Source organism: Dromiciops gliroides, chromosome 5, assembly GCF_019393635.1.
Source record: "Dromiciops gliroides isolate mDroGli1 chromosome 5, mDroGli1.pri, whole genome shotgun sequence".
Classification (NCBI taxonomy): Eukaryota; Metazoa; Chordata; class Mammalia; order Microbiotheria; family Microbiotheriidae; genus Dromiciops; species Dromiciops gliroides.
The window spans coordinates 21,762,579-21,906,757 of NC_057865.1; the positions used below are offsets into that span (position 1 = coordinate 21,762,579).

Consider the following 144,179-nt stretch of genomic DNA (forward strand, 5'->3'; position numbering starts at 1 on the left):
CCACAAGACAATCTTACAACTACGTGAAGACAATTTATCATGGGTTTTGGGGGGGGGGTTGTTGGTTGGTTTTTTTTGGTTTGGTTTTTGTTTTTTGTGGGGCAGTGAGGGTTAAGTGCCTTGCCCAGGGTTACACAGCAAGTAAGTGTCAAGTGTGCAAGGTCAGTTTTGAACTCAGGTTCTCCTGAATCCAGGGCCGGTGCTTTATCCACTGTGCCACCTAGCTGCCCTTTCATGTATTTCTCCTTCCCCTCCCCCATGCATTTTTTCTCTAGGCTGAATATCTGGAGTTCTTCCAATCAGTTCTTCTGAGACAGGAATCTGAGAGTTTTCACAGTCCTGGTTGCCCCCCTCTACTTATCAGTGCCATTCCTAAAATGTGCTGTAAACTAGACAGTATTCAGATATAGTCTGGAGACCTTCCAAGTTAGCATCAAACAATTAATTACTGTTCTTGGAGTCCATCTGTTCAACCAGTTCTGGATCTACTTAATTGTACTATGATCTAGTCTGCATCTGACTTTTCCCACCAGAATAGCATGACCAACTAACTTTATCAAATACCTAATGGTATTTGATGTCTGCAGCATTCTACTAATCTTTCTTATAACTCTGTAGTCACACACACACACACACACACACACACAGAGAAAAAAAGGGAAATGGGCTTAGTTTCACATGAAATATTGCAGCATCTCTCATTTATGCCCTTCTCTCTTGGTACTGCCTCCACTCAAGGATGGGCCTGCTGATGGGTCTGTCTGCCTCAAATTTCTCCCCACTCCAGCCCACCTCTATTTAGCCACTAAAGTGATCTTCCTAAAGCATAGGTCTGACAAGGTCACCCATCACCCCCACACAAAACTCTCTTATCCTACATATCTAATCATTGACCAAGTCCTGACAATTCTACCTCTACCACAGCTCTTAAATCTGTCTCCTTCCTACTCACACTTCTACAGTCCAAGTTCAGGACCTCATTACCTCTTGGCTAGATTATTGCAGCAGCCTCCTAATTGTTTTCCCTGCCACCAATCTCTTGTTTCTCCGGTCCGCACAGAAGCCAAAGTGATTTTCCTAAAGCACAAATATGACCATATATTCCTTGACTCAAGCTCCAGTGTCTCCCCCTTCTGTATAGGATCAAATACTACAATCTCCTTATTTGGCAATTAAAGCCCATCACAACCTTGGACCAACTTACTTTTTTGAGGTTTATTCCCCATGATTTCCCTTCAGTCCTCAGTAGTCCAGCCAAATAGACTCTTTTCACTGACCTTTCACACAGTATCTCCCACCCCCCAACCCTGGGGTATACACCCATATCACCTTCCTTCAAAGCTCATGTCAGGCTTGGAGAAGATTACTTGTCTCTGGGCAAGAGGAAAACCGGCAAAGGTCATGATGAATCAGGATATAGGTTTTATTATTCCTATACCTCCTAAGTGCTTTTGAATAGGGCTGTGGAATAATTAGATCCTCAGCTGTCATAAAGGAGACAGAATAATTATCATTGGCCCTCTTGTAAAGGTATGGAACCTAAGGGACAAATATAAAATTATGTCCCTGAGGCCTTAAGAGTTAAGCAAAGGAGGGGGGGCACAGCTAGGTGGCACAGTGGATAAAGCACTGGCCCTGGAGTCAGGAGGACCCGAGTTCAAAGTGGGCCTCAGACACTTAACACTTATTAGCTGTGTGACCCTGGCCAAGTCACTTAACCTCCATTGCCTCTCAAAAAAAAAATTACAACAACAAAAAAGTTAAGCAAAGACAGAGACTTTGATGGTATTTGGTCCTTTATTGAGGATCCCTCTTTTCCCAAGTTAAATTCATACTTGGAGAAAGGGAAGGGAAGCATTTATTAAATGCCTACTATTTGGCAGGAACTGTACTAAGCATTTTACAGATAAGATCTTATTTGATCTTCATAATAACCCTATGAAGTAGATGCCGTTATTATCCCCATTTTATAGCTGAAGAAACTGAGGCAAAAGTTAAATAACTGGTACTGTGTGACCTTGGGCAAATCAGAGGCCTGATTTAAAATCATGTGTTATTGCTTCCAGGTGGCCAGAATCTTTACTCTTATTTTGTATATCGGTAATGGGAAATGAAACTAGAGAAGTAGGTTGGGGGCAAATGATGGAGGCTTGCATTTAACTACCCAGCTAAGAACTTTGGTCTTCCTCAGCCCCAAGAGCTCTTCAAGAGTTTTGAGCAAGGCAGTGATATAATCAGTTGATCTGGGAGTCAGTATACCAGATGATTTGAAGAAGGGAGACTAAAGGCAATTGAGATTAAAAGGATAGTGCGGTGGCCCATGGTAGGAGGTAATGAGGGCCTGTGAAATGGAAAGGGAAAGGAAATGGACAAGGATAGGCAAAGGCCTCAAATTTCAATAACAAGGGTAATGGATGTGACTAGAAATAAGGGACTCTATGTGACAATGTTGTAACTGGCATCCTCAATTCCTTGCTTTCACTCACTCACACATACAGTCAATGTTGTGGGCCTGGGTGACCAGAAGGTGCTAGAACCCTCAACAGAAATACAGAAACAATGCTCAAGGACCCACAACAGTAATGAGGAAGCATTCTTCACTGGGCATTATTGTTAGAAACATGAACCAAGACCTAGGCCCTGCTGTCTAGGAGCTTATAGTCTAGTAGAAGGGGAAGACAAGTCCAGGAGAATTCAAATGAGAATTATTGCCTACAAGAAATTTAAATCGTGCTGTTTGAGGTGTGGAGGTATAACTGGAAGTAACCACTGAACTGGGGGCTCAGAGGAAAGCAGGCTGAGGAGTTGGCAGTATGGAAGATAGTGTGCAGAGGTACAGAGAGAGGAAAGAGGTGAGGCAGAAGAGGTAGCTGAAAATGAAGTTACCGATTTGATGCCACCTACAAAAGTGGCAGCAGTTGGGGCTGATTATGCAGAAGACTTGGCTCTCAAGCAGAGCATTGGGGGAAAGAAAAGCATAGGAAAGTACTTTTTAGGCTAGATGAGTTTGAGTATATTTGTAGAAAGGCAATGAACAGAAAGGGAGAGTAGACTTGTCTTGGGCTTTGTCTCTTCTAGATATATTAAAAACCTCTCCCCTAGGGGCAGCTAGGTGGTACAGTAGATAATGCACTGGCCCTGAATTCGGGAGGACCTGAGTTCAAATCCAGCCTCAGACACTTGACACGTACTAGCTGTGTGACCTTGGGGAAGTCACTTAACCCTCTTAGCCCTGCAAAAAAAAAAAAAAAACCCTCTCTTTCCCCCCATGGAAAACTTTGAGGAGAACTTGGACCAGAGTGACACAGCATCAGCAGGCACTGGCTAAGTTGTAGTCTCGTCATCTTAATCTTGAGAGAAACCCTGAGCAAGCACTGAGTCTAATAGTTGGCTGTCTGTTCTCAGATACTGTGGTTATAACTTAAAACAACAGTGACTTTTCCCCCGTCTTGACGTGGTCAAGAGAGGGCCTGTTTGTCAGAGCTAATAGGTATAGATCCAGATTACATCTACTATTATTTCTTAAGAAGATACAATTAATGTTTCTTCCTAGCCTATCAGTTATCTATGGAAAACCACATTCTATCTGTTTTCCACCTTTTGATGATTGTAGCAGTGTATACTGTGACTACATAAAAAGCATGCTCTTTGGGGGCAGCTAGGTGGTGCAGTGGATAGAGCACCAGCCCTGGAGTCAGGAGGACCTGAGTTCAAATTCGGCCTCAGACACTTAACACTTATTAGCTGTGTGACCCTGGGCAAGTCACTTGACCCCAATTGCCTCACTTAAAAAAAAAAAGGCAGCTAGGTGGTGCAGTGGATAGAGCACCAGCCCTGGAGTCAGGAGGACCTGAGTTCAAATCTGGCCTCAGACACTTAACACTTACTAACTGTGTGACCCTGCACAAGTCACTTAACCCCAATTGCCTCACAAAAAAAAAAGAGTTAGGTTACCACAGGAATTAGCTCAATTTTACCGGTGAAGAAACTGAGGTAAATTATTCTTGGGGTGTGAAGTATTCCCTATCAAGGTAGCTCTTTAAATTGTCTGGCTGAATAACTTTCAATGATGGCTTGTCACTTAGAAGAATGACTGCTCAGCTTAACTAAGATTGGTAGTCTTCTAAGATTATTCTCTAGCTTTTTACAACCTCTCCTGTGAATACTCTCTACTCTTGGGTTTCATAACCCTGATCTCAGTCTGTCTGGCAGCTTCTTGATCACAGAATATGATTCACTTCCTGTCCCTCCACATGTAATTTGTACCCAAGTCTTCATCTCTTCTCTGTTCTCTCCCTTGATGATCTCATTGGCTTTGAGAGATTTCTATATTTCTATGCAGATGATTATCAGATCTCTATAATCTAGCCAAAATATCTTCTGTATCCCCAGTTCGGAATACCAACTGCCTGTTGGATGTTGCCATTTGAACGCCCTATTGGTGTTCCAGACTTAACAAACTCGCATTTCTTTTGACAGTACCACCATCCTCTTGTCACCCAGCTTCATAACCTTCAAATCCCCTTCAGTGTGGAGTGTAGTATGAGAGAATGTATTGTGGTCACAGTGTCTGTGATATCTTGGAGTTCATCCTGTCTTTGTTGAATTTCATGGGTGCTAAAAGTGCTAGAGTTGTCCATTAGTAATTTCCACCTCCTTTTTTTGAGCATACACTTCCTCAAGCTCCTTTATATGGTAAGTAAACCTTAGAAACATACTGGTGTCTTTAATTCTTTAGAAGTGGGATGGTGGAATTCCAAGAGCCACAATAAGGTACTATCGCCAAAAGAAGGGGTCACAGATCTCCTTGTTTTATTCTTTGCTTGATGTTAGTAGGAATCAGAGGGCTGGTGAAAAAAGTTCTGTCTTTAGTTATTTTTTATCAAGGAATCTCTCTTGAATCCCCAGGCCCTTCATATTGCCCATTATGCCCAGCCAAGCCCCAGCCTTGCATCACTCTGACCATTCATCATGGCCTTCATGTCCACATAGGTGCTGCTGAATGAAGTCCACTACAGATTTATGTTCCATAACCTCAACTAGACCCTCATTGCTTCCAGGCAATCCCACTATTCCTCCCACTGTCCACAGAGGCTTTACCAAGCTTTTTCATCCCTTAAACCTTCTTTGGTTTGTGCCCTTCGCCCCAGCCCCCAGCTGAGAACCTTGCCTAATATTTTACTGGAAAAAAATTTGAGGCCGTTTGCCATGAGTTCTCTCTACCTCTCTTCCTCATATCCTGTCACTCTGGTGCTTTTTTGCTACTTTTTCTTCCTTCACCCCTATATCATATGATGATGTGGCCAGCTCTTTGCATTTTCTCTGGGTATCCCCCGTGCCTGAAATGCTTCCTTCTCTATGCCAGCTACTAACCTCCCTGGGCTTTTTATATTTCAACTAAAGTTCCACCTTCTACAAAAACCCTTCCTCAGCCTCAATTCTCCACTGCCTTTCCTCTGTTAATTATTTCCTATTTACCATATGTGTGTGTGTGTGTGTGTGTGTGTGTGTATACATATAGCTTTTTTGCTTTATATACATTTATTTGCATATAATCTTCCCCATTAGATTATAAACTCCTTGAAGGCAGGGATTGTCTTTTGCCCTTTTTTTGGTATCCCTAGGTCTTAGCACAGCCTGGCACATAGTAGGCACTTAATAAATATTGATTGAATAATTCTCATGCTGTCTTAACATATGCATAAACTTTCCACCTCAAATTTAAACAAAACTAAGCTACTTTAACTAATGTGACCCCAGTTGTTTTTTACTTCTAGGCAAGTTATTTGTGAATGTTTTTAAAAATCCCAACTTTGGAATAATCTATGAAGCAGTATTATGAGATATTAAGTTAACACTGGAGTTGAGTAAAGAACATACTTGACCTTTATGAATAGAGCTTTGGCATATGCAGTTGATGTGTTGTTTCCTTCAGAGCACTTTAGGGCGTGTTTTTCCAAGTGTTCTACTATTACTCCTGTTATTCTTTCCTAGGAAAATCAATTCATTTAATAGCTCAAAAGAGGAGAAAATAACTAACCCTAGAACTCTAAAATCTATTTTAAGATATGTATATTTATAGTGCCATCCCCTTGGCTTTTTCCCCTAGACCTGATTCTGAGGTGAGTATAAAGATTTATTTTTCCTTCCCATAACTTCCCCTTTAGCAGGCTGACAACTGTCAAGAGAGTCCTGAATTTATGAAAAGGAGTGGTCAATAAGAACTATTTCAAAAGCGATAAGCTGTCTCTCTTTGTTGTATAGGTGGCCAGGTCAACCGTTATGAAATTTTATATATGCTGTCAGAAGCAGTTGATGTGGTGTTTTTGAAGAACTGATTTTTTTTCTCTTAAAAAAAAAAATCGGGGGCAGCTAGGTGGCACAGTGGATGGAGCACCGGCCCTGGATTCAGGAGGACCTGAGTTCAAATCCGGCCTCAGACACTTAGCTGTGTGACCCTGGGCAAGTCACTTAACCCCCATTGCCCCACCAAAAAAAAGAAAAGGGAAAAAAAATCTCTTATGTAACATTAATCATCTGCCCCTGGGTCTTACAGGTCTGGGGTTTTTACATTCTCTTTCTCTCCCTAAGGGGTCCTTCTGCTCTGAAACCAGACCAGGTTCAACCCCTGGGAATTTTGGCTTCTAAGGAGAAGCCAGTCTAGATGCCATTTTTGGCAACTTAAAACACCTATCATGCCCTGGTGTGGAAATTTATTTTGATTTGGGGACCCTACCTTTGCGCTGAGATTAGAAAGCCTTAGACCCTCAGGGTCTCTTCTGTGTGGGAGGTGCTGGTTCCCCTCCCCCTCTGCTTCAGCTGAGCCAAAAAGCCCCATGGGCTGTACAAGATGCCAAATCAGACAGCTGGGGGGAAAAGGCCCCCAGCTCCCTCCGCCCTGAGCGGAGGTATCTGAGAGATCCTAGGCTTGTCCAGATTGGGCTCTGGGGTAGCCTGTGCTGAGGCACGTGAGGCTCGAGCGCAAACCCCGCCCCCCACCAGCCACAGCCCTGGCTGACAGATTAGTTTGGTCTGTGGGGGCACAGGAAGCCCCGAGATTTGAGTGGAGAAAAGAAAGATATATGTATAGACCTTGGGGTTAGACTCAGGTGGGGGGACAAGGAGATGGGGGACGGAGAAGAGGACTGGAGGCTGGCTGACAAGATTAGAAGGGTGGCAGACTAGAGACGGGGCTACAAGGACACAGGAGAAGGCTAAAGGACTAGGAGCAGAGAAAAGAGAGGCCAAAGAGCAGACTGACGGAGCAGACAGACAGAAGTTTGGTGAGAGAGAAACACAGGGGTTCAGCGGTGGCAGTAAGGAGAGGAAAGTTAGAAGCAGGGGGATTTACAAAGTGAAAGGGGCTCGGGGTTACAATAAAGGACCTGAGTGCCCTAAGGCAAGAGGCCCAAGGCCCTTATTGTATTAAAAAAGTTCCAGGCCCAGCAGGTGGGAAAGAGAAGCACAGCTATGCAGTCAGGTTGTACATTTTATTTCCCTGTCTTCTTAATTTTAAATAGTGCCTCATAAATAAACTCTGCTTTGATTATTTAGTTAAGAGGCTTCTTAATATTTAGCTTATCAATTTGGGAGTGGAGCGGTGTGGTGGAACTTTATAAACAGCCCATGCTAAGTTAATAGCAGTCAGATAGCCAGTCAGTCAACAGTCCCCAGATTGGTCCTGATTTGGGGGGCTAATCTGACTGGAGGACTAGTCATTTGAAATATTTCTACATTTGAATGGCGACCACGGCAGGACTTGGGGCCCAATTATAATTTCTCTAAGCTTATTTTTCATATAATCATAATTTTTCATAAGTCCAAAATTATAAATTTTTCCAGATTAGCTATAGTTATTAATAATTATTTTTTACACTGGTTATGGTTTACTTATTGCTTAGGTTTTAGGCATATATCGAAGACTTCTGCAGAAGGGCAGGGGAGGGATTAGGAAAAAGGTATACAAAATGTTTCATGTGTAGGACAAAGTATTTTACGTCTACACACAAAGGAGATGGTAAATATAAAAAATTCACAGTACACATTCACAGAATGACTTAGCCAGGTTCAGTAATTTAACTTATAATTACTGTTGCAGTCTGCAGGAGGATATTGCAGACCAAGCATAACCTGGCCAGTCCCTAGGTAATTTAGCATAGAGATGAATGAAATGAGAAGGAAAAAAAAAAGAATGAAATGAGACACTTGTTCTTCCAACAGTTAAAAGAAAGAGACTTTCTTAGCTATTATAGAGGAAGTCTAGTCCGCAGAGATATTCATTGAGGACAAAGCCTTGATTCAACTGGGTGCAGGTCCTGATTCTGTGTTGCCCAGGATGGTCTACTGCATCAGGAAGGAGCTAGAGCTCCTTGTGATTTTTTTTTTTGTACTCAGGTAACCAGAAACATCAGTAGACCACCCCAGCCTTTAGTTCCCTGAGTCACTTGAGTCTCACAATGACTTCAGTAGTGTGTGTGTGTGTGTGTGTGTGTGTAGCAATTGGGGTTAAGTGACTTGCCCAGGGTCACACAGCTAGTAAGTAAGTGTCGTGTCTGAGGCTGGATTTGAACTCAGGTACTCCTGATACCAGGGCCAGTGCTCTATCCACTGTGCCACCTAGCTGCCCCAAGTGTGTTTTTAAAGGAAAAAAAAAACGTAGCCCAGCCCATTGTGGGAGACTGATAGAAATTCCTAGTACCACACACTTGGGGAAAAAAAAAACTTTTCAAAGGCCTTCCACCGTTGAAATGGCTTTAGGGCTGTTACTGAACAACCCTGCCCTTGGAGATTTGAAAAGCCTTGGCCAGGTAATTCCAAAGGAAGAAAATTAAACCAGAAACAGCAAAACCAAAACACAGCAAGCAACATAATAACCCCTGAGAACGATTGAATAAGGGAGAAAAAAGACCAGAAATCCCAGGCTACACCTTCCCTTTTTGGAAAGATCAAGTCTCACATTAAACAATGTGGTGGGGGATGCCACATCTTTGTGGATCACAGTAGATTCTCAGATGTAAAGAGGTGACCAGGAGGGGCTTCTGGGACATCATGGTTGGTTACAAGAATCAGCCTCTAAATGAGGGGTTCTTAACCTTTTGTCTATCGTGGGCCACTTTGATTATCCAATAAAGCCTGTGGATCCCTTTTCAGAATAATGTTTTAAGTGCATAAAATAAACAGGATTATAAAGGAAACCAATTATATTAAAATACAGGGTGTTGGGGTTTGTTTGGTTTTTTTAATTTAAAGTTCATGGATACCAGGTTAAGAACCCCTGTTCTCATCCCTCCCTGGGATAGCTGTCCAGTGACCACTAAGTATTGATAGTGTGGAGGGGCCGTATTGGTTGCAGGTTAGTTTTTTTAAAACTACTGCACTAGGCTTGCCTTTGTCACTGTCCATGCTTGCTCTGCTGCTACTCTGGCCAACTTCTACATTGGCTGGAAGAGAGCAAGCATTTATTAAGCACCTACTAGGAACTGGGCCTTGTGCTACGTGCTTTGTGAATATCTCCTTTGATCTTCACCACAGCTATTATCAACACTTTACAATTGAAGAACCTGAGGCAAAGTTGATGTGATTTGCCCTAGGTCACAGAGCTATTAAGTGTGCTGCTAGATTTGCACTCTGGCTCTCTGACTCCTTGCTCAGCCTTAGCTGGATAAACAGTTTCACCTTTGCCTGCTACCAGAAAGTAAGCCATCTCCCAACAGCCTTCCAGGGATCCGTAGGATGCTGTACTGGCAGCATATAGAGGGACTTTCTGGGTTACATTAAGCAGCTGGATACACTGGGCCAGCCTCTCTCACTGCCCATGGCTCTGGGAGCTGTGTCCCAGGGGACTGTGGTGTCACCTTTTGTGACTGGGACCAAGCACTGCCTTTCTTTGCCAGACCTGGCAGTCCCCCTCAGTGCTGGAATCTGAGTGCTCTTAACCCTGCCTTGTCTCCTCCCCACCCCCAAGGAAGGAAACAAGTATCTGTCTATTATGTGCCAGACACTGTGTTCACTGTTTTACAATCTACCTCCTTTCATCCTTACAGTATCTCTGAGAGTTAGGTACTATTATCCCCATTTTACAGTTGAGACAACTGAGGCAGACATTGCCACTACCCCCAGATCCCTGGGATCCACCCCCTTTTACCCCAGCCTCTCTGGGCGACACACACCAGAGTATCACTGCCCCAGTCGAGCCACTATATCTAATGAAGTTGGAGTGTGCTCCGGAAAAAATGGCAGAATGGCCAGAGCTTGATGTTAGTAGTCATCATTGCCAGTGCAAAAAAAAAAAAAATTGATCCTCCTGATTGCTCTTATGAGGGACCCATATTTTGAACTCTTGGGGCTGTTGCTAAGGCTAGAAGTGCTCAGAGAAAGAGACCAAGCAAAAGCAGACCCTCAGCCACAAACCCCTCTAGGCTAGTACCTGGCCTCTATCTGCCAATTGTAAGCAGATGCTTTTTCTGCAAGAAGTGGGGAAGGCAGCTGGGGCATTAGCTTCAGAGAGACCTTTGCCTGTCCTTCCCTGGAAGTGAGAATGGGAGAAAACCATTAGAGAGCAAGAAAAGAAGTTATCTCTCTTTTTAAACAGAAATCCCACCTGCTTCCCATAGGGTCTTTTTGCCCATATCCACAATTCCTAAAAACTTTAGGGTCCAGAGTGCATATACTACATTAGCAGTTCAGGTGCCTCACTAGTGCTTTGACTTCAAATAAAGTCCATGTATTACAGCTCCCAGTGGCCTCCCAAATGCCACATAAGTCCCAAGTATTTCCTTCAACAGTTTTTTCAGAAACCACCTGGTGTCACATAAATCCCATGGTATTTATAATCTTACTCAGAATTTGTCCAAATAAAAAATTCATTCCTCTTAAAATAACATGGTACAGTGATATCATAGTTACATTGCTGACAGTCCCATAATGTTTGGAGAAGTGTCAGCTTTTCTCTCTTTCTGCTGGGAGAAAATACTTTGCATCCCCAAAGTAATCCCTTCTTCCTGTGATGTTTAAAAAGGTTCAGGAAAGAGAATTTCTGAGTAGTTTAAGCATTTTATTAATGCCAGCATTTTAACAAAAGGACGATCATTTGGTCTTCTCTCTAAAGATGATCAGGGAGGCGGGCACATTGGAAGAGGGGTGTTCCCAAAAGTGGCAGTAAACTCTGATGGGTTAGCAATTAATAAGAGAATGAATATTACAATGGGAGCTGGACCAGAACTTTGACTATATTACTTATTCTTAAGTTACCCCAAGCCTTGGGTAATCTATTCAAATAATTTATCCCCACCCAAACCTGAATAGAGTACTATAGTTTCCCACCTGGGTGGGATCTGGATATAAGAAAAAGTTCCACATTCAGAGACTGAGGTCTTGAAAATAGGGTAAAAGAAAAGGGGGAAATCTAAAGAATCGCCCCCAAATCATTGGTTATTAATAATCGTTTCTCACTTGCTGTTTCAAAGAGCAGTTGAGTTATGAAAAAATCAGCAAAACCAATCAGTATATCAAAAGAATCTGAAAATGTATACAGTGTTCCTCATCTCTGCAGACAAGTAGGAGGATGTGTCTTCTCAGATCACTTCTTTGAGGCCATACTCGTTTAATTTTTGTTACACTTTAATGTTTTGTGTTTGTCGTTCTTTCCATTTATGTTGTCACAGTTGTAAAAGTTGTTTTCTTGGCTCTACTTACTTCATTCTGTATCAGTTCATGTCTTTCCATGCTTCTCAGTATTCAGCATTCACTGTTTTAGCACAGTAACACTCCATAGTTCATTTTGGCATCTGCTTTGTTTGCATCTCTTCCAAGGAGTAGGCTGGGGTGTCTTCCTATAAACTTTCTTTGAGGCCCATACTTGTTCTTATGTAAACTGCAGCATTCACCTGTGGTTGTTTTGTGGTTCTTTCCATTTACATTATTGGAGTCATGTATGGTTTTTTCAGCTATTTGCTTTACTCTGTATCAGTTTATAAATGTCTTAGCATGCTTCTCTGTATTCATATTTGTCATTTGTTATAGCTTGGTCATATTCCATTCACCTTCTACAATGGATCTAGCCCTTCCTCAATCAGTGAGCCTCTTCTTTACTTCTAGTCCTTCGCTACCACAAAATGAACTGCAATAAATATTGTATATATGGGGACTTTCTATCTAATCTATAAATAGATTTTGTGATTTACTATTTTTTGCATTAATTTGCTATTATTACATCTCTTTGGGGTATCCGCTTAGTAGTGGAATCTAGGTGTGGACTACCTTCCCACAACCCCTCTAACATTGAGGAAAAGATTGCAAAGAAGGAGGTTATGGTAACCATTCTTCCTACCATAGAGGCTAATATTTAAATCTCATTACAGCATAAGACAGTTTGTAGATATGCTGTTTAGGCTTTTTACAATTATTTTTCTTTTGTATTATCCAAATAATTTTGGCTGTTATGTCTGTAGTTCAGACTGCCAGACTTAGGCCAATCCTTTGTTCAGTGGCTGCCCTTTCCAGTGCAAAAGGCTTCTCTGCCACCAGCTAGCTTCACTCATTGGACTCAGAAATTCTGGACCACTTGAACTCGGTCTCCACATGCCTCAATCCATTCATCCCAGGATCAATGATCATTCACTGAAGATCAGGAAAGAAATAACGCACACCGCACACGCACACACGCGTGCGCGCGCACGCGCACACACACACACACACACACACACGGAAGGGCTTCCAAGGACCTAAACACAAACATTCTTAATTGAGTCTCCCTCCACTACTGCCACTTGGATGAAATTGCCCTGATGCTGGACTGGGGTGGAGAGAGGGTCAGTCCTTCCATACCTCTCACTGGAAATCGAGTCATATGATCTGAGAGTGGAAGGAAGAGAGCTAACTGGAGAGATCTCTGTTGGGCTCGATGGGTAGGGGAAGGGAGAGAAGAGAGACATTCAGAAGTGAATGTGACCATAAGGTATCATATGAGTGTCTATTGTATTCATGGGAAAACATAGAGATTCATAGGACTAGGGCTTTTACTTTTGAGAATTCAGATGACTCATACATAAGATCATATATTGAAAGCTGAAAGAATGACTGGAAAGATGACTTCGTTTTCTCATCTGTAAAATGGGCGATTGAACTAGTCGACTTCTGAAACTAAGATGGGCGCTTGTGACTTATCCAAGTTCATGTACATAGTAGAAAGTAAGCAGCAGCATTTGGATTTGAACCTAGGTCCTCTGACTCAGATGCCGTCATTTTTTTTATGACAGAGAGTGGATACTGTGTACATAAAGTGAATTTGTATATTCATATACTTCGTGCATTTTTGATGAAAACTAGTCCTGATTAAATGTCAAATAGTAGTATAAATAAATGTAAGTTCAAAGGATGTTGAGATATTTCTGTAGACTCGAACAATTAGGCAAGGCTTTATAGAGGGATTAGATTTGAGCTAGTCATACAGCGCTATTGTAGCCAGTGATAGGTATCAGGTGATGGTGGTGGTGGTGGTGGTTGCTGTCTGATTATAAATTTTTGATTTTCAAATTGTATTTGTTTTATAATAGAGAATTTCCTGCACAGAACCATGGATCGTTGACATCAGAAATCTGTTCCAAGTGCTTCACTAATAACTGGTAATATTTAAATTTTTTACAATTATAATGTAATACTAAAAAGGAATTTTTAAATAAATTTTCAGGCTTGGTCAAAAAATTCATTCATTTAACTTGGGCGAATTCATTTTAAAACCTATTAGTAGTTGTGATCTGAAAAATGCATTTTCAGAGTTTAATTTTCAAAGAAACATTTCTTAGGTGTTTATTGAATTGTTTTTGTGACTTTTTTTTTAAGTCTTAAAATACCTTGCCAGTTTTATTTTTAAAATCTGACATTTGCTTTGAAAGATACACCTTAGTTGATTATACTTCTTTGACTCCAAGCTAGAAATATTGGAGGATAACTACTTGACTTTACTGGGGTCATAGGATCCATTGTTATTCACATACCATTAAATTGAGTTGAGAGTTAGGAGACTTTATGCTATCATGTAAATACTCTCTCAGTGCTACTAGACTGAAATCCATCTATACCTGTCCATCCTGGCAACTTTTGACCTTGCTATCCCATAATTTTCATAGGGATTTACCTAATGTCCTTAGGAAGAGCCTTCTTCCCGTTCCCTTGACATTACAGAGAAGATCAGTGGAACACATTGGTCGGTCATCTCTCATTTTGTGATTGACCTTTTTTTGAAATTAACTTCGTTTTCTACTGATATCCTTTATATCACTCATCTTGCCCAATTTTTCTTTATGTGTTGCAAGCTGTTCCCACCTATCATGGGTCTCTCCATTGCCCTTTGGGTAGCTCTCAAATTTAATTCTTTGGCTATGTTGTATTCTATGACTTAGTCACATAGCATCCTCGAAATAATTTTGATATTTTTTAAACGCACCTTTGTTTTATGGAGAAATTTACACAACTCTTCAAAGGCAATCCAACACTCTCTATTTTATGCTCATTATAAACCTATCCCATTGTCCACTTGCTGTGTTTTTTGAAATACACGTACTGATAGAAGAGCACTAGGGGGTTGTCGATGATGCTTCCTGTAGTAGTGTTTGCAGTAGGCTTTCTTCATTATCTTACTATTTCTTGTATAGCTAGTTAGGTCAAACTCTTGAGCAATTACAGATCTTACCTAAAAGGCTCTGTGGTGTTCTGGGCTTTGGAAGCAGTCAGTACAGTGGTATCCTCCAAAAGGACTTATCCAGAGGCCTCCTTATCTCAAGGGAATCCCTCTTTTGACTCGGACTCTCTGCTGGACTTCCTCTCAGTGGTGAATACTTCTGGCAAAGATGTCTCCCTGGTTTATTCTTCTCTTCTTGTCACCAGTTAGATTATTTGTTTTTAAGTTTAATTTATGTCTTGCAAGGCCTCTTGTGATTTTGACATGGGCTTGGGAGATACTTTGTGAGCCTTTAAGGCTACATTTTGCTTTGCTTTATCAAGTGCTTTTTTTTTTTTTTTTTTCGATGTAGGGAGTTTCCTGTGATGAGGAAACTCCTACCATGCGATTAACTCCCTTTAACTGGCCAAGAATGTTGCCCTGGCCACTAGGCAGTTAAGTGGCTTATGACTTAGTTATGTTTCAAGGTAGTATATAAACTGTATCCTCTTGACAATCTTTTTTTTTTAATAATCAAAAACCCAGTAGCCCATTAAATCCCATATTTGTTTTCTCCCTCACCCATTCCTTTACTTACCCACTTTTAAATTTTATTGTAATTAACATGCGCTTATTTTCTCTACCTTCCACCTACTGCTCTTTTTGTAAAAAACAAAATGAAACGGAAAAACAAAACCCTCATAAAGAAACACACATAGTCAAGCCAACACATTTTTATGGCCACTGTCAGAATTGGCTGTCTTCTGAATCTTGAGTCCAGTCACCTCTCTGTCAGGAGGTAAGTGACAGTCTTCAGTCTTGGTGGGCTGGAATCATGGTTGGTTGGTCATTGCACTGATCAGAGTCCTTCGAAGCTCTTTGTATCGTTTCTGTTGTGACTGCATAAATGGTTCTCTTGGTTCTGCTCACTTCACTTTGCATTGGTTCATACAAGTATTTTCTATGAAGCCATTCCTTTCATCATTTCTTTTAGCTCAGTAGTATTCCATTAGATTCCATACATTCAGTATTTGCCAACTAATGGGCACCTCATTAGTTTCCAGTTCTTTGCCACCTCAAAAAGAACCTGCTGTAAATATTTTTGGATACTAGGTCTTTTCCCTCTTTCTAGCTGTTTGCTTGGCTTTCTTCCTTTGAAAAGTGCCTGTCCATTTCCTTTATCCATGGACAAGTGATTTAACTCCTCAGTTCTGTGTAACTCTCTAAACTTGTAATTTACAAAAACGTTGCTGATCTGCATTGATGGAGTGGGTTGCCATACCAGGAGTTCCTTACAATGATGAAATCATAGGTCCTCACCAAGAAGAAACACTCTACATATTTTCTTCATTTTCTTTTCTGTCCAACTACTTGACAAGGAGATAAAGTGTTTGCTGGCTGAAATGGTTTCTAGTCCTTTTTCTTCTCCTTGTTATGGTGGTTGATTTATATGTGTTAAACCTTTTTTAGAAGATAGCAATAGCCTTTCTATAATTCTTTTATCTATTTCCTTTTCCTTTTTCAGTTGGTAGGATGTTTAAATAGGTCAGATTGGATTTTCCTCAGATGCATGTTTACATCTCATTTTTCTTCTAATTTGGGATTGATATTTTTTACTATTTACCTCATCAGTATATGTTAAAATGTAATCAGTGTAATTTTAATAGTTTTATACTGATTTCTGTCTTATTTTTCTGATTCTTTTCTCAAAGAAAATATCCATACTGTCTAAGCATGAGAGTTTTTTGTATTGTCTACAATCCTTTTATCTCTTACTTTAAAACAGTTTATATCACACTATCGATTAATTATGGAGACTTCTACCTGGGCTATTTGTGTAGAGGAAAATTTGTATGTTTAATTTAGAAATTATAATTCATATTTAAATTGTTAATCCATTAAATCTTAATCACTGAGTTCTTGGTTCATTTGAATAACTTTCTTTGTACCTTTAAGTAGCTGGGTCTCTACACCATTGAAGCTTTTACAGTTGGATATTTCATCTTTCCAGCAGCTGAAATTAAGCATGATTCTACAATTCTGAGTGAGACCTCTGAGGAGGAAAAGCCAGCAGATGAGCATAGAAAGGGGCTGGACGTGGATGAGAAGGTATTTGGGGAAAGTTTGCCTTTTTCCGCTTTCTCCTTAGGCATAATGCTACGTCAGAACCTGTCAACAGGGATAATATCCATGTCTAGGATCCCCATTTGACTGAGATATAAAGCTTCTCTCTTACACATGCAGTGTAAAGCCCTGCTCACAGACTAGGGAGGACTTTGTTGTCCTTAAAAATACCTCCTTGTGGGGGTAGCTAGGTGGCGCAGTGGCTAAAGCACCGGCCCTGGATTCAGGAGTACCTGAGTTCAAGTCCGACATCAGACATTTGACACTTGGCTGTGTGACCCTGGGCAAGTCACAGCTTCTATTTGTCCCCATTTCTTCAAATGTACAATAGGTATAATACTAGTACCTGTCCCCGGGGTGCTTGTGAGGATCAAAGGAAAGAATACCAAATTGCTTAGCACAGCACCCAGTGTAGACTCGGCAATAAATAAATCCTTATTTTCCTTTAAGACTCTATTTTTCTGGTTTCTTGATTGTGTTACAGCATCCCATGTTTCATAAAAGAGGTTAGAGATTTTTAATTTTAACGTTTAAAAATCAGTTTAAGAGAGCATGTGCCAAAACTGTTATGAACCTAATGAACAATTTTTTGAGAACATTTTATGATCTCACTTCAATTTACTTTCTAAAGTAATATATAGATACGTACACACATACAGATATACATATATATTCAACTTAGTCATTGGGCTTTGACTTTGGGTAGAAATCAAAGTAGAGGATAGAGTTGTAGTTACATTAGCTGATCTGATGTATAGTAATTTAGTATACTTGCTAATGGACATTTTTGTAGCTAAACTTTAGCCTTCAAAAACTGCTTTTTAATAGTAGCTCACATTTATAGAGTTTTTAAAGTTTACAAAGTGCTTTACAAGCTTCTAAAGATAGCTTCCATTATCTCCATTTTTCATATTGGGGAAACTGAGGCCTAAAGAGGTTGAGTAACATAGCTAGTAAACATCTGAGTTGGCATTAGGAAGATCCTAGTTCAAATCTCAAGTTCCACACTCTTGGACACTGTACCATGCTGCTTTACTATGAAGTGTTTCTGAACCTGTAGCTAGGCAGCATTCTTCAGGTTTCCCAACCCATTAGCTCTATGACTTAACACTTACCAAAGACCAGGTAGCCTTTCAGAATCCTCTTCTTCATCCTCACTACTTTGCTTCTTAGAGACTGTGTCCTCGAAGTGTTCGTATCAGTATGCTACCTCTATACTATAAAATCTCTATTTGACAGAGGAATATGGAACTGAAGAACTTGCCATATTTAAGCTCAACATAGCTAGAGTAGTGTTTCTGCCAGTATTTCTCTTACTGCCTAGAGTGGTTTTCATTAGGAAGAAAGTAAAAAAGACTTGCTAGAATTTTCCTGTCTCTCTCTTTTGTCTTGTGAATAGATGACAAAAATACAGATGCCAACACCTAAGAGCTATAGTCTTATCTGTTAGGCACATCATGTTAAACAGAGCCTCAAGTGCCTAGGTTTTAATCAATAAATCAAGATTTATAAATTGTTGACAGCTATTTGAAGCAAAATGGTCATACAAACAACTAATTATGGGGGGTTTAGGTAAACTTGTTTTCCATGTTGTCTAAAAGTATTTAAATATTTCTAGTCAATTATCAGTTTCATAAGTTTTAACAAATGAGAAGTAAAATTGATCTGACTTGGCATTTTGTGTTAAATATTAGAAATCAAACAACCTGACTTATCAGAACTTTTAAATGTTGGCTTGTGTGATCTAGGTTCATAGCAAAGCTGAGAAATGCATTGCTTCATCTGTGATTACTATTTTACTTCAGCTAGCAGTGTAAAATAATGTAAAGATGAAGTGATTCTGTAATTTTTTAGAGCTATGTAGAAACTCATTCTTTAACTTTGACCAAATGTAGTTGATGATTAATTGCTTTAAATTAGCTTACTGTTAAATATAGGTTTTGCAAATGTCACTGATAATAACACTGATTTTCATCTAAATGTGTTTAACTGTGATCTCTTCACAGTGTAAATTTTCAGGTAGTGTGGTAATAAAAGAAGAAAAAGAAAACATTTATGAAGTTGAGAAAAGGTTTGTCAGAATATTTTTAAAGCACCATAATTTTATGTGGTATTTTAAATGGTATTAATACAATTTGTAATTTAAACAGTAGGCCAGATACGGGACATAATTGGCTTAACATGTCAGAAAATGAGTATAGTTTTACACTGTGGTGATTGTTGCTACTTACCAAAAGAGAATTAAAAGGTTTCTTGAGTAGCATATATGTATCTGAGCCAGAAAACCTGCCTGGAAGGGGGGAGATGGGGGGGGGGGGCCTGGAAGAGATGTTGGCTAATACAATGGAAAGTGTATGGTCTTCTGAATGGTATAGAAACAAATATAAGGATAGACAAGAGTGGATGACTTTCTCTTCTAGGCTGGTGTGTTCTCCAATATATTGTGATGAGTATGTTTAGAAATAATAAAATGTAAAGCTGATAGAAATTTTACATCTTCCAGTTCAGTTCCTTTATTTTTATTAATGAGGAAACCAAAGCCCCGAAAAGCAAACTAGCCAAGAAATTAGTTATTGAAAAAAGCTAGGTAAGGGTTCAGTTGGTACATAATACTTAAAACTTCATAAATTGCAGCCTATGATTATAGAATTTTGAAATAAGAAGGCAGGGGGCAGCTAGGTGGCATAGTGGAGAAAGCACCAGCCCCGGATTCATTAGTACCTGAGTTCAAATCCGGCCTCAGACACTTGACACTTACTGGCTGTGTGAAATGACTTGTCTGAGGTCACATTGTTAAGTAACTCAATTCTTTTGCCTGCAAAAAAAAACACTAAAAAAGAAACCGAAGGTGGTGTTTTTATACCCAAGTAGAACACTTCCTATTTACCAGTAGGAAATTTCATCTCACTAGGTAGAACTCCTTGTTTTATTCTGTCAGCATTTTGGGGGTCATGAAGCTGCCCTTCAGTGGGGTATGCTATTCTTCCCTGGGTCTGCAATGGTACGACTCCACATTTGTCTGGCTCGTTAGCAAAAGCAGCCCCAGACTGCCCTGAGCTTTAAGAGTTTAACAGCACAATAGAAAGAGGGTCAGGACTAGAACCCCCCACCCCCCACCAATACCAGGCAGGTCCGATAACCTCCCTTTTTGTTTCCCCAGATAGGAAAATCATGGGGCTGGAGCTTTTTAGGAACCTTAGGAATAATCTATTTCAGTGAATCTGTATACATTCTTTTTTATCTGTTTGGGTTTTTTTTTTGTCAGCTGTCAGATGACAGAATCAGGACAGGCTAGAACAGTGGAGCAAATCTAAGATGAAGTGTCACAGACTTTTTGTTTTACTGTACTCTGAACTAGGGAAACTTTTTTTTTTTTTTGCTTTTTGATTCACAAATAATCTCCAGATAATTGGGATTTGGCAACTGTACTCTCTCCCAGTGTCACAGTATACAGTTGTTTCAAATTTTACAAGAAGAGGAGATTGGGAATGGTATGTGCAGTATCCCTAAAGAATTCAGGCTATCTTAAAGCCACCTGAAAACACCAATCAAAGCTCATTGCTTGGTTAAGTCATTCACTGGGTGACTGTTAGAATTTCAGTGAGGTTTCTCACACCATTTCCCTGTCTCACACACATAATAAATTCAACTCATTTTTAAATCCCCCCCCCCAGTTACTCATCCCTTTTAAAAAGTCATTAATCTTAGTTGATCTTAACCATAAATTTTATAGTACAATGTTCAATTGGTAAGAGTGAAACAGTTTGCTTATTAGGTAATTACTTCAATATTTTAAGGCTCTATAATTTTTCATCTTGTATGGATACTCCCTCAACTCAGCCCCTCCCTAACTCATTAAGTGGTCTTCAGAAACACTAGCCTCTCTGAATTTAGCTGGGCTAGTCTTGCAACAACCCATTTTATGATCCTGCCCCTACAACCAGGCCTCTGCCATTCACTAGGGCTACCCAGAGCTTATCCTTCCCTGATACATCCTTTGAGAATCCAGGGTTACCTTTGGACCATGCTGGGGCATGAGGGTAGGACTTTAGGAAAGGTAATTAATCATAGAAAATGTTATTTTTAAATTCTGGTGACACTTTGCAAAATGTAACATTCTATAAGTAATACTTGATACTTCATTGATTTAACAAGTTTTGGTTGCAATTTGTTTTCTTTCACTATAGCAAGGATTCTAAATATGCAGAGATTCTTGCTGGTGAGCGTCAGTTAACATCTCTATGTTCAACAACCCCATGTCTGGCAGTTCCTTCTTTGAATTTGAAGGCTCATCAGGATGGCATGATCCTGAAACCCTGGATGAATGGTATTTTTTTCTGAACAAAAAATCCTGTTGTCTTTGTGGCATGATGCAAGGAAGTCTGCTTAGAAAGTTATTTCATGGGACAGCTAGGTAGATAAAGCACCAGCCCTGGATTCAGGAGGACCTAAGTTCAAATCTGGCCTCAGGCACTTGACACTTACTAGCTGTGTGACCCTGGGCAAGTCACTTAACCCTCATTGCCCCCCCCTCACCCCCCCAAAAAAAGTCACTTCATTAAGACTTACTTTAAAATAAAAAAACTTCCATACAATGACTTGATCCTATTGACACAGTAAAATTTTGATTCTGTGGAGCAGGGTAGACTTGCAGTAGGGCAAGCTAATTGAATTTACAATGCTTGTCTTTATAGATTATTTGAAGATAAAGTTGCGTGATATAGTAGAAAAGGTGCTAGATTGGGAGTCGAAAGCTTCCCTATTACAGCCTCCTATCCCTGATCACAAACCAAATGACCATGGACAAAATCACTGAAGTTCTCTAAGCCTCTGTTTCTCATCTGTGTTTTGGAGCCAATGGCACCCACGGGAACTGCCGTGTACAAGCTTACTCTAAGGATTAAATGAGCTCACTTATGTAAACTGTGTCACAAACCTTAAAAGGATTCCAGAACTGTGAGGTGGTTGTTATCTGGCTTCCTAAAATTCATCATGTTTCAAACAAAATCATGAAGCTGCACTGATTTGACTCAGGAAGTACCGAAAAGCTGTCCTGCTCTTCTCTTTCAGCCAGATTGTTCTGTACCTCTCTTTGGATTTCAGAGATAGCACTTCCTAAAGCAGGCCTGCCATCTTACTTGCTACCTTTGGGGGAGAAAAGAGATAATTATTGTGTTAAGCAGAAAGACCTTTCCAATAGTCGTAGCTTTGATGCCATTGTTTTTTCTGCTTAATTCCTTGATGTTACCACAGTTTTCAGCTACATGTAATGATTTGCAGTGGCCCTGGGTCAAAACAAACCACAGGTCTCTTTGGACAAAGGGCTTCCTCCTGTGCCCTTGGCTCTCCACTTCCCTTTACACAAGTTTAAAAGCTGTTATCGTAGTGCTGTATTAACAAATTCATCATGGATGCCTTTAAAAAGGCTTTATTTTGCAAAAGCAATAATACTTTGACTTTCAGGAAAATGTGTCCTCCTATGGTGGGATAGATTTAAGTATCCCTAGCTCCTATACAGAAATTGATATTCCCTCAAGTTCCAAGAAAATCTTCAACATATTTAAGGGAAGTTTTGTGAATATGAAAGAAAGATGATAGTAACTGATTTATCTTTTTTTTTCCAGATTTTAGATTTTCAGGGAAATATCCTCTCCTAATGTTGCAGAATCCTGAAAATTGTGAGATATTTAAAAGGGAAAAAACTGCAGGGGTGAGTACCTCAGCTTTTTGTATGAACGTCCCCTATAAGACTTTTCTCTGTCCCTGTTAGTGGTATGTCCTTGCTTGTCAAGTAGAGCAGAGGCCCAAGCAGGAATTTAGTGGGAGAGTAAAGAATTGTAGCATAGAAACCTTTCCTGAGAAGATAATCCAAGGGGAAATAAGACAAGGTCCTGAAGGATGTTACAAAGTCGGGGAGAGGGTCCTGTCAGTAAGCACTGGTGACTATAGGAGGCACAGCTCTGATGAGAGGGTTGTGGGGGAGGGAAGGAGGGAGGGAGAGACAGAAGAGAGAAACAGAGAAAGTATCCTCAGTTGGAGGGAAAATTCAGTATTTTGAAGAAGGAACTTCTCATAACCAACTTGAAGGTAAATTTCCTTCATTTTCATTCATTTTCTAATGATTCTATATCAAATTAAATGTTCATTTCCTCCCAGTTTTGTGTTTTCTCAGTTAAGCAAATGTCTAAATACATGTTAAATAATACGTAGTAACCTTATTAGAAATTGTATTAGGGAAAGTAGAAAAAAATTGGTAGAAAAGCAAAATTTACTTTTGCAAATATAAAATAGAAGTTGCTTTTCTTATTAAATCAGCCCTGGCTACTTTTGCTCGTTTTTGTTTATGTAATATTCCCACCTATTCTTAATGTCTCTTTCCTTCCCTCCCATCTCCCATACAGATAGCTCCTGTTTTTTAACTAGATGAAAGCATTTACCCTGCTTTTTTTCTCTTTATTTAAAAAAATCCTTAGATGTTCCAGAAGCCACTAGGGTTGATGATGTTACCCCATGGATATTGCAAATTTCATTTTAATACATTACGTGGCTGTGAGCGATCACTGTGTAAATTTACCCATGTTCCTGAACAAGCAGATGAAAAGGTACAGTCTCTAAGGGTTTGAAATATTAAGGAGAGATTATTTGTAGTAAACATCTAAGAATTTTATTTTTACCCATATTTCATTAAAAATGAAATAGGTCCTTGCCTATTCTAATTCCTTTAATTCCTTTTCCTTCTCTTATTGCTAGAGCTAACATTTCCAGTACAATATTAAATAAAACTTTCACTCTTTGCTAAAGCTGTGAATTGTTTCAAATAGTTTTTTAGTTGATTCTTTAGGATTCTCTAAATATACCATCATATCATCTGCAAAGTTGCAGGATATAAGATAAACCCACATAAATCATGAGCATTTCTATATATGACCAACAAAGCTCAGCAGCAAGAGATAGGAAGAGAAATTCCATTTAAAGTCATGGTAAACAATATAAAATACTCAGGAGTCTACCTGCCAAGACAAACTCATGAACTCTATGAACACAATTACAAAACGCTTTTTACAGAAATAAAATCAGATCTATATAAATGGAAAAATATCAATTGCTCATTGATAGGCCAAGCTAATGTAATAAAAATGACAATTATACCTAAATTAATTTACCTATTCAGTGCCATTCCAATCAGACTACCTAAAAATTATTTTATAGAGTTAGAAAAAAATAACAGAATTCATCTGGAAGAACAAAAAGTCAAGAATATCAAGGGAAATAATGGAAAAAATGCACAGGAAGGTGGGCTAGCTATACCAAATTTGAAGCTATACTATAAAGCGGCAGTCATCAAAACTATTTGGGGGGCACCTAGGTGTCGAAGTGGATAGAGCACTGGCCCTGGAGTCAGGAGGACCTGAGTTCAAATCCAGCCTCAGAAACTTAACACTTACTAGCTGTGTGACCCTGGGCAAGTCACTTAACCCCAATTGCCTCACCAAAAAAAAAAAACAACTATTTGGTACTGGCTAAGAAATAGTGGTGGATCAATGGAATAGGTTAGGCACAGGAGACACAATAGCAAATGACTACAGTAATATACTGTTTGATAAACCCAAAGACTCCAGCTTCTGGGATGTGAACTCAGTATTTTATTATTTTTTTAATTATTTTTAGTATTTGACAAACTGCAGGGAAAACTGGAAGATAATGTGGCAGAAACTCGGCATAGACACCAACATCTTACACCTTATACAAAAATACGGTCAAAATGGGTTCAAGATTTAGACATAAAGGGTGATATCATAGATAAATTAGGAAAGGAAGGAATAGTTTACCTCAGACCTATGTAGAGGAAAACAATTTATGCCCAAACAAGAGAGAGAGAGATTATTGTGAAATGCAAGATGGAAGACTTTGATGATATTAAATTAAAAAGGTTTTGTACAAACAGAAGCAATGCAGCCAAAATTAGAAGGGAGGCAGAAAGCTGGGAGACAATTTTTAAAAATTAAATTTAATTTTTTTACTCTTTTTTTTTTCCTGGCAGGGCAATGGGGGTTAAGTGACTTGCCCAGGGTCACACAGCTAGTAAGTGTCAAGTGTCTGAGGCCGGATTTGAACTCAGGTACTCCTGAATCCAGGGCCGGTGCTTTATCCACTGTGTCACCTAGCTGCCCCAGAAACAATTTTTACAGCCAGTATTTCTGATAAAGGCCTCATTTCTAAAACATATAGGGAACTAAATAAGAATGTAAGTCATTCCCCAGTTGAGAAATGGTCAAAGGATATGAACAGGTAGTTTTCTGATGAAGAAATCAAAGCTATCTATCGCCATATGAAAAAATGCTCTAAATCACTATTGATTAGAGAAATGCAAATTAAAACAACTCTGAGGTACCACCTCACACCACACACATGCGTTGTTGGTGGAGCTGTGAATTGCTCCTACCATTCTGGAGAACAATTTGGAACTATGCCCAAAGGGCTATGGGACTGTTCATACCCTTTGACCCAGTGGTACCACTGCTAGGTCTGTATCCCAAAGAGACCATAGAAAAGGGAAAAGGACCTATATGTACAAAAATATTTATCGCAGCTCTCTTTGTGGAGGCAAAGAATTGGAAATCAAGGGAATGCCCATCCACTGGGAAATAGCTAAACAAGTTGTATATGAATGTAATGGAAAAATACTAGGTAGCATAGTAGATAAAGCACCAGCCCCGGATTCAGGAAGACCCGAGTTCAAATTCGGCCTTAGACGCTTGACACTTAATAGTTGTGTGACCCTGGGCAAGTACTTAACCCTCATTGCCCCACCAAAAACAAAAAAAAAAGGTCCTAAAATGATGTTTAAATATTTTCTACACCACTAAGAAATATTTCTCTTGAGAGTTAATCATTTTTATTAGGCCACAAATAAACAAATGGACACATGTAGTAGTTACTTTAGTCCTCGGGTGAATTCTCTAAAGTTTTTCATTTTCTGTTTTATTGATGAGCCAATTCTTGAGCTTTTTCTTACCATTAAATTAGATAAAATAATCCTTTCATTTTTTTCCTGTTTCCTAAAATGTATCCTAAGGCGTCCCCAATCAAAAAGATTTTTGTAGCTGTAATCATTCCTCCCAGCTATATACTTTATCTTTTTAAGTTTAAAAATTATTTCCAAAAAGGTTTCAACCTATAAGTGAAATAACAAATGAGAAACTCATTAACTTACCAGACTACCAGTGAAAGGAAATAAATCCAGTGTTCATAACAAGCATAGGGCTGAGGAACTGGTCTGAGGCTCTGTAACAGAATCGGCCCAGATCAAGGAGACATCTAAATTTTAATTATGATGGGCTCTGTGGACTAGCCCAAACTTAGTAGAAATGTCAGGGTGCCCTGAACAAGTAGGAAGGTTTGGAGAGGTTGGTTAGGGGTTGGTTGTGGTGGGCTGGGCTCCCCTGGCTTCCCCTCATTCATTTTACCTAGTGTTGCTGTGCAGGCCCCTTGCAGCCATATTGGAAAAGGCAGGAGCTGATTTCATGGCTTTTTCTATAGTCATGTGTAGTTTGTGATCAGTTTCAGTACTGCTGGAGAGCCAGGACAGAACCACTTCTCAGAAGGTTCTCCTGCAGTGGCAATGTGCCCGGTACCTGTAGCTTTAGAACCACATAACTGATTCTTCAGGGCAGGATTCAAATGACCATTGCTAGAGAGCTGTGGCCCACTGATGAGCATCTTTGGTCCAAAACATGACACACAGTAAGAGAAATGTTTGTTCTTATCATGTAGTTCCCTTCTAGCCAAAAGGGAAGTATTGACCCACAGTCAGTTATGATTGGAGCAACTGCCCAGTGGTGTCTTAGAGCCTTGAGAGAAATACAGGCTGGTTTTTGTTTGGCAAAACAAAAGCACTTTCTTCTGCTCTTTACTAAGGGAGTGAATTTTTGCTTCACAGCGAAAGGAAACCTCCAGGGGTTAATGAGATTGGGACAAGTACTGAAGGAAAGGGTTGGGTGGCCAAACCAGTTTAGAATCTCGGTGTACACACTACTTTCTAGAGGCAGGCAGTCTTAGTGGGGAATAGACCCAATTTTTAGGCTGGGCATTTACAGCCTCATTCTTCCTCCCTCTCAGGAATGTAATGTCAAAGGGTGTGTGCTCCACTGCTTCGAATGAACCGCCTACAACAGGACCCCAATGGACTTGACCCCCAGAAAGTCCAGGCTCCCCCACCACCTTTTTATCTCACATGGTTTATTAAAATTAATGTTCTATTTGAAATTTTTACCTAGTAGGGCATTGACCTATAAACAGCTGCCTTGGATTTGGTTTTTGTTGTTTGTTTTTCCTTCAATACCGTTCTTTGCTCTGGGTTTGGTTTTTTGTTTTTTGGGGTTTTTTTAGTGAGGCATTTGGGGTTAACTGACTTGCCCAGGGTCACACAGCTAGTAAGTATTAAGTGTCTGAGGCCGAATTTGAACTCGGGTCCTCCTGCCTCCAGGGCCGGTGCTCTATCCACTGCGCCACCTAGCTGCCCCTTCTGGGTTTGTTTGCATGAAAATCATTTTATATAGAAAAAATTGGGGTCAGTCTTTGTGTAGTATTGTGTATGCCCCATGATGTGTGAAGATTGCACATTCTCAAGGGAACAGAATTCTTCAGACTTTTTCTTTGAAGTTGCTATTAATTTTTTGTCCCCAACTCTCACAAACTACTGTATGAACCGCACAGTTAAAGAACTTTGATTCTTAGCCTGTAATATTCTAGTCTGCCTGTTTCAGTTCCAGGGACTGCTTTGAAAAATATCACAAACCTCCCACCATTGAAATGGCATTCCATCACCTTGTTTAATCAAAATGCTGACTGCTGAATGGCAAAGTGAATAAAATGCTGGACTTCAGCTCCTGAAGACCCCAGTTCAAATCTTGGTTCAGATACTTTTTTCTGTGACCCTGGGCAAGTTACTTAACTTTTCTCAGTTTCAGTTTCCTCATGTGTAAAATGGGAATAATAATTGCCCTTACTCCACATGGCTGCTTGAGAGGATCAAATGAGATAATGTATGGAAAGTACTTTGCACCACAAGAATACTGAAAGCACTGTGGAAATGCTGGCTATTGTTTTTAATATATTTTCTTCTTTGTGGTAAGGGTGGCTTTACTGTAGGAAAACATATGTCCTATGATTTAGCTTACTTTAAAGAAGAAAAAATTTTCCCAATGACTAATGAAATGCTTATGAAAGCAGCTCTTGAGTTTTCACAGTCAGACCTGTCAGCTTAGCAAAGATGATAAAAGACAGAAGTAGTGTTGGAAGAGCTATAGGAAGAGATGACTGGTACAACTGAATTGGTCTGGCTATTCTAGAAAACAACTTGGAATTATTTTTAATAGAATTTTCCAATTACATGTAAAGATAGTTCTCGACATTCTTCTTTTTTTTTTTTTTTTTGAGGCAATTGGGGTTGAGTGACTTGCCCAGGGTCACACAGCTAGTAAGTGTCAAGTGTCTGAGGCCGGATTTGAACTCAGGTCCCCCTGAATCCAGGGCCAGTGCTCTATCCACTGTACCACCTAGCTGCCCCTCGATACTCATTTTTGTAAGATTTTGAGTTCCAAATTTCTCTCTCCCTCTCTTCCTCTCCCCTGCCCACAAGCAAAATCTGATATGTTTAACATGAATGTAATGTATTATATATATATTAACATTAGTCATGTTGTAAGAGAAGAATGAGAATAAAAGGGGGAATACCACAGGAAAGAAGAAACAAAAAAAGTGAAAATAGTATGCTTCGATCTGGATTCAGACTCTGTAATTCTTTTTTTTTGGATGTGGAGAGCATTTTCCATCATGAATCTTTTGGCATTGTCTTGGTTCATTGTATTGCTGAGAAGAGCTAAGTCTATCACAGTTGATCATCACACAGTGTTGTCGGTTCTGGATATAGTATTTTCGTGGTTCTGCTCACCTTACTCAGCATGAGTCCACTTAAGTCTTTCCAAGTTTTTCTGAAATCTACCTGCTCATCATTTCTTATAACACAATAGTATTCCATTACATTCATATACCACAACTTGTTCAGCCATTCCCCAGTTGATGGACATTCCCTCAATGTCCAATTCTTTGCCACCACAAAAAGAGCAGCTAAATATTTTTGTACATGCAGGTCCTTTTCCCTTTTTTATGATCTCTTTGAGATATAAATCTAGTAGTGCTATTGCTGGGTCAAAGGGTATGTGGTTTTATACCCCTTTGGGCTATAAATTGCTTTCCAGAATGTTTGGATCAGTTTACAACTCCACCAATAGTGCACTAGTATTCCATTTTTCCCACATCTTCTCCAACATTTATCATTTTCCCTTTTTTTGTCATGTTAGCCAAGCATAGGTGTGAGGTGGGACCTTATAACAATTTGGAATTATTTAAGAAAAGTCACTTGGTTGATATGCCTCAAGGAGTTCAAAAACAGCATGATGATCCCTTATATTACGATATCAAATGTACTTTTGTGGTAGGAAAAAGCTAAAAATAAAGAGGTTTATCTGGGGCATGGCTGAATGAATCATGGTATATGAACTTGAAGGTCTAACTGTAAGCAGTTACTAATATGAGTCCTTCAGTTGGAAAGGTTCATATGAATAAAGCAAAGCCAGGAGGATAATGTACACAGTGACTGTGATTATAGAAGTAGCAGGCAGTACGAAACGATGAGCAGGAGGAGTTCAGAGAAACCTGGAGGGTCTTGCATGGGCTGATGATGAGTGAGATGAGCAAAACCAGAAGAACATTGTACACAGTATCATCGACATTGAGTGTTGATCTACTGTGATGGACTATATTCTTCTCATCAATGCCATGGTACAGAAGAGTTCCAGGGAACTCATGATAGAAGAGGATCTCCAAATCCAAGAAAAAAAAAAAAAGAAAAACTATGGAGTATAGATGCTGAATGAATCATACTATTTCTTTTGTTTTTGGTGCTGTTGTTTTTTCTAGTTTGAGGTTTTTCATCATTGCTCTGATTTTTCTCTTATAACATGACTAATGCAGAAATAGGATTAATGTTATTATGTGTGTGTACATATATATATACATATATATACATATATACATATATATATATATATAAATAACCTATATCAGATTACCTGCTGTCTAGGGGGGGAGGGGAGAGAGGGAGAAAAATCTGAAATTGGAAAGCCTGTATAAACAAAAGTTGAGAACTATCTTTACATGTAACGGGAAAAAAATAAAATACTTTATTAATGAAAAAAAAGAAGTAGCAGGCAGTGAACTTGGTTAAAATGCAGCGATGATAAAACATGCTTCCATCTTCTCTTTACCTTGGGGATTTGCTGAATGGTGAATTAGGCCTGTAGCAAGTGGCACCCCCTGTATCCAGATGGGTCACTGTGTTGGTTGGCTTTGCTTAATTGTAGGGACTGCCTCACTATTTGCACTCCCAGGGCCTGGCACGTAGTTGGTATTCTTTGATTGTATTTATTTGTATTTGTTATGGAAACAGGTTGTCTCTTCCCTATAATAGAAGATTTTGAGGAGCAAAAATTACTTGCTTTTGGGGGGGGTCTTTTTCTACCCAGGTCTACCACAGGCCCTGACACATAGGAGGCACCTAATAAATGCTTTTTTAGGGCTTATTTTGCTTGGCCCCAGAACTGACAGCAGTAAGTGGGAGTTGCAAAAAAGCAAATAAACAATTAGGAAAAAAAATCTAACGATTAGAGCTAGGCAAATGCAGGCTGCCTTCTCAGGAGGTAGTGGATTAATCCTCTTTGAAGATGTTTAAAGAAAAGTCAGATCCTCTGATCACTTGTAAATGCATCATCAGACATTTATTGAGCATCTCCTTTGTGCTAAGCACTGTGCTGGGTCCTCAGATACAAAGACGAAATAGCTCCTGTCCTCAAGGAGCTTATGTTCTACCTGGGGAGACATAAACATCTAAGAATACATGAGGTCAGTACAAGGTCATTTCAAGGAGGAAGAACTAGGAGCTGAGATCAAGAAAGGCTTCATTTAGGGGTGAAAGCTGAACTAAATTTGGAAGAAAATGAAGGACAAGAAGAGGTGGAAGTGAGTGCTTTCTAGGCGTGTGGAGGAGGGGCGAACTATGCAAACCCACCCCCCAATACAGGAAATGAACAGAGGAAGGAAAGGAAAACATTGAATTTAGCTCCATAACATCTGTCACACTAAGACTTGGTAGCTGGCTGGAAATAGGGGATAAGGATAATTGCAGGATTATGGAACTGGATGACCGGAAGAATTTCTATAGAAATAGAGATGTTAGAAAGTAGGGGGAGTTGCGGGGGTGGGGGGGAGAGAATGAGTTTTCTTGACAGACTGAGATGGTGATAGCAGTGGACAAGTTGTAGGAAGGATTCTTGTTCAAGTGTGTGTTCCACTAAAAAGCCTTTTGAGATCCCCTCCAGCTCTCATTCTGTGAGTTGGCCTTAGTCTTGTTGACATATCCCCAATTTATAAAACTGTTAAGAGACTAACACTTTTCTCATGAAAATACATTGGCTTGCTGTAAAACACCAAAAGCCTGTAAAGTATTTGCCTGTGGCCACCAGTGGTGTAATGTGGTTCTAATCTACTCAGGGTATTCAGTTAAATTTATAATGAATATCGAGAAATGCTGCCAGGCAATACAATCTATAATAATGCTGGTTGTAAATTGAAACTGAGAAAAGGCACATTGGTTTCAGGAATTAAAAGCTAAAGAGAATTGTAGTTTTCATTTCAATAGAAGATTTCACAAGCAAGCAGTCTCCCTTTGGAAAAGTCAGAAACACCATTATATGGCATTAGTTCTTAGGAAAGTTCAGTTTAACCCTAACCTTAACTCTCTTTTGGCCTTGTTACCTAAAAGCTTTTAACATAAACTCAGTTTTCACTTTCTATAAATTTAAATATTTCAGTGTTTTAGGCACATACCTAAATTACTTAATTACAATACATAAATGATGTCCTGATATTCTGAAGTCATCAGTAGAGTTGTGGTTTTTTGATTCATAACTATATACTTTTTAATGATTCCTGATGTGTCTTTAAAATTGGCTTTTTTCTTCCCTATGTCAGTATGAATTAAGACCATCTTTTTCATCCCATATAATTTAAACTTAGGCAAAATATGGGGGAGCCAAGAACATAGAAGTACCATTTATGTACATTTTATTTTATAGTCTATTCAGGAATGAGTCATAACAATTTTTCATGGTTTCTGCAGGTTTGCATGGAAATACTTAAGAAATACATAAATATCGGTGAGGTGTGTTTGCTTCAACGTGCAGGTATGAGACAAACTGCTGAAATGTAATTCAGTAATGTTTATTTCAAATGTAAAGTTCAGTTGCATGTGTTAGATAATAAATATTATGTCCCAAGCATAAAAATGACATGAATTACTAGAAAAGATTCTACTCATCCAAGGCAGTATTAAATTTGATATTTTATTTTTAAAATTTATCTGCAATCACCTAATATCATAAGTCATTATTAAGCACCTTTTTTTTCATTATTTAGAAATTTTCCATACCCACTCAAATTATGGAAAGAGATTTTGCTAAATAATTCTATTTGTTTACATATAAAATATTTATGTCCGATGCTACTAGAGTTACATGTTGATTCTTTTATATAAACATGCACAAATTACATTACGTCTCCCAATATCTTATGAAAATTCACTCTTATCTCTTTTGTCCTGGAGAATTTGGCAAATGGGGTTCTTATTTTATGACGATGGAGCACAGGTGAGACAAAATAGACTTCTCAAAGCCATGTACGATATACAGAGTGCAGAGTTCCCTGGTGTTAGGACTTGTAGTTCAAAAGTTATTCCCCCAATTTTCACATGGATTTTTATTTCTCAAATGGCAATCAGGAATTACTGGGTGAGAAATTGGAAAAAAAGGCATCTTTGTTACTTTTCAGTAGTATTCTTTTCTGAAATTTACCATTTGGTCAAATATTGTGGTCTTTGAACAGTAAGAATACAAGGGAATTTAAATGTCCCCCAAGAGATGACTATCCCCACAGTCCCCATCCCTCCACCAAAACACTGGGCACAGCCCAGAGAAGCCAGAGGCTGGAGAAACGCCAACAGCACTTGGGGAGAGTTGAAAGTACAGCGTTCATGAAGAATTTAAGTCCTATTGTGTGAGGTCGGGAGACCCCAGAACTTAACAACACCAGTATTCGGAAATCTTAAATGCCTGGCTTATTGGCAGTTAGAAACAAGAGTAGCAATTTGTGACTGGGCACTTTAAAACTCCCTGGAATTTGTGGTTCACATGCCACTGTTCTAATATTAAGAAATCATGCTTTCTCCTACATACTATATAGAATTAATGACCAATACCATTTGTATCAAGGAGTCTTAATTAATACAAAACAGTTTAATATATTCTTAAGCTGTCTGAACACCACCAAGTAATACAAATCAAGTCATTCTTTATTACTGCCTCCTGACATCACTGGCCACAAGTACATAGCCACAAAGTTGAATAGCTAATTATGTACAAAAAAACCCACCAAGTATCAAAAAGAAGACACTTCCATTGGATATACTTGTGTTATTCTCTGGTAAAGGATTTTAATGTTTTGTACAAATTTTTCACATGTAGGCATTATCATATTAGCACAAACATAAGAGGAAAGTGGATGCCAGAAGCTTGCCTTCTGCCCTCCATCAGTTGTTCTGAACGGAGGAGCAAGTAGCCATCTCTGATATTAAATAATCACACATTCTTCTTAATACATACCTAGTAAATTTGGTAATGTTTACAAGAAGTCGATAGCATGTTCTCTTTTCTGTGATATTTTTATATATGCTAATATTCTAAGGAAATTCTCCCATTAAAGATAAATGAAACTTACTTAATTTGACCACTCAAAATAACTGGATAGAAAAAAAGACACTGCGTGACCAAAGGAGCTGAACAAAGAGTTTTCAAGAACTGCCGACCGTTGGTAACCAAATCACTAATGAGAAGCACACATCAAAACAACCCTGATTCCATCTAACATCCGCAAATTGGCAAAGTTGACAAAATATATGAATAGTCTTCTTTGGCAGTGTGGGAAGATCAGCACACTCAGTGCATTTTTGTTGGAACTGTGAATGTGTGTAGCAATTGTGGAAAGTAATTTTGAATCATATGACTAAATTAACTCAAATGCCATATCCTTTGACACAGATTCCACTACTGGGCATATTCCTCAGGAAGGTAAACTGACAAGAAAACCCCTATAGACACCAAAATGTTCATAGCATCCCTTTTTGTGGTAGTAAAGAACTGGATACAAAATAGACACCCATCAATGGAGGAATGACTAAGTGAATTAGAATATGTGAATGTGAAGGAGTGTTACCGTACTGTAAGAAATAACAGATATGATGAGAAACTTGGAAAGGTCCACATGAAATGATACAGAAGGAAATCGGAGCCAAGAAAACAACATACATAGAGACTACAATAATGTAAATGGAAAGAAAACCCATAAAACAAAAGGGAATGTTGGAAAATTAAAGAATGAGCATGGCCTCAGAGAATTAGGAAAAGATGCCTTCCACCCCCCATCTTTGCAGAGGTGCAGGCTCCACAATGAGTGAGGAACATTGCATGTATTGTCAGAGTTTTCTAAATGTATTGATCAGTTTTGCTGGGTTTTTTTCCTCTTCTCTTTTTGTCTTTAAGGAAATTATTTCTTATACGGAATAGCCCTCAGGGAGGGGAGATGCCGGGAGAATTTTTGGCAATGTAAACAATAAATATCAAAATTTATCACTGTTTATTTGAGAACCAATTAATTGAGTCATTTGGTGTCCATAGCATGCTATTCAAAGTACAAGGCAGAGAGTAAAGCAATGAATGGTAGTCACTTCAGACAAGCAGAGACTTGTATTTTTCAAACCAACCAGAGAAGAATATGTGGAGACTCTTGGTGTTAATGTTCTTGTGTAAAAATAAGCTACTATAAGGAAAGGGGCAGCTAGGTGGCGCAGTGGATAGAGCACCGGCCCTGGAGTCAGGAGTACCTGAGTTCAAATCCGACCTCTAACACTTACTAGCTGTGTGACCCTAGGCAAGTCACTTAACCCCAATTGCCTCACTAAAAAAAAAAAAAGAAGAAGACTATAAGGAAGGAAAAAAGTGGACCTCCCAAAGGAAGTAACATTCTTTGTTTTATAAAGCACCGTTTCTTTGGCAGTCATTTTGAACCTCTGCTACTATGTACTCTATAAATTAAATTTTAAAGTAAGTAGCAAGGCGGTGAGGTTCAAATATTCTGATGGCTAATTATATAGATGAATGATGTTTATTTTTCTAATCCTCATATTTTATAAAGCCTAATATTTACCAAAAATTTGGATGAAGGCCTACCTTGACATAGGAGGGTGATGAACCATTCATTACCCAGGAATTGTTTCCTTTACCTGAGTCATTAAAGGAATAACATGCTAATGTAGAAATATGTTTAATGCGATTGTACATATACAACCTATATCAGACTGCTTTCTGTCTTGGGGAGGAGGGAGGGAAGGGAAGGTAGGAGGAAAAAATTTGGAACTAAAAATCCTGTGAAAACAAACGTTTTAAACTATCCTTATATATAACTGGAAAATAATAAAATACTTTTTTAAAAAAAGTATAAAGAAATAACATGATTGAAAACATCTCCTAGTTTTTTCCACATTAATTATCAAGGAAGATTTTTCTCCGTCTTTGAATCTATTTCTTTGAGCATTTGCCTTCCTTTTTTATGTTTCAAAACTCTTGACTGTATGATCTCACTGATGTAGCTATCCCTTCCACAACAGCCCATACCTTCAGTAGAGTTCTTGTCTGTGGTCTCCTATGATTCTCCAAAGAAGATCCAGCCATGTCCTTGGTGGCTGCCTCGTATGTATGTGGGTTTGAGAGGGGGTTTTTACATTCTATGTGCAAAGATAAGCTATAAAAACATCATAAAATGATCTACAATCAATGAAAATAGAAGGGTGTAGGTAGGCAAAAGTTTTCTTGGTATATACATAGAGCATTCTCAAAAGGATTTTATAGTAAGGAGACAGTAGGCTTTGAGTCAGTGGTTACTGATATCTTCTCACATTGTCTTTCTTGCAGCAGTATTTTCTGTGATATTTTCTCCTTTTCAGATGATTGATGAATGAATGAAAATACCCATTAAGCATCTACTATGTGCCAAACACTGGTAATACAAATGCTGCCCCTGCTCTCAAGTAGTTTACATTCTGTCTCTTCACTAGTGACATTGCAAGATGTTTGCATTCAGTAAGTGCCTACTGTGTACCAGGCACTGTGCTGGGTGATGGGGGTACAAAGGCAAAAAATGAAATAGTCCCTGCCCTCAAGGAGCTTACGTTTTACCAGAGGAGACAACATATACACGTATAAGTATAGACACAATAAGGCAGTTGGGGGGCAGGGTAGGGGTCTGCACCAACAGCTTGGAGGCTTAGTGAAGGCCTGACGCAGGAGGTGCCAGCCAGACAGACTTTTTTAATGAAACGAGGGCTTCTAAGGTACCGGTGGTGGGAGTACATTCCAAGCAGGAGGAATTCAGTGAACAAAAGGGAACAGTGGAGTGTGTGTGATGAGCGGCAGGGGGAGTCTGACTGAACTGTAGAATTCAGGAAGGGGAATAGCGTTTAACTAGAAATTTCATTAACATCCATTGATAAGCATAATGAGACGCAGAAGTGAGATTGGAACTAGGTTGGGAAGGGTTTTCAGTGCCAAAGCGAACCATTTTATGTGGTCCTGAAGGTGATAATAGGGAGTCACTCAGATGTGAGCAGGGGAGTGACCTAGTCAGGACTGTGCTTAAGGATCCTCATTTTGACAGCTTTGTGGAGCTGGAGTGACGAATGGAAGAGATCAGTCACAGATCCCAGGTAGGGTATTGTGGCGCTGGAGATTTGTGGAATAATTGGGTGAAATTTTGTTTAGCTGAAAGGCTTGGAGACATTTAGAGAGAATAGTTGACCAAAAAACATTTTTAAATTTTGTTTCAACCCTTATTGAAATTATTTTCCATGTGTATTAAGATGTAGTCTTCTGTCTTAGTATATACTCTTTCAATATTTAGACTTAGTGCATAATTTCACTGAAGAAAACAATGCCTTAAAAAATTCATTTGGGGGCGGCTAGGTGGCGCAGTGGATAAAGCACCAGCCCTGGAGTCAGGAGTACCTGAGTTCAAATCTGGCCTCCGACTCTTAACACTTACTAGCTGTGTGACCCTGGGCAAGTCACTTAACCCCAATTGCCTCACTTTAAAAAAAAAATTCATTTGGCCAAATGGAAAAAAAAAAAGGTGCATAATCTCACTGAAGAAAACAATGCCTTAAAAATTAAAATTGGACAGTTGGAAGATAAGGAATCCATGAGACACCAGAAATCAGTCAAGCAGAATCAAAAGAATGAAAAAATAGAAGAAAATGTGAAATACCTCATTGGAAAGACAACTGATCTGGAAAACAGATCGAGGAGAGAGAATTTGAGAATCATTGGACTGCCTGAAAGCCATGACCAGAAAAAGAATCTAGATACCATACTCCAGGAAATTATTAAGGAGAACTGCCTCGATATCATAGAATCAGAGGATAAAATCATCATTGAAAGAATCCACCGATCACCTCCTGAAAGAGACCCCAAAAGGAAAACTCCAAGGAATATTGTAGCCAAATTCCAGAATTATCAGGTGAAGGAGAAAATACTCCAAGCAGCCAGAAAGAAGCAATTTAAATATCATGGAGCCACAGTCAGGATTGCTCAGGACCTGGCAGCTTCAATATTAAAGGACCTCAAGGCCCAGAATATGATATTCTGGGAGGCAAAGGAGCTTGGATTGCAGCCAAGAATCTATTACCCAGCAAAAATGTGCATTCTCTTTCAGGAGAAAAGATGGACATTTAATGACATTGGGGACTTTCAATCTTTCCTGCTGAAAAGACCAGAACTGAATAGAAAATTCAATCTTAACATACAAGACTCAAGAGACGTTTAAAAAGGTAAACAGAGGGGGAAAAAAAAAGGTTACTCAATTAGGTTAAACTGTTTATATCCCTACATGGGAAGATAATACTCATAACTCTTAAGAATTGTAAATGTATTTGGGCAGAGAGAAGGACTTTACACAGAGGGTATAAATATAAATTGTCTTTGATGTGATGATAAAAAAATTAAGGGGTTAAAAAGGGAATCTATGGGGAGGAGAGGAAAGGGGAGGTGGAATGGGATGAATTATATCATATGAAGAGGTGAAAAAAAAATATTACAATAGAGGGAAAGAAAGGAGGGGTGAACATTGTTTCAACCCTACTCTCATTAGATTTGATTCAAAGAGGGAATAACATATACGTTCATTGGGATAAAGAAACTTAGCCCATTCTTTAGGGAAGCAAAAGGGGAAGGGGAAGGGAGGACAAAAGCAAAGGAGAAAAGGGTAAAGAAAAGAGAGGGGGTGATAAAAAGGGAGGGCAGATTGGGGGAGGCAAGGGTAAGAAGTAAAACATCGGTGAGAAGGAATAGGGTGAAAGAAGGGGGGAAAAGTACAAAGGGGGTAAATAGAATGGAGGGGAATAGACAGTCAGTAATAATAACTGTGAATGTGAATGGGATGAACTCTGCTATAAAACGGAAGCGAATTGCAGACTGGATTAAAAACCAGAATCCTACAATATGCTGTTTATAAGAAACACATTTGAAGCAGAGAGATACACACAGAGTAAAGGTAAAAGGCTGGAGCAGAATATATTATGCTTCAGCTAAAGTAAAAAAAGCAGGGGTAGCAATCCTTATCTCAGACAAAGCAGAGGCAAAAATAGATTTCATTAAAAGAGATAAGGAAATTACATCTTGCTAAAAGGTACTATAGATAATGAAGTAATATCAATATTAAATATGTATGCACCAAGTGGTATAGCATCCAAGTTCTTAAAGGAGAACAGTAATACTATACTAGTGGGGGATCTGAATCTCCCCCTCTCAGAATTAGATAAATCTAGCCAAAAAATAAATAAGAAAGAGGTGAATAGATTACTAGAAAAGTTAGACATGATAGATGTCTGAAGAAAATTGAATGGGGATAGAAAGGAATATACCTTTTTCTCAGCAGTACATAGCACATTTTCAAAAATTGACCATGTATTAGGGCACAGAAACATCATAGTCAAATGTAGAAAGGCAGAAATAGTAAATGCATCCTTCTCAGATCATGATGCAATAAAAATTACATGTAAGAAAGAGCCAGGGAAAAGTAGAATGAAAATCAATTGGAAACTAAATACTATCATTCTAAAGAATTAATGGGCCAAACAACAAATCATAGAAACAATCAATGACTATATCCAAGAGAATGACAATAATGAGACAACATACCAAAATCTATGGGATGCAGCCAAAGCAGTGCTTAGGAGAAAATTATTATTTATAGCTCTAAATGCTTACATGAATAAAAAAGAGAGGAGATTAATGAATTAATTAAAAAGCTAGAAAAAGAACAAATTAGAAATCCCCAATTAGATACTAAACTAGAGATCCTGAAAATTAAAAGAGAAATTAATAATATTGAAAGCAAAAAAACTATAGAATTAATCAATAAAACTAAGAGCTGGTTTTATGAAAAAAACAATAAAATAGATAAAATATTGGTTAATTTGATTTAAAAAAAGAAAACCAAATTACCAGTATCAAAAATGAAAAGGGTGATGTTACCACCAATGAAGTAGAAATTAAATCAGTAATTAGGAATTACTTTGCCCAACTGTATGCCAATAAATTTGACAATCTAAATGAAATGGATGAATAGTTACAAAAATACAAACTGCCCAGGTTAACTGAAGAGGAAATAAAATCCTTAAATAAACCCATATTAGAAAAAGAAATTGAACAAGCCATTAATGAACTCCCTAAGAAAAAAATCCCCAGGGCCAGATGGGTTTACGGGTGAATTTTACCAAACATTTAAAGAACAATTAATTCCAATATTATACAAATTATTTGGAAAAATAGGTGGAGTTCTACCAAATTCGTTTTATGACACAAATATGGTAGTGATACCAAAACCAGGCAAAGCAAAAACAGAGAAAGAAAATTATAGACCAATTTCCCTAATGAATATTGATGCTAAAATCTTAAATAAGATATTAGCAAGGAGATTACAGCAAGTGATCCCCAGGATAATACACTATGACCAGGTGGGATTTATACCAGGAATGCAGGGCTGGTTCAACATTAGGAAAACTATTAACATAATCAACCATATCAATAAGAAAACTAACCAAAATCATATGATTATCTCAATAGGAGCAGAGAAAGCTTTTGACAAAATACAGCACCCATTCCTAATAAAAAACACTAGAGAGTTTAGGAATAGGTGGAGCTTTCCTTAAAATAATAAATAGTATCTACCTAAAACCATCAGCAAGAATTATATGCAATGGTGATAAATTAGAAGCCTTCCCAATGAGATCAGGGGTGAAACAGGGATGTCCATTATCACCCCTATTATCTAATATTGTACTAGGAATGTTAGCTTTAGCAATCAGAGAAGTAAAAGGAATTAAAGGAATTAGAATAAGCAAGGAGGAAACAAAACTATCGCTCTTTGCAGATGATATGATGGTATACTTAAAGAATCCTAGAGAATCAACTCAAAAATTACTTGAAACAATTAACAATTTTAGCAAAGTAGCAGGATATAAAATAAATCCACATAAATCATCAGCATTTCTATACATGACCAACAAAGTCCAGCAGCAAGAGATAGAAAAAGAAATTCCATTTAAAGTAACGGTAGATAATATAAAATACTTGGGAGTCTACTTGCCAAGACAAACCCAGGAACTCTATGAACACAACTACCAAACACTCTTCACACAAATCAAATCAGATCTAAATAATTGGAAAGATATCAATTGTTCATGGATACAGAGATAATATAGTAAAAATGACAATACTACCTAAATTAATTTACTTATTCAGTGCCATACCAATCAGACTACCTAAAAATTATTTTATAGAACTAGAAAAAATAATAACAAAATTCATCTGGAAAAACAAAAAATCAAGAATATCCAGGGAAATAATGAAAAAAATTCACAGGAAGGTGGGTTAGCAGTACCAAACCTGGAGCTTTACTATAAAGCAGCAGTCATCAAAACTATTTGGTACTGGCTAAGAAAGAGAGTGGAGGATCAATGGAATAGGCTAGGCACAGGAAATGCAGTAGTAAATGACACTAGTAATATAGTGTTTGATAAACCCAAAGACTCCAGCTTCTGGGATAGGAACTCAGTATTTGACAAAAGCTGCTGGGAAAACTGGAAGATAGTAAGACAGAAATTAGGCATAGACCAACATCTTACACCTTATACTAAAATAAGGTCAAAATGGATACATGATTTAGACGTAAGAGGTGATACTATAGGTAAATTAGGAGAGAAAGGAATATTATACCTATCAGATCTTTGGAAAGGAAAACAGTTTATGACCAAACAAGAGATAGAGAATATTATAAAATGCAAAATGGATGATTTTGATTACATTAAATTAAAAAATTTTTGTACAAACAGAAGCAATGTATCCAAAATTAGAAGGGAGGCAGAAAGCTGGGAAATAATTTTTATGGCCAGTACTTCTGATAAAGGCCTCATTTCTAAAATATATAGGGAACTAAATCAAATTTATAAGAATCCAAGTCATTCCCCAATTGAGAAATGGTCAAAGGATATGAAGGGGCAGTTTTCTGATGAAGAAACCAAAGCTATCTATTCCCATATGAAAAAATGCTCTAAATCTCTAATGATTAGAGAGATGCAGATTAAAACAACTCTGAGGTACCACCTGACACCTATCAGATTGGCTAAAATGACAAAAAAGGAAAATAATAAATGTTGGTGAAGCTGTGGAAAAATTGGAACACTAATGCATTGTTGGTGGAGCTGTGAACTGATCCAACCATTCTGGAGAGCAATTTGGAATTATGCCCAAAGGGCGATAAAGCTGTGCATACCCTTTGCCCCAGCAATACCACTTTTGGGTCTTTTTCCCAAAGAGATCATGGAAAGGGGAAAGGGACCCACATGTACAAAAATATTTATAGCTGCTCTTTATGTGGTGGCGAGGAATTGGAAGTTGAGGGGGTGCCCATCAATTGGGGAATGGCTGGACAAGTTGTGGTATATGAATACAATGGAATACTATTGTGCTGTAAGAAATGATGAACAGGAGGAGTTCAGTGAAACCTGGAGGGTCTTGCGTGGGCTGATGATGAGTGAGATGAGCAGAACCAAATGAACATTGTACACAGTATCATCAACATTGAGTGTTGATCTACTGTGATGGACTAGATTCTTCTCACCAATGCAATGGTACAGAAGAGTTCCAGGGAACTCATGATAGAAGAGGATCTCCAAATCCAGGGGAAAAAAAAAAAAAGAACTGTTGAATGAACCATACTATTTCTTTTGTTTTTGGTGCTGATGTTTTTCTATTTTGAGGTTTTTCATCATTGCTCTGATTTTTCTCTTACAACATAACTAATGCAGAAATATGTTTAATGTTATTATGTATGTGTATGTGTATATATATAAATAACCTATATCAGATTGCCTGCTGTCTAGGGGAGGGGGGAGGGAGGAAGAGGGATCTGAAATTAGAAAGCTTGTATGGACAGGAGTTGGGAACTATCTTTACATGTAACAGGGAAAAAAATAAAATACTTTATTAATTTAAAAAAAAAGAGTTACCTGCAGCCTTTAGAGATTAAATGGCATGACATGTGTGTCAGAAGCAGGACCTGGACTCAGGTCATCTTTGACTGCCCTGCCGGCACACTGTCCTCTAGTCTTACTGCTTCTCTTCAGGCCCTGACTAAAGCTTTGGAGTCTCTCCTTCCCAGTGCAAACCAAATGAGATCTAAGCAGGAGCAGCCCATCTGTCATTTGTCCATGCTTCTCCCAGCTCTGGCCTTCCTCTCTTCTCTAAGATTGCTTTTAAAAAGTGGGGGCAGCTAGGTGGTGCAGTGAAAAAGGCATCGGCCCTGGATTCAGGAGGACCTTAGTTCAAATCTGGCCTCAGACACTTAGACTTACTAGCTGTGTGACCCTGGGCAAGTCAGTTAACCCTCATTGCCCCCCACACAAAAAAGTTTGGGGTTGTGCTATATTTGTTAATACTTCCAGGCCTTTATGCTTTTCGTAATCGTTCATTTTTTATGACCCAGATTGTAGAGGGTTGTGCCTGAGAATCAAGAATCCCTGAATTTTTATTCTTTCTGTAATACTTGCTAGCTCTGCCATTTAACTACTCTGAGCCTTGGTTTCCTTGTCTGGAAATTATACTTATAATATGTACCAACAGTGGTGGGAAGATTCAAATTAAATGATATATTAAAACGCTTTGCCCTGTAAATACTGTAATGTATTCTGTCATTATTATTATTATTACTTGGTAATCAAAATTATTTGGGATTTGTCTCCCTCCATTCTTGGAGGGAGCATCTCTAGAGTAATACAAAGAATATAGACTTATTATATATTTGTGGGCCAAGTCAGTTTGGGGGGGGGGCCTCAGTTTCCTTATTATACAAGGTCTCTTATTATACTAAGGTCTTTCCCAACTATAGAACCTCCAATCCTTTTTTTTTAATTAAGCTTGTGGAATTGTGTTTAATTTCCAAATGACAATATTTTAAAATCATCATCTAAAATCTTATATTTTCAGTAACCCTGTTTATGGAGTACTACCGAAAGTTTCCTCCTGGGGTACATTTTGAATCACAAGTGCTAAATGACCTTCTGATTTCTTTACTCAAACACTGTTTATTGAAAGAAGTGTTTCAGGTAGTGAACATCAGCATAATGGTCAAAATGTTGGTAAGTAACCTAGAAATACTTTTGAAAGTTTTTTTCACTAAGTGAATGTTGTTTCATTATGCATTTGTTTGTATAATTTAGTGGCTTGATGTTTATGTTTATTAAATACCTCCTAGAGAACAAGTGCATTTTCAGCCTGAATTAATTTGAGAAAGCAAAAGTATCCTGAAAGAGAAGAAATTGTGAAAATGAGTGTGCATCTTTTTTTTGTTTTATCCAGCCTGCTCTAAAAGTATTAATAAAAGTATTTGAGCATGTGGCATCTATGAACTTAAGGAATGCTGTACCAACTCTAATTGATATATTTTGCAAGGTAGGATTGTCCTCTTATACTTTTTTCTTTTTTTTTTGATTTAAAACATTGATTAAGCAACTACTGATACTGGTGATAAAAAGAAAAACATGAAGTAGTCCCTGTCTTTATCAAGCTTACCTCCTCCTGGGAAGATACAACATGTATATGGATAAGTAAATCCAAGACAGGTTGGGGTGAGAAAGGAGGAAAAGGTGCATTTATTAAGCACCTACTGTGGGCTAAGCACTTTCCAAATACTATCTCATTTGATCCTCATAAGAGCCTTTGAGGTAGGTACCGTTATTATCCCCATTTTGTAGTTGAGGCATCTGAGGCAAACATGTTACATGCCTTGCTCAGAATTATGGAACTAGTAAGTGTGTGAGGACAGATTTAAACCAGTGCTCTATCCACTGCCGCCACCTAGCTGCCTAATTCTAGGCCAGTGAACGGGACTGAGCAGAGTCCTAACAACTAGGAGGATCAGGGAAGGACTTTCTATAGGGCGTGAAACCTGAGGCATTCTGAGAGAAGCCGGTGAGAAAGAGGGTTCCAGGCCCCCGCATGCCCTGTTCCAAGCAGCAGGAACAAGAGGCTAGAATGTCACGGTCAGATTGGCTGGAATATAGGGCACCTATAAGCAAGCAATAGGGAATGAGTCTGGAAAGGTAGTTGAGGACCAGGTCGTGGAGGACTTTCATTGGTAGGTTGAAGAGTTTGTATTCTGCCCTGGAAGCAGTAGGCCAGCCGCTGAAAACTTGAATAGGAGAGTGACATAGTCAGGGCTACATTTTAGGTTTGTTCATTGGACATTTGTGTAGAGAAGGGCTGGATGGCTGAGTCAGCTGGCAGGAAAACCAATATGGAGTGTTCCGTCAAGGAAACATTTTGTTTCTTGAGGAACAACAGGGGCGACTGTAACGATTGGAATGACGCCACCTGCTGGATATTTACTGTAGAAGAGTTCTGCCCATGAAGCGAAGGTCTTTGAGGGCAAGACCAGGAGTCTTTTCTTTGGCGGGAGGAAGTGACGCGGACTAGTGGGAGGAGGAAGGAAGAGACTGGCGCTGACTCTGGGGCTCTTTCCTTTGGACTCTGGTGGAGAGTGGAGCTAGAAATGTGCTCTCCCTTTAATAGATAGGAATCTAGGCCTTTCTCTCTCTCTTTACCAAATTCTTATTCTCCTTAAATGCTTAAAAGTCTAACTCTTGCTAAAGCTTATAATTTATTGGCGACCACTCATTAGATATTTTAGACAGTTTAGCTAGAATTTTAACCCTTAACAGAAGGCATCTTCAGTAGACCAGGTAAAAGGCAAAGGATATTGGTGCTACAAAGGAAAGACTGTGGGGAGAGAAGGGACAAGATACAGAACATTCTCTGGGATAAAATTGAAAGGATGTGACAGTGATCTGAGCAGAAGAGCTGCTGGGAACAGCAGGAAAAAACATAAGAATTTTCAGAGCTGTGGCTCTGAATACCTGGACAGTGTGTCCATCAACAAAAATATGGTGGGATCAGAGGGAAAATAGAAGATAGAGAGGGCTTAGGGTCCAGAGAAATGCAGTCTATGGGCAATTGGTATTCAGGCTTAGAGTTGAAGGAATGATAAAGACTAGAAATAAGAGTTGTGTTTGGGTGGTGGTGTTTATAGACATAGTGTGTACATGTATGTAGATGGATAGATAGCTTATAGGGAGTTGAGATTCAAGGTGTGTAAGAAAATTGTAAGAGAGCATCTAGTTGCCTTTGTTGAATTTAGGTCACCCCAACTAGATGAACTATTTCCTCTTTTGAAGGGAAACCCACAGCTGGCTTTTGCTTGGACCCAGGGCCCATCAATGATTTTTGAAAGATTGTGAGGAAGAAAAGATGATGGAAAATAGGAGAATTGCCACAGAAGTAGAGAAGGAAATAATGCTGATTTTTAAAAAAAGGAAAAGAACTGAGTGGAAATCAAAGTCAGTGAGCTTGACTTTAATTCCTGGGAAAATCCTAGACGTGATCATTAAGGAAAAGGTTAGAGCTAGAAAAAGAAGTGGTGATTACAAAAAGGTAGCACATCTTATTTTTTTTTTGTAGGCAATTGGGGTTAAGTTACTTGCCCAGGGTCACACAGCTAGTAAGTGTCAAGTGTCTGAGGCCAGATTTGAACTCAGGTCCTCCTGAATCCAGGGCTGGTGCTTTAACCACTGCACCATCTAGCTGCCCCCAGCACATCTTAATAAAGAAGAGATCCTGCTAGGTTAATGTTATTTCTTTTTTTAAGGGGGTTATTAAACATCAGCAGATCAAACTCTAGACTGCAGCAAAGTATTTGATACAGTATCTCAAAGATTATTAGAAGAATGGGGATGATAGGAGGCAATCTCCTGGAGCAGATAGGACAAAATAGATGCTAGAATCCATGTAAAAGGGCTTGCCTTATCTTCTATGAGGGTGTGGCCCTTGTCCTTACCAGGGCTGTAGGAAGAGAGAGTGGGAGAAGACATCTGAGTGATGTGAGATGAGGGAGGGAGAAGGGAAAACTTTTGGGGTACGTTGGGGAACGTCCTCAGTTTTTTCAGTGAGTGTCCCGAAGGGTTAGTAGATACCAGCTATAAGGATCTTGATTATGTGATCAAGATAAAAAGAATGAACGCCAAAGAAGGAGAGTTGAAAGGGGTGGAGGGAAGAGTCCGCAGATGGCAGTGGGGAACAAGGAGCATTCTGGGGTAGTGGCAGAAGCGAAAATGCTTCATGTGGGGACCAGTGAGGCTGTATGTCTGGCGGGAGCCAGGTCTTGGTGAATACCAGAAGATAAGAGGAGGCCAGAAAGGGGTGGGGTGGAGATTAAGATGAGCATAAGGGGGTTTTGCCTAAAGAGTAGGCATTCCAGAGAGCACAGTGAGTAGCTCTAGAGTGAAACATGGAGAAGGAAGGGAGGACCCGGAATGGAAGTCTGCATTAAAAGAAGCATTGCATCCGGAGTTGTGCTCTACTTCCCTGCAATGTGACAGAACATTATGTTCAGATCTATTCAGCACAGTTTAAGAAGGACGTTGGTTAGGCTGAAAGCATCCATACCACATGAGGATCAGTTGAAGGAATCAGATGTTTAACATAGAGAAGAAAAGACCCAGATGAGACAGGACTGTACTGTGGAAGAGGCATGAGACTCATTCTGTTTGGCTCCAGAGGCCATAGAACCAAGAGTTAGACCTGACATTCTAACCAGAAGTTAGAAAGACACCAGATTATGTTGGATTTCAGGAAAAACCTAACAACTGGAACCTCCCAAAAAGGCATATTCTGCCTATGGCTGTCATCAGCTTCCCATCACTGGGAGTCTTCAGATAAGCTGAATGGCCACATGGTGGGTATTTTGTACAGAAAATTCTTGATCAAGAATGAGTTGGACTACTTGACCACTGAAGTCCTTTCCAGCTCTGAGTCTGTGAACCTAAAAGCTGATGAGTTCACCAAGAAGGGAATAGAGAAAGAAGATAAAGGAACTCAGGACCTGACTTTGAGAGGCCATGAGATGGAAAATTAGACAGCCCCCCAAAAAAGATTAAAATGGAGTATTGGCACATCTAGGAAGAGACCATGGATGTTACAGAAGCCAAGAGGAAAAAGTATGGAGGTGGAGAGGTTGGCCAATGGTGTCAGATGCTACAGAAATATCAAGTAAGATGAGGCCAGAGAGAAGGCTTCCATCCAGCAATCTGAGAGGATTGGCAGTCTTGGAGAAATTTCAATCAGGTGTTGGGTTTGGAGGCAAGATACACAGGGTTTTAAAAATGAATGGGGGGGGCAGCTAGGTGGTGCAGTGGATAAAGCATTGGCCCTGGATTCAGGAGTACCTGAGTTCAAATCTGGCCCCAGATACTTGACACTTAACTAGCTGTGTGACCCTGGGTAAGTCATTTAACCCTCATTGCCCTGCAAAAAAGAAAAAAAAAATGAATGGGAGGTGACACCATGAAGACAACTCTGTGTGTGGCCAGGAGTTTGTAATAGGGAGAAGAGAATGAGGTGGTTTGAATGGATATTAGAAGAGTTAAATCAAGGTTTTTGTTTGTTTTTTAAAAAATGGGAGAGGCCTGAGCATATCAGGAAGGAGCAGGGAAGAAGCCTCTGGAAAATGCAATATTGAAGATTAGAAAGAGGCAGCAAAGGATAGAGAGAGCCTTAGATTCAGGAAGACATGGGTTCAAATCCTACCTTATATTTATGTGTCCTTGGGCAAGTCATTATCCTTCCTGAGCTTCAGTTTCCTCACCTGTAGAAGTGAAGATACTAACTCTAGGATCTATTTCATAAATCTGCTTTTTGTCTTTTATTTTTGACTTGTACCTGTGGTTTTTAATCCCTGTGTAGAGCTCCATAATAGAGAAATTCCTTCCTGTAATGCAAAACAGCAACTTGTCTAAAACCCATCATCTTAAAGTGTTGCCTGGGGCACTGAGAGATGGGACAACTTATACGAAATTTGGGCAGTTAATGTGCAGTAGAGACAGAAGGTGAACTTTAAGGCTGGCCCTCCGCTGAGCCCTGCACTAGGCTGCCTTTCCAGAGGTGTACTAGGAGGCTCAGATGAGCTACTATGTGCAAAGTGCTTTGCAAAAAAACTTTAGTGTTCCATATGAATTCACCATATATATATGGGCTGAATTTCTAGAAGCCCGAGAGTGGGTGGGATTGAGAGCACTAGTGGGAGGTGCGGAGGTTGGCTTTGGTAGAAGAGGGGCCACTTCTGCAAAACCTGGAGCAATGGAGGAGAGGCTTTACTCCCCAATATAAAATGTTTATCTTTTTGTAATAGAATGCATCCACTTAATATACTGTGTATACTAGGGTGTGTGGATAGATAGACAGATACCCTTATACCATGTAGGGTGTATACGTAGTCCCATAGAATACTTGTCATTATCACATTGTTTTCAAAATGGCCTTGCCCTCTTAGGACATTTTCTAAGCAGATTTTTAAAACCAGCAACCACTTCCCCTGCCTGCAAATAGCACTTCTCTGATTAAATACCATAACTTTTTGGCTAATTCTTTTCTGATCCCTGTAGGTTCCTTCCTCATTCTTTTTTTTTTTCTTTTTTCATTTTTTTGTGGAAGATTTTTAAATTTTCCTTTACTGAATCTTATTATTTGGGACTTAAAGCAATCTTCCTGCAACATTTGGTTGAAGCCTATTTTCTGTTAATATTTACCTCACCTAGCTAAAACCTGATTCTTGGAATGTTAACATTAAGGGAAGGGGAGGCTAAGTGGCGCGGTGGATAGAGCACTGGCCCTGGAGTCAGGAGTACCTGAGTTCAAATCCGGCCTCAGACACTTAACACTTACTAGCTGTGTGACCCTGGGCAAGTCACTTAACCCCAATTGCCTCACTGGAAAAAAAAAATCAACCAAAAAAAAAAAACATTAAGGGAAGACTTTTTGATGTCTCTCAGATAAGAAGTTGAAAGGGGAGTTTAGAGTTTCCCAAAATCTTCTTTCTTTTTGGCAATTTTTTAAATCCCCTTAGATTGTAATAATTAACAGCTGAAGGAAGGGAATGGCTGAACACTTTGTTTTGTCTAAATATTTGTAGTAGAAAATATTGTAAATTTTTTTTTCTTTTCTTACTTTACAGCTTGTAGAAGCTGGAATGATTCTTGACTCTGAACATTTTAACTATCTTATTAAGCTCTTATACCAAGTACAGGCTTCCAAACAAGAAATCAATGCTGTTCTAGAAATGAAATCCAGGTGAGAAAGTTGTTCATAATAAAATACCAAAAATGTCTTTATTTCAGGCTTTATTTCTGAAGTTCAGACACCCACAAAATATGTTAGTTGGTCACAAGTCATTTATTCTCTCATCCAAGTTGACCTCATACTTGGGGCCTGGGCCATGGCAAATATGTAAGTTAAGAAATATCATTCACATACTGCCTCCAGTTTGTCTGCCTACCGTAAAGACATTCCGGACTTCAGTGTGCATGTCCTGGGTTCATTGTCCTCGCTAGTGGCCAGCTCAGGCAGTTCTCTGATCCTCAAGGCTCTTCCTCCACCACCTTCCTTCATCCTCAGTAGGATTTTACACATGCTCACCCTCCCATTTTTCTTCTGTTTCCTATCACGTCACAGCTTAGAACTTTTAGTCTATTTGGTTACACTTTTAAATCCACATGAATCCGGAAAGACATCACCTCCAGAAACTCCATAAATCTTCATCCTTCTCTAATTACAGTGCTGTTAAAAATGATAGAAAAAAATGATTACATATGTCAAATTGAGTAAAACCTCAGGCATTACAACTCTGTGCTAAATTAAGGTACACCTCTCTTCTGAATATAATAAATCCTCATGAATTCAGGTGTGAAGTAAGAATGAGCAATAATTTAGTTACTCATTTAAATGTTCAACTTCTACTGAACTCGATGATGATAGAGTAATGGAGTGATGGAGAAGGAGGAGTTGAAATTTTACTGTTTTCAAATTACATTTTCCCATTACTTGAACTTGATTTCCACCCATCATTTCAAATATACAAGATTGATGATATACCCTTGGAAAATTGGTTGCAAAACACATTTCTGCAAACTTAATCATATTTTCCCACTTATTTCTATCATATAACTAAAGAAAGAAAGAAAAATAAAACCTGTTAGAAACAACATTTGTATTTCTAAGGGAGAATTCTTTCTGAGTTTTCAACAACTGACTCAAAAAACAAACTTTTACGAGACAGCCAGGTGGTGCAGTGGATAGAGCACCAGCCCTGGAGTCAGGAGTACCTGAGTTCAAATCTGGCCTCAGACACTTAACACTTACTAGCTGTGTGACCCTGGGCAAGTCACTTGGCCCCAATTGCCTCACTTAAAAAAAAAAAAATGAACTTTTAGAACATAGCCCAGTTATGTCAGGGGATGTTCTTAGTGATGCAAATATTGTCACCACCAGGCCATTCACACAGTCGACCTCATTTGAGCCAGTGTCACATTTTATGCCTAGAAGAGTGACTGCCCCATACACCCTTAGACCCAAAGCAGTGTTGCCAGCCAGATGTAAAAAGAGTTTTTCCCTGGAATACACAAATCGAGATCCCATTGAGGTGGTACCAAATCCTAGAGACAGATAGTGATGGACAGAAGAGAGCCTCATACTTATCCAGAGCTTCCTTTTTAAAATATTTGCAGTTAACAAACATTTTTTCTCTCTCCCTCCTGCCTTTCCCCCGTTGAGAAAAGAAAAACAGGAAAACGAAACCCATGTAACATTCCCAGTCAAGCAAAACAAATTCCCCCATTGGCCACGTCCAAAAATCCACATCTTGTTCTGCATCTTGAACCCCTTTGTCAGACAGATTTCCCAAAACTTTGTCATTTGCTATTGTCCTTAACAGCTGCCCCCCACAATAACTGAAAACCTTGCTAATTGTTAAGGGAGAATTCAGTTGTACATCAGAAAACCTTGAGTGATTAACAACCTCTTATTTTTTCCTCTGCAACATTTTTCTGGACCATTCTATATTAATGAGTGCTATTGTGTATTTTATGATGAATTTTATTTTGAAATTTCCTAATAACTGTGAAAAATATTTCTCAAAACAATTGGGTCTGGAAATTGCTGATTTAATAATTGGTTGTTTTTTAAAGGTTGGAAATTTGTAGTATCCTGAAATTTGTCTATTTAAGGTGAAACGTGAACTTTTAAAAAATATTCAGCCTCTGACCAGGGTATTTAGTAACTTTTGTTACCTTTTTCCATCGTTCAAGGTTACGGGTGAGGCAGTTTAAAAAGAATTGGCTCTCTGATGTAAATTCAGCGATAACTGAAATAGAGGTAAGTGACTTATAGATTTAGGGTTTTTGTTTGTTTTTAGACATTACTTATTTTCTACTTATACAATGAAAATCCTAAGAAAATATTTTTAAATTATATCTGTAACTTAAAATTTTTGGAGATCAGAGGGGAAAATAGTCAAATATTTAGCAAACCAAGACTGAAGAACTGATTTAAAGCATATACTTTTAACACTTACTTCTGTATTATATAGGGTTTTTTTAAACTTGATAAAATAAACTTTGTTTTAACTTGAAAATTTATTCTGTTAAGGCGAATAGCTGGTGGATAGTATTAAGCTGCAGGATTTATATTTTTTTCATTCTGATGACGCCATTGATTTAGTAGTAGTGCACAGAGAGCTGAGTTGGTGTTACTTACATGGTAGTTTTGATCACGGTCCTATACCTAATGTTATTAATTGATTCTAGGAAAATGGAACAGTAAATGAAACGTTACATAGCATAGTTGTTCCATGGAAAAATATTATAAACATTTTAAGTGGATGATCAACTGAACAATATTAAAGTAGGGGTTTTGAGGTTTTCTTGGCAAAGATACTGCAATGGTTTGCCATTGCCTCAGCTTCCTCATTTGTAAAATGAGCTGGAAAAGGAAAACGGGGTTACGTGAATAAATACAGTAGGTGTTTTTAGATAAGAGTATGTCATATGGGGCAGCTAGGTGGCACAGTGCAGAAAGCACCAGCCCTGGAGTCAGGAGAACCTGAGTTCAAATCCAGCCTCAGACACTTAACACTTACTAGCTGTGTGACCCTGGGCAAGTCACTTAACCCCCATTGCCCCACAAAAAAAAAAAAAAAGAGTATATCATTAATTGTAAGCTTCTCTTAAAGCCCCAACTGTATTTACTTCATCCTTAAAAGTCATTTTTATGTCTTCAGGTGACATTTTTTTCCTGTAGTAATGTAAACTCTAGTTATATAATAGAAATTAGTTGAAAAATATAATTGTTTGCAGAAATGTGTTTTGCAACCAACTTTTCAAAGGTGTATCATCAGTACAATCATATATTTGAAAAAAGGGGCAGAAACCACTTTCTTAAATTCATAAAGTCCAAATTATGGGAAAATATAATTATTTGAAACTAGTAACATTTCAACAGTTTACATACTTAACTATTCTGAAAACCTAGTTCTGTGAAACCCATCCTGTTTTGCCATCAGGGTCGGGGACAGCATCACTGAGTTCAGTAAAAGTTGAACATTCAAATGGATAATTAAATTACTGTGAATTCTTACTTTACTCCTGAATTCATGAGGATTAATTATATTCAGAAAAGAGAGATGCACCTTAACGTAGCATAGAGTTTGTAATGCGTATTAAAAGTTTTCTTCAATTTGATATATGTAATCATTTTTTCCCTACCATCTTTAACAGCATTGTAAAGAAAAAGGTGACTGGACCAGTTTGGCAAATTTGTACATTAATGTAAAATTAGGTTGTGAAAAATTTGCAGATCTTCAGAGATTTTCAGCTTACGTTGCTGAAGCCTTAACAAAAGATTACAAAGAAGAAAGACAAGGAATTCCCTTTTGTGAATTTGCTGATGCAGGTAAAAGTTACTATTGTGGTCTCTTGAGAACTAGGTGATCCAGAGGTTGGCTTTAAGCTTGCGCATGACCAGAGCAGAGCGGGCAGTGCTCTTTTTATTGCATAAAATAAAAAGGAAGAAGATTTGACCAATCTACTCTTGCCTGCATATTTTGCTGATTTAAATGACATGTATTAATTACAAATGATCTTATCAACTAAATTACATGCAAATTACATGAATAATTACATTCAAATCTAGTTCTAACCTCCATTGTCTCATAAGCTTTATTTTTTTCTTATCATTTGAAGTAGTAAGTGGTGCTGGTGAATTGGAAAGAGCACCCCAAGTTCTTACGTTCTTGTCACTGGAAGCAAATCTCATAGTTCCTTCCCAATTTAATTCCCCAATAACTGGAGTAAAATTTGAAGTCTCAGCCTCTTAAAGTTATTCGAGAACATGTATTAATTACTACAAAGCATTAAAATTTTAGTTTCAAAATATTATTTTAATTTACCATTTTAAAAGAATTGCTGCAGGTTAAAGTTGCTATTGTACATTCTGTTACATTATAACTGTTTGCTTTTCAGTCATCAAAGATCCCCAAAACAGTGAGATTGATAAAACTTTACTGGGAAGAATTGGGATCAGTGCAATCTACTTTTATCACAAACTACTACAGTGGTCTAAGGTATTTCTTTGAGGGGAGGGAGAGACTTACTTTGTTATGGAAATAAAATGTGTCTGTTTTAAATATTTAGATAATTAATGGTTAATATGCCCAAACTTTATACTTTCTATGGGAGACAAAAATGGTGTCCAGGCAAATGGCTGATGACTTGGAGAGGGCCAGAGATATAGAGAGGCCTGAAGAAACAGTGCCCTCACTTTTAGCTCTTTGAAACACCCTTCTGCTCAGCACAAGAATCTTAACCCCAAATATGGGGACATATAAGTTTTATAAAGCCATTTTTAATATCTTAGCTTTTTTGTTAGGTAATGCCAGAGATAATTGGGCTTTGGCCAAGTGACTAGAGGATAGTTGTATGTCCCCTTAAAACCTACCCAATGGGCAGGTAGGTGGCACAGTGGATAAAGCACCTGCCTTGGATTCAGGAGGACCTGAGTTCAAATCCAGCCTCAGACACTTGACACTTAGAAGCTGTGTGACCCTGGGCAACTCACTTAACCCCAATTGCCTCACACACACAAAAATAAATAAATAAAATAAAATAAAATAAAATAAAACCTACCCAACATGTATCTTGGTGTTAGAGATTGACCTCTGGGATCAAAATATAAGGTCTTCTTTCAGTGTTGTGCTTAACCTAGTAACTGCTTATTATAACACCAGTCTCCATAAATCTATAAGACATAAATCCAAGCCTGCCCTTTGGGATAAAAAGCCCTCAACATTCATTTCATTGAAGTGAGAGCCATGGAATACAGAGCAGGGAGGAGAAACAGGGCCTAAGGAGAAGGTAAGAAAGATGGTGGCCTTCCCTAGGTCAGGTGCTCCAATGTCTCTTATTGGTGAGGGCGGTGGTATAAGGTTATTTTGTATTGTAAATTGCCATGCACTGTGGTAAACCTGAGTTCAAATCCTACCTCAGATACTGATTAGTTATGGGATTCTTGTCTATAAAATGGAAAGAAGAGGAAGGGGAAGGAGATTAGTACCTTCCTCACAAGGTTATTATAAGGACTGAAAGAGACAAGACATGGAAGGCACTTTACAGACCTCACAGCACATAGAAATGCCACCTGTTATTGTTATTAAGCACATACATAGTCACAGTTCTCTCATAGGAAATAAAACCAATATTTAACAAATTTAGCATATTCCTGAGGTTATTCTAGGATTGCTTGAGTCCCCACCACTTACCTTTTAGAGCTAAAATGCTGAGTACTTCAAATCCAGGCACATTTTAATGTTTTAAAAACCTCTATTAGAATATTTTAATAGAACTTTACATAAGTTCCATGTTTATTTATCATGATTCTTGATTGTTGCTTAAGGTGTATCCCTGTTTCCTGGCTTTCTTCAAGTCCTAGATAAAACCCCACCTTCTACAGAAGGTAGATTTTTTCCAATCCCCCTTAATTCCAGTCCCCTCCCTGTTGATTATTCCAATTAATTCTGTATTTAGTTTGATGTCTTCCCCATTAGATTGTGAGCCCCTCGAGGGCAGAGGCTGTCTTACATTTCTTTGTACCCTCAGTATACACTTAATAACTACTGGTGATTGGTATTGTAGTTACCCAGTTGAGTACAATTCTTGAGGTCAGTCCTCCTTGGTGATCCAAGAGGTCAATGTGTTTAACAAGACTATCTGGCTTTCCATAGATAAGTTGTTCTACTCTGTCATTTTTAGGTATTTCTGTATAGTTGAAAGTGTTCTCTGTCCTTCATATTGACCCCCAAGCATCTCTGAGATCCCCTTATAAGACCTGGCAATATATTACATGACTCTTAAGAATTTATATACCTCCATGCTAGAAGGAAAGACATTTTTTTAAATGGCTCAGTCTGGCAATATCCTTAATCTTCTAGTGGGAAAAATACCAGGATGCAGACTTTGTTATCTAGAATAAAAGAAAAGGGGCAATCAAGATAGACAGATAATTGAAAAGTCTAATTTGGGCCTTACTTCTCTTCTGAGAGACCTGTATCTGAGGTGATAAGAAAAGGCAAATTTCGGTCAAACTCAGTTCTTTTGGCTTGTTATTTGAGTAACTGAATCTACCTGTTGATTGAACAACTAGTAACTATTGAAATCCCTTAAAGGTAGTCCATAGTTAAAGACAGTAAGGTCCTAGATAATTCACAAATTGAATAATTGTAATGAATAATAATTAACTGTTGCTCTAAATGTCTTGCATAATATAATCATTAGCTTGTTTTCACTCCAGGGAAGGAAGGTACTTGATAAACTTCATGAACTACAAATCCATTTCACAAGTTTAAAAGGACTTACCGGTTCTGAGAAGTTGGCATCACGGTGCCAGATTGTTAATGTGGCAGCAGAAATTTTTCTAAAAAGTGGGAGTATGGATGGTGCCATTTGGGTATTGAGGGGTAAGTCATATTTATATGCTTCAAGTTTAAAAGAATTGAGGTTGTGTGTTGGTCTGTATTCCGATTCACATTGCCCTTGTTCTGATGAGTGGTAATGTTGAACTGCTTATTGTTCCCTGGGGACAGTGGAGATCCACACTTGGTGGCAGGGCAGATGACAAGATGCTAGAGCAACCTCGGCCCCAGGGACTGGTAGAAGGCAGGATGGGAGAGTCTGGAGCAGCCAGGTTTAGAAGGCTCAAGCAAAGACTGACCCACAGTTGGAAGGGTTCAGTTTGAACCAGTTAGTTTTATCTAAGTGTGGGAAAAGAGATTTTCCTTTGAATCAGACAAACAAACCCTGCCTAATCTAAAGTGGCTGGATTTCAGTGTGATTCTCCCCTGAAGTTAGATCTTGTTGAAAGTGTCCTCTACTTGTAGAGCAATATAGTTTGGCCAAGGGGGCCTCCAGGGGGCCTTCCTTCAACGCTGTGAACCTTTTACATAGGAGTGGTTCCCATTCTAGGGTTAAAATCGAGCAGGGCTCTGTGGCCTGCGATGGCTGTCTAAGAAATCCAAGTCAGATGATATGGACTAGGCAGGTGTTGAACGTCTGGGTCTCTGGCAGATGGACCCCAGAGAGTATTTTAGAGATATCAGTGAGAAGTACCAAGGCAGAGAGAGCACCAGCTGAGGATTAATACTTCACTGTGAGTGAGGTAGAAGAAGTCACCAAGGAAGACATCAGACAGCCGGAGGTGGAAATACATGGCCGATTGTTGTTTGTGAAGCTGATTCAGATGTAGAAGCTGGGATGAAGACAGACTCTCACTGCACTGGAGAAAGCCAGGAACAGAACTTGAACCACATTTTTGCTCCATGTGGCATCTGCTTTGCTGGAAAGCCTCTTTCACAGCAGGCCACCCTTGCGTGCCGGCCAAAGGACCATCCATTTAGATAGAAGAATCTTCAAAGGGAGAAGGAGGCCGTTTGTTGAGGGATTCATAGCTATTTCTCAGATTAGCACAGAATCCAAATAGGAAAGCTGTAAAGAATCTCAGTGGGCATCCAGTCCACCCATACAGGAAGACGTTCCCCCCCATAACAGACCTGAGCGATTGTTCAGCCTCTCCTTCACTAACAGACCCCGAGGCTTCTGTTTGAGAAGTTTTTTCCAACCTTCCACTCCCATTTGTTAACCCATAGGGTTCTTCTGATTCCATATTTCAAGAATAGATACTTTCATTCTAAATGGCCATAGGCCCTTGTCACCTCCTGCTGGCTGTGTGACCATCTTCCTGATTAGCTTCTCTGAAAGGAGAGCTGGAGAAACACTGGAGGCAGTCAGTCACTAACGGCTTATTAAGCACCTCCAGTGTGCCAGACGCTGTGCCAAGTGAGCACTGGAGATACCAAGAAAGATAACAGATGGTCTCTGTCCTTGAGCTCACAGCCTAATGGTGGACATGATATGGCCAAGTCATCAACAGACAGGATAAATTGGGAGCCATCGGCAAAGGGAAGGCATTAGAATGAAGGAGGATTGGGAAAGGCTTCTCATAGAGAGGGACTTGAAGGAAGACAGTAGATGGAGATGAGAGAAAAGAACATTCCTGACATGGGGGAAAACCAGAGAGAATGCCCTGAGTTGGAAGATGGGAGTGTCTTGTTCAAGGAATGGCAAGTAAGCCAATGTCACTGGATTGCAAAGAACTGGGTGAGGGGTGAGGGTGTAAGAGAACTGGAAGGGTAGAGACAGGAGAGCTTATGAAGGGCTTTAGATTCCAGAAAAATTTGTATTTGACCATAGAGGTGATAAAGAGTTACTGAAGTTTATTTGGAGGATAGGGAGGTGACATGGTCAGCCAGACTTGCACTTACGGAAGATCTCTTTACCAGTTGAGTGGAAAATGGACTAGTGTGAGAAGGCAGGCAGACCCCCAGCAGTCTATTGCAGTGGTCCAGGCTTGGGATATGACAGCCCGTTGGGTAGGAGTATCAGAGGAGAAAAGGTTACTAAGACATGTGTCTTAAAGGGAAAAATCAATAGGTCTTGGCAACAGATTGGACAAAGGGTAGTGCCCTTGAGAGTAGTAGGGAAGTTTAGAAGGGGGCAGGGTTTGGGAGAAAAGGAAATTCCATTTTATGCCTGTTGAGTTTAAGATGTCTGCAGGACATCCATTCAAGTTGTCCCAGAGGCAGTTGGAGGTCAGGAAGGAAGTTAAGACTGGATAAGTAGAGTCCAGAACCATTAGCATAGAGATGGTCCAATGATCCATCAGAGCTGATGAGATTACCAAGTAAAACGATATAGGAGGAAAAGAGATGAGGACCTAGAGTAGTCCTCTGAGAAGACCAGGGTGAAGATCCAGCCAAGAAGACTGATGAGTGGTGAGATAGATAGGAAGAGAACCAGGAGAGAGTCATCACCTGAAAACCTAGACAGAAGACAATTTCAAGAAGGTAGTCAACTGTCAAAAGGTGCAGATAGGTCAAGAAGGATGAGGAATAAGAAAACACCATTGGATTCGGCCAATAACAGATTGTTAGTAACTTTGGATAAAGCAGTTTGGGTTAAATGAGGAGGCCAGAAGCCAGAATGCAGAGTTAAGAAGAGAGTGAGAGGAGACAACGTGAAGACACGTATTGTTCATGGCCTTCTCAAGGAATTTAACCCCCAAAAGCAGGAGAGATACGGGGCAATAGTTAGTGGAGATAGCTTCATCAAGTGAGAGTTTTTTAAAGGTGGGGGAAATATAAGCATGTGTGTAGGTAAGTGAGAGAGTATGGAAGATAGAGGAGGCAGGATAAAATGGGACCACTTGTGTGTGCTGAGGGGTTTGCCTTGGCAAAGAGAAGGCTACCTCTTCATGTCAGATGGGTGAAAGAGGAAACAGTAGCAGAAGGCATCTTGGTGATACGAGGAGGTCAGGAGGAGGGGAGAAGAGGGAGCTCTCAGCGAATGACCTTCTGTTCTGCTTTGTTTTTCAATAAAATATGGTGCCAGGTGCTTTGCTCAGCGGGTCAGGGAAGTAGTCAAGGGGAAGGTTTGAGGAGGGATGAAAAGGTTTCAGAGAGCCACCATGGTAAGGTATTCAAGGTTGCCTCTCTGCCTTGGGAGCCTAGCCAAGGTCATTTAGCATAACAAGCGTACAAGATGATGGGTTGGTTTCCTCTACCATCATTCAGTAGCACATGCCTAGGAGGAAAGGCAGCAGATGGTGAAAGAGATCTGAGGTTGAGGGGAGGCAAGGGGCTGAAGAGGACAGTATGGAGTTGAACTGAATTACCAAGGGATCAAGATGGGGGAAGGAGGCTGGTGGGGGTAGCACAAGGGTGAGAGTCTGGATGAGAACTGAGGAGTCAAGGGGTGAACAGAAAACAGGGCTTGGAATTAGAAGACAGAGGAAGTGGTGTAACAAGAGATTGATGAAATAAGGAAACTTCAGGGTCCCAATCATGGAAGTGGTGTATGTGTGGGTAGTGAAAAGATCAAAGTCATGACCATCTTTATACATGGCCGAGATGGGAAATAAGAAAGCTGAGGACCTGTGAGGTTCAATACACATGTTGAAATCCCCTAAAATAAGGGTAGGAGTCGAGAAGAAGAGAGTCAGGTCCTGAACTCATTGAGGAAAGTAGAGTGTCCTAAAGGTCAGAAGACAAGAGCTGCCAGGATTTTGATTGGCTGGTAGATATGGATCGAATGAACCTTCAAGGACAAGAGGCTCCTGAATGATGGTAGAAGAGGGAGAGCCTGCAAGTAGAGACAGGAGCCAGGGCTAAAAGGGTGACGAAGGAGGCTGTGTCATCAGGACAGAGCCAGAAGGTGCGAGAAGTGGTAGAGGGAAGATTTAGAAGGAAGGGAAGTATTCCAGAGGCTACAGGGGAGCTCTGGGGGCAGCTTTGGACTGGAACGTGGGAGGGGCGGTGAAGGGAAGAAGAGCAAAAGATTGGGCATGGGGGCCTCACTTGTACATTTCAGGAAGGCCACCCAGGCTTCAGAATCCCTAGGATGGGGAGGCTTTGACAGTGTATTAATCCTACCCACCAGTCACCTCCTCCCTCAAGAACCAGTATAACTCCCAACTGCTTCTCCTGCTAAACCCAGATGTTTAACTTAGAAATGAAAGCTCATTCCCAAGTACCACCACACTCCCTTTGAGAACAGAGACTCAGGATTCCACAGCCCATCAGCCGAGATACATAGCTGTGTCCGAGATCAGTGACTTCGTCACCAGCTGGCAAACTGTTAGCCCTAAATCGGTCTAGCAAGTGGCCTAAGACTCACAGAGGTGAAAGGACTCGTCTCTCTTCCCAATTTTCCTACTTATGGTTTAGGGCACCAGCTCTTTCTGTCCCTCCCACTCAGCAGTCCACTATCCCTTACAAGAGCTCACAAATATCAGAGGCTGGTTTTGAACCCAGCTCTTTCTAATGTCAAGACCATTATTTATTTTACCACATCACTCTATTACTTCCAGTACACATATTGCTAATTAAAATGTCTTTGTCATTCCTTGCCATCTAGAACAGGGCTTCTTAAACTTTCTCCACTCACGACCCCTTTTCACCCAAGAAATTTTTATAAATATATAAAAGAGGGGTACATAACCTCTTACTGTGGCCAGTCTTTGCCCCACATTGTTATTCGAGTTGTAGCCCACAGTTTAAGAAGCTTTGATCTAGAATAGCATAGATGTGTTGGCATGTAATTGTTACCTAGTTCAATACAGAAATGCATGTTTTCTCTCCTGTCAGTCTGTGATTTCCTGAGGAAACATACACCTCCATTTGTGCCCCCCCCCATTCACTAATTGTTGGAAAAAATATCCAAATGAATGAACTCAACGGTTCTGTTTTAACATTTGTGTTATTCAGGTCCTAATAAACATTTTGGTTTTTCGCCATAGAAATTCGATACTAAGAATTTATGTTGTCTGATATCAATTAAAAACTGTAGACTACTTTTAATGAAAAAAATCAATATGTTTAGAATAGTGGCTGCTACATATAGCACTACCATATAAATTGTTTCTTAATGATTTAAGCCTCTTTTGATTAAGCACCAATTAAAATTTTGCTATTTTCTCCAAGAACAAATTTATAAAATGTTTGCAAACATCGTTAGATTATGGATAATTGAATTTTAATAGCCTTAATTTGCATGGATGAAATAATCATAATTAAATACATTTTTCTTCATTTAAGAGTCAGAATGGATAATAAATACGCCACTGTGGCCTTGCGATAGAATGGATGTCCTCAACAGACATAACCTGCTCTGTACAATTGCACATGAGATCTTGGCAAAGAGCCTTTACCGACAGACATTTGAAGTTCTCCAGAACTTACCCGGTTTCCAAAGTTCTCAGGGTATGTTTGGAAAAATCTGTGTCCATTACCTCTATCTCCCCTTTCAATCTGTTCTTATAGGAGACTAACTCTGAAACTCTGGTCTGGTTACGACATCTGTCTCACAAGTATCCCCTCACTTTATCCAATAGCTTATTGATGTTACTTTTTTATAAATTAAATCATGCCTTTTACTTACATTGGAATTTCAGATATGTTTTTCTTTATTTTAAGTTGGCCTTCATTCATCAGTGGCTTCTAATGCCAGCTTCATTTTCACTGATTTCTCTTCCCTAGCCTCTCTATCAAAGTAGTAAATCTATAAATAGAATGTTTGAAGAGCCTAGGATTTGATATTTAAAGAAACATTGAGTAATAAGCTTTCAGCATCACTAATTATCCCCAATGTCTTTTGTGTGAATTTTTAAATATAGCCTTAAAGTTGGGCACACCTCTGACAATCTAAGGGTGATAATGCTGAGGTCGGTTTATGTCATTAGTTATACGATGTTTTCAGTATTACTAAAGCTTTCATTTTTGAAGTTTAATCAGTTGTAACAACTTATTACAGATTCCCCCACAAAGTGGGCTAGAACTTACAAAAATGGAGGAAACCAGAGCAGAACAAGAATTGAGATGCTTTTTTTTCACCTGTCTTCAGATCCTTCCCTCCTTTGCAGAGGAGCATGTGTCCTTAAATCCTTTCCTTCTGTCTCCTCCAGAAACCCACTGATCAGTCCCACTTCCTTTCTTCTCTTCAGTTGCTCCCACTTGACTGGTTTCTTCCCATCTATCTGCTCGCAGAAATTCTCAAGCCTCACCTGTCCTTGAAGATATCCTTCTCTTGACCCTGCCTTCTCCTTAAGCTTCCTTCATCTTTCCCATCTCTTCCCTTAGCTGCCTCCTTAGCCAGCCAGCCAGCCACTCCTCCTCCTCCTCCTGCACATTGTGGCTTCTGAGCCCAGTACTGCACTGACACAATAGTTTTCAAAGGTTTCTTTTGACCTTCTCTTTTCTAAATCCAGTGAAGTTGGTGCAGGTCTAGGGCATCACCATAAAAAAGCCAAAGACTCGTGGGGCAGCTAGGTGGCACAGTAGATAAAACACTGGCCCTGGATTCAGGAGTACCTGAGTTCAAATCTGGCCTCAGACACTTACTAGCTGTGTGACCCTGGGCAAGTCACTTAACCCCTATTACCTGCAAAAAAAAAAAAGCCAAAGACTCTTAGCTATCATGCAAGCATCCAAGCTCACAAAACATAGCTTAATTTAAGCAAGCCCAATAGCCCTTACCACAGAAGACTGACAAATAGACCTCCTTGTTGGGTGAGCCCTTTGTAGTCCTCCAGACTCACAGGTCTTCCTTGGAGGCTTTTACTTGAGAAAAGAAGGTCTCAAGGTTGCTAGAGACCCCACTTTCTCAGTCCTGTAGAGTGTTTATAGTACCAGAAAATGGAAGGCACAGATCCAGTAGTTAAGCACTGGCAACAAAGGACCTGCCATGTATCACCTATGTGACCTTCAGCAAGTCCTTTAGCCTCTCTGGGCCTCAGTTTCCTCCTCTATAAAATGGGGAGATTAGACTTGCTGTTCCCCAGAAGTCCCTTCTAGCTCTAATTCTTCAATCCTATGTATGCCCTTAGTGCCCTCTCTCAGGCTGATATGGTTCCCTGAAGTTCCTCCATGGAGAAGCTTCCTTCTGGAGAACCAAGTCTGTGTTTCTTATGACCAGCATCTCTCTGACCTCCCAATTCTCACCTTCTTCCTGATGAATCTACAGCTTTCTCCTAAGTCTGGCCCCAAAGGTGTAGAGCTCAGTATGCGATTAGATTTGTCAGTCATCTTCAGACAGTTTGAACCTTATGAAAGAAGTAACTTTATTAAGGAAAATTGTACACCTTGTTGAGGATTGGGGGACAAGGGGGAAGAGGCATAAGGATACAACATCAGTGCCCAAAAGCAAGAGCTCATCAGTGGGATAATAAGGCCTCACTTCAGAGTTTAGGCATCATCACTGAATAGGTACATAGAAAATATTTATGGTGCTCAGATGGTACAATTAACAGGTCAAAGTGATGTCACTGTGGCTGAAAGTAACAGTAGCATGCTCGAGGGTGGGTAGGGATGTGGGTAGGGTTTGAGGGCTGATTATGGTAATCCAAGAGGGGAAAGTTTGAAAACTACTCAATCAGATCACTTTAGTAAATTTAATATCCTTTCTTCATTTCAGAAACTGTGGAGGTCTCGCAGTATAGCCTTCTTTTTAACAAGCTTCTAGATGCTTGTATAGAGAGCAATAGTCTGGGTGTGTCCTCTTCGGTAGCGGAATTCATGTTTTCAAAGAACATCCCTATTGATTTTTCTTTTCTCAGAAGATTAATTACTGCTTTAGGGAGAAGTTGTTTATGGCCAAAAGCCAGAGCCCATTACAAAAGTAAGTTACAATTGAAATCCATATGAATCTTAAAATCTCAGATGTGTTATTTATATGTTTGATGAATTTTTAAACTATTATATTTTAAGGTACATTTACCAATTTTGAAATTAAATTTTATTTTATTAAAATAACAAAAGATATCATATAATTTAAATGCAGTTTTGAACTATATATGCCATACCAACCTAGAAAAGATGTGTGAATTTACAATAGAGAATTAAGTATATTTTCATAGTGATCATTTATTCATATATATATATATACATATATAATACAGTAATTTAATCTTTAACTCTAATATTTTAAACATTTAATAGAATACAACTTACTTAGTTCTTAGAGGTCATACTGTGTCATAGAGGTGATTCTTATTCAGAGATATACATTTTGTACTGGGTGGCCTCTGAGAGGCCCCTCCTGACTGAGATTCTGTGAATCTGGGGTAGATAAAATAATTGTACTCAAGTACAGTGTCCTTTAGGTACTTAATAAGGTGAAAAACTTTATGATTCATTTCTGTTTCCCCCACCACTGTACATGTTTTAAGATAGTTTGAAATGCTGGTACCTCTCATTTTTGTGAAGCCAGGTCCCTTTAAAGCAAATTTCATGGGACTCTCCCATCTAGGATTCTCATATTTGTAGTAACTTTTGCTTGAAATAAGTCAGTTCTTGGCAGATGCTCAACGGTCTTTATGGAGAAATGTTTGCTGCTTCATTTTACATTTTAAAATGTATAAATTGGCTCATGTTTTAAATGTACCAGGAAAAATTATTTGAGGCTTTCATAAAATACTTTTATGGAAAATTACATTATTATGTAATGCAAATAAGTGATCCCAATGTAGATTTTAGAAGTTTGGAAGTTTTTATTCACATATATATGTATGTATATGTGTGTATACATATGCATATTACATGTGTATACACATATACACACACACACATATATATATATATATATATATATATATATATATATATATATATATAAAGTTTTTGTACTATTTGACCTATAATGAATATGTTATTTAACTTTTAGGTGCTCTGTCACTGGGTTGTTATCCACCATTGGAGGGGAATTTGTACCGAAAACTTCTGCTGATTCCTTCCTACCTGTCTGAGATTGAAATGCTTTTAGCTATTGAAATTTTTCTAGTATCTAATGCTAGTAGTATTCAGAGTCCTGGTGCTTCTTCACAGACACTGCAGATAGTACTGAAAAGGTTTGTGGATCTTACTTTATATTCCATTGACAACTGACAACTTGATTGGGCAGGGGACAGAGGCACATAGTAATGGTAACAGGAAGCCATTGGTAAAAGAGAAAGACCCCAGAAAACCCTGAGTACCTTACTTACTACCTTTGTGACCTTGGGCAAGCAATGTGTAAAACAAGGAGCTTGAACTCCGTGATTTCTAAGGTCCCATCAAGCCAAGAACCTATAAAACATTTGGAGGTGATGTGGAAAGTATTGAAAGCAGGTACAGACGCCTTTGAGGGCACCGACTTTAGATTCTTCTTTGAATTGGATTATCAACTTCCTTTTTTTCAGGGTTGGATATAAGAGAGAATTCATAGAGAATGTAGCGTGTCAAACGGTTAACTAGGTTAACTAGGAAACATGGGCAAAAAATTAGGGTAGGGAAATCTGAGTTGAAGAGATTAGTTGAGTGAAAAGGGGTAGGGAAGTATTGGGATGTTCAAAGAACTTCATAGTTCAGTTTGGCGAAAACAAAGGGTCGGTGAAGGAGAATAGTAAGAAAAAAGGATGGAAAGGTAGATTGGGGCCAATCACTAGAGAGCCTTAGATCTTATATTGAGGAGTTTGGGCTATATTTTATAGGCAAAGAGGACATTCTGAAAGTTTATAATCCCAGATGTGCTTTACAAAGATTGATATTGGAGCAGACCAGGACAGGAAACCCAGTTAAGATACTGTTAAAATAACCCATACCAAAAGTCAGGAAAGTATGGACTTGGGTGGTGGAAATAGGAATGTAGGCCTGAGAGAACAGCTTCAAGAACCAACAGGATTTAGTGATATTGAAGTTTTATTTTGATTTATTGGTATTATAAACCAGATGCCCAGATTAAGCTAATCAATTACCAGATTGTATCCTCAAGAATATTTTTAGACCATCTTCACGAATGTGGAAGCTTTTAAGAGAGGGAGCTTATGGGGGGCGGCTAGGTGGCACAGTGGATAAAGCACCGGCCCTGGATTCAGGAGTACCTGAGTTCAAATCCGGCCTCAGACATTTACCAGCTGTGTGACCCTGGGCAAGTCACTTAACCCCCATTGCCCTGCAAAAACAAACAACAACAACAACAAAAAAAAAAACAGAGAGGGAGCTTACAAAAATATTGAAAAGTCACACCTATGGAGTGTGTGTTTGAAGACGTTTATAGGCATTTCCCATTTTCACAGATATTTCATATCATCTTATATCAAGTACAGATTATCTCTGTTTCATAAATATTTAGGCAGAGGCATATAAGCTGATTAAATGGTATCAAAAGTAGGAAATACAACTCAAATATTCTGACTCCTGGGCTAGTATTTCAATCCCTTTGCCAAAACCGGCATAACCATTTATGCAAGGCAGGTGACAACTCACACTGACTAAGAAAAACAATACTACTTGTAGTTTATTCTACCTGTTTTTCTTCCCTTGCTGTTCAGTCATGTCCAATTCTTCTTGACCCTGTGGAGCATAGTACACTAATACTGTCCATGGGGTTTTCTTGGTGAGGATACTGGAGTGATTTGCCATTTCCTTCTCCAGTGGATTAAGGCAAACAGAAGTTAAAGTGACTTGCCCAGGGTCACATAGTAAATGTCTGAGGCTGGATTTGAACTCAGGTGTTCTGACTCCAGGCCCAACACTCTATCCACTGAGCCATCATGTGTTCCCTGAAGGTCCTCAAACTTTCATACTTAACTGCTACAGAAAGTCTACTAATGTCTTCTCACATTATGCATATTTTGAAATAATAATCATTAGTTATTTTCCATTTGGTAAACACTTAGCAAATACCAACTATGTACAGAGCTATAAATAGGGCTTTTTCCAAAATGCCAAATTTGGAGGGCCCTTTAGTAACATAGAAAGAATAGAATTTAGTGCCTAGTTGGCAAGAATAATTAATCCAAATTCAATACTACCTGATAATTTTGGGGCAGCTAGATGGCGCAGTGGTTAAAGCATCGGCCCTGGATTCAGGAGGACTTGAGTTCAAATCCGGCCTCAGACACTTGACACTTACTAGCTGTGTGACCCTGGACAAGTCTAAGTGACTTGTAACCCCAATTGCCTGCAAAAAAAAAATACTACCTGATAATTTTGCATATATTCCTCTCCTCCTCCATGTCTCTGTCTCCTTCCCTACCTCTATTCTGCTTTGTCTTAACTGGGGGCACATTTTTTTGCAGCTTGACCTTAATGCACAAATACTCAGTTATAGCTATGAGACCATGGGCATACAAAGATAAGAATATATCAATCCATGGAAGAAGACCAAATAAATGATTCACTAATGAGTAACATTTTTAGTCAAAGTTTTCAAACTATGAACTAGCTTCCCCAGAAATCTGCCTTCAGATTAAAACATCAGGGGGCAGCTAGATGATGCAGTGGATAAAGCACCGGCCCTGGATTCAGAGGACCTGAGTTCAAATCCGGCCTTAGACACTTGATACTTACTAGCGGTGTGACCCTGGGCAAGTCACTTAAGCCTCATTGCCTTGCAAAAAATTAAATAAATTTTTAAAAAATAAAATTCTAAGATCAAAATATCATTGTTGTAGCTGTCATCCTCTAATATGTTATAATGAGAAATTCCCCAAAGATTTTTACTTATGCCGTTTGAATAAACCAAAAGGGACTGTGCCCTTAAATGTGTTCATATTTCAGTTTTCTTTACCTGGTTTGACTAAAGGTTCATCTCTCTTCAGCTGACAAGTTTCTCTAGAGTTGGTGATTTTAGTACTTAATATCTCATATATTAAGGCAGCCCTAGTGGGGAAGGGGAACACAGTACCAAGAAGTCATCAAATACTCCATAAGGAAAGACAACGATTCTTTTTTCCTCCCATATTATATGTTATAACTTTAGGAAACTAAATTTCCCGTGAATATGTCAAAATTATAGAAGATTCCTGAAAGAGAGAACCTTCGACAAGCCTCTCATTATCATCCAACAAGGTTAAAAATAAGAACATAGGGGGGCGGCCAGGTGGCGCAGTGGATAGAGCACTGGCTCTGCTCTCAGGAGGACCTGAGTTCAAATCCAGCCTCAGACCCTTGACACTTAGTAGCTGTGTGACCCTGGGCAAGTCACTTAACCCCCATTGCCCTGCCCCCCCAAAAAAAAGAAAGAAAGAAAGAAAAATAAGAACATACATATTCTCCCAAAGTGTTTGCTACTGTCATGAAGTATATCTAGCACCAAACTCTGTAGATGGCAAGGTCCTCCAGATACTGCTGTTTGTGGATAATAAGTTGATTGCCTTATGCCTTGGAATGTTGCAGGATGTTTTTGTGAGATCCATAAGCCCTCAAAGGGGCAGCTAGATGGTGCAGTGGATAGAGCACTGGCCCCGAATTTAGGAGGACCTAAGTTCAAATCTCATATCAGACACTTACTAGCTGCATGACCCTGGGCAAGTCACTTAACACAGATTTCCTCAGACACCCAGGGCCATCTCCAGTCGTCCTGATAGATACCTTGCCACTGGTCCCAGACGGCTCTGGAGGAGAGAGTGAGGCTGGTGACCTTGCACAGGCCTCCCTTCAATCCAGTTCAGTGCAGATCACGTCATCACTCCATTGCCGCGATCCTCTTCGGGAATGAAGGACAAACAACAAACCTCAGAAGTTAATTAGCCACAGAGTAAAAACCAAGCGGATGAAGATGGCTTCATCCGACTGTGCTGCTCTTCCAGCAGAGCTGCTCCAGCAGGTCGTACATCTTGGGCAGATATTGGTCACTGAGCCGGATCCAAAACTGAGCAGGAGGAGGAAACCGGGCTGGATTACTTTTGGAAAATTGTACAGGGCTTTTTAACAATCCCAGCTTTTCCCTGAAATAAGCCCATCTTCTTCTTCTTTTTTTTTTTTTTTTTTTGGTGAGGCAGTTGGGGTTAAGTGACTTGCCCAGGGTCACACAGCTAGTAAGTGTCAAGTGTCTGAGGCCGGATTTGAACTCAGGCCCTCCTGACTGCAGGGCCGGTGCTCTATCCACTGCGACACCTAGCTGCCCCTAAGCCCATCTTCTTAACAGTATTATATAGATGAAGCTTTATGGCTTTAAGGATCTTGCTCAATTTAGTAACAGAGCTAGGACCAGAATCATGTTTAACTCCTTGTCCTGTATTCTTTCCTATCATTGTACCATGTTGCCTCCCATTTTTTCTGTCAGTTATTTCAAATCTGATGGTCAAAATAATCTTAGGGGGTTTCTCAAAAAATTGCCTGATTCTCTCCCTGTCATGACCTGTGATTCATGATTTGGGGGTTCAGTCTGATTTCTCTTAAACAAGATTGGCTTCTCTCAAGAGAAAAACTTTTTTGTTGCCTCTACTTGGGATTCACTGTTGTCCTAGGGGAGGCAGGGCTCAAATCTGCCAAGGCAGCCCTACTGGGGCAAAGGAAGACTAGCCAAGAGGTCAGCAGTTGTCAAGAGAAGAAAGTAATAAATATCTCCATCTGATAGTCATAACTTTGTGGAAGGAAGGGAACCTACTACCAAGTATGACTAGTATTCAAATAAGTGATAGTTATATATACTTCATTGGTTTGGTGTCAGTGACTTTTTAATTGAAATGTTCATTTAAAACTAAAAATGGTGAAAGACTAGGTTGGAAAAAGAAGAGGCAAGAAGCAGAGGGACAAGTTAGAAGGTTATATAGTAACAGTCACTTATAATCTCAGAGTGAGAAGGGAATTGAGAGGCCGTCCTCTCCAGTATCTGCCTAGACAGAATATCCAGCGAGGATTCACCCAGACTCTGCTGGAAGACCTGTCCAGGGGGAGCCTGCTACTTCCTCAGGTAATTCATTCCACTTTGCAGTAGCTCTAAATGTAGGGAAATGTTTCCATCCCTCCGACCCAAAGTTGTCTCTTTACAATGTCTTCTCATTGTCATTAGTTCTACCTTCTGGGACCAAGGAGCAGTCCTTCAAGTACTTGACATGCAATCATGTTCCCCTCCAAGCTTCTCACATCCGTGGTTCTATTCATTGATACTCATAGTACTAGAGCTTCCAAGATCTTCCTGCTGCCTTTCTCTGGATGCTTTCCAGCTGGTGTGGCCAGAGCCAAATACCGTGGGATTTCCACCTACTTTATGAAGCACTTAGCACGTGCCAGGCACTATGTCCCCCTCAGATCACAGGTGTTTGGGCCTCCACATCACATTGTTGTTGAACTTGAAATCCACTAAAGCCCTCAGACCTTTTTAAGACAAACGTATGTAGGATTGATTTTTTTTTAATCCAAGTGTAAGATTTACCTTTTTCCCTATTAAATTTCATTATATTCAGTCCAGCATTTTAGCCTGTCAGAATCTTTTGAAACCTAACTTTCATTCAGTGTATTAGCTAGCTCTTTCCGTCCCCCAACTTTTTGTCATCTGCTGATTTGAAAAGACATTAATGAAAATGTTAAACAGCTCTGGACTGATCACCATTCTTGGGGACTTCACTGGAGGTTTTATTTCATATCATGACACAAATATCCATTGACACGTGAATGACTCTTTGTTGAAAGATAAGGGCCAGAACTAGAGCAGTTTGTTAGTGTGAGTGGAGAAAGTAGAAGAGATCTAAGAGGCACGATGAGGTACATCGACAAGCACCTATGAAAGTATTCTGTCCATAAATCCTTGCAGTGCAGCAAGCATTAATAGGCTTTTAGCAAATTTGAACCTCCAGTCTGTCAAATAGGGAAGATAGCCGCCTCCCTGTAGTAGAGTAGCTATAATGCTGTGTTTGACAAAGGCTGGCTCTTCTATTCCCTAGTTTTCTGTGGCCTCAGCCTTCATTTTATAAATGAAGAAACAACTACCATGAGGTGGTCTCTGGACTCTGCATCCAGGGCTTTTTCCACTGCATCCTTCATGGCAAGAAAGTTATATAATCTCGATGCTTTGATTGTGGCATCACAGGAAGAAAGCAAACTTTATGTTGCTTCTCAATTTTGTGCTTGATAAAATGGTACTTTTACAGGTGTGAAGAAGACAAAGTGCGGAGCAAAGACGACTACCGAACAGCGGTGGAGAGACTTATCATGGCTGCTCGCATATCGGACCCCAAGCTTTTCATTAAACACATGACAGTGAATATTACTATGGAACAGGTGTATAGTTTGGAACATTGTTCTGCCCTGAAATGGTTGAAAGAGAATATGAAATGGGCTGGGAAGGTTTGGCTTTTTCAGTAACTATTAGGTTATAAAGACTTTTTTTTAAGTTCCAGTAATCATTGTTGAAAATGAATGGTAATAAAGACAGTTCTCACTGTGCCCAGACTCTTTGATTTATGTGCATGGTACATTTGGTTACAGTACCTTGCACAGTTTTGAATAGCACCAAGGACTTCCTGGGCCTGGAAACTCCCCATCCTATGAAAGAACAGATAGACATTGTTCTTGACCTATGAAATTAAATTGGTTCACTTGTGAACCAATCTCTAACAGGAATTCCCACCTTCTGCTTTTCATTGGGCTTATAATAAAACTAAGTAATTCCCCATTTACATGGATTCCAAATAATTTGAATACTCAGAAAGAATTTTTCAGCACAGCTTTTCACAGAGGTAGTTAAGCTTATATCTGCCCTTTTTTAATTTTCAAAAAAGGCTTTCAAGGTATGTAGTTGGGCTGAATGGTTTCTCATCTCTGCCTTCTGCATTCTCCAGTAATATGCATAGATTGATATAATCTTAGAGCTGGTAGGAGCAGAAAGGGTCATTTCGTTCAACTTCATGCTCATGGTTGAAATCTCATCACAATATAAAAGCTTTCCAGTGCAGTAGGCAGAGTATGGGACTTGGGGTCCTTGAGGCTTGGGTTCAGATAGCCCCTTGGATGCCAGCCATGGGACCCTAGTGCAGTTCCCTTCATGCCTCTGAGCTTACTGAATGATCCCAGAAACTCCTAGTTCTAAACCTGTGACCCTAGGATCCCTGAGGTCATCTCAATTCTGCTTTAATGCCTTCGGTGATGGTTCACATTGTTAGGAAAGCTTTCTAGTTTTAAGCCAAAGTCTTCCATCCCAGTCTCCCTAACAGTCCTGTTTTCTCCCTTCCTGGATCACACAGTGTTGTCCCTATTGCCCGGTATTTTTCCAACAAAATACCATAAGTTCCTTCAGCTCCTCCTCATACCTTGATTCCAGATTCCCTCAGCATCCATTTCCCTTTGGTGATACTTGGGGGCTTTGATGGTCTAGGACAGAAATGTAACGTCTTGGATAGGGTCTTACCACTGCACAATGCTATAGTACTCCTGTTAGCCCTCTTGTTCTGGACATAGCATAAGCAGGCAGCTTCCTGTCCCAATCATTCAGCTCCTATATTGAATGATATCACATAGCTAAGCAGTATACTGAAGCATACTCATGCTCTAGTTATCCAACTGGTTATGACTGACTGTGTAAGGCTTCACTCCAGTATGAATCTTCCCATGTCTTATATGGTTTGAGCTGCAAATGAAGGCTCTCCCATATTCATTTAGTCATTCTCCTGTTAGCTGTTACCACTTTACCTGACTCATTTTCCCTACCTTGTTTTAAATTGGAGGGGCAAAAAGTGTACCTTCTGCATCTTTCTACCATCATTGCTGAGAAAGATTCCTCTTGGTGTCCCCCTTTGGATTTTTTTCCTTTGACCTCAGTCTCATTCTGCCCTAAGAAAATAGGAAACTACATCAATGGCTCAAACAGTAATCCTCTGGACCAATCAAATCTTTTAAAGAAAAACCAGTTGAGGGGCAGCTAGGTGGCGCAGTGGATAGAGCACTGGCCCTGGAGTCAGGTGTACCTGAGTTCAAAACTGGCCTCAGACACTTAACACTTAACTAGCTGTGTGACCCTGGGCAAGTCACTTAATCCCAATTGCCTCACTAAAAAAAAAAAAAAAAAAAAAAAAAAACCAGTTGATACTACATGGTAGAATCCATGGAAGATACTGCTCCCCACAACTACTAGACCATGACTGTGCCAGGTTTATTTCCTTAACTCTTTATTTCCTCTTTCTGTCCAGGTGGTTTGTAGTATTGTTCAGTGACAATATTATTTTTCTTTTATAGTTCAATGACATTTTTATTTCCCCCTTCATTAACCTTCAACTAAATGTCATCACCCATACTTCTCCCACTGTGAGTTTTCTCACAAGATTATACCTTATTGCAGTCTTCTGCCTCCCTCATGATTTTTCTTTAAAGCCCTTCTGACTGAATTTGCAAAAAAAACTGGAGTCAACCAGAAGCAAATGTCTGGGAGTGGAACAAGGGGAGTATGGTGCCTGAGAGACCAAGATGGAGAAGTGGTAGTCAGCAATGTCAAGTGATCCAGAGACATCCAGAAACATGAGGGCTTGGGGCAGCTAGGTTGTGCAGTGGATAAAGCACCAGCCCTGAATTCAGGAGGACCTGAGTTCAAATCCGGGCTCAGACACTTGGCACTTAATAGCTGTGTGACCCTGGGCAAGTCACTTAACCCTCATGGACCCAAAAAAAAAAAAAAAAAAGAAATAGGAGGGCTGAAAAAGATCATTGGATCTGACAATAAGGGAGTGGACCAAAAATGAACGCTGACCTTTCACAGGACACTGTCATCAGTGATAGTTAGAGAAACCAGAAGAGAAGAGTGAGTGGCAAGGAAGTGGAGACAGGCTTATAAAGGGGACAAAGTCTTGACCAGGATGGCAGGAATACTGGGAGAGGTCAGCAGTTTGTATCCATATTAACCCACCCCACCACAGTGAACCTCTTGCCATCTTGAAACTCATGTAGACCAATATAATTTGCATAAGAGGGAATTGACTGGGGCAGCTAAGTGGTGCAGTAGATAAGGCACCGGCCTTGGATTCAGGAGTACCTGAGTTCAAATCCGGCCTTAAGACACTTAACACTTACTAGCTGTGTGACCCTGGGCACGTCACTTAACCCCAATTGCCTCACTAAAAAAAAAAAAAAAAAAGATGGAATTGACTGATTGGGATGGAAGGGGAAAGTCAGGAGGCAAAAGGAATTGGATGTGTTTATACCAAGCTTCAGCAAGAGAGAGTAAGATGTAGATAGTGTGAGAAGTTAAGAGCAGCAGTTACAGCTGCCTTAGAGAGGCCCTTTGAACGCCAGCTTGATGGAGCTTAAGGCAGGTGAAAAGTAGGACAAAGAGGCTTCTACCCAAAGGCTTGTTTCTCAGCAGCAGCAGCAGCAGCAGAGCAGTTACACATCAGGCACCTAGAATGTTTTAGCCAACAGCAGTGAAGAAATGGCTTCTGAGGAGAGCAACAGTTTTGGGGGGGCTTGGGTTTAAATTGATGTAGGAGGCAAAAAGGGGGTTAACAGAAAAACCTAAGACCCAAGCTCTAATTTACATGAGTTCCAAGAGGGATTCAGACCCCAGTTAATGGATAACTTAAAATTTGGGAAACAAGTCAGGGTCTAGGTTGTCTTACCCTCATTAATCACCACCCATAACAAAAACATAAAGAGGCAGGTCAGAGAGACCTTAACTATAACAATAATATACTGACAAGGTATAGAAATTCACACTGGAAATAAATGATAAATGAAAATATTTTGAAACTGGACATGGGAATCAAAAAATGACATGCACAGAAAAGGCCAAATTTATCCCCAGATTTACCTAATGACATGTAAACCTCAAAAACACACCTCCACGGAAAAAGGTCCCCACCTGGGGGTTGGTTTAAGCCCCCAGGAACTCCAAATTAGGATAAACCCTCCCCTGTACCTCCCTGAGGTAGAGATTATTATAATGAGACTGATAATCAATTTATCCATATTATAAATGTAACTATCCTTCCTTTTCCGATTCGAGAGATACCTTTCCACTTTTCTGGTTCTCTCCCTGTGTTCACTCACTACTGCAATAAAACTTGGGAAACTGAGTCACTGAGTCTTGTAATTCTTTTGGGACAACTCAGTGATCAATTTTACCCCTAATCCCATCCCCGCATCACAAATGATGGCTTGGATTAAGAAAAATTGCTGCATGGAGAGAGATTCAGACACAGCACAAAACTTCTTTCATCAAGGTGCAATGGGATTTTCAGCAGCATCAGGATGTTTCATTTCCCCGTTGGAAATGGGATAGTTGTGAGAGATTATTTTCATTGCTTAGTAGAGCGTAATAATGATCTTGCTGCTTGTTTTCCCCGTGTATTTTGCTACTATGTTTCAGCTATGTCAGGGGTCCTTAACTTTTGGTTATCATGGGAACTTTGGCAGGTCTGGTGAAATCTAGAGACTTCTTTTCAGAGTAATGCTTTTAAATGCATAAAATCTATGGGATTACAAAGGAAACCAATTATATTGAAATAAATGGGGGCGGGCAGCTAGGTGGCGCAGTGGATAAAGCACTGGCCCTGGATTCAGGAGGACCTGAGTTCAAATCCAGCCTCAGACACTTGACACTTTTACTAGCTGTGTGACCCTGGGCAAGTCATTTAACCCCCATTGCCCTGCAAAAAAAGAAATAAATGAAGTTAACAATTTTTTAAGTTCAGAGACCTGGGGAGAGGCTGGAACCCTTGATTAATCTGCACTGGTTGAAGGTTTGAGCCACATGTGTTTTCACATAAGGGCATTCAATATGATTAATATGGGGGAACCATAGTTGAATGGAAAACTTGTAGCCATATATAACATTTGTTACAAACCTGGTCTTTAAAGGGAGGAGATGGAAATTGAAAAGAAATTGAGTAAATATAGGCAAAGAAAGCAAAATTATCTATTTTTGCCTTTGACATGATGACATACTTAGAAAATAAACTAAAAATTGAAATAATAACTTCAGAAATAAATCCACTTAAGTCATTCACATTTCTATATATAACCAACAAAATCCAGCAGGAAGAACTAGAAGTTTCATTCAAAATATTATAAAGTTATAAAATATCTAGGAGTGTACTATGTGGTGTTTAAAATTATATGGGGCAGCTAGGTGCTCAGTGGATAGAGCACCGGCCCTGGATGTCAGGAGGCACCTGAGTTCAAATCCAGCCTCAGACACTTGACACTTACTAGCTGTGTGACCCTGGGCAAATCACTTAACCCCAATTGCCCTCAAAAAAAAAATTATATGGGGTGCCTATGTCCCAAGTTTTAGGGGAACTTAGCTAGGGTTTCTAATCTATTGCTACTTATAAATTAGAGGCTATAGTAACCTATAGTACCTGCTGATGTCAGAGTAATGGAGCCCTCCGAGGGGAAAAAGCCTACAAGTAGGTGTGTGTGTGGGGGGGGGGGGTTTTGTTGTTTGTTTTTTTAGTAGGTGTGGTTTTTTAGTGAGGTAACCTATTGTCTGTATTCACATCCAAAATCCAATTACATTTCCTTTGAAATTCTCCTGACTCTGGACTGGCCTTAAGAAAGGTCTGGCTAGGTTCTCTGGGTCCCCTAGAACCCCATTATTTTCTCATACCCAACAAGGTTCACTGAGGGACTATATGACTCTATAAAACACTCTTTTCAGAAACAAAGACATGCAAATAATTGGAGAAACATTAATTGTTACACATGGGCAGGTCGAGTGAATTTTTTTCTTTTTTTTCCAATTATATGTTTTGTTTTTGGGTTTGGGGTTTTTTTTTTTAAGTAAACCAACCATTTTATTTTCCTCTGATTAGTTCAGGAATTTTCATAGGCAGATAGATCTTTACATTGCTTTTGGAGGGGGCCTGGGGGCAGCACCATCAGTCTGAAGCGGGGCGAGGGTGTCCGATCCTTTCTTGCCTCACGAGACCGATTCCTCATTTCCTTGCTGTGGATCGCGCAGCTCACACAGTAACGCAGTTTCACATACAGTTTGGGGAGCACATAAGAGTCGAAAACACTGGGCCTCGAGATGTCCCTGCCGGGCCGCTGCTTCCACGATGTGCGGATGACGACTTCTTGATGGCCTTGTCTTTGGACACGCAGCGGGAGCAGTTGGTGCAGCGGTTGGACTGCACGTGGCGGCGGCCCTTCTTGGCCGCCCGTTGTTCTCCTCCTCTTGGTCATCTTGTCAGTCAGAAGCTGAAAAAAGCTTTCCAGTTATATGTAGAGATTGTTTTCAACACTCATTCTTGTAAGATTGAGTTCCAAATTTTTCTCCCTCCTTCCCTTTCCTTCCTCCTCCCTAAAATGGCAAGCAATGGGGCAGCTAGGTGGCAGGGTGGATAAAGCACCAGCCCTGAATTCATGAGGACCTGAGTTCAAATCCAGACTCAGATACTTGACACTAGCTGTGTGACCGTGGGCAAGTCACTTAACCCTTATTCATTGCCCCACAAAAAAAAATGGCAAGCAATCAGATAAAGGTTTTATATGTATTTATATATCTACATATATATACACACACACAGGGAATGCCACAAGAAAGAAAAAATAACAGCAGATAAAGTGAAAATAGTATACTTTGATCTGCATTCAAACTCCATAGTTCTTTTTCTGAATGTGGAGGGCATTTCCTATCATAAATCTTTTGGGATTATCTTGGGTCATTGCACTGCTGAGAAGAGCTAAGTCTATCACAGCTGATCACACAATGTTGCTGTTAGTGAGTACAATGTTCTCCTGGTTCTGTTCACTTCACTCAGCATCAGTCCACTTAAGTCTTTCCAGGTTTTTCAGAAATCCATTTGCTCATCATTTCTTATAGCACAATAGTACTCGATCACGTTCATATACCACAACTTGTTCAGCCACGGTGAATATTTTTTTTAAGATACCGTAATTAGTTTATGTATTCAATGCTACAGCAAGCTTTCAAAAGAATATTTTTAGTCCTAGAAAAAGAAGCAATGAAATAAATACATACGGAGGACCGAAAAGAATCTCGTAGGATAATAAATGGGAGAAGGGGTGTCTCATCAATTACAAAGTCATCTCAAACTACTACAAAGGAGTAATCCTTACAATGATGGGGCACTGCTTAAACAAGAGAGCCTGTCAGTGGAAGAGACTGGCTAACCACTCGGAGAAAACAATAGCCACGCGTTTGACAAATTCAAAGACCCCAGTTACGGGGAAAGGGCTCCGTGTTTAAACTGGAAACTGGACGGGGGGTTGGCAAAAATTAAGCTTCGACCAGCCCCGCGCCCCAGACGGACACGCGACCCGGATATAAAGGGGTCGGTCACCAAGTGAGAGGAAGGAAGAAGTTGCCTTTCACATTTACGGGTGGGGGCGGTGGGGGGTGGGGGAGAGTTTTCCTACTAAGTAACGGGATCGCACCCAGAGGGGAGCGGTGGCCTGGCAGCTACGGGGATGGTGGGGAATGGATCATGGACCTAGATCCGGAAGGGATAGGATCTAACTCCTCATTTATACGGAGGAGGCTGAGGGAGGGGCACAGTGCAGTGACTGGTCCAGAGTGGACTGCTAAGGAGGCTGAATCAAGTTCTAAATCTCGCTCCGCACGCGCTTAGTGCGGGGGAGCCGCCACTGCGCAGGCGCCGGAACAGCCGGCCTTCCGAGCGCCCGCAGTGCCGAGAACCAGCCAACCAATCGAAGGAAGCGAACCTAGGCCAGCCCGAGCGCGCACGCGCAGACGCTACACTCCTCCCCTCCGCCCCCTCATTCTGCCACCTGCCGCTAGAGCCCCCCCCGCCCCCGCCCCCGCGCGGGATCGTGCGGCGCGTCCCCCGTGTCCCCGTCCTCCCCACAGTTCATTCTCCCTTAAACCAGACGGCGGGAGTGGGCGAAGCTCTCCCGAGACAGGCTGGTAAGGGGGCCGGGCAGGGGTGGGCCGAGGGCTGCGGGAAGCACCAAGGACCCCTCCAGGGAAAGGGGTGGAGGAGAAGCCCACTGAGTATTTGCCAGAACTAGTGGGTTTGAGAAACACAGGCTGAGGAGGGACACCAGGAGCAGCTTTTAACGGGTCTCAGGCAGCGCGCGCCGTGAAGCAAGGCCCGGCGCGGCGCAGCCAATGGATTCACGGCTCCCGCAGTCGCCTTCTCCCTGGGCCCTGACGCCAACCCAGCCAATGAGCGCTCGGAGGGGATAATTCCCACGCCCATTGCCTTGTCCTCCTCGACCCTGACCGATCTGGGGCGGGGCCTCCTACAGCTCAGCCAATGGAAGTGCAAGGGGGCTGTCTCTCGGCACCTTCCCCCCACCCCCCGGCCGCCTCGTCCTCAGACCCTGGATGGGCGGGGCGGGGCCTGGCACACCTCAGCCAATAGGCGCGCACGGTGGCCGCTCCCCCTCTCCTTCTGCTCTGCTCCCGAGCCTTGGCACTTTTTCATCCTCTCCAGACCCAGAAACTACTGCAGGATGGGGCGGGACCAGGGGGTGGGGGCGTGGTGCGGATCTGCCAATGGCGCGCGGACCGGCGGCTCCTCCCTACGGTCTTTTGCCTCCTCCCGGGACCCTATTACTGAACTGGGGGTGAAGGCCAAATGGACTGGCCGGAACCGTGGCCCCGCGTGGGCGGCCTGCCGCGCGTGAATTGGGGCCCCCGCCGTGCCCCCTCTGGGGAGGGAAGGTGCAGCCGTGGGAGCCGCTCTGGCTGCGGGTCCGGGCGTCCGGCCCAGGTGAGCCCCGGCTACGGGAGGGCTACGGAGGGGGGGGGGGGGCTCATTCCCCTGACCTTGATCTTCATCCCCCTGCCCCCGCCCTTTGGTGATTGAGGAGTCCCGGTGCTCGCTCCTGGGCCCGCGGCCCGGGCAGGCCCTAGGGACCGCGGCGGCCAGCCTCTGCCTCTGGACAGCCGAGGAAACTGAGGCCCCGACGTCCCCCGGGTGTTTCGTGAGCCGCGTGAGAGCTCAGGGTCACCCCTGGCCCGTGGGGGCGGGAGGCCGTGGAGATGGGGGTGGGGCGCCTTCTCCGTGGGTTGCATCTCGGTGTTTTATGCATACGTCCCGAAACAAACGAGAAATGCCCGACCCCGGCCCAGGGAACATCCACGCGCACCTCTTTTATCCACGCGTGGGGTTGAGCACCTCGTGCTCCCGAGCTTCTCGAAGCCACGGGCCCTTTCTCCCACTCACCGCTATGTGCTGCCCGCCCCGGTCAGAATACAAGCTGCCCCAATCCCTTCTGCATTTGTAACCTCGTTAGTCATGAGACATCGGGGGATGTTGGCTCTGTGTCAGGCCTAGCTAGGGCCGGGCCCTGGGCATCCCGAGATGGGCCTGGCCTCCAGGAGCTCACAGTCTAATGGCGTGAGACCGAAGGGAAAAAGAAAATGCCGGGAAGGTACCCAGAAAGGGCAGGTTGGAGGCGTGCAGCCAGGTGGGAAATGAAGAGGTGGCTGCCCTGGGAGGAGCTCGCGCGCGCACGCGCACGCGCACGCGCGCACACACACACACACACACACACACACACACACACACACACACACACACACACACACACACACACACACACACACACACACACACACACACACACACACACACACACACCTCCCTGTGGGCCCCCTGCAGCCTGGAGGGAGGATCCCAGTGCGAAGTGAAGGTAGCACGGTGCCTGGCACCTAGGTGCCCAGTAACGCTTTTTCATTCATCTCTGCCTTCCAACAAGCACTTAGTTTTTATTTCCCCAGAGGGTCCCAGGTGCTGGAGATACCAATAAAAAGGAAAAGAAATCCTGCCTTCAAAGGGCTTCAATTCTGGTGGGGAAGACTACAGGCACTTGGGAAGTACCCAGAGCAGAGGCAGGACCCCTCTCAGCAGAAGGTGGTGGGTGTGGGGGGCTGGGGTGGCACCTGGAAGGCCTGGGGGGACTCAGTGGGCAGCATGGCACAGTTTGGGGCCTGAGAGCAAGAAGAACCAACTTTAAATCCTTCCTTCTGACCTGGGGAGTCACTTCCACCTTTGAGGCCCAAGTAACTCCCCAGGATTTGTCTATAAAGTCATAGACTGAGATCACAAACATCACAGTCCCTCCATGTTTTCCTGTCATTTATTAGGAAATTACATTTTCTGAAAATCTGAATGCCAGCTTGTTTCTTATTTTTCCTTTTTCCCATCCCTTCCTCAAAAAGAAAAGAGGTTTGACTGGCTTTTCCGTCTTTTTGTCCCATTCAATTGACTGACTCAGCACCTGCTATGTGCTGGATCTGGATCTAGGGTTTGAAAAATTATGAAGCAGTTTAGATGCCTCCCAATCTCATGAGCACACTACTAGTGTCAGCTGGATCACAACTGGTCTGTAACCTATGGAGAGCAACACAGAAGAGGGCAGAGCCAGGAATGAGAAAGAAAGTGTACTTTCTATATATTTTTTTTCGGTGAGGCAATTGGGGTTAAGTGACTTGCCCAGAGTCACATGGCTAGTAAGTGTCAAGTGTCTGAGGTCAGATTTGAATTCAGATCCTCCTGACTCCAGGGCCGGTGCTCTATCCACTGTGCCACCTAGCTGCCCGGTAAGTGTACTTTCTAAGTGAAGGAAAACCTGCAAACAAGGAGGAGCTATAGACACATGTGCCTGAGCCCCAGCCCTAGTGGGGGGCCTGAGGCAGTGTGGGAAGATCTCAATACTTAGACTCGTGGCTGCCCAGTGAGTTGTAGCCCTGACAATGAGGGAGCAGCAAGCACAGTTTGATTCACTGCAGGATGTTCTGACTTTGTTGTGTTTGTCTTTGATCAGAGAACACCTGGTGAATGGGTGTGAGTCAAGAGGAGAAATGATTTCCCCAAGGCCGGAAGGATAGGTCAGGCCAGCTTGAATGTATTTTATTCTTGAGGCAATAGGAAGCCATCCAGTCGAGGAGGGGCATCAGATGGTCAGAGCCAACATTACTTTGACAGCCTGGTGTGGAATGGGTAGGAGTAGTGAGAAACTTGAGGCAGGAAGACCAGTTAGGAGGCTATCACAGTAATTGGGACGAGAGATAAGAGCCTGGATCTAAGTGGAGAAAAGGTTGTGAGGGAAGATGCAAGAGATACTGCAACCTGGGGTGAGGGAGGGGCTGGAACAACGCAGGCGTTACAAATCTGAGCTATTGGAAAGGTGGCACCACCCTTCACCCAATACAGGAAGGTGGGGAGAGGAGGTAGCCAGGAGTTTAGGAGGAAAGATGAAGAATTCCATTTGAGACATGTCAAGTTTAAGGTCTCTGGGACATCCAGTTTGCAATGCCCAATAGGCAGAACTAAAGAAAGCTCAGAGGAGAGTTGGGGCAGGAGTCAGCTGCACAGATGATGGTCACGGAGAGCAAGAATGGAGAGAACCTAGGACAGAAGCTGCAGGAACTCAAGCCTGCCGTGTGGTGGGAAGTGGAGGTGATGAACCAGAAGGGAGGAGGGAGTATCCGGGACAGCACAAACAACGTCAGGTGCCACAGAGGTTGAGGAGGCCTGAGAAAAGACCGTCAGATTTGGGGTCACTAGAGAGAGCAGCTGCACTGGAGCGAGCCTTGGTCTGAAGCCAGATGAGAAAGAACTGAGTGAATACAAGGAGAGAAAGTGGAGGCCACTTTTCTAAGAAGTTTGACTGAAAAGGCAGGGGACGGCTGTAGGATAAATAACTTGAGGACATAGAGGGCTTAGCAAAGGTTTTTGTAAGGATGGAGGAGACTTGGGCATGTGTAAAGTCAGGAGGGAAGGAACCAGTTCATAAGGAGAGATTCTAAAAGTTAACTACACGGGTCTAAGTTAGGAGAGGTGAGGCTAGAAAGCAGTTTGAAAAAAATCTGGAGGTCTTAGTGGACTGTAAGATTAATATGAGTCAAGAGTATTCCACTAAAAATTGGAACACTAATGCACTGTTGGTGGAGCTGTGAACTGATCCAGCCATTCTGGAAAGCAGTTTGGAATTATGCCTAAAGGGCGATAAAGCTGTACATACCCTTTGACCCCGCAATACCACTTCTGCCCAAAGAAATCATGGAAAGGGGAAAGGGACCCACATGTACAAAAATATTTATAGCTGCTCTTTATGTGGTGGCAAGGAATTGGAAGTTGAGGGGATGCCCATCAATTGGGGAACGGCTGGACAAGTTGTGGTATATGAATACAATGGAATACTATTGTGCTGTAAGAAATGATGAGCAGGAGGAGTTCAGAGAAACCTGGAGGGTCTTGCGTGGGCTGATGATGAGTGAGATGAGCAGAACCAGAAGAACATTGTACACAGTATCATCAACACTGAGTGTTGATCTACTGTGATGAACTATATTCTTCTCACCAATGCCATGGTACAGAAGAGTTCCAGGGAACTCATGATAGAAGAGGATCTCCAAATCCAGGGGAAAAAAAAGAACTGTGGAGTAGATGCTGAATGAACCATACTATTTCTTTTGTTTTTGGTGCTGTTGTTTTTCTATTTTGAGGTTTTTCATCATTGCTCTGATTTTTCTCTTATAACATGACTAATGCAGAAATATGTTTAATGTTATTATGTGTGTGTGTATATATGTATATATATACATATATATACATATATATATAAACCTATATCAGATTACCTGCTGTCTAGGGGAGGAGGGAGAAAAATCTGAAATTGGAAAGCTTGTACAAACAAAAGTTGAGAACTATCTTTACATGTAACAGGGAAAAAAATAAAATACTTTATTAATTTTTTTTCAAGTTTAAATGTCCTTTTATTTATTTAAGAAGTATAAAGTGTACCACTTAGATGGAGTTGTGATCTCATCAGTTTGATTATTCTCTCCAGGGATGCAGCTCAGAGCCAATTTTGGTGATCTTTGTACAGGCCTTGCTATAAATAAATAGCCAATGGGAGGCTCACCCACTGTGCTCGGTGATAAGTTTGTCCTGGATGGGTCCATTCCTCCCTCAGACCACAAGACCAGCTCACTGTCTCTTATGGTCTCACATCTCTGTCATGACCTCCATTAGGCCACTTCTCTTGCACAATCCTTGAAAGTAACATATTTAATGTGTTTCTGCCTACTCGTGCCAGCCATGCACTTTTCTGGTGCCCTTTGGATGACTGTCAATTTTAAATCTTCAGGAACTGTTGTATTGCATGATTCGTAGCCAAACAGCATCGGAAGAAAAATGTTGCTGCTGGGAAATGGGCCTTTGTGGTAATCTGTAAAAGTGTTAGACCATCCCTGAAAGTGTACAAGATGCTAGCCTGCATTAAAAGAGAAAGAGTGCAGGACTAGGGAGGCAAATGTGCTTCCATTCCTCTTATTAAGGACTTGCCTCAGTATTTCACTTGTTGTATTCGAAAACATTTTCATGGTTTGGTTCATCCACTTATGGCCAAAATGTTCACACACTGACCTTTTGCCCTCTTTCCTTTTCAAATGAATGATGGCCTCCCATAGAAGGATGCCCAGGGAGAGCAGAGCCAAGAGTTTGGAGAATGAAGGAAAGGTTCCTTCTCATCTGTGTACTAGACTGTAAGCTCCCTGAGGCCCTGGACTTAGTATGTTTTTTGGATCTTCTACCAGGAATGTATCTCTTGATTGAGCAAGTCTGCTCTACCTAGTTGTCAGAAGTGGTATTTGGAAGTTATTGGGGCCATCAGAGGTTTGTTGTGGTTGCAGAATCTTAATAAACAATTAGCATTAGACTAGTCAGGAAATGTAAGAGGATAATACAAGCCATTTGTTTACAAAAGAAATTAATTGGGCAACACCTTGGCCTCATTCAACTGCACACCATTGATTACCTGAAATAAATTTGGTGCCAGTGGAAGTTCTGTCAGTTCTGTACTGTTGGTTTCTTGGGAGAGATGAATTAATCATCTATCCTCAGGGCCTAGCATAGTGCTTAAGGCTTTTTAATTGATTCATTGATTGGTTAATAGAATAAGAAGTGATCTCACAGAGCCTTAAAGTTTGCAAAGAGCTCTGCCTGCTCTTGCCCTGTGAGATCAGTCTGCCAGGTATGTGTCTCCATATTACAAAGAAGACAGCCAAGATTCAGAAAAAGCAAGTGATTCCAAAATCAGAAGCCAGGCCGTCCTATGGCCACCTATGGCCCATGCAGACTGCCCCCAGCTCAGCAGTGACAGGCCTAGAGAGTAACTGGGGGCACAGAGATGTTAAGTGACATCTGCAAGGTCACACTGCCTGTGTTATTAGAAACAAGACTTAAACACAGATCTTCTTAAGCCCAGGACTGCCTTTCTCTCTCCTCTTCCACACTGTAAACATAACAGAAAATATGTGTAGGAGCTGCTTACTTCCTTGGCAGAACAGTTCTTACCATAACCTTTGAAAATACCTCTCCTCCATTTTCATAGCCAAACTTCTTGAGAAGGCCACCTGTAATCAATGCATCCACTTCCCTTCCTCTAAACCCTCTCTAGTCTGGCTTCCAGTTTCTCATTCAACCAAAGCTGCCTTCCCTGGAATGACCAGTGACTCCCCATCGCCAAATCTCAGGACTTTTCCTCAGGCTTGGCCTTTCTTGAGCGCTCAGCAGCCGCTGTCAGTCATAGGCTTCCTCTTGTTGCTCTCTAAGGTTTGATGACGTTGCCCTCATCTGCTTCTCCTCCTAACTCTCTGACCACTCCTTGGTCTCCTTTGCGGAATCTTCATAAAGGTCATGTCCGGCTAACATAGGTGTCCCACTATTTCACTTGGCGATCTCATTTGTTCCCCTGGATTTAATTACCATCCCTATGCAGAGATTCTCAAATCTGCCTCTTCTCACCCAGCTTCTCTCCTGTCCTCCATTCTCACATTTCCAGCTGCCTGTTAGATGTCCCACAGGCATCTTCAATTCAACATGTCCAAAACGGAACTCAGAGTCAGAATCAGTAAGCATTTATTAAGTACCTACTATATGTGAGGCACTGTGCTAAGCACTTGAAATACCAAAAAAACAAACAAAAAGGCATAAGATGGTCCCTGCCCTCAGAAAGTTCACAATCTAATGGGGGGGGGGAGGGGGCAGCTAGGTGGTACAGTGGATAAAGCACCAGCCCTGGATTCAGGAGGACCTGAGTTCAGATCCAGCCTCAGACACTTGACACTTGCTGGCTATGTGACCCTGGGCAAGTCACTTAACCCTCATTGCCCTGCAAAAAAAAAAAAAACACAAAACAATCTAATGGAGGAGACAACACATAAAAAGAAGCTAGAAAGAGTTTGGTGGATGATGAACCCAGGTAGCTGGGCTGGGAAATGATGTGAGGAAGTGAGAGTCCTCTTTGGGAATGATGGTCTGGGCTCCTGAAAAACAGCTGGGAAATCATTCTCTTTCCTCCCCAGGCCCTCTCTTCTTGCTGACTTCTTCATTATTGTCAAGCACACGACCATGCTCCCAGGATCCCTGACTCACAACCTCAGTGCCTCATTCTCTCTTCCCGTATCCAGTCATTGCCGAGTCCTATAAATCCTGGCTTTGTACCATCTTTTTTATGCCCCCTTCTCTCCTCTGGCACATGCCTCATCATCTCAGTCCTGGACTACTGCAGAGCCTGCTGCTCCATCTGCCGGCCTCAAGGCTTTCCTCACTGCCGCCCATCAACCCCCAGGTGTCAATCGATCTTCCTCAAGCCCAGGTCTGTACCTTGTCCACCCCCTATTCTGTAAACACCAGTGACTCCCTATCACTCTAGCACCAAACATAACTCCCTTTCACACACTCTGCAGCCCAGTGATGTTGGCCACCTGGCCTGCCATCTCCCAGCCCGAGGGGTTTTCCTTGGCCTTCTTCCCCATGCCTCCTGGCCTCCCTGGCTTTCATCAAGGCTCAGCTCAAGTCCTGCCTTCTGCCAGACGCTTTTCCCAGTCTTCCCACAGCTTAGTGTCTTCCTTTGGAAATTATCTCCAGTTTGGCCTCTGTGTATCTTGTTTGTCTCTCCCTTTAGACTGGGAGCTCCTTGAGGCAGGGGGCTGGCCTTTTGTATCCCTAGGCCTTTGCACAGTGACCAGAACATAGTGATAATAAATAATAAATGCCTGGGGCAGCTAGGTGGCTCAGTGGATAAAGCACCGGCCCTGGATTCAGGAGAACCTGAGTTCAAATCTGACCTCAGAGACTTGACACTTACTAACTGTGTGACCCTGGGCAAGTCACTTAACCACTTAACCCTGATTGCCCTTCAAAAATAATAAGAATAAAATAAATAAATAAATGCCTGTTGACTTGGTTTTTTAAAGAATTCACCTAAAGATGCCTTTAAAAAACTATCCATTTTCCTGGCACCCTTAAGTGTTGTTGTTCTCCTACGTTTTCAAAGAGGACCAATGACATCAGGGTGGTGTCTTGACTTGTGCATGAATTGGATTTAAGTGAGGCAGTGACACAAAGTTGTCAGCCTCACTCTCTCTTCCTGAGTCATCAGTTGTGAAGACCCTTTAATACAGTTTCATGAACATGAACATAAGTGTCCCATAAAGCAAGTTCCAAATGTAGCATCAATCTTGAATGGTAAGATAATGATGAATTCAAATCTCAATGAACAAACAGGCCCCTGGAATGTATTACATGAATTTTTAAAATCACAATATCTTTTTATTAAATCACTTGTGGAATGTTTCAGGGTGCTTGAGTGTTTAAAAGGTTAACCTATTGATGAATCAAATTTCTGAGGTAATTTTGGAGTTTTTTATTTAGAGTACTTTAATATTGTCATCTTCTGATACCATAGTATCACATTCTAATGCAATATTATTTCTTTTTCCCCAATCTTAATAGTATTTTATTTTTTCCAGTTACATGTACAGATAGTTTTCAACATTTGTTTTTATAAAATTTTGAGTTCCAAACATTTCTCCCTCCCTCTCTTCCCTCCCCAAGACAGAAAGCAATCTGATATAGGTGATATATATATAATCACATTAAACATATTTCTGCATTAATCATGTTGTGAAAGAATCAGAAAAAAAGGGAAAAAGCTCAAAAAAGAAAAAAAACAAAACAAAAAAAGCGTAGAAACCGTATGGTTCAATCTGCATGCAGATTCCACAGTTCTTTTTTTTCCGGATGTAGAAAGCATTTTCCATCATGAGTCCTTTGGAATGTCTTGGGTCATTGCACTGCTGAGAAGAGCTAAGTCTATCACAGTTGTTCATCACACACTGTTGCTGTTACTGTGTACAATGTTCTCCTGGTCCTCACTTCACTCAGTATCAGTTAAGGGCAATATATTTCAAGACAATGTTCCACTTTCTTTGTAAAATTTGTGCAATGTCAGTTTTTAATATTCTCCCCTTTGTATTACGTTTAATTCTTTTAGTGATTAATGGATTCCTGAAGTTGACTTGCAGCAACATATAGAATGTTTTCCATATGATACCTATAAGGAGGTAAGATTAGCTGTCAGATTTGTCTTAATATTAAAACATGTTCCTTATTTTAGCTAACTGACCGTTCTTTTTCAAATTTCTTTTTTTTTGGGGGGGGGGGGCAGGGCAATGAGGGTTAATGACTTGCCCAAGGTCACACAGCTAGTAAGTGTCAAGTGTCTGAGGCTGGATTTGAACTCAGGTCTTCAATCCAAGGCTGGTGATTTGTCCACTGCGCCACCTAGCTGCCCCCTCTTTTTCAAATTTCCGAAGCAGTTTTTGAAAGCAAGGATGGAAGACAAAAAGAGAAGTGGCATCTAAGACTAGACAAGTCTTTGGCAGGCCCCTTATAGGACTAGGAAGAGAAAATATACTGTGGAATGACCTGTGCTAAGGACTCACTATTCAGAAAAACAGGCTCTCCCTCCATCATATTTTGACAGATAACTTTGAAGTGGAAGCCAGTGTTACCCATTGCCCTCCATTGGAGAAGCAAGATTTTTTTAATGAAATGAATCAGTCAACAAGCATTGATTAAGTACCTACTGTGTACTAAGTGCTGCTTTGACAGGAAGTACAAAGATAAAAATGAAGCAGTCCCTGCCCTCGAGGAAATTCCTCCTGTTCCTGCTTGGCAACAAGGTCGCCCCTCTGTGCTTGAAGCAGTTTCTGGGCTCTTTTGGACATCTTGTAGCAACTCCTTTCTATCAGTTTTGTTTATCTAAGAAATGGTGATAATCAAAGTCAGTGTCTGTACCTTTATTTATTTCTTATTTTTTCCTGTCATCTGCCTACTCTAATAACTCAAATTGGAGAGTTGTAGTGGCTTCTCATTTTCATGCCTTCTCATTTTATACGACTTTTGACCCTCAAGTATGATGGTGAAATGGCCATACATGGAGCTGATTCAGAAGTGACCCCCATTTGTGTGCCTGGTACAGTACGGCCTTTTGCAGTGATGTCGTTCAGTACTGGCCATGCCCAATGCCTACAACTTTCTTTTTGAAGAAAGAGATGAGGGGCAGCTGGGTGGCACAGTGGACAAAGCACCAGCCTTGGATTCAGGAGGACCTGAGTTCAAATCCAGACTCAGACACTTGACACTTACTAGCTGTGTGACCCTGGGCAAGTCACTTAACCCTCACTGCCCCACCAAAAAAAAGGTGGGGGGGGGGGGTAAGAAAGGAAAAAAAATTTAAAAGAAAGGAATGGTTGACAGGCTTTAGGCTTCTGGGTAGTCTACCAGGCTTTGGTCTCTCTCATTTCTTTATCCCAAACCATATTTTCTAATTTATTCTATGCTGCCCTTAAGGTTGTGCCAACCTTCATATTAAAGTCTCTGGGCCTCAGGGTGAACATCAGCTGAGTTTGGAGCATCTTGTCATAGAGTTCAGGAGAACAAGAACATTCTTTACTTGGGTTGCTATTGGAGGTTATGTTCCCTAGAAATAGTGTTTCTGTTTTAATTATATGTATTTGAATCATTTTGTACCTTTACTTGTATTCTGCTTTCTGCTTTGATGGATAACAAAACCTTTGTTATATACCTACAAGGTTATGTCTAGAGAAAATATTCCCCCCCTGGCTTCTTCACTCGAGAACTCTCTCAGGAGCTGAGGCCGTGAATGCTCTGAGACCTTTCTATTTTGCCGTGCACCCAGATTTCTTTGGACAGCATCCCAAAGAGAGGGTGAGCATTTGTCCTTGTACTTAAGTCCCTTTGGTGTTTGTTGGGTGTAACAAGGCCTAGTAAAATGTGCCGTGGAAGGGTGGTTGGTTTCGGTTTGTCTGTTGGGTTGGGATAACTTTTCTGTACCTAACTGAAAGAGTAGGATAGTGAAACCTTAAAATGTAACAAGCTGATTCCCAAGTTTTAGTCGTAATTACATTTTGTGGGTCGAGTTTTAGAAGAGAAATGGAAAATTTTGGAAATCTATCAAATTGATGTTCCTAAGGGTGGGTGTCCCAAAAGTCTCAGTGCAGCTAGAAGCTTTCATCAGCCTAAAATGGTGCTAAGACTTTGGGGACACTGTAGAATCCATTCTTGATTGTGCCTGTGAATGCCCTCATTTCTGCATATTGTCAGTGCACATTTTGTAATATCTCAAGATGTTTTCCACTCCGTCATAGAACCTACATACCAGCTGAAAGGTAGGATGGCATAGTGCAGAGAGCTCCGAATTGGGAGTTAGAGAGATCTGGGTTCAAATCCCACCCTAGACCCTCGGCAGGCCTTCTACCTCCTCAAAGCTTTCATTTCCTTATATGTGGAAATGACTTACGGTGGGATGAGGACCAGAGGAGAGAAGGTCTAGAAATACTTAAAAACATTCTTCTGGGTCTCCTTTGTTCCTTTTAACTGGTGTCTCCTGAGGGCCTTGTCCTCATCACTGACAGCCTCTTAGCCATGTCAGACTCCACTTCCTGGAAGGATCTCCAACCCAACATGGCCCAATAGAACCCATTCTCTTTTCCCAGACCCACTTGCTGATTTCTGCTGAGGCATCTCTCGTTCTCAGCCTTGGTGTCATCCTTGACTCCCCTATCTCCCACATAGTCACTAGATCCCATCCTTTCCATTGTCAGGATATTTCGGAGCTCTCTCCCTCTTTCTCCACTCACAGATACAGAGCCGTCACCTAGCCTTGATGACTCTCCTGGGGACCATGGCAGTGACCCCTTTGTCTCCTTTCCTCTAGTCCTTCCCCACTCAAAGCCATCCTCCACAGGGCCGCCAGAGATTATCCTGGGCTTCACACACACACACAAACACCACCCCACCCCCACCACCCCCACCACCCCCCCCCCCCCCCCCCCCCCCCGTCCCTACAGTCAAACAGAATGTTCTCTGTCCAACATACAAAGCCCTCGGCCGGCCGCCTTGCCCCTTCCTGCCTCTGTCGGATGCCCCACATGTGACTCCCTTCCATTCCCACTGTGGTCTCCCAGGCCTTTGCCTGTTCCTCACACAAGACGATCCACCTCCTCCTCTGTAGTTTGGTATTGGGGTCCCCCCAGTACCTGGAGGGCCCACCTCCTCAGCTCTGCCTTTCAGATCTCTGAACTCTGTCCTGATCCCCACAGCCAAACTTTGCCGGGTTCATTCTGTGTATTCTGCAAATCACGAGATGCGTACGTGCTGTCTCCCCCATGTGAATGGATGGAGCTCTGTGGAGACACCTCTGTCTCTGGCCCCCAGCATCCCACATGGTGCCTGGCGCACAGTAGGTACATAGTGAGTGCTTACTGATTGACTGAAGGTCACTGGGAGAGACTGAGAGTGAAAGAGCAAACTGGTTCTTTTCAAACTCCCCTGAACATCTGAGCCATCACTCAATAAAGAGGAGAAATACAGTTCTCAGTTAAAAAAGAAACTGGTGCCCATGCTTGATGGAATGTGGCTTTGAGCATCATTATTTTGAAACAGTGAGCATGGTTGAGTGACAGATTTATCACCCATAGCTCATGTGTTTCTCAGATGTGACAGTATTATGGTCTGTATTTGTTCTCTTGGAAACACTTGACTATTTTATAATTAAAACATGCAAACAGCAAGAAGCTAGGAGCCCTCAGCGAGTGGCTCCCCTACCTGTCTCAGGCCCTATCACGTGCTCGATTTTTCAAATGATGAACGTCTCCTCCAAGGAGGTTTGCACCTTCCTCAGGCTCTCCCAGTTTCCTTTTTGAATCTGTATTCACTCTTGGGCTGAGCCCAGGGAGGGGCAGGTCCAGCAGACTCCCCAACAGCTGTCTTCTTCCTCCTTCCCCCAAGGCCAGGAGAGGAACACAACCAGCCAGATCCAGACCGACTCCCTTATTTGTCTTTAGGAGAACGCACCCTCTCAGATGGGCTGCCAGTCCCTTTAGAGCTAAGGATCTTAAGTTTGCCCTTGGTCTATATCATTGAAGTGCACATCATTAGACTAGAAGTGCTTGCCTGGAGATGACTTGATTCTTTATGTATGCTGTTTGGGCTTGGTTTGCTGACTGGATATTTTTCTACATAAATTGATTGTTCAGGAATTAAGTTTTAGAGTCGTTATTCAACAGGCTTCCTGTGTGCAGAGTCCTGGACTGGGTGCTGTCTTTTTTCCCCTCTATTTCACTGAATCCTGGAGGCCAGAAAGGTTCTGTTTTTACATATGATGAAATTAAACTTCTGAGTAATTAGTGATCATGTTGAATTTAAGTAGGTCCATAGCCAGTATCTTAGACCTGTGAAGAAAAGGTGACATGCTCCAGCACCATGGACAGCAGGCACAAGAGAACCAGGCGCACACATTGTATTTCTGAGTCTGTTCCCTGACACTGGCCGTGCTGCCAGCCCCAAGAGTCAGAGCGTTACACTGAAATGCAAAGAGATGCATGAAGAGAGCAGAAGTCAGTGGTTTTAGTAAACTCCTACAGTCGTTTTCAGGTTTTAGTCCCCTATTACCTAGATCCTAAATGTTTTTAAATTATTTTAACCCTCCAATAACACATAGCTCAGTACAATTTTCATACTGTTTGCTCTCGTATATGTGACTACTTCTTTTCTCCCTCAGGAAATCAATGAAAATTCTCTTAAGAAATTAAGTGCCTACTTGGAAAACCTGCAGAAACCAGGCTTCAAGTCTTTGAAACCAACTCAGCTTACTTTTTATGTGAGAGAAACGGAGCAGACATCCTCGGATGGCCAGGAACCGCTGAGTGCACTAGGTGCCCTGTCCATTTCTATGATGCTTCTGACAAGTTTCACTCTCATTGTGCGGAGTAGGGAACAGTCTTTGAAAGGAGCCTCTGTCCTAGGAAAGCAGGGTGGGGCCTTGAGCTCATCAGCCCCCAGCCTCTGAATCCCACGAGCGGGATCGCTGCTAACTTCAGAGGTGGCTTTGAGCAAGCCTACGTCAGTAACGTGGAAGGTTAGACCACGCACACCACGTGTGCAAAGGGTTTTGAGACAAATGAAAGACGGTCTTATGTTTCCTGGAAAACAGGATGCCCAGTTGGTATTTAAAGATGAGTCAGGGACTGTGAACAGGGGAATTTAATCCTGTTGTGCTCCTCCTGGAGCCAGGTAGGAAAAGAGATGATATGGGCATCTCTCATCGCTGCTGACGTAGGAGTCTCCTGAGTAGCTGCAGGCTGATTTCTCTAGTCCCTCCACACTCTCCCCAGGGCCCATATCTATGGGTCCCTTAGGCTGTTGTCTGCCCTAACTTCCCCTCTCTCAGTCCTCCTCAAAATCTTCAAGATAAAAACCATAAAAGTCCTAGAAAGGGAAGCTCATTTCCTTGACTGCACAAGACTTAACTCATCTCCTGAACAGTTCAAGGAATCTTACAAACCTCCCACTATAAATCAGTAGGGGTTACTAAGACCCAGAGAAAACAAAAGTTGGATTTAAATTATGGGAGACCAGTGGTGACACCAAATGTAACCTTCAGGTATTATTGCTTGAGGTAGTCCTAAAGTAGAGGGAAGAGTAAAATTTGACATGCCTTTGATTCCCAAACCACGTACTGCATTTATTTGGTGGCCGTGTTTTACCACTGAGGACAGGAGTGATGCCCATGTTCTTCCTGTAGACATATTCTAGAAAATAAGCCTCTTATTGATCATTTAGTAACTTTGGTCACTAGGCTTAGATCAAGGTCTGGCCCAAGAAAACAATGGCTAATCAGGCCTTCACATTCAGCGGTTATGATGATCAATCAGCCATGGAAAGGGCAGGCCCCAGCCCTGTGGGTATGCAAGTAGGAGGTCAGGAGGAGCACCCTCCCACCACGCAAAGAAAGCTTAGGTCTCATGGCTCTCAAAACAAGAGGCTAGCTGTGCCCAAAACAATTTCTCTGAACTTCTGTCTAAAAGAGAGACATGGGACCTTGCAGTCCTAGCCTGTTAGGAAGTTTTTTGTGCATTCTAACTCTTAGGACAATTTTTCTGGGACTGGGGCTGTGCAGACTGACTCCAAACTGGAGCCACTGAGTTGGGCTTGATAACCCTTAATTTCTTTCCTTCTTTCTTTCTTTTTTTTTTTTTTTTTTTGGTGGGGCAGTGAGAGTTAAGTGACTTGCCCAGGGTCACACAGCTAGTAAGTGACCCTTAAGGCGGTAACCCTCAATTTCTAGACTGCTGCCCTTTAGCTATAAAGGATGCATCAGCCCTCAATTTTGCACACCAATAATGAAATTTAAATGAAAGGTTGAAGCTGCTCTCCCAGAGGGCACATGGGCAGGTATAATTGTGTGTGTAGTTAGGGAGGTGGGGGTGAAGTTGTTTTGTTTTTTCACAAATGTTTTGCCATTAAAATTAATTTTAAAGTATTTAAGGAGAATTTTTTCATTACATTTTATATTTTATGAACTGAATAGAACATATATGTGAATTTTGATATAAATTTTTAATGTAAAAAGATGACTTTTTAAAAGCAAAGATGATATTAAACTGAAGCCAATAATAATTGTTATGGGGTTCTATTTTCTAGGGTTCCGAGCTGTCACCTTTACTTTGCAAAGCCGAGATCTACTGAACACCGTCTTAGATATCCTGAACTCCTGCAGTTTATCCACCGAGCATATCCAGAGTTTGAGTGCTAATGTGGCTCCCCAGGCACCGGCGGGGGCCAAAAGGGCATTTGACAGACCGATCAAATGGGACAAGACTTACTACTCCTTCACTGGATTCAAGGACCCTGAAGAAGAACTGGAAAAAGTCCGAAGAATGGAAACTTCTCTCATGTATGTAAATGCTTTTCCTTCATTAAGTCAGCACCATAGCACATATCGCAAATTAAAATCTCTTTTTTACAGAAAACTACTAACAAATAATAGTCTCAAGCTAATTCCTTCCATCAGGAACATTGGCTTTGAGATATATAATTCAAAGCCTCATGAGCCTCTGTCTCTCTTAGCTTTAAACTTCAAATTACAAGAATCATTTGGGGAACATTTCTTGAACCTTAATTATTTTTGAAAATTTACTTCACTTGGGTCTTGTGAAAATCTTGTGTTTGTAAGACCCATGACACATCTCCCAGAAGGATATTGTAACAACCCTTTTTTGTTGTTATTTGGCCAGTTAAAGTCGAATTAAAGTAGTCTTTTAAAATAGGAGTTCTGGGCAGCTAGGTGTCGCAGTGGATAGAGCACTGGCCCTGGATTCAGGAGGACCTGAGTTCAAATCCGGCCTCAGACACTTGACACTCACTAGCTGTGTGACCTTGGGCAAGTTACTTAACCCCCATTGCCCCACCAAAAAAAAAAAAATGCTTCAACAAAACAGGAGTTCTGAATTCTCACTTTGTATTAGCAACTTAACAAAGAAGTCTTTTCCAGATGAGTTTTAAATAGTGATTTAGGGAAAGATTCTGCCAACTTTTGGAAATCTGCCTCTAATGAAAGAAAAAAAATAATACCAGTTTTCTCCTTGGCAGGCTTTTGGCTTACCATTGATAATGTTGGAGTAAATTATTTTTGGAACTGATCATTGGCTAAGTCAGATACTCTATAGATTGGGATGCATCCATCTTCCTGATAGCTGGCATAAAGAGATTTCCCTGTAATATTCTTTGGCGTCCAAATACTGTAGGCGGTACTTGACAACCCACCAACATGCCAGCTGCTCTTCAGATTCTGTTTGCTGACCTGCTCCTCCCAGGTCCCAGCTGACCAAGAGTAAGACTGAGCTGAGCCAAGAAGGGGATGAGACTATTAAGGGGAGGGGAGGGAGGAACTCCCCTTATTTATTAAGCACCTACTATGTGCCAGGCACTGTCAGTAAGTACTTTAAAGCTGTCCTTTCATTTGATTCTCACAGTAGCCCTGGAAGATAGCTCTTAGAATTATCTCCATCTTATAGTTGAAGAAACTGAGGCAGGCAGAGGTTAAGTGACTTGGCCAAGGTCACAGCTAGGAAGTCCCAGAGGCTGGATTGGAATCCAGATGTTCCTCATTTCATGTTCTGTATTTCCCTTGCTTCCTGCCATTCTTCATCTTGGATGAGATTCATAGTTGTGTCAATTCACAGGCATGGCTGCCGTGAAAAACCCTGGCCCCTCCTCATGTGAACTGTCATTGTACCCACTTTCTACTACAGACAAAATGTTTTAAGCCTGTTGAGGAAAATGTGGGTCATGGTGTGAACTTAGTGATGGCTGTGGAGTTAATTGGCTGTCAGCAGAGCTTCTGGGAAGAAGGCTGGGGAAGGAGGGGCCAGCAGCCTGAAGACAAAGGGACAAGCAAGCAAAGAGCTGATCACGCAGGAAGTGCAGCCCCTCCCATAGGGCACTCTGATGGTGAGCGCCAAGGCCCTACATCAGAATGAAAAGTGAGTGAGTCTAAAAACTAGAGCAGCGTTTCTGATGGAAATTGGCTCGAGGGGAAATGCCCAAGAAGAACTTCAGAGATCTGCCATTTTGACCCAGGGTTAGGGGCCCAACCTGTAGAGCAGCAGGTAAGAGCTCAGTGACCCTAAACCCAAGGGCTAAGGATCGGCAGGCAGAGGAGGAAACGTTAGAGGCCTGGAGTCCCAGCGTGTCACCGACTGAGCCGAGAACCCGTCATTTGCCCTTCCGAAGATCATTTTTCCCCTAAAACTCCTTACCTCATAGTAGAATTTGTACTTGAAATGGCTAAGCAGGCAGACGTCTAAGGGGGCCACTATGGCATTTTGGGATTGTAATAATAGTCTTTCTAGGACTGACAATCTTCCCAAGGTTGAGATATGCAGAGGGTGGCAGCAACTGAAGTGACCGGCGTAGATTAAAAATCTTCTTTGACAGAATCTTGGTAAACTTTGTATTTGCTGAAAAATGTTCTTCTTGTAGCTAGAAATACAAGGTGCCCCAAAAGTCCCGGGGTGATTTTTAAGGGCTCAAGCAGCTCTGAGACTTTTAGGATACCCTGTAAATCTGACATGAGAAGGTATCTCATATATCTACCAGTCTGCCCTAAACTCCTCCCTTCTACAAAGGTTCCCTTCTTACTGTAAACAAGAGCTAATGCTTGCTAGTGATCATCATAGGTTCACCACATGTCATTTGGACAGGTAAAGACACACATACACACACACACACACACACACACACACACACACATCTCCTGGATATATGACTCTGGGCATGCGCAGGAATGTCAGTATTGGGCTCTGGCTAAGGGAGTTACCTCCAAGAGAGTTGTCTGTACAGACAGTGTCCAGTGTCCAGGTCCAAGCAGTGAAGAATCCCGCCATCCATTCATTTAATCAGTCATGAGCATGGCCCCTGAATGGTCAGTAGAAGTGTGGGCTCATTTGCTGATTATTAAACATTAAAAATTCCTGGGGCAGCTAGGTGGCACAGTGGATAGAGCACCGGCCCTGGAGTCAGGAGGACCTGAGTTCAAATCCGGCCTCAGACACTTAACACTTACTAGCTGTGTGACCCTGGACAAGTCACTTAACCCCAATTGCCTGACCAAAAAAAAACAAACCAATTCCCAGGCAGTTCTCTCTCAGCAGATGCTTGGATGGGAAGGATCAGACATTTCTTTGCTTACTTTGGGTGTAACTGTCAGAGGGTCACTCCCATTTGTCCAGTGTCAGGCTCAGGGGATTTCACAACCCGAGCTGGGGGGCAGGGGACACAAAAGCCAGAAGTGAAGCCGTCCCTGCCGTCAGGGGAAAGGTGTGGCAGTGTGCATGGCTCAGTGGGCTGGCAGAGTGACGGAGGGGTAACTTTGAGGCAGGGCCAGGGAAGAGAGATTCCAGAAAGGCCACATGAGGAAGGCAACCTTGAGCTTAGCTGTTCATTCTTGAAGGAGACAGAGACAAAAGTGATATGGGGAGAAAGCACATGGGGCCTGAGGATTCTTCTGTAAAGAATTACACTCTCGCGCAAGTCCTGTTTAGGAATAAAAGAACAGGTTTATTGGGGTACAAGAGAAGCTGGCCCGAAGGTTTAACACTTTCCTCCCTGACTAGTTTGGGGAGCACCCTTGTATAGGGCTAAGATGGCGGGGGTAAAATGTCCCTTATTGGGCGATGGGTTGGAAGTCGTCTGGTGGTGGGTTGGGGTAGTTTGATTATGGGTCGTGGGCAATCTGGTGATGGGCATTAACACCGTCCTGGTGGGTCGAAGCAGTCTGCTGGTGGGTGGTTTCTATGTCCTCTCCTGGTTCAGCCACGCCTATCAGGATTACCTCATCCAGGTGGTGAGGAGGACTGGAATGTAGGGTGGTGGTTCTGGAACTTGCTGCTTATCACTTTTGGGTGTGTCTGTCCTTGGTTGAGCTCAAGAAGAGGCCTCCTTGATCTCAGGGGAAAACTCCTGAGGTTTCAAGGGAAAAGTTCCTTAACCTCCCCAGACAACTTCTGGGGTAACCAGGGCCCATAATCCTCCCATAACAAAAGGAAGCGCATCCCAGGCACAGAACAGGTCCCGAGGTGGGAGATCGTTGTCTGTGTTTGAGGCAGGCCAGGCTGGCTAGACTGTAGCATGCCTGAAGGGGAGGGGGAGGCAGGAGGAGGCAGGAGCTGGTTTGGGAAGGGCTAGAAATGCCCAGTCTCCACTTCATCCTGAAGGTGCTGAGGACTGATGGAATTTGCTGGCCCAGCACCTAATGCAAGACCAGGAAGGCCTTCTGGTCCAAGGGCATATGTAATTTGAGGCTTGTTGAAATGGAAAATTTCTCATTTTCTTCTCTAAATATGTGACTGTAAAAGGTTTACTCAGGTGTCTACTCTTCATCCTTTGGTTTGGGCTGAATTATGGATGAGACTATGGTGCCAATGCTCCATTTATTTTCTCTCTGGCAGACCAGGGTGGGGACTGGTGGCAGTATCAGAAGGCTCTCTACATTTGATGGAATTCAACCTTTTTAAAGTGCCTACTATGTGCAAAGTCAAGGCATCAGAAGTTGGGAGTGCATTAAAAGCCAGATCTCTCCAGTGAGTTAGAAAAGGTGTAGACACAAATAACATTGTATATGAGGGAGAGGCTGGGGAAAGGGCACAAGGAGAAAGCGGAGGAAGAGGAGAAAGGCATAGAATAGGGTCAGAGACAACAGTGAGCTAAGCTGGAAAGAAAGCCAAGATAATGTGTTGTACCTCTCCTTGGGAAATCGATTCACTCTTTCCCAGCAAGTACTGGGCCAGGATTGGCATGTTCATTTTTTGGAGTCCCAACAACGGTAGGAACAGGAGGCGACTGTTTATTTAGTTAATGCCCAGAAAGTAAATTGCTATAACCAGGCATAAACATATACATATACCTATACATATGCATATACATATACCTATACATATACCTATACCTATACCTATACATATGCATATACCTATACATATACATATACCTATACCTATACATATACATATGCATATACATATACCTATACATATACATATACCTATACCTATACCTATACATATGCATATACCTATACCTATACATATACCTATACCTATACATATACATATGCATATACCTATACCTATACATATACATATACCTATACCTATACATATACATATGCATATACATATACCTATACCTATACCTATACATATGCATATACCTATACCTATACATATACCTATACCTATACATATACATATGCATATGCATATACCTATACCTATACCTATACATATACATATACCTATACATATACATATGCGTATACATATACATATACATATACATATACATATACAGAAGTATACATGTATATGTAGGGATGTTCTCCCCCTAAAAGCAGATGACCTGATGTCCAAAATGAGATGTCATTCTCCTTGTATCCAGGGCAGGAAGTTAAGATTTGTCTCCATTGAAAATGAGGACAAGAATTTTGTAAAAGATGAGAATTTTTGTGAATTTTGTGCTTACAAAAGTTTAGGTAAGAATTCAGACACTTTATATGCTGAATTCTAAGAACATTTACCCATTTTTAAAAATTAGTTGTTTGTCTTTTGTTTTCTTAATTTTGAGTGGGTGGTTGTTTAAGAAATGAATGGAATCTTAGCCTCTGAGTTCACCTTCTCCTTCCTCCTTCTCTCCCTTAAGCCCCGCCCCCAAATCAGGAAGATTGTTTCACAATTTCTAAGGAGCTCTTTGTGGTTTTACTTACTGGATGTGTGCTATCGTTTGCCTAAAGCTTGGTGGCTTAGTGACTTCTGAGATCCTTGGCATCAGCTTCTGGAAGCTGGGTGGGAATGACCCTTGGCTGGTTTCCAACTTTGTTTCAGGTTTTTGATTGGAAAATTGATCAAACATTGATTTAAAAGATGTCAGCCTATCCGTAAATTATTGGATAAGTTATGAGATTTGAAGTTCAGTCATCTTAAACAGTTGTGATCAGCATAGCTTAAAAAAATGTTTACATGCTAACTTCTTGAGCTTTTTTCCTTTTACCTGAGGTCTTGTGCCAGTGATTCTCAGGTAGGGATTGGGACTCCTTGAGCTGTCATGGCCCAAGGGGCTGCCTGGCATCCTGAGGGCAAGACCAGCAGCATGATGCAGATTTGGTGGGGCAGGAGCTGGACAGGTATAGTGGAGTTACTGACAGTGTCAGTGTTTGCATAAGGGCTGACAGACGACCTTGCTGCATATCTGTGGCAGCTTGAGACAGACTGGATAAGGCAGTGCTCTGGCTGACTGCAGTATCTGGCCTTCCAGCCTCACATGCTTCTAACCTATTGGGTTCATGTACTTCATGCCCAGCACAAAAAAAGTTGGAATTGAAAAGAAATAAACAATGTCCTCCTCCCTGTGCACGAGGGATGAGGTGGGGGAGCAAGACGAGAGAAATTCAGCACCTGAAGACCCCTGTGAAAGCTCACTTCTCTAACTGTCGTGTGGCATTGACATTTTTTAAGAACATTTTCATAGCAAGGGTTTTTTTCTCTCCCAGTTTCTTAAGCAGTGACAGAAGTTCTTTTTTGTTTTGTTTTGTTTTGTTTTAGTGAGGCAATTGGAGTGCTTTATCCACTGTGCCACCTAGCTGCCCCTATAGCAACTTTGCTTTTTTTTTTTTGCAGGGCAATTGGGGTTAAGTGACTTGCCTAGGGTCATAGAGCTAGTAAGTGTTAAGTGTCTGAGGTAGGATTTGAACTCAGGTACTCCTGAATCCAGGGCTGGTGCTTTATCCACTGCGCCACCTAGCTGCCCCGACAGAAGTTCTTTTAATAGAAGTGATTATTTTACCCTGAGGGATTGAGCTGCAATAATCTGCATCAATGGGCAGTACCCACATCAGGGAGGAGAATGCAAGTCCATGGGTGTATTCAAGGGGCAGACTTCTTGGACAGGAGGAAAAAATATGCAGGAAATTTGAAACATCCAAAAAATTCAAATGATAATGTAGAAGGGTAAAAGGCTGGTGGTCTTAATAGAAATGCAAAAATATTCACCAAAGTTTGATTTGATTGAAATGACATATGTCTTTAAACAATAGGAGTTTTATGACTCAGAGGTACCACTTCACACCTATGAGATTGGCTAATATGACAAAAAAGGAAAATGATAAATGTTGGTGGAGCTGTGAACTGATGTAACCATTCTGGAGGGCAATTTGGAACTGTGCCCAACTAGGCATGCCCTTTGAGCCTGAAAAACCACTGTTGTATCCCAAAGAGATAAAAAAAAAAGTGGGGGGAGGACCTATTTATACAAAAAAAATATTTATAACACCTCGTTTTGTGTGGCTAAGAACTGGAAATTGAGGGAATACCCACCAACTGGGGATCTAAATAGCTAAACAAACTGTGGTATATGATGGTGATGGAATATTATTGTGCTATAAGAAATGACAAGCAGGATGATTCCAGAAAGGCCTAGAAAGACATGTATGAACTGATGTATAGTGAAGTGAGCAGAACCAAGAGAACATTGTACGTGATAACAGCATTTTGTATGATGAATTGTGAATGACCTAACTATTCTTGTCAATACAATGATCCAAGACAATTCCAAAGGACTCATGATGAAACATGCTATCAGCCTCCAGAGAAAGAACTGATATGATCTGAATACAGACTGAAACATAGTATTTTTCACTTTCTTTCATTCTTTTGTTGTTGCAGCTAATGTGGAAACATTATAATAATTGCACATGTATGACCTATGTCAGATGGCTTACCATCTGGGGTGGAAAGAAGGGATGGATAAAATTTGGAATTCCAAACTTTTAAAAAAATGTTTAAAATTGTTTTAATGTGTAATGGGGGGGGAATATACCTTAAAAAATAGGAGTTTTAGCTTTCTCTGCTGGGGGAATAAATGGACAATTCCAATGTGTACAACTCTCTTTCTCTTTCTAGGTCCTGGTTAGATAGTAATGAAAAAAGTGCCATTAAAAAGCTGACCAGTAGTTTGCCACTGAGAGAGGAACTAGACCGTTTAAAAGATGAACTGTCTCATCAGCTCCTGCTCTCGGATATCAGGTAATGATGCAGAGGTCAAACTGAGCATGTGCTACCTCCCGGCCCTGCTTCCTTCCCTTCCGCTAAGAGGAGTACCTTTAACATGATTCTTTATTCTGTTTGTCTTCAATGTTCTTCCTATTTATTTCACCTGTAATGGCTCGACATATATATACACAGCAGCTAAGGGTTTTCATGGTGCTCTTCAAAGTGCCCTGTGGGATCATGGTCTTAGAAGTGGAGGAGGGGTCCTTAAGGTCAGTCTTACTCAGCCTCCTTTTGGAGATGCACAGTAGGGGTCCCAGGATCACCCAGGTGCCAAAGGACACAGGCAGGATTCAAATTCGTCTAGACTCTAACTATTGGGCCACACAGCCTCTACACAGAGGGTAAGTTACTGCATTCAGTATACTCTGCAGTCCTGTGCAGCAAGGACCATAAGCATTTTTGTCCTCGTTTTATGTATTGGGAGGGGGGCTTGAAGAAGTAGCAAGACTTGCTGAGGGTCATACATTTTGGTGCCTAGTAGGATTTGAATCCAAATCTCTTTCAACTCTTCCATGTTGTCTTCTATAAAAAACTTGTGCCCTGTCCCCTAAAACTAAAGTTCTAGGCTTACACAGTGGATTCGACCTTGGAGGTTACTCACATAACTCTCGTTAGCTCCTACATACATAGTTTGCCAGGAAGCATCGCTCTTTGGCTCTACAACGAAAGGAAAAAGGTCCTCTGCTCCCACGCAAGCACTCGGGCTAACAGTGCGCTGAATCCAGGGCAGGCATTAGGTCATCCCCCAGAAGCCATACATAGGCAGCTGGGATAGGCCTCTTTCCCTCTGAGTCCCTCGAGGGACTCAGAGTTGGAGTGTTGAAAAGGACCTCAGTGGTCTTCTCACCCAAAGCTTACATAAAAGAGTCGTCACTATAACGCACTAGACAAGTTACTGCCCTGGGGTTGGAGGAAAGTGCCCGGCTCCTCCTTCCAGAGAGCCCCACTGTCCTGTCCTAGCGGGATTCCCACCCTTTGCAAAGTAGAAGTATCTCGTTATCAATAAGTGTCCGCCCTGTCACTGCCCACAGGTACAGTCCACAGAACTCACGTGGCCCAAGAGAGGTGAGGTCCAGGTTTGCTGATCAGTGTCACGACTCTTATTTGCTTCTGTCGGCTTCTATGCCCACTTGGGCCAGGGGCTTGATGTGGTCCAGGATCTCCTTTACAGCTGTCCCCCTGCCACCCCATGGCAGCCATCTCTGGGCCCAGGAGGTTCCCTGGGAGGTTCTGTGAATATTCAGCTCTGTCCCACAGCCATTCAGGGAAGTGATAGGACCAATTGCCAGGATCTTTCTTTTTTGATGTTAAGCTTCAATCTATGGAGCAGCTAGGTGGCGCAGTGGAAGGAGCACCAGCCCTGGATTCAGGAGTACCCGAGGTCAAATCTGGCCTCAGACACTTAACACTTACTAGCTGTGTGACCCTGGGTAAGTCACTTAACCCCAATTGCCTCACTAAAAAAAAAAAGCTTCAAGCTAGTTTTTACACTCTCTCTTTCCACCCTCATCAAGAGACTTCTTAATTCCTCTTCGTTTTCTGCCATCAGAGTAGTATCATCTGCTTATCTGAAATTGTTGATATTTCTCCCAGCAACCTTAGTTCTGGCTTTTGAGTCATGCAGCCCAGCATTTCACATGCTATCCTCTACATATAAGTTAAATAAATAAGGTGACAATACACAGCCTTGTTGTACTCCTCTCCCAATCTTAAACCAATCAGTTGTTCCTTGTTTAGTTCTGTTGTTTCTTGGCCTGTATACAGTTTCCTCAAGAGATAAGGAAGATGATCTATACTCCCATCTCTGAGGACTTGCCACCTTTTGTTGTAATCCACCCAGTCAAAGACTTTAGTGTAGTCAATGAAGCAGAAGTAGATGTTCTGGAACTCCCTGGCTTGCTCCATAATCCAGCCAATGTTGTCAATTTGGTCTCTAGTTCTCCTGCCTCTTTGAAAACCAGCCTGATCTTCTGTTCTCAGTTCACAGGATGCTCACACCTCGCTTACAGAATCTTAAGCATAATCTTGCTGGTGTGTGAAATGAACACAACTATTCAATAACTTGAGCATTCCTCAGCATTGCCCTTCTTTAGGACTGGGACATAAACTGATCTTTTCCGACCCAGTGGCCACTGTCGAGTTTTCTAAATTTGCCACCATACTGAGTACAATGCTTCAACAGCATCGTCTTCTAGGACTTCACATCTCTCTACTGGAATTCCATCCCCTCCACTAGCCTTACTGTTACCAATGTTTGCTAAGCTCCACTGGCCTTCATTCTCCAGGATGTTTGGCTCTGGATCAGTCACCACACCGTCCTGGTGAGCAGTGATGTTAAGATCTTTCTTGTGTAGTTCTTCTGTGTATTCTCGTAACTTCTTCTTCATCTCCTCTGCTTCTGTTAAATCTCTACCATTTTTGTCCTTTATCAGGCAATTTTTGCATGAAATATTCCCTTGATATATCTCATTTTCTTGAAGAGATTTCTTGTCCTTCCCATTCTATTTCTTTCTCCTATTTCTGGGCAAGAGTCCCTTAGAAGAAATTGAGTAGCCCTCATAACCAATTAAAGGGGAGAAAAGCAGTACTGGAATAGAATCTCAAAAATGACAGTGATACCTGTTCAAATCCCAGGCAAACTGTTCAGCATCACAGTACTGCAAGTCTATGCTCCAACCACTGAAGCCAAAGAGGGCAAAGTTGATCAGTTCTATAAAGACCTACAACATCTTCTAGAAATAACACTCGAAAAAAGATGTCACACTCATCATCGGGGATTGGAATGCCAGAGTAGGAAATTTAAAGATAATTGAGTAACAGGCGAGTTTGGCCTGGGAGTAAAAACTGAAGCGGGGCAGGGACTGATAGAGTTTGTCACACCAGCTCACTAGTCGTAGCAAGCACCTTTTCAACAACCCAAAAGGTGACTCTGCACATGGGCATCACCAGATGGTCAGTATAGAAATCAGCCATGTTATTTATGTGCTTTGCAGCCACAAGTGGAAAAGCTCTACACAGTCAGTCAGAACAAGGCCTGGGGCTGACTGTGGCTCCGATCATGAGCAGCTTATTGCAAAATTCAGACCTAAATTGAAGAAAGTAGGGAAAACCATCAGACTATATGAGTCTGACCTAAATCACATCCCTTATGAACAAGAAGTGGAAGAGGCGGAGATAGATTTCAGGGGTCAGATCTGACAGACAGAGCCCGAAGTGTGGACAGAGTCTAGTCACAGTATTGTACAGGAGGCAACAACAAAAAACAAGCAAAGGGGCTGCCTGGTGAGGCTGTACGCATAGGTGGGGGAAGAAGGACAGGGAAGGGAAAAGAGAAAGGGAAAGATAAGCCCAGTTGAATGCAGAGCTCCACACAGCGAAGCCCCAAGCCCTTGGTGTGTGGCCCATGTTTTATAAATATCTTATTTGATCCTCATGACAACTGGATTCTGGGGGAATAGGAAAGAAAAGAACTAGCTGCTTTAAGTCCTTGTTCCACCCTGGAGCAGCATTTATTTTTTATTCTTTTACATGCAAAAACCATTTCAACATGCTTTTTTTAAAAAAATCAAATTCCATATTTTCTCCCACCCTCCCTCCCCTTCCCCTTCATTGAGAAAGCAAGTGATTTGATATAGGCTATACACGTGTAGTCATGCAAAATATTTCCATTTTAGTCGTGCTGCTAAAGAAAACAGAACACCCCCTCCCAATAAAAACAACAAGAAAAAGTTTTTTAAAGTATTCTTCAATCTGTATTCAGACTCCCATCAGTTCTTCCTCTGGGGGTAGATAGCATTTTTCATCATGATTCTTCAGAATTTTCTTGAGTCAGTGTATTGCTGAGAAGAGCCAAATCCTTCACAGTCGATCATTGTACAAAATTGTTGTTGCTGTGTACAGTGTTGTCCTGGTTCTTGTGTAACAAGTATTGAAAGACTGGCTCTTTCTACCTCAAAGTTGAGATTGTTGACATGATTAATTTGAAAGAAAAGCATGTTCCCGCTGCACATTCACATGGTGGGGAAAAGAGCTGGTCTTAAACCAGCTTAAGGCAGACATCGACAAGCTCTTTGGGGGAGATAGCTTCCAATAAATATCACATTCATGTAATAGCATTACATACTTTGCAGGTAACTCTGAATAACCTAGATTACCCATAAATATTCCCATTGTTCAGGAATCAGGAATTTGGATTGTTAAACTTGTAGTGAGAGATTATCTTATTTCATTACCCCCCTATACCTCTGCAAACCAAGGCTAGATTTGGGGGAGAATCCTATCATTCCATATCCCATTTATGTCAAATTTTAACAGATACTAGTGCAAAGTAATGACTTCTATTTGATAAGTTGAAGATGACAGGCACGGTGGTACATGGGACAGCTAAGGTTGGTGGGATTACCTGTGTTTGGGGCTTTTGAGGTACGAGGGAGCTAAGCCCAGTAGCAATATGGTAAATGCCTAGGAGAGCCCACAAGGCCTGAGTTGGAAATGGGGCTGGTTAAAACTCCCATATCAACCATGAGTGGAATTAGGCCTGTGAGTGGTAGCCACACTTCCACTGGGAGAAATATAGGGAGACCTTGCCCTAAAAACAAATGAACTGGGGTAGTTAGGTGGTGCAGTGGATAGAGCACCAGCCCTGGAGTCAGGAGGACCTGAATTCAAATGCGGCCTCAGACACTTAACACTTACTAGCTGTGTGACCCTGGGTAAGTCACTTAACCCCAATTGCCTCACCAAAAAAAAAAAAAAAAGTGTGCCATCTTACAGAATGGGAGCATCTTTCCAAATCTACAACTTTGGCAATCAAGGGCATCTGGGTCTTTGCCCCTCACCATGGCTCTGGCTTGACCTCTTTTCTCCCTTGGCAATCTCTATGCAGTCTCATCAGAAGCTGAGAACCACACCACAGAAAGCTTTGCCGGTTGGTTTCTTAGTAAATAGGCCTGAGGTTATCTCCAGACCTGAGAACAGGCCAGGTGAGATTAAAGCCTGCCCCCCCCCAACCCAAAACACCTGGGACCCTCTGAAGCTGAGAACAGGAGTAGAGCCGAGAAGCAGCTGCCTGCCCCCCACCCAGTGGAGAGTTTAAAATCAAGTGAAAACGAGGCCAGGCAGTCTGAGAAGAAGCCAAATCATCCCCCAGGCCACGCTGTAGCTTGAACAGTGTGTCCTGGAAGCAACACCACACTTAAAGAAGGAGTTAAAAGCCAAGAAATAGTAAGCCAGGCTGAGCAGGCAGAGAAAGTAGAAGACCATCGAAAGCTTCTTTGGGGGTAAGGTAGACCACAATACAACCTCAGAAGAAGAAGATAATAACAGGGTCAAAGCTCCAACATCCAAAGCTTCCAAGAAAAATATGAACTGGTCTCAGGCCATGGAAGCTCTCAAAAGGGACTTTGAAGAGAAAGTAGGAGAAATAGAAAGAAGATGTAGAGAAAAGGAGGAAAGAATGGAAAGGGAAATGAGAGCGATGCAGGAGAGTCATGAGAAAAAAGTCAACAGTGTGAAAAGCCAAATGGAAAAGGAGATTAAAAAACTGTCTGATGAAAATAACTGCCTAAGAATTAGGATTGAACAAATGGAAGCTAGTGACTTTATGAGAAACCAAGACACAGTAAAGCAAATCCAATTGAAGGAAAAAATAGAGGGCAGTGTGAAATATCTTCTTGGAAAAACAACTGACCTAGAAAATAAATCTAGGAGAGATAATTTGAAAATCATTGGACTAGGTGGCACAGTGGATAAAGCACCGGCCCTAGATTCAGGAGTACCTGAGTTCAAATCCAGCCTCAGACACTTGACACTTACTAGCTGTGTGACCCTGGGCAAGTCACTTAATCCTCATTGCCCAGCAAAAAAAGAAAGAAAGAAAATCACTGGACTACCTGAAAACCATGACCAAAACAAAAGCTTAGACACCATCCTCCAAGAAATTGTGAGGGAAAATTGCCCTGATATTCTAGAAGCAGAAGCTAAAATAGAAATTGAAAGAATCCACCGATCACCTCCTGAAAGAGATCCCAAAAGGAAAACCTCCAGGAATATTATAGCCAAATTCCAGCACTCCCAGGTCAAGGAGAAAATACTGCAAGCAGCTAGAAAAAAGGAATTCAAATACTGTGGAGCTCCAATAAGGATAAAGCAAGATCTAGCAGCTTCTACATTAAAGGACCGAAGGGCATGGAATATGATATTCCAGAGGGCAAAGGAACTGGGACTTCAGCCAAAAATCACGTACCCAGCAAAACTGAGTATAATTTTTCAGAGGCAAAAATGGGATTTCAATGAGAAAGAGGTCTTTCAAGCATTTGTGATGAAAAGACCTGAACTGAATAGAAAATTTGACTTTCAAATACAAGATCCTGGAGAAGCATAAAAAGGTAAACAGGAAAAAGACTTCATGAGGAATATTAAAAGATCAAATGGTTTACATTCCTACATGGGAAGATAATACTTTGAAATCACAAGAACTATCTCAATAAGAAATTCAGGAGCTGCTGGGTGATGCAGTGGATGGAACACCAGCCCTGGACTCAGGAGAACCTGAGTTCAGGTGTGACCTCAGACACTTGACAATTAATAGCTGTGTGACCCTGGACAAGTCGCTTGGCCCCGGTTGCCTCACCAAAAAAACAAAACAAAACAAAAATTCTTCACAAGAAATTCACAGAAGACAGGGCTGAACTGAATATGAAGGGATGATATCTATAAAGTATGTTTTGTTCTTTGTAGGGCAGACGGGGAGGGGTGTCTTATGTCTGGGGCTGGATTTGAGCTTGGGGGGCCTCCTGGGTCCAGGGCTGGTGCTTTGTCCACTGTGCCACCTAGCTAATCCATGATGACATCATTAAAATAGGGTTGAGGTATAGGAGGAATAAATTGGGGGAGGGAGAAGGGGAGAGATGGTCTGGGGAGAGGTATTTCACATGAAGGAAACAAGAAGAAAGCTTATGGAGGAGAGTAGAAGAGGGGGAAGGAGTTGGGGAGTGAGTGAACCTTAATATCATCAGAATTGGCTCAAAGAAGGACTAACATACATACTCAAGTAGCTATAGTAATATACTTTTGCCCTTGGCGGGGGGAGGGAGAAAAGGGGTGGGGGGAGAAGGGAAGGAGGAAAGGGCAGATTGGGGGAGAGAGCAGTAAAAAAGCAAAATACTTTTAAGGAAGATGAAGATGTTCTGCATTACTACACCAGTATGACATATGGAATAACTTGATCTCATAGAGAGGGTTGAGGAGGGAGGGAGGAAGAAAAATTTAGAACACAATTAGCTCAGGGACCCTGATCTCATCGGAGTGGGCTCATGGAGGGAATAGCTTTCATACCCAATTGGGAGGAGCAATCTAACCCTGCAGGAAAATAGGAGGGGAAGAGGACGAGGAAGGAAGGGTGAAAAAAGGGAGTGCAGAGCAAGGGAGAGGATAGTCAGAAGTAAGGCACCTCTGAGGAGGAATAGGTAAGAAAAAGATAGAGTAAATGTCATGGGAAGGGAGTGGGATAGAGGGAAATAGTTATGATGATTGATTATAATGGCAAAATGTATGGTACCTACTTTGCTGGGCTTTTGTGAAGAAGATTCTCTGTCAAGCTTAAGGTACTATAAAGAGGTTGTGATGAACAGGATGTTATCGGGAAAACCTGGAGAGACCTACATGAGCTGAAGCAGAGTGAAATGTACTGTATACAAAATAACAGCAATCGTGGGGGATGATATGCTGGGAAGCATGTGGTTGTTTTCAGCAAGGCAATGATCCAATGTAACCCTGAGGGACTTAGGAAGATTGCAGCCCATCTGCAGAGAAAGAACTGATAGTATCTGAAAACAGATGGAAACACATTTTAAAATTTTTTTTCATTTCCTCTTTGATAATTCCTTAATCTGAAGTTTTGGGTTTTTTGACTGTTTTCTCTCACAACTAGCTAATATGGGAATTTTTCCATGACTACTCATGTATAACTTATTTTGAATTGATTGAGTTCTTGTGGGTGGGGGGCGGGAATGGAGGGGGGAAGAGAAGTTGGAACACAAAGTTTTTTAAAAATTGATGTTGGGGCAGCTAGATGGCACAGTGGATAGAGCACCGGCCCTGGAGTCAGGAGTACCTGAGTTCAAATCCGGCCTCAGACACTTAACTAGCTGTGTGACCCTGGGCAAGTCACTTAACCCCAATTGCCTCACTAAAAAAAAAAAAAAAAATTGATGTTAAAATTTTGTTTTTTCATATATTTTGGAAAATAAAATTCTATTCAGAATAAAAAAAATTTTTTAAGTACATGAACATATGATTTAATTTTCCCTCTAAATTTTGAAAAACATTTCAAATATATTTTTTCAAATATTTTTAAAAGCCAAATCATTATATTAGTCTCAATATAGAATATCGTGGAATGTGGGACCATTTACCTTTAAAGTTACAAATATCTCTCTGAAATACACAGTAAAAAATCACACCTGTAAACCAGAAGCAGGTTTTATATGATCCAGATATGAGGAAAAGCTCGGCCTTTATTTGGACTGATATAACATGTAACATACAGAAAAATGACTTTCTTCATCAAAAACTCATTTCTATGAAGTAAGATTTTTAAAATGTGGTATGATAAGTTTGCCAGGGATTTTTAAGGAAATGAATGGATTTTATTAAGAAGGAAAATAATCCTTCTATAATCTTAACAGAGAAGAGGGACTGGACATTTCAGATGAGAAAACTCTACCAATGCAGGTGGGTGCCTGCTTTGCAACTTCTCCTCAGAGAGAGCTGCCTGAGCCCAAGAGGTCAGGTGACTTGCCCAAGGTCACATAGCCATTCTGTGTCCAAGCCAGGTGTTCCCAGCTCTGGAGCCGGCCCTCTCTCTGTTGCCTCTCACTACCTCTCAGTCTTGACAAAGCAGCTCCTATTTTTCATACTTTTCTCCCTTCTCTTGCTTTATAAACCTCTATTGTATATAAACTTTAAATTTTAGTTTGTTTACTCTTTTTTAAATCTGTAGGTCCTTCAGTCCCACTGCCTTCTCTCAGGAAAACAGACCCGATTCCATAGCTTGCTTTGGTTGCTTTCTCAAAGGCTCCTGATGGAGCCAGATGTCAGTTCTGGCCTTGTTCCACATGTGCCCCCCAGAGGACTGCTCTTTGCCCTTCTTTGCCCTCTCCTGCGCATGCCTGATTCCCTCGAATGTGCTGTTGACATTGTCTCTGTGCTCTGTTTATGCAGGTGGCAGAGGAGCTGGGGCATAGCTCACCGCTGTAGCCAGCTGCATAGCCTAGGCCGCTTAGCTCAGCAAAGCCCAGAAGTCCTTCAGAACGCCAAAGGTGCGTCTTCGAGAGCCTTCTGTTCTGAGCATTCTCCTCATGTCTTTTTGCTGCTGAGGCTGCGTTTCACAGTGATAGGGAAATGCACATGTGTGTCTAAAAGTTGGCCTCAGCGGGGCAGCTAGGTGGCACAGTGGATGAAGCATCGGCCCTGGATTCAGGAGGACCTGAGTTCAAATCCAGCCTCAGACACTTGACACTTACTAGCTATGTGACCCTGGGCAAGTCACTTAACCCTCATTGCCCTGGGCAAAAAAACAAACAAACAAAAGAAAAAGTTGGCCTCGGTATGACTGGATTTCCACTGGGGAATCTCAGAATGGGAGACCTTTGCCATAAAACGATAAAAGAAGAGCTAAGTAACAGACTCATCTCCATCCCAGAGTTCAGTGTAAATAAGCTTAAGTGATGTGAGAGCCTTTTAGACTTATCCATGTGTGATAAAGGGTTTTTGTTTTTGTTATCAGGTTGTACAATAGTGTTCACAGACCGGTCAGGCATGAGTGCCTTGGGCCATGTCATGCTAGGAACCATGGATGTTCATCACCACTGGACAAAAGTAAGACAACCCTGAAAGCAAGAACATGTCAGTGTTTTCAAAGCTTCCCTGTCATTTTTGTCTAAAATAATATCTTAGATGGATATTTTAGCCCCCGGCGGCTCCCTTTGCAGCACCATCTGTCAGTGTCTGGCAGCTGGATGAAAGTTTACCGTATCAGAATAGTCAGATTTGGGGGCACCAAGTAGGTGGGATATTTGGAAGAATGCCTTGGTTTGCTTTTCCCGCTTTTATTTTCTAATTTGACTGTTCTGTAAACACAGCCTAAAAGCCTGCCTTCTGTTTTTATCAGACTCTACTCCTTGAACTCTTTACCATGACATGGTTTTTCATGATTTTGCCTTCTTTTCTCCATGTAAAAGTAAAAGCAAGGTACATCTCCCATTCGTTCTTTTTTTCTTGTTACATTTAATGTTGGTTTTTTCTCTTTCTCTCGATTACTCCATTTGTTCTGATAAACATTATTTGGTGATATTTTCCATAATCACTATTTTAAGAATGGGTCGCCTGCCTCAGTAAGAGCCCAAGGGAGCTGGGACAAATGATCCCTTACCATTTACTCAAGATCTAATTAAGTCTATTTCCCCTGTAGCTAGAAGTGAGAATTTTCCATTACATGCTCTTGCTCTGCCATGATTGAATTTTTAAAATCCAGTGCAAAGGGGCAGCTAGGTGGTGCAGTAGATAAAGCATTGGCCCTGGATTCAGGAGTACCTGAGTTCAAATCCAGCCTCAGACACTTAACACTTACTAGCTGTGTGACCCTGGGCAAGTAACTGAACCTCTATTGCCCTGCAAAAAAAAAAAAAAAAAAAAAAAAAGGTTAACTCCAATGCAAAAAGATTGGTAAAAGATTGCAGAGGTTTTAGGATTCTGTAGAGCCTTAGATTTTCTCTATGCTCTCTGGATAATGGTAAGGATCTCCTTGCCTCCCACAAAACCAGTTCCAGGCTTTCCCACCATATTGTATTGGGAAAGACAGAGATAAATGCTTATTTCAGTGTATGTTCTTACCTAATTGCAGCAAATAGATGTTTTGATACACACTCGTGTCCTCCAATTGTGATTCCTGCCCTCTTGTTCTGCGCCACCCTTGTCCCTAGCCAGTCAGATCCACCCGGCAGGCTCAGGGGACATCCTTTGTTTAGATCCCAGAACATCCTAGACCATGTGCTGCCTTTCTGTCTTCATATGTAGATCCACCTTCCTTTCTGGTCTTTGTTGACATATTTTATACAGCTTCCCTAAACCAAGGTAGCCAGCTCTCCCCTTGTCTGTTCAGCTCTTAAGTGAGTTCATTTTCCACCCACAGCATGCCCTCCAAAGACAACCTCTCGAGTGCATACCCCCAGCCCCATTGCATGATGGGTTCATACAGCTTTTCTTCTTTAGACCCTGAGGCTGATCTCTTGTCAGGTTTCCTTTAACCAATCCCTTGGTGTATGCACAGACCATTCTCAGGCCTGTTTCAAAGACATGGGAAAGAAGATGTAGGGTTAGTATTTGCTGGTGTCTTCCCCATCATCTCTGCATCAGAATCTCATCTCTTCCTTCTTCAAGACTCAGCTGAAGCACAGCCTTCTTCATGAAGCCGCTGCTGTTTCCCCTCAACTGTTAGTGTCCTCCCTTCCCAAAGTATTTGTTGTGTCTGCTTAGAGTCTGCTCTCTTCCCAACAGAAGGTAAACTCTCTAAGAGCAGAGTTTGTCTTGGTGCCCAACTCATCATGGGCACGTAGAAAATGCTTGTTGGTCATCGAATGAGGATTTTGTGCTTCTTCTCCCCTTCCTTCCTGTCATTGGATCTGCTCTCTTGGAATCTGGATGATGGTGGTGGGTGGGGTGCCCTCAGAAGGGTGGTGCTTCCCAGGCATATTTGCCCAACTCTGGCCCAGCCACTGTGGTTGGCTCTGCCATCTCAAGCACCTCCCTCCTTGCTTATGGAGCACACCAAGTACAAAGGCAACAGAGGGGGCGGCTAGGTGGTGCAGTGGATAGTGCACCGACCCTGGATTCAAGAGTTCCTGAGTTCAAATCCGGCCTCAGACACTTGACACTTACTAGCTGTGTGACCCTGGGCAAGTCACTTAACCGCCATTGCCCTGGAAAAAAAACAAAAAACAAAAAGGCATTAGAGGCCAAGTGCAATGGCTCCAGGGTCCTGTCTGTCCTGCCTCACGTATGTCTGTGGTCCCTGCTCCACTTTCATTTGGGTGGCTCTCGGGGTCACTCTCCCAAAGCCTTCAGTCCCTTCATGATGTTCTGCTGGTGATGTTGCCCATGGCTACTATATCTCTCCTCTCCACCTGCCAGGAAATGAAGTGGTCAATGGTCGAAGAGTTTCCGGCCCACATATTGTAGTGACATCAGTTAAAACTCTCAGAGAAGTGGTTTACCACTGAAGCAACAATTGGACAAAGTGCAGTCAATGTGTCTTTCTAGGAGTTTAGCGCTGAAAGAGAGGACAGATGAAGGGTGATGGTTAGGGTAGGAAAGATCTGGGCATATTTATAGTTAAAAGAACAGGAACCCATGGATAGAGAGAAATGGATCAGTCAAAATTCTCCAACAAATCCCTTAATAACATTTATTTTTTTTTTAATTCTTTCAGGACGGGGTCAGGCTTTTGTGAAAGTGAAGCAAGTGATAGGGTGTTATAACCCCAGTTAAAAGTCAATTCATGTGGATAGAGCACCGGCCCTGGAGTCAGGAGTACCTGAGTTCAAATCCGGCCTCAGACACTTGACACTTACTAGCTGTGTGACCCTGGGCAAGTCACTTAACCCCAATTGCCTCACTAAAATAAAAAAAAAAAAAAAAAAAAAAAAAACTCAATTCATGGAGCATCCATTAGGTGGGTGTATTCTAAGCACTTGGGGACAGAGTAGAAAGGAAAAAACAATCCATGTCCTGAAAGAGGGCACTGCTGGGGCAGCTAGGTGGCACAGTGGATAGAGCACCGGTCCTGGATTCAGGAGGACCTGAGTTCAAATCTGGCCTCAGACACTTAACACTTACTAGCTGTGTGACCCTGGGCAAGTCACTTAACCCCAATTGCCTCACTAAAAAAAAAATAAAAAGAGGACACTTTTTAATGAGGAAGGCCCTGTGCCAGTCCTCGAGGGAGATCGGGGAGGCCACAGCTCCTAGAAGCACTGAGGACGGTCGCCTCGCCTCATGTTCCCAACATCTCTGATCAGGAGGAACAACTTTCCAACCAGGCGTTAAAATTGAGCAGGATGACTAGAAAGAAGTAGATCATCTACTGTGGAAATATAAACATTAACATACATGAATGGGGGCAGCTAGGGGGCGCAGTGGTTAAAGCACGGCCCTGGATTCAGGAGGACCTGAGTTCAAATCCGGCCTCAGACACTTGACTTACTAGCTGTGTGACCCTGGGCAAGTCACTTAACCTCCATTGCCCAGGGAAAAAAAACAAAAAACAAAAAAAAACCATACACGAATGGCCTGAATCGGATTAGACTGAAAAAGAACAAAATGAATTTTTTTCCCAAAAACTGTTTTGGAGCGAAGTGAGTAGTTATAGGGGGAGGTTAGGTAGCACCATCGTGCATAGAGCACACTCAACTTCATGAGTTCAGATCCAGCCTCAGCCACTTCCGAGCTGTGTCACCCTGGGCATGTCCCTAAACCCCACTTGCCTCACTTTCCTCATTTGTAAAATGAGCTAGAGAAGGAAATGGCCGACCACTCTGGTGTCTGCCAAGAAAACCCCAAACAGGAGCATGGGCACAACTGAAACAGCGGAACAACAACAAAGTCATTGCAGACTCTCTTTAGTGGGGAGGGGCCACATTGCTCTGCTGTTACCAGGACAGATTTTTCTCTTTACTTCATTAAAGTAGATCAGTCAAGAAGATGAGAACCTGAATCCAAATTCTTTCCAGTGACCTCTTCTCCCACTCTCAGGCATCCTAAGCTAATTTAAGCTTCTCTTCCAAACATTCCGGTAGGCCCAGAAGCTTAGCACTGTGTTTGGGGAACGTCTCTCTCTTCTCTCTGCATGTTTGCTCTGACCCACAGGTCCCATGATCACTCATTTGTGCACTTGGAGATTGACTGGCTTCCTGCATTCTGGGCCATCCTTTTAAACAGATGATCCCATGTGGTGTTTTTTACATGTTTTCATTGCATTCGATCGAAAGCTCTCAGTCGCCCTGATCAGTCGGCTCATTTCTCCCCTCTTTGGGCCACAGATCTTTGAAAGGCTGCCAAGTTACTTTGCCCTCCAGAGGAAGCTGGTGCTTCTAGAAGACCGGATCAGCTACCTGCTGGGCGGCATCCAGGTGGTCTACCTGGAGGAGCTGCAGCCAGCGCTGACCATCGAAGAGTACTATGCTCTCCTGGATGGCTTCTGTCACCGGCTTCTGAAGAGCAGGCTCCCCTTCCACCCTCGCAGCCTCCGGGGCCTGCAGATGATCCTGGACAGGTGAGCCTTTAGTCCCTCTCCTGGGCTCTTTGCGTGTGCTGAGTTTCTAACCATAGGCGCACACTCTTAGTAAGGAAGAGCGAGCCGTGTCACAAATGTGGGTGCAGCCGTATCGAGAGGTCAGGGCACCGTCCTGTGCTCCCTGGGCAGAGATAGTGGAGCAAGCGCTGGTGTCAACAGTGCAGCTGTTGTAGGCCTGCTCAGGTAGACATCATGTGGGGGGGGGCTGGCGAGCGATCAGTCTGACAGGGAGCTTTCTGAGGCCTGTTCCTCCTAGGTAGGGATAACTGTCTAAAAGGTTTTAAGGCATTTCATTTCCATGTCCCCCAGCGACAGATACGCTCCCAGCCTGCATGAGCTCGGGCACTTCAACATCCCAACGCTGTGTGACCCCGTCTCCCTCCAGTGGTTTATTTTCAACAAAGCAGCCCAAGCCCGGGAAAACATGAAAAGAAAAGACGAGTGAGTATTTGTCTCTGCCCTGAGAAGCATCACTCAGCTCTGCTTCTTGGTGTTGGCAGCTTCCCTGATCAACTCCAAGGCCTGCATGTGGGGCTTGAAACCTAGCAGGCACCTCCAAGGTGATCAGCCGTGAGAGGGACACAGGCTCCGCAGAAGGGCCAGGACCCTGGGCTCAGTCTGGCAGGTGGCCCCCTCCGCCTCTGTTCCTTCTCAAGATTAGAGGTGGCTTCAGCCCCTTGGAGGCTGAGGCAAGATGAGGAGCCCTGGGGGCCCGTAGCAGGAGGAAGACTTCTGCCTAAAGTGATTGGAGCTGCCCCAAACTGACCAGCTCACCTTCCAGACCCCGAGTTGTGAGCTTCTCTGCAGGTCATCTCTGTCTGCCTAGTGCCAAGCCTAGTGCCCTGTAGCTGAATCGATGTTGATTTGAATGGAATCAAACCCCTGGGTCGCAGCCTTAGTCAAGAGGTAAATTATTGAGATTATGGCCTATGGAGCTTCCTCGCCGCAATCTGAATAGACTCTTACGAGGCTGGACCAGGGTTTGATTCCACACCTGGTGACTGACACCTGGTGACCTTCAGCAGGTCACGCGCTCTTGGCGTTCCCTCCCAACCCAAGCAGATGAGCTTGTGGTCCTTCCCAACTTGCTCTCGTACATTCTCTGTTCCGTTTTGTTAGGTTCATCACTTCTGATGACTTTCTCATTCATATCTCAGGTTAAAGGTGATGGAAAACGAATTGGTCCATGAGTCAATTAAGAAATTTTCTCTGAAGAAGCTATACAAAGAGCCCAGTGTTTCGAGCACACAAATGATCGACTGCTGTAAGAGACTGCTCGAACAGTCCCTGCCGCATCTGCAAGGGATGCGCGTCTGCGTGTCGCATTTCTATTCTGTCATGCAAGATGGGGACCTGTGTATTCCCTGGAACTGGAAGAGCTGAGGAACTGCCTCGCGAGGCGGAAACCTGTGCACATTGATTTGAGACTTAACTTATTCCAAACCACGTTTTGATAGGACAGTATTGCTCCACCTCGGGCCAGAGGGCGACTCTCATCACTGGTTGGCAGGTAGAACTTCTGCTGGCCGTGGTGAAGAGTTTGTTGGTGTGTTTCCTGTGCTCATCCCTCACCTTCCATGGTTTCCAAAACCATGTACATAAACGTCTGACTCGGACGTATGGAATGAGAGAGGCCATTTATATTTTTAATAGTGGGCAAAAGACACTTTGAAATGAAGCAAGAATTCTACAAAAGAAAAATGATCTATTTTTATATGCACGGCTGTTGGGGTGGGGCCTCTAACAAAGGGGTGAGGGCCCAAGAAAGGAAGGCAGATAATGAGGTGTGGAGAGAAGACCCCTTCCTGCAAGCACCTGGTACTGTGCCCTGTACACAACAGGTGCTTAATCAATGCTTACTGAAGTCACATTACTCTCCTTTCATTGTTGTGAAACCTCACACCTAAGGCAGAGAGCCGGTATTATCCAAAGAGGGTGATTTCTGGGAAGCAGAAATTAATGATCCGTTTCAGTTCAGAAAAAAGAGATGAGAATGATGAGAATGTGCATATATAATATCTGATGTCCCTTTGACTTCTTTCTGAGCTGTTTGGGGCCGATCTGTTTGTCACCGTATGATCGGCTCTTTCGCTGGAGAGTTTGGCTTTCAGATTATTGCTCCCCTAACCGATGGTGTCCTGGTGGCCACTCGGAGCATTCTGTGATTCCAAATCTCTTTCCCGGCTGCACAGGAGTCCAGGGGAACAGTTTCCTTCCTGGGAAATTGTTCTCAGGAAGACTCTGGCCACAGGCCTACAAGGGGCTGGTTGCCCCAAACCTCAGAGCAGGGTCAGGGTCAAGGGGCTCTTGAATCCAAGTCCCGGTGGGCCCGGGCCAGGCCTTCCCAGCCCAGGTCTCCCCATCTCTGTGCAGATGTCAGACACTTGGCTGATGCTGTCGCAGCCACCTTTGGGTTCCTGCTGCTCTCCCATTTGGGGTTTCTCCTCAGGTCACTAATCCCACGCCCCCTCCCAAGTAGCTGGTAACATAACCAGGGACTGCTCTTCCTGCAGTCTAGGACGGCCTCTTCGTGTGTCACTCAGCTCCTCCCTTCCCAGGGCCTCTCCCTAGAATAGAGAGAGCCAGGCTCTTCTCTGTGGCTGATCACCATCCACAGATGCTCCCTAACAGGGAGGGCAGGTAACAGTCTGGCTCTGATTCCCTGGGCACTGCCGGGGCATCACTGAAGATGCCTGTTTTCAATGTGTGCTGCTAAACTGAGGACGTTGGAAGAGATTGGGTCAAATTTAAGTTCATCTGAAAACTAGGTTCAAAAAAAGTAATTGTGGATTTAAAGAAAGTGTTAATTTGTACCGTTAGTGTTTGTAGATGCAAACATTGTCCTTTGTACCTCTGCATAAATCTGTTACTAAAAAATCTTCTGTCTTTTAGAATGAATGTGCTGCCTCAGAACATTTGACCAAACCTGCAGATAACCCAAAAACTGCCATCTTATCAGTAATTTTTAAATGAAAAAAGTTAGAATTAGACTATCCCCTTTGTAAGATTGAACTAAAATGTAATTTCCAGTAGTATGTTTTGAACTGGATTTTGCCTCTAAGAACTAATGAATTGTTATACAATAAATATAATCTGTATTAACCCCATACATATCTTCCTTTCTTTTTTTTGTTATTAACAAGCCATTTTCTATTCATTGGAAAGAGAAGATGCTGCTTTTTTTTCATAAAAGTATTTTATTGGGGAAGCTAGGTGGCACAGTGAATAGAGCACCAGCCCTGGATTCAGGAGGACCTGAGTTCAAATCCAGCCTCAGACACTTGACACTTACTTGCTGTGTGACCCTGGGCAAGTCACTTAACCCCCATAGCCCTGCAAAAAACAGACTAAATGTTGTTAAACACATAACAAGGATGTGGCCTCTGTGAGTCAGATGGCCTGATGGAAAGGATGTGGGAGCTGTCATCGGAAGGACCTGGGGCGGCTGGCTGGGTGACCCTGGGCACGGCACCTGAACTTTTTAAGCCTCCATTTCCTCATCTGTAGACTAGGACAATGATGATGCCAGCACGACCTCCCTGCCAGGGCGGGTGTGAGGAGGGGTCCCTTCAAGCCTCATCCCCCTGGGAAGGATTCCGTCGGGAGCCTTCCCACATAGGAACACTAAGCAGTGATGGGCCACAAGCCAGCAAGGATGCGATGCTAGTGCGGTCAGTGAACTAGGACATGGCCAACTTGGTCCTTGTTTTTTAAAATCGTCCAAAACTCCTGGGAGGTTTATTCTCCCTCAAGTTCCCGGGAAAATGTTCCCTGATCACAAGGAGGAGAAAGAGAAACCACATCATGGCGACCAGGACAGAGCATGAGCCCAACGGGCCAAACCCCCCACACCCCCACCCCCACCTAGGCTCGGCTCCTGTCCAGCCCCCACCTTCTCTAAGCCGTTGATTGCTCCATCTGGCCCAAGAAGCCTCTCCTCCCAGCAGCCTTCACTCCTGCCTGGCCCATTGGCCAGCACAGAGGTCAGACAGGGCAGCTTAGGAGCTGATGCCCAGTCTCTCTGTGTCTCCTGCCTGTGGTGGGAGGAGAGCAGGGAGCAGGGAAGGGCCTCTCAAGCTCAAAGAATGGGGCCCATGATGGTGTTGTGGGGTCTTGTCGGGCTAATGGTTCCTCTGAACAAACAAGTGTCGATAAAATGATGAAGCCTTGCTGGGCGTGGGGTTTTCAAGTGATTGCACAGGGTGTGACTTTTATCCAGGTTACCTCGAGTGTAAAATAAATTTCATGTTTAAAAGACAGAAGCGGTCATGGGCCCCAAACTTCTAAAAAAGCTCAGGAGTTCACCTCTGAAAGAGGAGGCTGAGTGGTAGGCCGGGGATTCATTTAAAGGAGTCCTGGCACAGAGAATGCTGACCCCAGAGCCCCACCTTGGACACACCTTTGTGAGTGTCTCTGGACAAAGCTCTTTAGCCTTTCAGGGATAATCCGGCCAACTCTGCAGAGAAAATGCTGACCTGCCTGGGGAGAGAGAGCTGATGCTGACCTATGCTGAGCCACATGTCCTGCTGTCACAGCGCCACATTGTCTAGGAGAAAAGTCCTCTGGAAACACCAGGGCTCAGCCTTCTGCCCAAAATTAAGAATGGCTCTTCTTTCCCTGCCTTGCTACTAGATTCTGGGTGGCTCGAGCCCCTCGCAGGATGGAAATGTCTCTCTCTTGTTTAGCATTTTCCACATATTGAGTGGAACAACAGTCAAAGATGTCATCTCATCACAGGCACAGCTCCCATAATCCTGCTTGCAAGGCCAAAGTGAAGACCTTTCAATTTCCCACTTCCCAGAGGGTGGTTGACTTCTCTCTGCCTCTGCTCCCACACCTTGCTTGGAATTCCACAAACCCTTGAGGGAGGTATTGCAAGTGTGATTATCCCCATTTTACAGATGAAGAAACTGAGGGTCAGAGGTGAGAAGTTAAAGGATTCCCACAAGTGGTGAATTCCTGCGACATGATTTGAACCCGACTCCAGGTCTCCAGCCCTTTCTCATAAGAATCATATTTATAGGCACAGGAGGACCTGTGGACATATGTCACAGAATCCTAGCAAGCAGATGATCTGGTTCTGCCCTGTCCCGCATCGGGGACTTCAAGGCATCAAGCATCGTTGACATATGTAAGTTATTCTGTGTCAATACCATGTTCAGAACTGAAGGTACAAAGATAAAAACTAAATAATCCATGCTCTCATGTATTCTACTGCAAAAAGCAAAGGAACGGGGCAGCTAGATGGAGCAGTGGTAAAGCACCGGCCCTGTATTCAGGAGTACCTGAGTTCAAATCCGGCCTCAGACACTTGACACTTACTAGCTGTGTGACCCTGGGCAAGTCACTTAACCCTCATTGCCCTGACAAAAAAAAAAAAAAAAAAGCAAAGGAACATGAGAAAACGAAAACCAATATTTCTTGAGTCTAAGACCAGAGCTTGACTTGTTAACATGGCAATAGTTATGCTATATATAAATTAATGTATTTGGAGCACCTATCAGTTGGAGAATAGCTGAACAAATTATGGTATGTGAGTGTTAATTGAATACTGTTATTTTGTAAGACGTGATGAATGATAGGTAAAATTTACAAGTCTTTCCACAAACAAAACCAATGCAATTAAAATTAGAAGGGAATCAGGGTAAATAGGGAAGATCTCTGCAGTAAATTTCTCTGATAAAGGTCTCATTTCTCAGATATATAGGAAACTGATTCACATTTATAAGAATAAGAGCCATTACCCAATTGATAAATGATATAATTAATAAATAAGTATTTTTCAGAGAACAAAATCCAAGTTATCGATATCCATATTAAAAAATGTTCTGGGGGCAACTAGGTGGTGAAGTAGATAAAGCACTGGCCCTGGATTCAGGAGGACCTGAGTTCAAATCCGGCCTCAGACACTTGACACTTACTAGCTGTGTGACCCTGGGCAAGTCACTTAACCCTCATTGCCCCACCAAAAAAAAAATGTTCTAAGTAACTAATAAGTAGGGAAATGTACATTAAAATGTCTCTAGAATTCCACCTCATATATATTGGACTGGCAAAGTTAGCCCAAAAAAAAAAAAAAAACGGAAAATGACATTCTGTAAAGGCTGTGGGAAAGCAAGTATATTGATGCAGTCACTCTTAGTTGACCTGTGAACTGGTCCGGCCATTCTGGAAAGATATTTAAAACTATATCCCAAAAGCTATTAAACTGTGCATACATGACCAAACAAGAGACAGAGAACATTATGAAATGCAAAATGGATAATTTCAATTACAATTAATGAAAAACTTTTTGTACAAACAAAACCAATGCTACCAAAATTGGAAGGAAAACAGAAGGCTGGGAAACAATTTTTACTTAGTGTTTCTGATAAAGGCCTCATTTCTCAAATATACAGAGAACTGAATCAAATTCCTAAGAATACAAATCATTCCCCAATTGAGAAATGGTCAAAGCATACAAAGAGGCAGTTTTCAGATGAAGAAATTAAAGCTATCTCTAATCAGTCATATGAAAAAATGTTCTAAATCACTATTGATAAGAGAAATATAAATGAAAACTACTCTGAGGCACCACCTCACATCCATCACATTGGCTAATATGACCAAAAAAAAGGAAAATGATACATGTTGGAGAAGATGTGGGAAAATTGGAACAGTAATGCGTTGTTGAAGTTGTGAACTGATCCAACCCTTTTGGTACTATGCCCAAAGGGCTATAAAACTGTGTATACCCTTTCACCCAGCAATACCACTACTAGGTCTGTATCCCAAAGAGATCATAGAGGAGGGAAAAGGACCCACATATACAAAAATATTTATAGCAGCTCTTTTTGTGGTGGCAAAGGACTGGACATTGAGGAGACTCCCATCAATTGGGGAATGGCTGAACAAGTTGTGGTATATGAATGTAGTGAAATACTATTGTGCTGTAAGAAACAATGAGCAAAAGGGCAGCTAGGTGGCACAGTGGATAGAGCACTGGCCCTGGATTCAGGAGGACCTGAGTTCAAATCCAGCCTCAGACACTTGACACTTACTAGCTGTGTGAGCCTGGGCAAGTCATTTAACCCCAATTGCCTCACCAGAAAGAAAGAAAGAAAGAAAGAAAGAAAGAAAGAAAGAAAGAAAGAAAGAAAGAAAGAAAGAAAGAAAGAAAGAAAGAAAGAAAGAAAGAAAGAAAGAAAGAAAGAAAGAAAGAAAGAAAGAAAGAAAGAAAGAAAGAAAGAAAGAGAAAGAAAGAAAGAAAGAAAGGAAGGAAGGAAGGAAGGAAGAAAGGAAGAAAGGAAGAAAGAAACGATGAACAGACAGATTTCAGAAAAACCTGGAAAGACTTACATGAACTGCTGCTGAGTGAAGTGAGCAGAACCAGGAGAACATTGTACACAGTAACAGCAACAACATGCAATGATCAACTGAGATACTTAGCTCTTCTCAGCAATACAATGATCCAAGATAATTCTAAAATACTCATGATGAAAAATGCTCTCCATATCCAGAAAAAGAACTTTGGAGTCTGAATGTAGAATGAAGCACACTTTATTTGTTGGTTTTTGTTTTTTGTTTTTCCCTCTCCTAATTAGCCTACTTTGAAAAAAAAAAAAAGACAGGAAACTGAAGGAACTGTTTGTTCAGATTTATCATCCAGGCTGGGATGCACCAAAATGGTCATGTTTTATGCTAGCACATTTGAAGGGAACATTGGTGTCTTGAAGCTTTAGCCAGATCTCTTTAATTAAAAATTAATTAAATGGGGGCAGCTAGGTGGCACAGTGGATAAAGCACCAGCCCTAAATTCAGGAGTACCTGAGTTCAAATCCAGCTTCAGACACTTGATACTTACTAGCTGTGTGACCCTGGGCAAGTCACTTAACCCCCATTGCCCCGCAAAAAATAAAAATAAAAAAATAATTAAATGGCGGCAGCTAGGTGGCACAGTGGATAGAGTACCAGCCCTGGATTCAGAAGGACCTGATTTCAAATCTGGCCTCAGACACTTACTAGCTGTGTGACCCTGGGCAAGTCACTTAACCCCAATTGCCTCACCAAAAAAAAAAAAAATTTAATTGAATGGTCCTTGGGACCTGGCTCTGGCACCAGGAAACAAATATCTTGCCATTTACTGTTTTCAGCTATTCATTACAGGTTATGGGGACCCACTAGCAGTCCTCAACATAATTATGGTTCATTTAGCAGGAATGGGGACACTCCTGGCATGATTCTCTCTTGGCGTGATGCAGCACACATTGATTGTATTGTCGCCTAGAAAAATGACTGGAAAAAAGGAGGGTATCGTCAGATTCTAAATAAGCCTTTTACCCACAGGAATTTGTCTGCCTTATCCCTCTGTGTCCTCAAAGTTGAGCCTGTATAAACAAGGCTTCTATATCTCTAAATAATCCACAGCAGTCTGAAGACAGAAGAGAATAATAAATGTCTTGTAACCTGAACATTTCTACCAGATAAATCTCCCTCAGTCACTTTAATTATGTCACTCCCTTGATCAAAAAGTTCTCTGTTGCCTAAAACAGTGGTCTCCAAACTTTTTCAATCATATTTCTTTTATTAGTAGTCAAAAAAAAAAAGCATGTACCCCTAATATGTGAATATTTGCCTTTTTTAACTACTCTTCTAATAATTAAATACATTATAAAATGTATGCAAAAGAGAGAAATTTCAAAAGGATGAGATAAAGGTTCAATAGTATCTGGCCCTAGACTCAATAAGAAACTGCTGGGATTAGGGAGCAGCTAGGTGGTGTGGTGGATAGAGCACTGGCCCTGGAGTCAGGAGGACCTGAGTTCAAATCCAGCCTCAGACACTTGACACTTACTAGCTGTGTGACCCTGGGCAAGTCACTTAACCCTCACTGCCCTGCAAAAAAAAATAATAATAATTAATTTAAAAAAAAATAAGAGTATGGAGGGGCAGCTAGCTGGGTGGCACAGTGGATAAAGCGCCAGCCCTGGATTCAGGAGGACCTGAGTTCAAATCTGGTCTCAGACACTTGACACTTACTAGCTGTGTGACCCTGGGCAAGTCACTTAACCCTCATTGCCCTGCAAAAAATAAATAAATAAAAGAGTATGGAAAGAGGAACAATAATACACTATTGTTGGAGTTGTAAATTGGTCCAATCATTGTGGGAAGTGATTTGGTATTATGCTAAGAAAGTGACTAAAATGTTATGCCTTCTGATGCAGAGATCTCACTGCCCCAAGTATATGCCCCAAGGAGATCAATGACAAAAAGAAATTAAGAAATTTATGTTTTATATATGCCCAAATATTTAGAGCAGCATTTTTTATAACAGCAAAAAACTGGAAACAGTTTTGCAAAACAAGAGAGACAAAGACATACAGAGAGATAGAAGCAGAGACAGAGCAACAGAGACAAACAGGTAAAGACAGAGAACTAGACAAGTATCAATAGGGGGAGACAGAGAGAAAGAGACAAATGGAGAGACAAAGACAGAGACAGACGGGCAGAGACAGAAAGAAACACAGAGGTAGAGATACAGAAGAGAAATGGAGATAGAAATAGATGGGGAGAGAGAGACAGAGACAGAGACATACATAGAGATAGAAGCAGAGACAGAGAAACAGATCCAAGAATCTTCTCTTTGGATTGTTAATTAATTCAGAAGACAATGTTGAACCAAGCCTCTTGGTTAAAAAGGTGGTAGACAACAGGGTCAGAGTAGGGTATACATTTTCACACATGGTCAATGTGTTGATTCTTCCCTGATTGTATTTGTTATCAAAGAAGTTTTTAAGTGGTGAGGAGAAGCATTAACAGTGCTATAGGAAGTAATGGTGATGTTTAAAAAGTTAAATGTTTTAAAAATAAAAATAAGGGCAGCTAGATGGTGCAGTGGATAGAGCACCGGCCCTGGAGTCAGGAGTACCTGAGTTCAAATCCAGCCTCAGACACTTAACACTTACTAGCTGTGTGACCCTGGGCAAGTCACTTAACCCCAATTGCCTCACAAAAAAATAAAAAAATAAAAATAAAAAATAAAAATGAAGTGGTACAGTGGAAACAGCAGTGAATTTGGAGTCCAAAAACCCAGATTTGAATCCTGACCATGCCACTTCCTGACTGATGATATTGGGCAAGTGACTTCACCTCAGCTTCCCCATTGGTAAAATGAGAAACGAGAGGGCTGGACTAGAGGCCTCTGAGGTTCCTTCTGGCTCTTTTCCGCAAAGTTTTGAAAGCAAATGGGAGGACTTTGATAGTTCCTGGGTCATCGCCAAAGGTGTTTTCACTTTTGACCTCAGCACTGGCTAAACAGCATCCAGCCCAAAGCCAGAGAGGTGGCAGATGTGATGTGAGCCCAGAAGCCGCAGCTCTAATACCTTGGCTAGAAAAACACCATGGAAAATGTTCTTTCCTCAAGTTTCTCAGGCGGCTTGTTTTGAACAGATTAGGCTGAGAGCTCTGTGTTTACCTAAGAAATTCTAGGATTACAAGGCAAACACAGTGGAAATAGGCCCTGTTTCCCTCCATCAACCTCCTCTTCCAAGTTTTCCATTTTATTAAGAGGAAAGGGTTTGTGGGATCAGTGTTTTGCTAACTCTGTAACCACATACAGATCCACCATGTTTCAGAATTCTGGTCAAGTTCTTATGGGGGGCTCTCCCCTTTGTCTCCCCCTGCCCCATCTCTTTGTCGATTGTACTTGGCTCAGTTTTGCCCTAGCTCAGGAAGCCTCACTCAGCACATGAGAAACACACAATGCCCACCATTTCCCCAGGTGGTCTGAGAAAGGGTCTTAATGGCAAGATTAAGATATTTCCAAGGCATTTATTTTGCTTTCAACCAAAAGATGACAAGACTGAGAGGCCTGTAGAAAGAACACTGGATCGAGAGCAAGAGATCTCTCCTTGTTTCTGTTCAATTATTTCAGTTATGCCCAACTCTTTGGTGATCCCTTTTGGGGCTTTCTTGGCAGAGATGCTGGAGTGGTTTGTCATTTCCTTCTCTAGCTCTTTTTACAGATGAGAAAACTGAGGCAAAGAGGTGAAGTGACACAGCTAGTAAATGTCTGAGGCCAGTTTTGAACTCAGGAAAATGAGTCTTGCTGACTCCAGGTCTGGCACTGCATCCACTGTGCCACCTAGCTGCGCATTGGCTACATGACCTTGGACAAATCACTATAGCTCCCAATTAACTCATCTGTGAGACATGCACCATTCAGAACAGGGAGCAGTAAGGAAATTCTGGAGCTGAAAAATTTAAGTTTTCCTCTCTATTCTAGGGGACAGCCAGGTGTCATAATGGGTAAAATGCCAGGTCTGGAGTCAGAAAGACTCATTTATTTTCCTGAGTTCAAATCTGGCCTCAGACACTTACTAGCTGTGTGACCCTGGGCAAGCTACTTAACCCTGTTTGCCTCAGTTTCCCCATCTGTAAAATGAGCTGGAGAAAGAAGTGGTAAACCACTCCAGAATCTCTGCCAAGAAAACCCCAGATGGGGTCATGAAGAGTGAAGGAGATCCAATCAGTCAATACTTAAAAAAATTAGTTCAGACTCTTCACTGGAAAGGTCAAATGCTAAAGCTAAAGCAAAAATACTTTGGCTCATAATGAGAAGACGGGACTCATTGGAAAAGATTGAAGGGAAAAGGAAAAAGGGACAGCAGAGGATAAAATGGATAGGCAGTGTCATGGAAACAAGGAACATGAACTTTGAGGAGATAATGGAGGATAGAAAGGCCTGGTGTGCTATGGTCCATAGGGTCACAAAGAATGGGGCAACGGGACAGCTAGATGGCGCAGTAGATAGAGCACCGGCCCTGGAGTCAGGAGGACCTGAGTTCAAATCCAGCCTCAGACACTTAACACTTATAGCTGTGTGACCCTGGGCAAGTCACTTAACCCCAATTGCCTCACTTAAAAAAAAAAAAAGAATGGGGCAACACTGAACAACAACAACTATTGCAGACATCACCATCACTGCCAGCCATGGAGAGGTAACTGGAGAGTTAAGTGAATAAAATCACCACCCACCTCTAAAGACAGCTTAGCTTGGGCTTTTAGGTCAATTTTAGGTCAACCGGTGGTCAATTGGGTTTGAAGTAAATACGTACTGTCTACAGAAGCTTTATTTATTAAGCTAGGTCCTGATGTCATAAAACCTGCTGTATAATAAGTGCTTAATTAAATGCTTGTTGACTGTTTCCTTGGAAGGTAAATTCCATCAGTTTCTTGCAGCCCCCAGCCCCCACCCTTTGTCTTTCTGTCTTCAGAGATGAGATAAACCTTCTGGAGGTCAGAGGAGCCTATAGTGAAGGGTTAATGATTTTAAAAGACTAAAAGTAGGGCAGCTAGGTGGTGCAGTGGATAAAGCACCGGCCCTGGATTCGGGAGAACCTGAGTTCAAATCCACCTCAGACACTTGACACTTACTAGAGGTGTGACCCTGGGCAAGTCACTTAACCCTCACTGTCCCGCCAAAAAAAAAAAAAGAAAGAAAGAGGGGCAGCTAGGTGGCGTAGTGGATAGAGCACCAGCCCTGGATTCAGGAGGACCTGAGTTCAAATCCACCTCAGACACTTGACACTTACTAGAGGTGTGACCCTGGGCAAGTCACTTACCCCAATTGCTTTACCCCCCCCCAAAAAAAAAAAGAAAGAAAGAAAGAGTTGACTGGGATGCCTCCAGAACCTAAAGATGGGGCGGGAACCAGGAAACCTACAAATAATGGCAAATAGCCAGTATTTAGCACATCAACTGTTTGCTCAGAAATGTTTGCTTCTGGAGCTGGAAGGAGGCTTAGAAATATCTAGTCCTTCTACCCTCACTCTAGCGATGAAGAAGTGGAACTCGGGAGAAGTTACAGGGCTGCCCCAAGCTTGACAAATGGGTGAGGATCTGATCCTGGGTCCTCTGGCTTGGAATCTCTCATTCTTCCTATTGCATTGGGATGGTACCTGCTGTGGTCCTTATCAGTCTGCTCAGCCAGCACTTTCCTGGGCATTAGGTGGCCAAAGCAAGTTGGACAAGTGAACCAGGAGTGCACTTCCAGAGGAACCTCCTTCCTGCCCCCTTCCAAGTCATTGTCCCCTCCCCTTCCAGGCTTTCCTCTGCAGGAGAGGGTCTCCTCCCCCACAGTCTCCCCCCCCAAAAAACCAAACAAATGAACAGATTTAAACCAAAGAATAAGGTTTCAAAATGTTAATACAAAGATAGAGATCTAGGTAGCTCAGCATTTATCAGGGTTAAGTGAGTGATAAACCCTTCACTAAACTCCTAGAGTGCTATGTTGTCCTGAAGAGGAAGAGGAGACCCTGGGGTTCTCAAAGGCTCCCCCAGCAAGCAGTGAGGTGACTTTCTCATGATTGCTCATGATGGCAATCCCTCCAATGATGCAGATTGCAACCAATCCATACCTGCCAATCCTGTGGAACTCTAGACCAGCTTCCATGGGGGTTGGGGTGGGGAGGGGTGTCAACCTTCTTTTAGTCATGCTATAAAGGCCAGGCCTCTCTTGATGCCAAGGCAAGACTTTTCCCCACTATATTAACCACAGTCTATTGAGAAAAAGCCATCTTTTGGGGCAGCTAGGTGGCGCAGTGGATAGAGCACCGGCCCTCGATTCAGGTGGACCTGAGTTCAAATCCGGTCTCAGACCCTTGACACTTACTAGCTGTGTGACCCTGGGCAAGTCACTTAACCCCAATTGCCTCACAAAAAAAGATTTACTTATGAAAAAGCCATCTTTTTTTTTTTTAATCCTGTTGAGCAGATTCTATTGATAATATAAGGCATTTTCAAAGATTTGAACTCAGGTTCTCCTGAATCCAGGGCCAGTGCTTTATCCACTGCACCACCTAGCTGCCCTACTTTAGTCTTTTAAAACCATTAACCCTTCACTCACTATAGGCTCCTCTGACCTCCAGAAGGTTTAATGGTTTTAAAAGACTAAAGTAGGGCAGCTGGGTTTACAAAGTGAATTCCCTATAACAACTCTGGGAGGTAGATGGTGAAAAACTGTGTCTCCATTTTACAGATGAAGATACTGAGTCCCAGAGAGGCTAGATAAGTTATCTAGGGTTACACAGTGTTGGTTCTCCACCACCTCCCCAGCCTCTCACTTGAGGGGTTCAAGCGGGAGGAGCTGGACCTTTCTGACAAGAGGACCTGGATTCTAATCTCAGCTCTGTGACCTTGGGAGAGTCACTTAACCCCAATGGGCCTCAGTTTACTCATCTGCAAAATTAAGGCAGTGGCTCTGGGCAACCCCCAGTTCTAAATCTAGGAACCTTCGACTCCCCTTGACTGTCAGACTCTGGGATGCCACCAACTTCCACCCCTCATAAAGTCAGTGGCTCGTGGGTTTGCTGACCACCAGGTGGCACCATGACTCTAGGAAAATGAAAAAGGAGAAACCAGGAGCTAATAGATAATTGTTTCCACTTATTCATGGTCCACCAGGATGGATAACATCCTCTACCCATCACCAAAAAAGAAACATTGTAATTAATGTTTATCGAGGTTGAATATCTATTCCTGATATCTTCAAATGAGAGGCTACTTGCTTTAGTGGAGAGAAGGGATCTGGGTGGGACACTCATCTCATTAGCTCATCATTAGCTCTGTTTCCTCACCTGTAAAATAGAGATGATTCACTTCTCAGCTTTGATCTACGGAAAGGACTTTGTAAACCTGGACCTACTTGAAAAATGAGCGGGAATTATTTGTGGTTATTACCTGGGAATCTGCTCCCCCCCCCCCTTCTCTAGAATGAGTCCAAATAAAAAGGATTCCAGATAGGTGGGGGAGAGAGGGGATTCTCACTTCCTCCGTTCCTAGAGTGGAGTGTCTGGGAATTGGTAACAATACCTAGTATTTCTAGGGCACATTAAGGTTTACAAATATTAGGTCGTTTGATCATCATGACAAACTTGAGAGTTAGGTGCTATTATTAGCATCCTTGTTTAACAGGTGAGGGGACTGAGGCAGACAGAGGTTAAGTCATCTGCTCAGGATTTTAAAACTAGTGTCTGGGAGGATTTGATCTCAGGTCTTCCTAACTCTAAGCCCAGTACTCCACCCAGGCTTCTAGTTTACAGAGAGTAAGAGAAACTATCCAGTGAAGCATAAGGGGGAAAAATGTCCGCATCGACAGAAACCTCCTTGATTCCCCAGGAAAATGTCTTAAGAACAAAGACTTTTCTGGTTTTGTCTTGGACCGTCTGTCACTCAGCAAAGGGCCCTTGATTAATGCTTGCCGAATTTATTAGATTCGTCAGAATGGAGAAGTGTGTTCATTGGACCTCCAAGTCTGTTTTGGCACAGGCTGTTGATCTGAGGTTGGCTCAGTGCCCTGGTATAATTCATTTCAAGCAACCCTCATTAAGTGTGTGCACGGGGCATGCCAGGCTGCGAGGTCCTGAGTGCCCACACAGACAATAACACAAACACTCCCTGTCCTCCAGGGCTCTCTTTTCCTAGGAGGGTTAGGAAGGGGACAGAGAGGTCACCTAGTCTAACTCCCTCATTTTACAGATGAGGAAACTGAGGCCCATAGAAGTAAGTGAATTGCCCACAAGGGTCACAAAGTGGTTGTTGTTCAGTAGTGAACTTTTGTCTGTGAGTCTTTCTTGGAAAAGATACTCAAGGGGCAGCTAGGTGGCGCACTGGATAAAGCACTGGCCTTGGATTCAGGAATACCTGAGTTCAAATCCAGCCTCAGACACTTAACACTTACTAGCTGTGTGACCCTGGGGAAGTCACTTAATCCTCATTGCCCTCAAAAAAAAAAAGAAAAAAAAAAAGAAAAGATACTCGAGTGGTTTGTGTTTTCTTTCTCCAATGTACTCCCATTTTACAAATGAGGAACTGAAGCAGAGAGGGGTTAAGTGACTTGCCCAGGGTCTCACAGCTAGTAAGTGTCTGAGGTCAGATTTTAATTCAGATCTTCCTGACTATAAGCCTAGTGCTTTATCTACTGCACCACCTAGCTTTCCCCACTGCACATAGGTAGGAAGGAGTAAAGTCTGGATTTGAAACTGTCCAGGGAGGTCTTCAAAGTCCCAAGTCTAACCTGCTTTCCAACGCTCCCAGGGGAGTAATCCTATACAGGGTACTGAGATAAGCGAATGAAAACTCATTTAGGAAGGAGAGAACATTAGCAACCAGGGGCACCATGGGAGTTTTTTCACACTTCTTAGAGGAGGTGGCAACCAAGGCAAGCCTTGAACAAAGAGGGGGATTCTGGGAGGCGATAATGAAGGAGGGAGGCCAGAGATGGCATGTTTATTGGTTTGGGGGGGATTTGGAGGGCGGAGCAATGAAGGTTAAGTGACTTGCCCAGGGTCACACAGCTAGTAAGTATCAAGATTTGAACTCAGGTCCTCCTGAATCCAGGGCAGGTGCTTTATCCACCGTGCCACCGAGCTGCCCGGGGAATGTTGAGTTTAAATAACAAACCTAATGAAGGGGAGAATACAGATGTGCTTTTCTTTCTGCCTATACCACCTCAGAGGAAAACACTGATTCTGGATTCAAAGGGCTTGAGTTCTAATCCTGTCTCTGACACCTATGTGACCTTGAACTTCCTGGGCCTCAGTTTCCTCAAGGGTTGTAACAAACAGCTTCTAACCTTCTAAGATCTGGAGCCTATTGTTCTATGTTTCAGACTCATGTCAACAAGCTGAGATGATTATGAACTTTCTGACGAGGTATTTTAAGATGAGAGAGTCTGAGTCTCTTCTTCCTCCTCCTCCTCCCCTCCCTCCTCCTCCCTTCCTTTCTCCTCCCCCTCTTCCCCCTCTTCTTCCTCTTCTTCCCTTCCTCCTCTCTTCCTTCTCTCCTCTTTCTCCTCCTCTTCCCCTCCTCCTCCTCCTCCTCCCCTCCCTCCTCCTCCCTTCCTTTCTCCTCCCCCTCTTCCCCCTCCTCCTCCTCTTCTTCCCTTCCTCTTCTCTTCCTCCTCCCCTCCTCTTTCTCCTCCTCCTCCCCTCCCTCCTCCTCCCCTCCTCTTTCTCCTCCTCCTCCCCTCCCTCCTCCTCCCCTCCTCTTTCTCCTCCTCCTCCCCTCCTCTTTCTCCTCCTCCTCCCCTCCCTCCTCCTCCCTTCCTTCTTCTCCCCCTCTTCCCCCTCCTCCTCCTCTTCCTCCTCATGTAATACAATGCCGAGGCAGCCAGTGAGGGGCGCCCCTCATCTAAGATTTAGAGCTCTCTCAGTTGTCGGAGCGCTGATTGGCTTAAGCTTTCAGGGGTTCTATTTCAAACCTGGCCTTTTAACTTTGCTTGTGAGAACATTCTCATTGGACATCATCATTGACCCATTCAGTGGAGGCACTTTTAGAATCCGACTCGCTTATTTTACAGATCTAGAAAGTGAGACCCAGAGAGGGTGATTGGTCGGTGGCAGAGCCCAGGAAGCAGCAGGGAGACCTGCAAACCAAAGTCAGGACTCTTTCTGCTCGCTGTTTGAGGGTTCCTAACCTGGGGTCTATGATTTTGCTGGTTTTAAGATACATTTTGTTGGTTGTGCTTTGGATAATTCATTTCCTTTGCAATCCTGTTTTCTGCATTTAAAAAGCATGATCTGGGGCAGCTAGGTGGCCCAGTGGATAGAGCACAGGCCCTGGATTCAGGAGGACCTGAGTTCAAATCCAACCTCAGGCACTTAACACTTATTAGCTGTGTGACCCTGGGCAAGTCACTTAACCCCAATTGCCTCACTAAGAAAAAAAAATTTTTTTAAAGCATGATCTGAGAAGCAGAGCTTAGGCCTCACTAGACAGCCTTCAAGCCCCATGCCACCAGCACCTGGACCATGCCAAGCTCAGAGGTGCTGCACTTGGGAGATGGCCTTGCTTTCTCTTTATTCTTCCTCACCTATGTCATTGTTGGACAAAAAAATTAAGTTGGGTGAAGGCGCAACCTTCATTGGAAGGGAAGCTATTCCTCCTTATAACTTCCCCTGTTTTGTAAGTGACATCACCAAGGTGGTGATGCCAGTCTCCCAAGGAGTGTGAGGACAACCAGCAGCAGTGGACTGTTGGGGGTAGGGGGAGGCCTGGGGGAGGAGGAAAGGGAGGCAGTGTGCCAGGTATGGGGTTAAGGGCATCTTCCTTTTACTACCTCTGGGACCCTGGACAAGTCCCTACATCTCCCTGTGCCTCAGTTTCCTTTTCTGTAAAATTAGGGGGCTGGACCAGGTGATACCTAAGGTACCACTAACTCTTGGAATCAGAAAACCCAGAGTGGCTGAGAATCTCAGATCTTCCTAGTTGGACAGCTAGTTAGAACACTGGGCCTGAGTTCAAACCAGCCTCAGGTAATTAGCTGTGTGACCCTGAGCAAGTCACTTAACCCTCATTGCCTTGACAAAAAAAAAAAAAAAAAGAGGTAGAGCCTTAAGGTACCAGAGAATAGGTTCTTAATTTCTTTCAGCTTCTGTCCAGAAGCCTCTGCCTCCACAGATCAGGCTAATAAAAAGCTAATGAAGGGCAGCTAGGTGGTGCGGTGGATAGAGCACTGGCCCTGGAGTCAGGAGTACCTGAGTTCAAATTCGACCTCAGACACTTAACACTTACTAGTTGTGTGACCCTGGGCAAGTCACTTAACCCCAATTGCCTCAAAAAAAAAAAAAAGCTAATGAAATGGAGATCCTTGTAGCCTAAATTCTCAATAAAGTTGGAACCCATTAGCCAAATGAAATGAGTGACCGCACAGGCTAATGTGAACATTAACCACTCAAATTGTGTCCCTGCCTATAGTTCTCGGAATTGCATGTGCAGCAGCCAGCGGCCGGCCATTTCCAAGAAAACCATGAGCCGTCCCCACTCCCAGGTTATAGAGGAGTCGGGTGATCATGGTGGTGGAGGGAAGGAGGCAGCGGCAGCGGAGCTAGCACTGCAGAGGCCAGAGCTTGGCATGTGCCCAATGCAGCCTGAGCAGCCTTTGGGGGAGGGGGCAGGGAGCAGGCAGGGGAAAAAAGCTGTCCTTTACTTTCAGAGAGGACCAGTGACATCACAGGGTGATGTCTTGGCTTGTGTGTGAATTGGATTTAAGTGAGGCAGAGCTGCACAAATCCTAAAGCCAGGATGACTGACGATGACCCCTGGGATGCAGTGAGTGACCTTGGTGTTGTCCATGTCTGACCAAGCTCTAAGCGCTCCACAACACCTGCTTCAGCCCCTTCATGGCCGTTGGAACAAATTGTTCTCATCTGCCCATCCCACCAGGTGATGCTTCACGTGTTTGGGGCAGACACCCCCCCAACTCAGTGGCTTTGAGACCTCTCAGCTACCCTAATCCTGGTTTAGCCCACCTGCTGAAACAGTTTACTGGGGGTGGCCGATGTGCATGCTACTGCTTCTTGGAGCCACAGGTGAGAGTTGGGTGAATCAGGTGGACACCAAAGGTGGATGAGCAGCCCTCACACCAGAGGGGCTAGTCCTCCATGAACATCCCATTCACCCGATGACCCCCAAGCCAGCGGTCCCATGGTAGCAGTCAGGACTCTAGATCTCGAATCCAGTGATCTGAGTTCAAATCTCGGTGGGACCTCACTTAGGACTTCACTTACCAGGAGGCTGCCTTAGGACCCACTAGAAACAGATTTCTTCTCCAAGATACAAACAGCTCTTTTAGATCACCACAGGATTCGCCTCCCCCGTGCTGTTGGTGGTGAGGGCTTCCAATTAAACTGATTAGAAGAATTGTATTAAGAGCATGCTCTGCCTTCAGACCCCCCTCCCCCAGCTTTCTGGTCAGTCAGTCAATGAATGAATAAGCATTTATTAAACACCTAGTAGGTGCTGGGCATTGTGCTAATCATCAGGGATACAAAAAGAGGCAAGGACAGCCCCACTGCTCAGGAGCAGTCAGGCTCCACAGATGACAGGGGCTCTTCTCAGGTGAGAGTTAAAATGATGAGATTGTTCCTTTAGCAGGGAGCTGCTCTGCATGCATGATCTGACAGGGGAACTGTAATATAGCTACCGCTAAAGAAAAGCTACTCCAGGGGGCAGCTAGGTAGTGCAGTAGATAAAGCACCAGCCCTGGACTCAGGAACTGAGTTCAAATCCAGCCTCAGACACTTGACACTTACTAGCTGTGTGACCCTGGGCAAGTCACTTAACCCTCATTGCCCTGCCAAAAAAAAAAAAAAAAAAGAAAAAAGAAAGGATTGATGAGGCCCCAGCCCAGCCCAAGGAATCTCAGTGGCTGGGCTTCTGTTCTGTGAGCTTGTCATTTCTTAGCACTTAGTAGGAGCATTAAAGGACTTTTTCATTCCTCAGGTTGCTAGCCTCATGCCTCATTCCTTTTGCCACCAAGTGGGTCTTAGGGGAGCAGCCTGCTTCTAAAAACATATGAATGGTGTTGTCTTGAAAAGGCCAACACCGTCATTTCTTGTAGTTTCAGCTTCAAGTCCCGACAAGGGCAATCTGTTCTCCCTTGGAAGCAGACATGAAAACAAGATAGATACAAACCTTCGAGAGAAAAAAAGAGGGCAAGCAAATCCACCCTGAAAAAGGCCTTCCTCCCAGAATCTGTCATCTTTGCTGTTGGCTAAGTTCTGAAAAAGACTTGAAGAGCCCTTAAAACGAAATCTCACACTTGTAGCTTTTAGGCCTTTTTCAGGAGCGGTTTGCCTATTTTAAAAGGTGGTACAGTGGTTAGAGCATTGGGCCTGAAGTCAGGAAGACCTGAGTTCAAATACATCCTTAGACACTTACTAGCTGTGTGACCTTGGGCAAGTCACTTAACCCTGTTTGCCTCAGTTTCCTCATCTGTAAAATGAGCTGGAGAAGGAAATGGCAAACCCTCCAGGTATCTTTGCCAAGAAAATGCTAAATGGGATCAAAGAGTCGGACATAACTGAAAAATGACTGAACGACAAATAGAAAGTTAGGAAGCCCTGGATTCAAGTCCTAGCTTTTAGGCACCATGGCTACGTAACTATGAGAAAATGACTTCATATCTCTGTGCCCCCCACCCCAGCAACTTTTTCTAAGACTTTAATAATAATAGTTTGTGTTTATTGAACTGTTGCTGAAAAGTGTACAAATGCTAAACATACATATTTATTTATCTCATTTGATCTCCCCAGCATCCCTGTTGTGGAAATCACTGATATTCACTGTCCTTTCCCTTATTGAATCATCACTGTGTATTTTATTTTATTTTATTTTTTGGTGAGGCAATTGGGGTTAAGTGACTTGCCCAGGGTCACACAGCTAGTAAGTGTTAAGTGTCTGAGGCCAGATTTAAACTCAGGTCCTCCTGACTCCAGGGCCGGTGCTCTATCCACTGTGCTACCTGGCTGCCCATCACTGTGTATTTTAAAGCCTGTAAACGATCTCTACTTCTCTGTGAGTGAGTTGTTTCCCCTTAGTGGAAGGTAAGCTTCTTGAGGGGAAGAACTGTCTCCCTTTTGAATTTCTATCTGCAGCATTGAGCACAGCACCTGGCAAACAGTAGGCATGTGGTAAATGCTTGTTGATTGATTTTGCAGATGGTTAAACTGAGTCTCAGTGACTCAAGTAGCTAGCACAAGGTCATACTAATAGTAAGTAACAGAAGTAGGATTTGAACCCAGATCTCTATGAATTTTTAAATGCTTTGCAAAGCAGAGTCAGTAAAGTGCCCCATTTGCATGGTAAGGTTCCCTTGAAGATATTGAGAACTTCAATCAATTTATAATAATAATGTCGATTACATTTTTTTCATTCATCAAGCATTTATTAAGCACTTACTTCATGCACTGTGCTAGGAACTGGGGATACAAAGACAGAAAACAGTTCCTGCCTTCAGGAAGCTTACATTATTTTGGTTTTGTTTTTCTTTTTTCATACACATAGAAAATTAAATATACAAAGTAATTTCCAAAGAAAGGACACTAGCTTTTGAGAGGGATCAGGAAAGAGCCTTCCATACAAAGAAGCACTTGAACTGACCTTAAAAAGAAGCAAGATGGGGGCAACTAGGTGGCACAGTGGATAGAGCACCGGCCCTGGATTCAGGAGGACCTGGGTTCAAATCCAGCCTCACACCCTTGACATTAGCTGTGTGACCCTGGGCAAGTCACTTAACCCCAATTGCCTCACCAAAAAAAAAAAAAGAAGCAAGAGGGACAGCATGACAGGCATGGAAAGTAGACTGGGCAAAGGAATAGAGATGGGAGATAGAAGGGGATGTATGGTAAGGAGACCAATTTAGCTAAAATGGGGAGTGTGTCAAGGAGAATAATGGATAAGGAATGAAGAATGAGATCATTAATAATGCCTTCAAGTAAAGGATTGGTCTAGACCAGACATGGAAAACTTCAAATAACATCACTACAAAAGAAATTGATTGTATTTTAACAGGAAGGAAATGACTTGTTTCTGATGTGGGAATTATTCCTGAATCAGCTCTCCCTATACAGTCAGACTCAACCACCAACTTGTCAGGGCAAAGATCAAAATGAGTACAAAGCTAGAAGAAAGAATAAAAAATGAGAAAAAGGGATCGGCTGCAATTAAGCAACTCTGTTCCAGCTTATTCCAACAAATTATAAAAGGTGAAAAATGGAATAGGGGAGGAAAAAGAGAATCCAGACATATTAATTTCACATAATAATAGCTAGCATCCATATCATAAGTCAATGTTTGTAAAGACCTTTACAAATATTATTTCATTTGATCCTCACAATAACCTGGGAAGTAGGTGCTATTATTATCCCTATTACAGATGAGGAAACTGAGGGAGACAGAGATTAAGTGATAGGCTCAGGGTCATACAGCTAATAAGTATCTGAATTCAGATTTGAACTCAGGTCTTCCTGACTCCAGGCTTTATCCACTCTACCACTTTGCTGCCTATGACATGTTGAAAAGAAATCTCAACAATAGAGATTGGGCCTTAGGTTCTGTCTCTGATACAAGTATACCCTGGCAATGTGACCTAGGAAAAGTTAGTCTCTCGGTGGTCCAGGCTACTTTCTAAGACTGAATTGTAGAGGAAGAGCTCAGCTGCTTTGGTTGAAGGAGTTCCTCATCAATAGAGGAAGGAAGAGGGGCAACTAGATGGTGCAGTGGATAGAGCACCGGCCCTGGAGTCAGGAGGACCTGAGTTCAAATCCAGCCTCAGACACTTAACACTTACTGGCTGTGTGACCCTGGGCACTTGCCCAGGCACTTAACCCCAGTTGTCTCACCCCCCCAAAAAAAAATAGAGGAAGGAAGGAAGGAGGGAGAGAAGGAAGGAAGGAGGGAGGGAGGGAAAGTGGAAGGGAGGGAGGAAGGGAGGGAGGAAGGGAGGGAGGGAGGGATTATAAAAACATCTTAGTCAGCAAACCCTTGTCAAATAGAGTGCTAGGCAGCCAAGGACAAACCAGCTGAGAATATGAAATCATCTTTAAAATTTTATGAACAAAAGCAGTGGAAAGTAAAACCCACTTAAATAAAGTTTGGGTGTGGTCCAATTAAGAAAAAAAAAGATCCCAAAGGTATCTAGAGATAACAGAAGGCAGAGAACAAACAAAAATGGAAAAGATCTGCAGAGATTTTTTTTCTATAAGAAACTGTCTTCATCACCAGCGATAGGAGAGCCACCACACTTGGCTTCCTATGTCATAGCCCCAGATGTTTTTTGTTGGAGAAGGAGGGAAGGGCCCTAGAGAGAACCAGGATGGGAAAAGCAGCTGGCTGAACCAAGTGGATACAGAAGAGATCCATTCCAGAGGTTACCCTATTGTGAGGGCATAGAGAGACTTTCACAAAGTCTCTGAAGGGGAAGGTCTGAACAGGAGAGAGAAAAAAAAAATCTTGACGCTCATTAATACCAGAAAAAGGTGATGGAGAGAACAACTAGCAAAATATACATCTGCTATACCAACTATGTCAAATTATTTGAAAGAATCTACATGTGCATCAAGGGTACCCTCAGTGAGGTAGAGAACATTGGACCCAGATGGTTCTGGAGGAGAAAGTAAGGCTGGTGACCTTGCATAGCTCTCCCTCACTTAAATCCAATTCATTGCAAGTCATGACATCACCGCGATGTCATGGTCCTTTTAGAAAATGAAGGACAAACATCAAAAGTCCTCACAATAACCCTGGGAGGTGAGAGTTATAATTATTCCCATTTCATGGATGAGGGAACTGAGGCTGAGAGAAACTAAGTGAATTGCCTAGGATTAATTCATCTAGTAGGTGCCTGAGACAAGATTTGAACTCAGAGACTTCAAATATAAGCCCAAAAGAGATTAGACTTGTTCTGCTTGGGCCCTGAGAGAGGGCTAGAGACAAGAAGAAGATTGTATCTAGTGGAAGGAGTGGGGGTGAGGTGGGCTCCCTCATTACTGAAGTGTTTGAGCAGAACCTGGATGTCCTTTTGTCTGATTGCAAGGCAAAAGAAAAGGTGATGGGATGAGGAATTTCTTTTTTTTTCCTTCTTTTTTCTTTTATTGGGATAAGGAATTTCAGAGTCCATGCACAGTCCAGGAGAGGACCCAATTGAGACCAGCTCAGGGCTCCTTGAACCATGTGATCTTGTTTGCTGGAGGGGAGGGAGGGGGACTGAGACCTTTTTCCTCAAACAGGTCCAGAAGAGTGTAACTTGAATGGTGACTGTTATATCCTTATTGAGAGGAGACCATTCCCCATTTCCTCACAGAGGCCTTCTGGCTCAACCACCCCATTTTAAGGATGACAAAAATGGAGGCCTGTTTAGGTAGAAAGTGACTTGGGCTTGCAGGCTCATAGATTTAAATATGTCAATTTTCTTTCAATTAACAAGTATTTCTTTTCTCTCCCTTTTCTCTCTCCCCACCCCCTAAAAAAGACAGAAAAATTTAAAACCTCTTGTTAAGAGTATGTTAAAAGGGCAGCTAGGTGGCACAGTGGATAGAGCACCAGCCCTGGATTCAGAAGGACCTGAGTTCAAATCTGACCTCAGACATGTTACACACTTACTAGCTGTGTGACCCTAGGCAAGTCACTTAACCCCAATTGCCTCACAAAAAAAAAAGAAAAAAAAAGAGTATGTTAAGCAAAACAAATCCCTACTTGGACCATTTCCCAAAATGTGATTCTCATTTAGCATGTTGACTCTCTAGGTCTCTGGAAGGTCACCTTGAAGGCCAACTAGCCCCACCCCCACCTGCCCCCATTTTACATAAGGATGAAACTACTTAACAAAGAAAATTCAGATAATGAGTGGCATGGGCAGGTTTTGATCCCAGGGCCTGCTATAAGACATAGGATCAAGAGAAATGAGATGGCTATAGGCTGTGTGACCCTTGGTAACTCTCTTAGCTTCTGCATGTCGGTTTGTTCATCCAGAAAATTGGGAATAACGGTATCAATCACATCTTCCCTTGAAAGGTTCTTGTGGGTGGTGAGATAATCAATCTAAGCTTTGATCGATGTTGTTGTGCTAAGAAACCAACATTCTGCCCTCAAAGCTTTCAAGGTGCCACGCTTATGGGATTGTAATTGGGGGGCTAGAAGAGACCTAGGCATCACTGAGTCTGTCCCCATTATTTTACAGACCAGGCACCTGAGGCCCAGAGAGGGCAAGTGATTCACCCACAGTCACACAGCTAGTCTTATTCAGTTGAAGAGTTCAGACAGAGTAGGAAATTCCAAAAGATCATTCTTTATTCTCCCTTGGTAAGGAACACACACGCAGCTCCAGCCACAGGGCAGCTGTAACCGGACACTTTCCACTCACCCGGTGCCTTGTAAAAGCCTAGCAGGACCCGCTGGGCTGAACAGGGGTAAAAACAGCCCCATCTAGTGATGGCCTAACTGGGCCCTGCTCCCATGGATGGAGCGGGAGCAAGCCTGTCTGGGATGTTGGGATGCGGGCCTGAGCAAAGAAGAAAGGAGCCCTGTCAGCTTCTCCAACAAGAGCGGGCTGGTCCTCCCTGGCTCAGCCACCAGAGACCTGCCAGGGAAACTCCACCGGAAAGTTAGGCATTGCTGATGCATCCCGAAGAGCCAAGTTTTCCTTGGGATTTGGGGGGACCAACACCTGGGAAGCTGAAGGTGCAGAGGGAGAGTCTGGGATCACCTGATCTCTGGATAGATTCATGGGATTGTGGATTCAAGCTGGAAAGGACCTGTAAGCAGGACTTGTAAGGCCTCCAAGCCAACCTCATCTTACAAATGAAGAAACTGAGGCCCACAGAAGTTAAGTGACCCAGAGTCACATGTTTAGTAAGCCTCGGAGGCAAGATTCTCAAGTCCAAAACTCTTGAATATATGACACTGACTCTGATCAGGGGTTCTTAGCCTGGTGTCTGTGAACCTTTAACAATATTTTTGATAACTAGATTGTAATATTTCTTTTCTTTGTAATCCTATCCCATGAGCAACACCAGACTGCCAAAGGGGCCCATGACCCAACCATAACAATAATAACAATAACTAGCATTTAGTGAGCACCTACTATGCACCAAGCAAAGTGTTAAGCACTTTACAGACACGATCTCTTTTGGGAAGTAGGTGCTCTTATCACCCCCATTTTATAGATGAGAATACTGAGGCAGAGGGAGGTTAGTGATTCACCCAGCATTACCGAGCTACTAAGTGTCTGAGGTCGGGTCTTCCTGATTCCAAATACCATGCTCTAACTTCTCCTTCTGCAGCGTTTCTGAGAAGCAACAGAACTGGATGCCCACAAATACAGGAAGTTTGACCCATATTTTTAAGTGTAAGTTCTGGTTTAAGGCTAGAGGCAGCATGGTACAATAAAAAAAAAAAAACTGGACTTGGAGTGAAAGGTCTTGGATTCAAATTCTGATATTATCGCTTTCCACTTGGATGATCTTGAG

The 144,179-nt window shown here is 42.1% G+C and overlaps 2 protein-coding genes and 1 pseudogene across 2 annotated transcripts; 2 read left to right on the forward strand and 1 right to left on the reverse strand.

The window, feature by feature from the left end:
- Nucleotides 1-13,585: 13,585 nt before the first annotated feature.
- On the forward strand, nucleotides 13,586-73,256 carry TOPAZ1 (testis and ovary specific TOPAZ 1; the record flags this gene model as incomplete). The annotated part of the gene is made up of 18 exons (XM_043969019.1): nucleotides 13,586-13,622; nucleotides 16,668-16,765; nucleotides 18,787-18,851; nucleotides 20,968-21,107; nucleotides 22,405-22,490; nucleotides 23,254-23,382; nucleotides 32,019-32,082; nucleotides 43,546-43,697; nucleotides 43,918-44,010; nucleotides 49,622-49,737; nucleotides 51,750-51,816; nucleotides 53,217-53,391; nucleotides 53,961-54,061; nucleotides 56,284-56,449; nucleotides 61,640-61,804; nucleotides 64,014-64,217; nucleotides 65,262-65,445; nucleotides 71,452-73,256. Coding segments are annotated over 18 exons (2,256 nt in total), but the record flags the coding sequence as incomplete, so codon positions are not given.
- Nucleotides 73,257-77,129: 3,873 nt separating this feature from the next.
- On the reverse strand, nucleotides 77,130-77,473 carry LOC122727702 (annotated as a pseudogene).
- A 2,336-nt stretch (nucleotides 77,474-79,809) lies between these two features.
- TCAIM (T cell activation inhibitor, mitochondrial) lies at nucleotides 79,810-120,500 on the forward strand. Its single transcript, XM_043967186.1, has 11 exons — nucleotides 79,810-79,989; nucleotides 88,568-88,637; nucleotides 90,171-90,306; nucleotides 93,161-93,314; nucleotides 95,083-95,335; nucleotides 102,894-103,016; nucleotides 112,266-112,363; nucleotides 112,831-112,922; nucleotides 117,140-117,372; nucleotides 117,703-117,834; nucleotides 118,551-120,500. The coding sequence occupies exons 2-11, from the start codon at nucleotides 88,621-88,623 to the stop codon at nucleotides 118,774-118,776; spliced, it is 1,464 nt and encodes a 487-aa protein (XP_043823121.1). The 5' UTR covers nucleotides 79,810-79,989; nucleotides 88,568-88,620; the 3' UTR covers nucleotides 118,777-120,500.
- Nucleotides 120,501-144,179: the final 23,679 nt, after the last annotated feature.

What these genes read in the sequence shown, in the direction of transcription:
- TCAIM (XM_043967186.1), top strand. An exon ending in AGAATGGAAACTTCTCTCAT is followed by an intron (nt 95,336 to 102,893) that starts GTATGTAAATGC and finishes TTCTCTTTCTAG; the next exon opens with GTCCTGGTTAGATAGTAATG. An exon ending in AACATGAAAAGAAAAGACGA is followed by an intron (nt 117,835 to 118,550) that starts GTGAGTATTTGT and finishes TTCATATCTCAG; the next exon opens with GTTAAAGGTGATGGAAAACG.